A 141680-nucleotide genomic window follows, 5' to 3' on the forward strand; every position below is an offset into this window, starting at 1 on the left:
GAAATGTCTGAAATCCATTACAAAAATTAACTGAAATGTCTGAAATCAAGCACATTAACTAACTGAAAACTCTGAAATCAAACACATAAATGGCCGAGGAAAGCCGAGCTCGGCCTTTGGCCGAGGCTATTCAGCAGATGGCCGAGCTAGCCAAGCTCGGCCCTTTGGCCGAGGATATAGGGTCGATGGCCGAGGAAAGCCAAGCTCGGCCTTTGGCCGAGGCTATTGAGCCGATGGTCGAGCTAGCCGAGCTCGGCCTTTGGCCGAGGCTATCGGGCCGATGGCCGAGGATAGCCGAGCTCGGCCTTTGGCCGAGGATATCGGGCCGATGGCCGAGGAAAGCCGAGCTCGGCCTTTGGCCGAGGATATTGGGCCGATGGCCGAGCTAGCCAAGCTCGGCCTTTGGCCGAGGCTATAGGGCCGATGGCCGAGGAAAGCCGAGCACGTCCTTTGGCCGAGGCTATCGGGCCGATGGCCGAGGAAAGCCGAGCTCGGCCTTTGGCCGAGGCTATTGAGCCGATGGTCGAGCTAGACGAGCTCGGCCTTTGGTCGAGGATATCGGGCCGATGGCCGAGGAAAGCCGAGCTCGGCCTTTGGCCGAGGCTATTCAGCCGATGGCCTAGCTAGCCAAGCTCGGCCTTTGGCCGAGGATATAGGGCCGATGGCCGAGGAAAGCCGAGCTCGGCCTTTGGCCGAGGCTATCGGGCCGATGGCCGAGGAAAGCCGAGCTCGGCCTTTGGCCGAGGCTATCGGGCCGATGGCCGAGGAAAGCCGAGCTCGGCCTTTGGCCGAGGCTATTGAGCCGATGGTCGAGCTAGACGAGCTCAACCTTTGGCCGAGGATATCGGGCCGATGGCCGAGGAAAGCCGAGCTCGGCCTTTGACCGAGGCTATGGGGCCGATGGCCGAGGAAAGCCGAGCTCGGCCTTTGGCCGAAGATATCGGAGCTCGGCCTTTGGCCGAGGCTATTGAGCCGATGGCCGAGCTAGCCAAGCTCGGCCTTTGGCCGAGGATATTGGGCCGATGTCTGAAATCCATCACATAAACTAACTGAAAACTCTGAAATCAGACACATAAAATAACTGAAAACTCTGAAATCAAACACATAAAATAACTGAAATGTCTGAAATCAAGCACATAAACTAACTGAAAAATCTGAAATCAAACACATAAAATAACTGAAATGTCTTAAATCCATCACATAAACTAACTGAAAACTCTGAAATCAAACACATAAAATCACTGAAATGTCTGAAATCCATCACATAAACTAACTAAAAACTCTGAAATCAAACACATAAAATAACTGAAATGTCTGAAATCCAATACTACTGATGAAAAGTACACGACTTCCTATTATGTCCTCTACCTCCACAAATACTACATTTGCGATGAACAACAATTACTTCACCTTGAGACGGCAGACGTTTGATCTTGAGCCGTCCTCCTTTGCTCTTCTTCTTCGGCCGACCGGCGGGGTTTTTCGCAACAGGTACCTTGACCTCCATATTCAACAGCTCTTCTGGAGCATTCCACTCATGTTCAGGACCACAAGGGTACACCGCATCCATGTAGGCTGCTCTCCAACTTTCTACTCGATAGAAAAGGGTGACATAATGAATACACATCGATGTTACGCTTTGTTGCGACACACGTCGCATGCATGCAAGGGAGACCAAGAAGTTGAAACAAGCCGCATGTGCATTCTTTTGTCAACATGTTTACCGTGCCATCCTCGTCTCCATCAAGTACTAAGAACTCATGTTGCGTAACGCCCGAATATTGCAAATGGCGACCCTTTTGAACTTGAAGTCGTAAGTCCTCATCAAATTTTGGACTCAGTTTGGTCTTCGCATTTCCGGATTTTTCTCTTCGCTTGAAGAACCATTCTTGAAGAGTAAATCGAATGCATTCCACCATGCTACAAATTGGGAATGTTCTAGCGTCCTTTATCCTCTTTTTGAAGCTTTCCGCGTAGTTACTCGTCAATAAATTGTACCTGTTTTTAAAATATTCAAAATCGCTTTGTAAATCTAAGAAACAAACCAAAATCTTCGAAATAAAGTACTACCTGCTTGTGAACTTACCTTTTTCTAGGAAAGTACGACCGAGCAAACCTTTCAATTCCAATGTCTTCCAGATATTTAGCAAGGTTTGGATCTTTACGCCTTAGCTTCTCGAATTGAGCATGAAAAACAGATTTTCTCCAAGCATAACATGCGCCATACATCTCTGGGCCACAAACATCGGTTTTGAGCACATGAGCAACATTCATACTTAGATGCTGGTAGCAGATCCCATGATAACACTCTGGATACACAACCGGTATAGCATGAAGGATACTCGCGTGCCTAAAACAAAGCGTTTGAAACATAAATATTAGATCAACTAAAATATTCGAAATGTACTTCTCAGAAAACCTAAAATCTCTGAAATAACATTCCAAAATTGTCGAAACAAAACTAAAATCTTCGAAATTAAGTACCTGTCTGATATGAAACAAAGATCTGGCGGGGAACCGATGGTCTCTCTCAGTTTCCGAAGGAAGTAGGTCCAAGAGTGATTATTTTCGGTTTCTACAACAGCAAATGCAAGTGGAAACAATTGGTCATTTGCATCTAATGCGATCGCTGATAATATCTGCTCTCCGTACTTTGTCTTCAAGAAACTACCATCGATACATATCACAGGTCGACATGATGCAAATCCCCGTATACAAGCTCCAAGGGCCCAAAAACAGTATCGAAATCGACTGCCGGAGTCAAGAACAAGGTCAGTAACCGAACCGCTTGTATGCCGGAGCTTGGGCTCCAAGGGCCCAAAAACAGTATCGAAATCGACTGCTGGATTTTTTTGTTCTAATGCGTAGAAGTAAGCAGGTAACCGCTTGTATGACTCGTCAAGTGTACCCCTTATGTACCCAATTGCCGTCTCCTTGCATCTCCAAGCCTTCTCGTAACTCAAATTTATCCCATACTCCTTTCGCACATCTTCTATGATGTTCCTTGGTGTATATGATGTCGATGGAAGACTATACTTATGCTTGATAACATGTCCTACAATCCATGGTGCAGCTTGAAGTTCGCCACTAGCAGGGGCATCAATCGAACAAGTATGTATAGAAACATACACACTCACCTCGAACATATCACTGTTTGGTAGTTTATTCCCTCTCAATTTCCAAGTACAATCACCAGCTTTGCACTTGACTACCCACCGACTCCTGCTTGTTTCGAAGACCCTATACTGAAAGCTCTTTCTCATTGCAAGCATGGCAACTTTAGTTTTCAAATCAAACTTATTATAAAAAATTTGCCCAACACATATTTCCGAAGAACTGCCAGTGGATGAAGGCGTACTTACATTTTCCTCCAAATCGGGAATTGAAACATGTGCATACCATAATTTTGACTTCTTATGAGGCGTCGCCGTTACTGGCTCTGACATGGGAATATCATTATCATTCATAACCGGATCATCCTCACAATAGAATCCGCTTGCATCAAAATCTTCGTCATCATCGCCATCCTCATCTTCCTCATCATCACCATCCTTACCTTCCTCATCACCCTCTTCATCGCATGGCGCCTGAAAATCATTCACCTCGACGCTAATACCTAAGCATGCTACCTGAGAATTTGGGGTTGGTGAAACTGCCTTGCTTGGAGTTGTACCGAGAGCTGCATCAACAATATTTCTTTTCACGGGGGTGACGCACAAGGAAATCCTCAGCTTGGAGTGACCAGAATTCTCTAACATAAATGCCGTCACACTAGCGTCCGATGCCAAAATGAGAGGAGGCATTGGTCTTCCAGCCCAAACATACGCAGCTTCAAGTTTCAAATCGTATAACGACTCATCGACACAAAAAGCTTCGTACATAGCGATTAATAGCTCCGCCCGAGATATGTCTTTCGCGAGTGCACGGAGTTCGAATCGCGATTCATTAGTATATTCCCATTTTGTACCTTTGTTCACCCAAGTACCATCAAATAAACAACATATATTAACGTTTGAACCTGTTAAGAAGTTAAAAAGTATACATTAGAAGTCAAATCTGTACAAGTTAAAAAGTTCGAAATGAAATCGAAATAACAGCTATAAAGTTCGAATTACAGACAATAATTTCGAACTTTTTTCTGGATCCAACATGACGAACTCAAACTCTTTTTCTCAGGAAATCAAACATCTCTCTTACAAAATATCATCGAATTAGGGATCGAAACTTACCAATTTTTCTTCTCTCAACTGTTTAGGTACATAGAAGGCCCAAAAAATTTGAGTTTAAACGAATTAGGGCATGGGAATCGAAACCTTCGAAATGCAATCGAAATAACAGCTATAAACTTCGAAATTACACACAACAATTTCGAACTTTTTTCTGGATCCAACATGACGAACTCAAACTCTTTTTTTCAGGAAATCAAACAAATCTCTTACAAAATATCATCGAATTAGGGATCGAAACTTACCCATTTATCTTCGGGGTATGCCGTGCGTCGGGGTTTGCGACGATGGGCGTGCGTGGAAATGATGAAGACGATGGGCGTGCTTGGCTGTGGGCTGTGGGGTTTTTTTTTCTTTTTTTTTTGGTTTCTGAATTGAAAAAAAAACACGCGTGAGGGAAGGGAAGGGAAGGGGAGTGAGTGAAGGATTGATTTTGAAAAAAAAAATTCATTTAAGGGTAATTTGGACATTTTACATGGTGAGATGCTTGGTTTTCCTAAGGGAACCAAAATATGGTTTGGTTTTCAAATCACATGCTACACTAAGCTTGTTTTATCAAGTTTCCCTTTATATATATATATATATATATATATATATATATATATATATATAAAAGGTTCGAAAATACAAGGTATTCATGGAATTATCATCATGTAACGGTGTATATGTGTACCTATTTCTATACTATTTAATCAAACCTCTCATGTGAAACCGTGTCTGTCTGCATGCTTTCTTTAATGATAAACAAATAAAAAGAGAATGAAAAAAATAATTGGTATCTCATCTTTCTTTCTCTCACAGTCCCACTAATTATTGTTTCACTTTCCGCGTGGTACAAGGAAAAGAAAAGAAAAGAAAAAATAGCAAATAGGAATCAACGCTCTTTCAATTGCTATGATGTTCTTTATAGTCTTTGTTAACCTCCTCCACTGCGATACTTTCTGCTCACACTTCACAAACATAGTACTTTTCTTCAGCATAACAGCTCCCTGGTGAGTCTTTCATTTTTTTTTATTCCATGTAATTTATAGTTCTATAAAATAAAATAAAAAAATTTCCATAATAACTTGTTAAAAAAGGCCACTTTGGAATCATATTAGTTACTCTATGAATACTGTCATATCATATCATACTTTGATTCTACATCTTTTGTGAAATAGAGAAACCTTGATCTGTGTAAGTGATAGAAATGGCTGAGTTGGGAGGAGCGTTGCTTTATTCTTTTCTACAAGTCTTATTTGGAATCTCATCTTTCAGTCAACTCTCGTGTTACAACTTTGCTCACTATTTACAACTCTCGTGTTTTTTTTTTTTTTTTTGTTACAGAATTCAAGAAATCATCTTCTGTGGAACAACGTAGTCTCCTTGTGAGTTTGTTTTTGTTTTTGTTTTTTGTTTTTTTTTTCTTCTATATATTGTATATAGTTCTATAATTCTTTTATTTTTATTTTTATTGTTATGGTAGTCTGCTAATTAAAGACAACTTTGGACTAAAATTAATCAGTCTATAATTACGATCACCTTCTTTTTTTTTTAGGAAAGTATTGTCTTACTTTGATTCTATACCTTTTGTAAAATAGTGAAACCTTGATCTGTGGAAGTGATCGAAATGGCTGAGTTGGTTGGAGGAGCATTGCTTTCTTCTTTTCTTCAAGTCTTGTTTGAGAGGTTGGCTCCAAAAGACATCCCCAAGCTGTTCCGTGGAAAGAAACCAATTGAGGATGTTTTGCGTGAGGTGAGGAGCGTGGTCAAATCGGTGACGAGGCTGGTCAACGACGCGGAGGAGAAGCAGATCTCGGACAATGATGTCAGGGAGTGGCTCGAAGACCTCAATGACGTGGTGTACCGTGCTGATGATTTGCTCGATGCCATCAACGCCGAAGCTCTGAGGCTAAAGATGGAACCTCATCAGCCTTCGAGTTCCAGTATCCTGTCTGGTTTTTTCACCACCGGATTTGATGACATGGTCAGGAAAGAAGCCACGGAGATCCTTCGCAGATTCAAGGAACTAGTAGAGCAAAAGGATGATCTCGGTCTGAGAGACGTTCTTGGAGAAATGCATTCCTCTCAAAGGCCGCCCACTCCGTTGGCTGAAGAATCTAGCATTTACGGAAGGAAAGGTGACAAAGAGGCTATCATTGACTTGTTGCTCTCCAGCGATGATAGCGAGGAAAAGTTATCTGTCATTCCGATTGTAGGGATGGGTGGTATCGGCAAAACCACGCTTGCTCAGCTCGTTTATGATGATGCTATAGTCAAAGATCGTTTTGATCTTAGAGCATGGGTGACGGTATCAGATGATTTCGACAACTATAAGATTACAACAATAATCTTGGAAAAGGTCACATCGCAAGAGTGCCGTATTCAAGAGTTGTTAGAGATTCAACAAAAACTGAGGGATTCCTTGAGAGGGAAGATATTTCTCCTGGTTCTTGATGATGTTTGGAATGAGGATTATATTCTCTGGGACTGTTTGAAGAGCTCTTTTGAGTCTGTGGCGAAAGGAAGTAAGATCATTTTGACTACACGAAATACAAATGTTGCCTTTGTCATGGCTTGTGGAAAAACTACTACGTATCAGTTAGCTGATTTGTCGGCCGAAGAGTCTTGGTTGTTGTTTTCACGGCATGCTTTTACAAACAACGAAGACGCTCATGCACATCAGGATTTGCAAGCGATTGGAAGAGAGATCGTGAAGAAGTGCAAAGGTCTTCCCTTAGCTATAAAATCTCTTGGCGGTCTATTACGTTCCGAACGAAATCCAAGGAAATGGGAAAACATACTCAAAAGCGATGCGTGGAATGAGTTGTATAGTGAAGAAAAGAACATCCTTCCTGCTTTATGGCTGAGTTATCGCCGCATGCCTACACATCTAAAACGATGTTTCTCTTATTGCGCCATGTTTCCGAAAGACTACATGTTTAAGAGAGAAAGGATAATCTTGTTGTGGATGGCTGAAGGCTTTTTGCAGAGTGATAAGAAATCTATGACGATGGAGGAAGTTGGAGAAGACTACTTTGAAGATCTTGTATCGAGGTCGTTGTTTCAGAAGTCAAGTAGTCAAGATGACTCGATTTTCCTCATGCACGACCTTGTTCACGATTTGGCCATGTTCATATCCCGTGGATTTTGTTTCAGGCTGGACGAGAGCAATGACTTGCATAGCATTCCAAGGCATACTCGTCATTTATCATATAGCAAGAAGTTTAACGATTTTGAGCGTATATGTGATGCCAAGTATTGGCGCACGTTTATTAGTTCTTGCTTGCCTCCTAAATCCTCCTTTTGGACATCAGGAAGATGCTTAAGAGTTCTTGGTTTACGTGGTTCAAAAATCATATCAATCTCTTGTTCAATTAATGATTTGATACATTTGAGGTACTTGGACTTATCCTACTCCGAGATTACAGAATTACCTGCTTCAATATGTAGTTTGTACAACTTGCAAACCTTACTGTTGTCGGAGTGTAGTAATCTTACAGCGTTGCCCAAAAACATGGAAAGGCTTGTCAATTTGCGGCATCTGGATATTATTGGAACATCTATAAAAGAAATGAACTTCCAAGTAAAAAATATGAAGTCTTTGCTGACGTTGAGTAAAATAGTTGTTGGTTTTGGAGATAGGGGGAATAATATTAAAGAAGTGAAACATGTTCAGCCTTTCATGGGAAGACTTGAGATTTTGAGTATTGAAAATGTGGGTGATGCGAATGAGGCTTTGGAGGCTGATTTGAGGAATAAGAAGGGCATTGCGGATCTACGTTTGCAATGGAGTCGTGGATCTGCCGGCGATGCAAATAGTTCGGAGAGAGAGAGAGAGAAATATTGGAATCACTTCGGCCTCATACAAATGTGAGTAATCTCATAATCAAGTATTACAGAGGCACGATATTTCCAGATTGGGCGGGACACGATTCATTTTCTAATATAGTATCGATCCGCCTAGAGAATTGTAAAAGTTGTTTCCGTTGGCCTCCGCTGGGACAATTGCCATGCCTCAAAGACCTTAGAATATCTGGGTTTGATAGGGTGGTGAGTTTTATGGCAGCAGTACTAGTGGCACCTCTTTCAGATCCTTAGAGACATTGGAGATATGGTCTATGCCACAGTGGAAGGAGTGGTCATTTGGTGGAGATGGCACACTAGTTTTCCCCAGGCTGAGGATTCTATACTTACGTGAATGTCCGGATTTGAAGATGAGCTTACCAAACACGTCGGATGCTTGTCATGTACACCCCGACTCTCTCTCTAAACTAGAACATCTTGAGATAGGGGATTGCGAAAAGCTTTTGGAGAGTGATCTACACAGACTCCCATCATTGAAACACTTAATTATCTAAGGTTGGAAAGGGTATTCGTTTCCTGGTGATGGAATATTGCTCCCCACCACTCTGGCTAAGATTGACATCAGTGGTAGGAATCTGTTGGCCCTAAACGGCGAGGCATTTCAACAACTCACCAACCTTAAGGAGTTGGACATTTACTTCAGTGTTTCTTTTGTGGAATCAAGTATGGGTTGGGGTTTTACTTCAGTGTTTCTTTTGTGGAATTGATTGATTTTGGTTTTGAAGTTCAGGCTCCGTATAAAGCTGAGAAACTTAATGAGTGTGGAATTGATTTGAATTGTGATTCTCGAATTTGATGTGCTTGATCTAGGAATTGGACTGGGATAGTAAAACGTTAGGTTTGAGAGCTTAAGAACTGGGTTTATTGTTATGACCATTGTGCTTTTACATGGGTTTCTTTTGTTAAGACTTATTTTTTAATCGGACTTGGCAATTGACATTTTTGAACTTGTTTCTCTTGCGGAATTGATTGATTTTGGTTTTTTTGAAGCTTTGTGTCTTAAGATGTGGCTCAGTCTTCAATCGTTGTGTCTGTGGAAATCAAGTCAATCGAGGACGGTGTTTGCAAAACAAAGCTCTTTTGATACCATTGAAGCAACGGTGTGAGAAAGATAAATGGCAAGCTAAATCATTTAGTGACAGGTAAAACTATTCCTTTTTCTTTTTGCATTTTCTGATAAGATATGTACATGGTATTATTACCACATACATCATGTATATGTACTGGCGCATCCTTTTTCCATTTTCTATATATTTTACTACTAATTTTTTATAATAATTTATTTTAAGTAGATGTTTTACAAAAAAATGTGTTCTTGATTGGTTGGCTATTTGTAGATACTCAGTGCATGGCCTCAGCAAGAAATTATTAGTCAAGGAATTAATGTTGAATATATCATTTGGTCATTTGGAGCAAGAATGGTGTAATTTGACTACTATTCATAGGTGCGGACAAGCATTCAAATATCTCAAACAATTTAATGACTTGATATCTAAATGGAAAATATATTTTCTATTGTATTGTTCACTGTTTGTCTATGGTGATAATCAGGTAGTTGGATCCAATACTTGTTGATTGAAGAAAGCTATCAAGATTGAAACTTTTGTGCAGATATTGAAACAAGATAATTAATTGTGTACGGATTGTAATCATAATGTCTCAAGCTTCACGGAATGCCATGTCCGCGTGGACGTGGTCCTATACCGAGCTCTATTAGGTACGTAGGCTTTTGCAGAAATATATCTCATCGAGGTATTATAATTATAAAGTAAACGTATTATTCAGAACAAGTTGATGCAAAGGCTCAAAATTGTGGTTCAAATGGAGGGGCAATCTTGATGATGGTTTTTTTTTTTGAAAGAATCTTGATGATGATTATTACGCTGCAATAATGGAATCATAGTTCTAATTATTCTCTCAGGTCCAGAAAACATTTCTTCAAGCTGGTCAAGTATTCATCATCGTTTCTTTGAAGGTGAAAGGACATTTTATTTCTATTTTCCTTTTTCTGAGTATATGTACATAGTATTATTACTACTATTGATTTTACTATAGTGATATGGTCCTTGTCTCACCGTGTCCTTTTTATTCATAGCTGTGATCTCTTCTCAACTGACTGTCTTTTTTTTTTTAATTATAATTTATTCATGTAGATGTTTTACAAAGAATTGTCTTCTATTTTGGTTTTCTATTTGTAGGAAGAGACAGAGTAATGATTGTGTACGGCTTAGTTATCATTGATTGCCTCCATCAAGGATCATTCTCTTCAAAAAAACTGCCTCGGCCTTAATTTGACCATTCACAGAACGCCACGTGGAAGTCACTCGCTCAGCACTGTCTTCTCTACAGTCTTATCAACATTTACATATCATAGTCTTATCAACAGGTAAAGTGCATTGGCTTATCTGGAACAAGTTGTTGCATATCATAGTCACTCCCTCGTGAGTGTTTTTGTATCCACGCTGATATAGTTAATTAGCTTACGAATAATGTCACATTAAGCTTACATTTTTCTCCTCTTTAATTCTATACACTCTTATATATCAGTGACATCATTTTGTTGGAGCCAAAAAAAGTGCATCAGAACGGAACTTACGCTGTCGAGATTCAAACTTCCACGCCGATTTCGCGACAAGATTATTGTGCGAGTGAAATCATTGTATAAAGGTGGGCGAGAAAAAATTGGAGAGTGGTGAGAAGGCTTTCACACATATTCTATGAACAAAGCAGAGCCTCATTGTCAACTTAACTTGGGGTTTTTTATCATGCGAAGATGGGAAATGTTGGAGAAGAAATAGGAATCAACTTCGTAGTATCAACGATGGGAAATGAGCGAGCACGACACGGCATTTGAAGAATCGTTCACAAAAATCTACACCGCAAAGAGCCTTCAAAGGCCTTGGTACAGTGGTAAGTTTCAATATCTTTTTAACGTCGTGTTGTTTTGTTTTTGTGTCTAATTTTGAAAGTTATTGGCCAGTTTTGGGAAATCATGATTACAGAGGGGACGCCGAGGCCCAACTCAGCCCTTGGCTTAAGATCTTTTGTGGTCAGTTTTTTTTTTTTTTCCGGTGGTTCCAACTTCTCTTCCTACTGCTAGTGAATCTTGTCGTATCATCTATGAATTAAAATATAAGTTATGTAATTATTCGTGCAGAGGTGGTGGCAGAGTTTTTCTTCGTAGACACAACACCGCGTTGACATGTATTTCTCTGCGTTGACACCGTGCAGAGGTGATTGGCGAGGCATTTCGTCGCGCAAGCCTTATATCTCCACCATATTGGAGGTGACTTTTCTTTTTTTATATATATTTTTTTTAATTTAGTAATGTAGTAGTACTGATAATCTCGAAAGTCTGCGATAGGATGTTGAATCGGGGTTGAGGCAATCGTCTGCCACGTGGAAGATTGTGGTTGGTCATCATGGTGACACAAAGGAACTCAACGACAAGCTTCTTCCAATTCTTGAGGTATATTTTTCCCTGAAGATCAAAGCTTAGTAATCTCTATTTTATTTTACTAAAGATGGTCCTCTAACTTTATCTTGCTCAATTTCAACAGGCCAATAATGTCGATTTCTACATGAACGGACATGACCATTTTCTAGAACATATAAGTGCCACAAGAAGGTAAAAATTAGAAAATTTCAAAAATTACTGGTTTTTTTTTTTATGACTAAATTAATTAACAATGATATGAACTTTTTTACTTTCTAGATTTTCAGCCCGATGGAGTTTTTGACTAGTGGGGCGGGGTCAAAGGCATGGCGTGGAGACGTAAAAGGTTTAAACGGAGCAGGGGTGAAATTTTTTTACGACGGACAAGGGTTCATGTCAGTAGAATTGACAACGACAAACGCAGAGATTGCGTTTTACGAACAAGTCCAAGCTCCTTCATCCAGCCATCTTGGATTTTTTTTTTTCTCTCTTGTTTGTAACTATACATTATTATATTCTATGAAATTGGAGAGTGGAATCATTGTAACTTTTTCTTTCTTTTCGGAGCTAATGTTTTGGTTCGTCCGATTACACTTTTTCATTGACTCATTGTCAACTGCTGTGAAGGTCATATGATGAAAGCCTTATGGGAGTCAACGCAAAATGTAGAAGATGATGACAATGACAACAACAGAATCAGAGTTCTAATCATTCTCTCAGGACCCTAAAAGATTAGGTGCTTCTTTATCTTATAATATGCTCACAAAAATCTAAGCAAAGTTGATGACAGATCAATTTCACTTGTTTTCAAAGCTGACTATCAAGAGTTTGTGCGAGTTATGCTATGGAAACATTCTATTCTGTGTTGAGGCTTAGTCTTTGTCGGTCCTTCCAGTGCCCGGATTGGAGGCTTTTATTCCTTATTCTCTTCTGTGTTAGAGTTGATGCTTAATTTTTATCGAATTTCATTTAAATGGATTAAAAGGAATCTGAATGGCGAGTCCCGTGAATTGTGCGAATGGGCTTTGCAATCTCAGATTTCATTTTTCCGGCTGATGCCGTGTTTATATGAGTTTCTTGAACACTAATTTTCCTCCTCGTCGCACCGGTTCAAGGGCGGAGAGGTTTTAATGAGACCCGTTTTCCCTTCAAAATATATATATATATATATATATATATATATATATATTATTATAATAATCAGTATTAGTTTCTTATTTATATCTTCGGCTTTGCTTCATAATTAATATTGTGTATAGTTAACCTAACTAGTACAATACTAGTATGCTGTGAGAAACTGATATGAACCTGAATAACAATCTTCTGAGAGAGATTAGATAATTAACTTGAAAGATAATTCATTAAGAAAATAATGATCCATGTATAGTGACACGCAAATGCGATAATGATCATTGTTGTCATAGATCATTTAGATTTGCCGATCCAAGTTTCCCCGTTTTACGTTTTTTTTTGTCATTTCACTTATTATGCTGTTGTAATCATGGTATTCTTTCGTCACAAGTCAGGGTCCATTAATAAACTTCCGTGGTTCCGTCCACGTTTCATTTAATTAAAAAAAAGGGTAATTAAGCTAAATAGTCTCCTGAAAATAGCCAATTTATTTTTAGCCAACATTCTGTAAATAAGTGGTAAATAGCCAGGAGGATTTATTTACAACAAAAATTGGCCGAGACTACCCTTCCATTTTCCCGCCCACTATCTTCCGGGTCATTAATACGTGATCAGCTGTAATATTTGGATATTAATGCACGCGAAAATCGAGGAGTAATTATAACCGTCAGCTGCGTTCACATTAACACGCAACCCCTCAAATTTATTGTTTTCAAAAAAAAAAAAAAGAAGCCCAGAAAAAACGCGAACAAGCAACTGCTCAAATTTGGACCGAGACCGAGCATCACCCGCGCGCCATCATTCCTCTCATCGTCATCGTCTCCTTCATCTCCTTCTCCTATCTTCTTTTTCATTCCTTGCGCGCCATCAATGGCCGAGACCGAGCACCACCCGCGCGTGTTCCAGCCGAGAAAACGAGGACAGCCACGAGCCGACGAGGATGCCGGACCGAGAGGCAGCGCCACCACTAATAATCACGACCACCACCACGTCATCACCGCCGTCAAAGCGTCACTTCATCCTCCTCTCCGCGATCTGCGTCCAAGGTCCCGATCTGCGACACCGCGAAGAACAGTTTTTTTTTTTTTTGTTCATAGAAAACATATTTACATACTATTCGTGTAAATAAGAAGCATATTTACAGTATATTCATTGTAAATACAAAACATATTAACAGTACATTCATTGTAAATAAGAAGTATATTTACAGTATATTCGTGTAAATAAAAACTGGAAATTTTTTTTTGGACGTTCTAAAATATTTTGGCGGCCAACTGAGATCATGAATATCGTAATTGTAATATTTGAATTGTTTTCCAGAATAAAGTCAATAAATGAGGAATATTTTGCAGATTTAATATTATATTTTGCCACAAAAATAGAAATTGATTGCCTAAGGTCAACCGGTACCTATAACTACTTTCCTAATCGGTTTTCTTAAAAAAAAATTTAAAAAAAACTGCCTTATTTATTTAATTCGAAATTTGAAAAAAAAATGCATAATTAATTCAATCTGCCGAATTAAATAAGGGCAAAAATGTAAACCTAATTTATTTAATAAGCTGCCACGTAAGCAATATGACTATTTGCAGGAAATTAACGAAAGGTTGGCTAAAAATAAATTGCTACACATTCCGTGGCTTAAGCAGTCAATTATTTGAAAAAAAAAAAAAAAAAAAAAAGAAGGAAGAAGTTAGGCCCCTACTTGGAAAAAAAATCATTTTAACATAAAGTTATGCCCTTGAACTCAAATTTCAAAAGTTTAATGGATATTACAAACTTTGACCTTAAGAAACGTTTAACATTAATGTAAACATAAGATCATTCTTTAACACAGACACAAGTATTCAAAAGTACTTTTATGATATATATATATATATATATATATATATATATATACATATTGAGGTGGCCTTTTTGATATTGTAATGGCCGGATATCAATAAACCTAATAATAATAATAATAATAATAATAATAATAATAATAATAATAATAATAATAATAATAATAATAATAATAATAATAACAATAATAATAATAATAATTGAATACACATCAAATAAAAATATTTTTTGAAGTCATTCAATAAACATCAAATAAACATCTTTATAATGTTGGACATTACTCTTGCCTAAGCTCGTGGGTTTGTACGTGGCATATAATTTTTTTCTTCTTCTAAATACCTTATTCAAATATGATAAGTTCTTAAATGCCTTTAATCCATGTGTAATGATGTTTTTTTTTTTTTCTCAACTCAAATCAACCTTAATCCATTTGAGAAAGAAAGACAAAATTGACTACAATAAGGACTCCTAGTAATTCCACGATTGTACTTCACAAATTCCATTCACACAGTCTCTCATTTTAACTCCATTTTTTCCGTCTCTCTTCTTCCTACTCGTTTATAATAGGGCCGGCTAAACAAGTAGCCAAAATGACACCCCTACTTTAAAATTATAGCCAAACTATAAACATATTTAGGAAAATAGCCAATTTATCATGACAACATTCCAATATTCCAATTATACCCTTAGGTTAATATTATTAACTATCATAGTAAATAATATCATCCATAACAAAAAAATTAGTAAATCTAATTAACAATAACAAAAACTACATTAAATATTATTTGTCGTAACAAGAATAATACTAAATCTTATTTACCGTAACAAGAATAATAGTAAATCTTATTTACCGTAACAAGAAAACAATAAATTTTATTTACCGTAATAAGAACAACAGTAAATATTATTTACCGTAACAAGAATAAAAGTAAATTTTATTTACCGTAACATTTTGTAGTTAATCTAACAGGAAAATTATCAGAGATGAAGACTAGTTAATATAACTAGTAAATACGATTTACTAATTATTTCCGTGAACAATCGAAGACTAACAATCCGACAGTAAATCATATTAACCATTGAGTAAATCATTCGTTTCTATGGTAAATATGACTAGTTAATCTAACAGTAAATACGATTTACTAATTATTTCCGTGAACAATCCAGGACTAAAAATCCGACAGTAAATCATATTAACTATTGAGTAAATCATTAGTTTCCATGGTAAATATAACAGTAAATCTTATTTATCGTAACAAGAACAATAGTAAATCTATCAGAGCGTAAGAAATCAGATAAACAACGATCCATAACTAATCAAACAGAAAAACTAGATTATACAAACCTGAGTGGTTTTACTCAGACATTTTCCCAATCAGGCCATCTCCCACGGCAGCCCCTCCGTGGACTCCATCATCGACAGGTTCACCGGCGACACTCCACCGCCGTAAACTAGATCTATCATAATTTTTACTCAGACATTTTCCCAATCAGGCCATCTCCCATGGCAGCCCTCCGTGGACTCCGTCATCGACAGGTTCACCGGCAACACTACACCGCCGTACTCCCTCAAAGCCGCCGCCGCAGCCCCGCTCGTCGAGGCCCACCGCCACCAGAGAGTCGCCGAACTCAGCCAGCGCCACGACGGCCTCTTCCTAGACCTTGACGCCCAGAGAGCCCTCCAGAGGGACCTCGGAGATCTAACTCTGAACGGCGGCGACGACGACTCCGACGGTGGCGACGACGATGAGGTTCTCGACTGGTGGAACTTCCCGCTGGAGGGGCTCGACGCGGAGGGGCTCCGGGAGAGAGGCACGGCGACGCCTCTGATAGCGGCTCTGGTCGTTTTCCTCCTCCTCCGCCGCCTCCGCCTCCGTCCGGTGATGTGATATGAGGAGGCTGATATTGAGGATCAGATGCTGGTTAGGGTTTGGGTTGAGAAAAGGGTATTTTTGGTACTACGTGTAATATTGGCTATTTAGCTAAATAAACTAATAGATTGGCTATTATTTTAATATCCCCCCTCTAACTATAGGCTAATTATTAACAAATCTCTATATATGGCATTTTACTTTAATTTGAGTTTTTTTTTCTATGATTTTAACGTATTAACATTTACATGCTATATGCTTAACTTTCCCGGGAAAAAAAACCCCTTTCTACTTGCGAATTGCGACATTAAGTCACTTCCTTCCTCGTGAATATGTGCAATAAAATCATCTCATCTCGGAAGAAACTTTATGATATCGGATAGGCATGGTATTTCCTAATGCATATTCATTGAAGAAGGCTATTAAGGAGCATGTGATCAAGACACGTCGCAATATTCGGCTTCTAAAGAACGACAAAGTCCGAATCAGAGCTAGATGTGCAGATGGATGTCCATGGACATTGTTTGCATCTGTTGACAGTGCCACTGACTCATGGGTCATCAAGACTTTATATGAAGAACAAAGTTGTCAATTGGAATTTTCAAACAAGGTACTTGATGGAAAGTGGTTGTGTGAGAAGTACTTGAACAAATTTAGAGCTCAACCGACATGGTCATTTGCTGGGTTCAAACAACAAGTGAATGATGATACTCAAATTGACATTTCCAAATGGCAATTTTATCGGGCTAGAAAGTTGGCAAGGGCTCAAATTGATGGATCGACTAAGGAGCAATACTCTAGACTTTGGGATTATTGTGCGGAATTAAGAAGGGCTAATCCTGGATTTATAGTGAAAATGAAATGTTATCCTCAAGCTACTGGTGAAAGTCAATCCAAAATTTCAAAGGTTGTATGTATGTATGGCTGCAACAAAGAACGGGTTTTTGGCTGGTTGTCGACGAGTAATTGGACTTGATGGTTGTTTTTTGAAGGGCCCGCATAAAGGCCAGTTTCTTGCTGCAGTTAGTGTTGATGCGAATAATTCAATTTATCCAATTGCATATGCTGTAGTTGAATCTGAGTGTTATGATACATGGGTGTGGTTTTTGGAGTTTTTGCTTGAAGATCTCGATATTCACAGGGATTCCAGTGTTACATGGATTTCAGATAGCCAAAAAGGGCTTCTTGAATCTATTAGGACACTTTGTGGAGAGGAGGTGCAACATCGATTCTACGTGCGACACTTGTACAATAACTTCAAAGAAAATCATAAGGGATTGGCATTAAAGATCATATTATGGGCAGCTGCTAAGAGTACAATTAAGCCAAGGTAATTTCAATACTAATGTATTATTTTTTACAATTTTTGTATGTGTGCTTAACTCTGTTATCTGAATAGGTTTGAGGCAGAATTGGAAAAAATGATAGAAGCTCGTTCTCTAAGAGTTGTAGCCTCGTATCATTCTTCTTTGAGAAAAGCGTCACGAACGTGTCCCATGCTTCTTTCGGCGTCTTCATACCGCGAATGTGCTCCAACATCTCTTCTTCAACGGTGGTCTTCAAGGAAAACATTGCTTTGCCTGCTTTGATTCTCCATTTGCGCAAGATGCCGTTAGCATCTTTCTCCGGTGGCGTGGTTTCGCTTCCTCCGACGACCTCCCAAAGGTCTTGTCCTTGTAAATAGGACATCATGCATGTTGCCCACATGTTGTCGTTGTTGCTGTTGAGTTTCTTAATTCCTCCGACGACTTGGAGATCACCCATCGTGTTGGCAGTACCTCGGTAATACCAAACAAGCTAGTTTTCGACACAAAGCTTGCAGAGTCACGGACTACGCACGACACAAAGAAAACTCACACTAACAATCTCAAGAAATCATTTCTGATGTGGAAGACCAGTCAAAGCCACAGCCACAGAGCATACTAAGACTTTCAAGAGATCCGACAACCAAACTCACAACCTCGCTCTGATACCAGATTGTTGAACACAACTCTTTTGTGGGAAACACTCACACTTTTTATTAAGACTACTCAAGAGAGATTACAAGACCAAGTGTTTAGGACTCACACTACAAAAACACTTTTGGGACTCTTTGAAGACACTTTTAGGAGACTATTACTCTTTTTGAAATTTTTGGATGCTAGACTTGGTGGGGGGTAGATGGGTATTTATAGTAGAGGCCAAACAATGTAGACCACACATTTTTTTATCTTCTAGAGAATTCCTAAAATGTCTAGATAACTAAACCATTCTAGGACATTCTTTACATGTCTAGAAATTCTACACAATTCTAACACTTCTACACTTATCTAAGAAACTTTTAGATGAAGGGCTTATTCTCCAAGTGGGCTTATTAGTCTTCTTGACAATTGGGATTTCACAATTGTTGGGCTTTAGAAATCTATTGGGCTATTGTTGATCCTTTAACATGCGACACTTGTACAATAACTTCAAAGCAAATCATAAGGGATTGCCATTAAAGATCATATTATGGGCAGCTGCTAAGAGTACAATTAAGCCAAGGTAATTTCAATACTAATGTATTATTTTTACAATTTTTGTATGTGTGCTTAACTCTGTTATCTGAATAGGTTTGAGGCAGAATTGGAAAAAATGAAAAATTTGGACAACAATGCATGGAAGTGGCTTGTTGCCCTTGATCCAAAGCAATGGAGTCGATCACATTTTAGCGATGTTCCTACTTGTGACATACTTCTCAACAATTTGTGTGAGTCGTTTAATTCTGCAATTTTAGAAGCTCGTGACAAACCTATTATAACCCTTCTCGAGATGGTGAGGTGCTACATGATGAGGAGGATCGAGGCTAAGAGAAAAGAATTAAGTCGCTGGAAAACTGTTGTTGGGCCACGTATTTTCCAACTTATTGAGGAGAATAAACTAAAATCAACACATTGCATTGCGGATTATGGTGGTGATCTTGCTTTCCAAGTCAGAGGCATGTACGGGGACCAATACGTTGTAGACCTGAAGGAAAAGAAGTGTGCTTGCAACAAATGGGGTTTGTGTGGTATACCTTGCAAACATGCCATCGCTTGTATTTTGCAGAGAGGACTGAATATATTCGACTTTGTGCATGATAGCCTGAGAAAGTCTACGCAAGAAAAAATCTATGAGCATGTCATAAGGCCTATCAATGGACCTGAATTGTGGGAACGTACTGGAAATAATCCAGTTGAATGTCCAACGTTCAAGAAGCAACGAGGAAGACCTAAAAAAATGAGACGCGAATAACCAGATGAATATCGGACGTGTAGCAACAGCAAGACAGTGAAGAAGACCAGGAAGAATATTTTGATGACTTGTATCACCTGCGGAAAAAAAGATCATCACAACAAAAAGACTTGTAACCATCATGCTAATTAGGAATTTGCAAGCTTGGGTATTTTGTGGTCTGTTTGTCTTTTTTATAGTCCAGCTCAAACAGAGTGTTTTTGGGTATAGCTAATTTGACTATTGTATTTTGGCACATGAAGAGAATTATGCAGGTTTGAATCAAGTCTATGAACAATGTATAATTTATGCAGAACCATTACTGATGTCAACAAAAGTGAGTCTTCAAGAATGATTTCTATTAATTTCATATCAGATACAAGAATTTCAATTATCTACACCCACGCCTCTCATCTTTTTAACAAATATTAAACTTTAGAATAGTATCAAAACAAAATAATTTCATGTATAAAATCCATAAAGATTGTCAAATAAAATGAAAATAACAAAAAAAAAAAACGGAGAAAGTTTTTGGGTGTCCGTGGAGAGCGTGAGAATGAATGTATAAAGTCTATTCAGAAGCTTCAACAAAGAAATGAGAATTAAAATTTTTGGTTGTGCACATGAGTTTCATGTGAGAATTTTCATCCATGAATCTAACGCTGTTAATGGTTAGACTTGATTACCAACAATTACAAAGTTCAAGAACATTTTTACTGATTAATTTGAATTAGGAATGACATCCAAAATTCGCTGAAAGGTCAGGACCATTTGCGCTAATTGCTCAAAAAAAAAAAAAACCTGCGAATTGCGACATTAAGTCACTTCCTTCCTCGTGAATATGTGCAATAAAACGGTGAAACAATAAAATCATCTCATCTCGGAAGAAACTTTATGATATCGGAATAGTCCTTGGTCGAAAGCATGACCTTCTCGAAATCGCGAGCGACATCGGACATTCCGTGAGCCTCGAAGGCCCGAGCCATGGTGGCGAGCGTGACATGATCGGGGCAACACTCTCTCTCCCTCATCGCCAAGAAGCACCGGCTCATCTTCGCCACCTCGCCGGACCGCCCGTAAGCATCGATGGCTGTCACGACCCGCGAGCGTCGTTACCTCGCCCGCAAGCCGCGACTTGACGGAACCAACATCACGTAGCGGGAGCATATCATATATGAATAATGAAATGTAAACAAAACATTTAAAGTAAATATATAATTTATTAAACATATAATAAACGAAATACAATATTATTAAAAGTGCGGAAACGTTTACAACAAAAGTGGTTATCGAAAATCTCGGGAAATTTTTCGTTTTTCGTTTAGAATTAGAAGTCGTATATCGACCCCTATACATACATATATATATATGTACATAGAAGCTCCCGACTTTACATATATACACGGGATATTATTTAAGGAAGAGTCGATATTATTCAAAATATTATATATATAGGTCTACTTCCCGAGTCAGAACCCATAGCCCGTAGGTCAAGAGATATTCGTCCCGTCTCGGTTTCCTTCTCTGTTGTCTACATTGCCGCCTTGCCCTTATCTACATTACCAAGGGACATAAAACTATGAGTCGAATGACTCAGCAAGCGGGAGTCTAGCTTATGAAAGAAAAGCAGCTAATGCAAAGCATGTGACGTGCGAACAAGCAAACAAGAATACAGGATGCAGCTATCACCTAAAAGTGACTAATGAGCGCGCATCCTAGAATACTAGCCGTCCCGCAAGGTTATACACTCCTCACTGCTATAACCTCCGGTTCGACTAGAGACCAGTTTCAGACTTCGAGCAACAGTCGTCAACTGATCTAAGTTTTAACACCAGTCTGTGATCCACTAGTGGTACTTTCTTCATCATGACGTCAGCACCACTGGTCTCTGGCATAGTGAGCTCGCGAACCGCGACCTTCACCCACTAAGCCCCGGTGTGCTCAAGGCAGCTTCCGATGAGTCTTCCAGCTAGCAATGAGCTCGCGATGCGCGACCTTCACCCATTGCTTCGAGTACTCGGCGCACGGACCGGCATGGCCCGCCAAGCACAAGTCGTGGACTTGTGTGTACCACCGACACGAGTTTAAAGTTTGGGTACACTGCAGCTAGCAGCGTACACGTTAAACTTATATACGGAAGAGCGTGACGGGATAAACCCCGAAAGAAATTATTGTTTCCCTTTGAAGCTCGTTTAGTGATTTAAGTTGAAAGCTCGAAATGTGACTTCCGAACTCTCTACTCTCGATTGAATTTGAGAGTCTATCGCTCTTCCGTCCTCTCGATTCTAACCTACTTCCTAGAGTTAGAAGAGAGGTCTAACTATACACAAAGCAAACGTGGCTGGTTCAAGTTAGCGTTTGAACCTAACGGGCGTACCCGAACTAAGTTTTCAAGCAAGAGTGGCCAAAGCCTTAACTTTCGAGTTTATTCATTTTTAGGCTTTTACCTACTCTTGTTTACTAGCAAGCAAATGCACAAACAAACAGGGTTATACCCTTGGTAAGTAGTTGACTTATGTCTCCTCACTTACCTGGAATTGTTCGACGGAAAGCTCGACGATTCCCGAAGATGTCCTGCTTCACACGTTCTTCGAGACACTTGGCACTTGTCGAAACGTCGAGAGAACTAGCATCCGGAGTTGAACATCCGTTAGTTATTGGGTTCGAGTTTACTTAAAGAGGAGAGGGTTCGTTGTCGGAATTAGAGTTGTTTCGGAATTCGAGAATTTAATTTATTATTCCCCGGTTCTTCGGAAGTTTATTCAAGACTCACGTATTCTCGTATCGAGAATGATACGAAATAAAGTTCAACGAGTAATCATGAGTCTTAAATAAATCAAATAATCCGAAATCAAAATAACCGAGAATTCCAAACGAATAATTAAATTAAATTCAAAAAACATCATTAAATAAATAATTATAAATTATTTATTTAAATACTGAAAGTACATATCTAAGAGTATTTAAACGCTATAAGCGATTTAAAACTCACGAGTTAATCGAGCTTTATTTCGATAAATCTTTCACTTGATATCTTCATAAACTGATCTTGTCGCTCTTGACTCGTTTGGTTCCCGTCCGTCCGTCAAGATCTGTAATTCAAACCTGGAACCCAACGACGAGTTAACATCTTAAATCTCAAACTCTTATCAGTTTCAAAATCCAAATCCCGATATCATGATTCAAAACCCGAACCCAAAACCAATTCAAGCGAACCCAACTCGAAACCAACTAACCGAAGACGCCCTAACACAACAACGATCACAACATATCAAACCAAACACATCAAACAGCTCACGACCAACCCACTACTCAACCCAAAACATATAGGTTCTCAGATTCATCATCACAGCCTCAGGTTATAACAACAACCATCAGAATTTCAGAAAAACAAACACACGGCCAAGAGCAATTTCCAAAGAAAATTCGTCCAAAATTCAAATCATCAGTGAACAGCCATTATCAACCAAAACCCAGACATTGAACAACCTCAAAAAACAACTCAAGTTCATCACTAAACACGCAGAGATCAAAAGCCCCAACTAAAACCTAGTTCATCACATTTTCGGCCAAAACCAAACCAAACCAAAGAAATTCGGACTCAAACCTCAAATTCGAGCTACAAACATCATTAACCGAGTCCAAACAACAATTAAAACCAAGCAATTTCACCAAATTCAACCCGGAACCAAAACCCCCAAAAACCAAGTATGAACCCTAGAATCACAAAATCCATTTCGGGTTTTGATTGCTTACCCAAATTTCTTGTGAATCTGGACTCCTCGGTGTGTTATCTCTCTTTCCCAGCGTCTCTTCCTCGGGCGGTGGTCACGGCGAGCTCGCGGCGGAGTGCTTCCTCGGCGTGGACGCGCGGCGACGTGGCTCGGTGCTGGGTGACGCGCGAAGAGGAAAGGAAGGAGAAGAGTGAGAGAGGATGGCGGTGATGATGGGGCTGGGTGACGGCTGAAGATCGAGCTCGGGTTTTTTTTTCCTTGTCTGATTCTTTCGGCCGAGTGATGTGAGGAAGGAGAAGACAGAGCGGAGAGAGACCGAGAATGAGAGAAATAGAGAGTGAGGGATGGTGAGGTGGCAGCGAAAGAGAGAGGGAGAGTGGAATAAGTGGCCATGTGGCACTCTCTCACCATGCCACACGTGCACAGGTGGTCCACTCAAATATTGACACGCCTCTCTTGAAACAACCCCCCTTTCCTCTTTTTCTTTCAATCTCGTCCTTCAAAATGTTGCACATAAATCCTTTTAAAATAAAACCTCACAATTCTGTCCTTAATTAATTAAAAATAATCTTGAAAAATAACCGAGAAAATTAATATGATTTCCCGTTATCTTGAATATATTTAAGGGATTCTGGAATTTATTTTTACTCTTGAGATTTTTAAATCTCCGAGTACGTTCCGAATAATAATATTGAATTACTCGAATATTCTCATTCCGAAATTTCATCGACCTTAAATATTATCATATTCCAAGATATTTATAATCTAAGGACGTCTCATATGCAACAAGAATTTGAATTAAAACTTGTCCATTTTATTCAAATTCACAAGTAGAGCGTTTACAAAAGTTTATACATTACAATGGCACTATTGAAGAACGGCGTGTCGAGAGCCGCGTCTGAGTTCTGGGCTTGTCTCATCACCGAGTCGACCCGTTCAACCCGCCCGAAGGCAGACACGAGGGACGAGTAGGTCACCGAGTTGGGCTTCACTCCTCGGTTCTTCATCGCGTTGAAGTGGCTCTCCATCGAGTCCACGTCGCCGGCGCGCCCGAACGAGTCGACGACGGTGTTGAAAGTGACGACGTCGAGGCCGAAGAAACAGGACTCCATGAACGACACCACCGAGTTCATCTTCTCGAACATCCGAGCCCGCCCGAACGACTTTATCAGAATGTTGAACGTCTTCGTGTCCGGTTCGATCCCCATCACTCGAAATTCGTCGTGCCTGTTAAAGAGTATTGCTCGTAAAATTTAGTCACGGTTTAGCTTCGAAACAATAGATAGAGAGTATATTCATCCTTACCATCTCTCCATCTCCTCGATCCGGCCGGCGTTCCCATACGCCCCGACGACAGAATTCATCGTGACGATGTCGGGACGACAAACGTCGCTCTCGATCATATCCTCGAGCGCGGACTCCATTTCCTCAAACATCCCGGCATTCCCGTACGCGTGGACGAGCGTGTTGTACGTCACGTCGTTCTTCTCAACGCCGCATAACGACATGTCGTCGAGCAACCGCGGGACGAGGTCGAGGCGCCGTTGGCGTCTGCACGACGCGACGAGGACCGAGTACGTGTAGGCGTCGGGAGCACAACTGTCGTCGAAGACGCCGGATTTCATGTCGTCGAGTACGGAGAAGGCGTCATCGAGGAGGCCCGAGTTCGCGTAAGCGCTCATGAGGGCCGTGCAGACGTCGACAGCGGGATTTAGGTTGTCGGAGGAGAGCATCGTTTCGAAGAGCTCGCGGGCCCTACGTCCCTGCTTGCGTTTTCCGAGCATCATTAGTAGTTTCGTGTACGTTTGGCGTCTCAGCTCGTACCAGTCTTGAATCCAAGTAACGCGAATATCTACACGGGTCGTCGAAAAAAAAGCAACCCAAGGATTAAAAGCCAGTAGATTTTTTACCTTCTTCGTTGCAAGATATAGCCGAAACTTTCGGTGAAAACCAACGGATCACTGGGGGTTTTTTATGTATATGGAAATTTCATATGAAAAAAACGAGCAAAGGTTAAACAAAATGTTTGCTATTCAATAGTCAAAAGGATGCAAAAACAACACACTTATTAGACAATAATTTCTCTTCACTTATGTTCAAACATACAAAAGCAAGCTTATGAGCCACATTGTGATCATTGAACATTTCAAAATGCAATTCATATTTTCCAAGGCTGTTATTTTCTATTCAACTTCCAAGTATAAGAAAGAACACAGAATCAATAACATAAAAAAAGAGAGTTCGTGAGATGTGTAGAGAAGAAGATAAACCTTGAGAGCTGTCTGCCATGAATTAGTCTTGATTGCGTCATCAAGAGCTCCCAAGACTGCCTTGGGCAACAATCTATTGTACTTTGTCGAATTCGCTTTCCTCTCTATGTTCTGAATCGCCGCTTCAGTCCGCAAGATCAGAGACAGCTCTTTGCTCTGCTGAGCCTTCGATCGTCCCTGACCTCCGTCGCTCCGCTTGGACGAGCCGCGGCAGAGAATCGGCGACTTGATTGGCCTCGAACAGCTTGAAGAAGTACAGGCATTTTCGTTTCGGACTTTTATCAAACACTTGGTGGGCGTTAAAGAAGCTCCGAACGACAAGCCCAACTTCGAGGCTGTTTCAATGACGCCAATCTCCATCCGACAATTGGTAGTTATTCTCATTTTGCAGATCACTTCTTCATGCAAAATGAGAACAGTTATTCTAGGCTGTTTCGCAGATCCCGTGTTTGTTATTCTCATTTTGCAGCAAAAAAGGTGTTGTAACAAGTTGCGGCAGCAGGTAATTAATTAATTGCGTCATGAATATGACATGATCATCAATTCGCAACTACTCATTCATTCATTGCAGAATCATGATTGAGAGAGCGGAGGTGTTCAGATCGCTGGACGAGTGGGCGGCGCAGAGCGTGTTGCCGCTTCTGAAGCCGGTGAGGGAGAGTTGGCAGCCCCACGATCTGCTGCCGGACCCGGCCTCGGAAGGGTTCGAGGACGAGATCCGCGAGATCAGGAAGCGCGCCGCGGCCATCCCCGACGACTATTTTGTGGTTCTCGTGGGAGACATGGTCACGGAGGAGGCGCTTCCGACGTACCAGACTCGGCTGAACGCGACGGAGGGGTACAAGGACGAGAGCGGGGTGGACTCGAGCGCGTGGACCATTGCGGCAGACGAGAAGCGGCACGAGGCCGCATACACGCGCATCGCCGCCAAGCTGTTCGAGGTGGACCCGGAGGGGATGGTGGAGGCGATGGCCCACATGATGCGGCGCAAGGTGGGGATGCCAGCTCAGCTGATGTACGACGGGCGCCCCGCGACCGCAGTCTGTTCAAGCACTTCTCTGAGGTGGCCACGCACTACCGTCTCATAACGGAGCATCTCATCCGCGCATGGAACGTGGACTCCCTGAGGGGGCTGTCCCCGCGGGCCCGCCTCGCGCAGGACTATGTCTGCGGCATGCCCCTCCGCTTCCGCAGGCTCGAGGACAGGCCCCAACAGCCCCCTCCGCCACCCATCCCTTTTAGCTGGATCTTTGACAGACTTGCTTAGTACTCGATCATTACTTTTACTACTTATATTCTCCTACCTTACTTTTAATATAATTATAATTTGTATGACCTCCAAGAGAAGATCCGAAATGTTGGTAAAAATGTGTAATACCTAACTGGATCGGAGGAGGGTGATTTCATAATTGGGGAAGCTGAAACAGTAAGCTTAATTTGCGTGATTTAGTGATCATTGAATTAGTACTAATACCAAAGTCTCTACCCATCATCAATTCCACTCCTGCTGCTTCTAAAATGTAATAACCATTCCTATATCTATTTTCTCAGTAAAATAAAACGACTCCTTGTTGCGATTTTTCCGTACGCAAGTGCACGTAGTCGCTCAAGTAGTAGAGTTCGTAAGTACGAGTCGATCCCACGAGGAAAATGTTTAATTAAATTGACAAGATTACTAGCACGAATTGAACTCAATGATTTGATGATTGTGAAAACGAATGAAAATTAAAAACAATTAAAAAACGATAGATTACGATGATGAGAAAGCAAGAACTATGGCTTCACAAGTTATTCCTATGGTTCGGATTCGGGAATTACGCACAAAACACACACTCTTATGTTTGCTAGTCACGCTCACGATAATGGTAATCTAAGATTTCTCTCGAACATCTAAGAATCTAAACCTATGCCGGGATATCTTCTCTCGATCTCAACCCCTAAAAACAACGGCTAGCATTAAAAACAAGAACGTTCACACGACTCCGAAACAGTCTAGCTATGTCTAGCCTAGGAATGTATCCCGGTAAATTAATCCTAGTGCACGACTAACCTAATCTCTTCCGAGCATTAAGCAATCCTAATATCATGAACACGGTAGCTAATCGAATTCAAGCATTACACACGGAATTAAAATAAACAAACATGATAGAGCATATGAATATTAATTTGACATGATTGAATCCATAACCATATTCCTAACTTGCTACACCATAGCCCTTAATGAATTTAGTGCATGATTGAACGGAAAATAAACGGAGATGAATATAAAGCAATCATGACTAAAACTGAATTATATTAATAAAAACGGGAGTTCCAAAGATTCAGAGAATAGAGATGAAAACTGTGAATGATGAAAACGAGAATTGTGGCGACGATGATCCTCTCTGAACGCTTCTTCTCTCCCGGGATTTTTGCGGCCGAATAAAAACAAAAACTAAAAACAAAAGCAAAGATATGTTTATGAACAAACTTAAGTGTTTTTGTAGGTTTCCTAGGTTTTTCGGAGCTCATATGGGCCGTCGGATCGCATCCAACGGCTTGGATTACAATGAAAACGCGTGACAAAAAAAGTGGGAATCGGGGCATGTGCGCCGCACAGGTCTTCCTGTGCACCGCACAGGTCTTCTGGGCAGCCTGTGCACCGCACAGGGGCCGCACAGGGTGAGCGCACAGGGCTGTGCACCGCACAGGAGCCGCACATGGCGAACGCACAGGACTCTGGAAGTTTGTGCATTGCTTGGTTCACCTTGAACCACCTATCGTGAGCTCCGGGTGTCGGAATTGAGATCCGAAAGATGTTCTGAACTCCTTGCGATTGCCCCGTCGTCCTCCAATGCTCTATTTGTCATTTTGAACTTCCAAACTCTGAAAATTAAGAAAAACACTCCAAAACACATGAAAATGCTCTCAAACTAACTTCTTTTCACTTCCGAAAGTACAAACAAACACGTTTATAACGCGCTTATCAAATACCCCCAAACTTGAATTGTCGCTAGTCCTCGAGCGATAAAATAAAACAAAATCACACAAAAGCAATAAACCTAAAAAAATGGTAGAACTTGGTGTATCACGCCTCGACCGATAATCGCTTGCCTCAACCATAATGCGTAGACTTACATATAAGTGAGAATTCATGATTTTAAACTTCAAGTCAACTACTAAATGCGAAAGAAAGATAACAAGCTCGAGTTACCTTGACCGTTTTCAATGCTTTCGTATCTCGCTCACTCTCGACTCCCAAGGCTTTGCAACTCTTCCAACCCCTCTCAATAAACACTCTAAGGCCTAATTTCGTGAAATTCGGCTCAACACACCCATATGCCCCCTCTTCTCCCTTAGTCTGAACTCCTTGCGATTGCCCCGTCGTCCTCGGATGCTCTATTTGTCATTTTGAAACTTCCAAACTCTGAAAATTAAGAAAAACACTCCAAAACACATGAAAATGCTCTCGAACTAACTTCTTTTCACTTCCGAGAGTACAAACAAACACGTTTATAATGCGCTTATCACTCCTTTATATATTCATGAATGAAATTATTATCATTGATTATTCATGTATGAGAATAACATATCTAAGCCAGGGTTGAGAGATAAGCTTTTCTGAGGCCACTGAATAAACAAAACATATAGAATATATTTTTTTGTTTCACCGAATAGAGATGTGTTGATTTGTGGCTCAAATTTGAACACTAGCACAATGAAAACAAACCAAAGCTGTCAGCACTACCAAACAACTTGAGAGAGAGAGAGAGAGAGAGAGAGAGATTCCTTCAGCAATAGGATTCAAGGAACAACCAAACACAATATTCTTTAATACAAAGTTTTTTTTTATACATAGAACATGAATTTTATTTATAAAAAAAAAAGAAGAAGAAATATAATGTATATATAGATATATATTTATGGTTAATAATGAGAATATATGTTATTCTCATACATGAATTGGACCTAAATCCATAGAATATCACTTCTTCATTTTTTGGAATCCTAGAATAAACAACTTGCACACTACCAAATTTTCGAACTTATTCTAAAAAAAATTGTAAAAAAGTTAACCACATAAATTTGACTTTTTTAAAATAACGACGTTTTATAGCTTCAATTTAAGAACAGTTATTTTATTATATTTTTGGTCTTTAGTATCCTTTAGATAAGTACGAGTTAGTTGCCCGCGCGTTGCCGCGGGTTGACTGTTTTAGTTAGTATATTTTTGAAGAAAAACTGGGTGTTAATTTGATATGAAACATGATTATATTAATTATTTCGGGGAAAAAATCCTCATGTTTTTATGACAATCTTATTCTATACATAATTGATATCATTGAATGTCAAATTCAAAATAATCTGATTTTTACATTGAAGAGATATGCGCATGATTTGATGCCTAAAAGATGTAACCCAATATGAGAATAATGGCAAAATTGCAGCAATTTTATATAATCTATCATTTTGCGTACATTAAAATTGTAGACGAAATACTGTACTTGGATTATAAACTAAAGCCAGAAGTCACGATACACATGTGACCCCGGGAAAAATACATGTTTTTCTATGTCTTTACAAATATTCTCAAATGATGAGTAATGGCTACGCATATTAATATTAATGATTAATAGCCGACTTCTTCATCGAATTTCCCTGCAATTATCCAAAATAAATTTATTCATAATTTATAATTTCTATAAATAAATATTAAAAAGTACTTTTACCTGATGATATCTATTGTTTCCTTGATGTTATCGTATATATTGGGTGAACGATGACCGTTACTGAAGAAAAAAAATTAACAATACTATTAACAAAAATAAAAGTATTTATATTTACATAAAATAATGATATTTGATATCTAGTGTTATCTGTCAAAATATTTGTGGAGTGGTCATCATCCGATTTCATTAATGGAGTGATTAAAGTGTCTCTAACACATTAACTATTTGATGCTGGTTAAAAGTCAATATTGATATGAATAAATTTTACAGTGATGAGTGTCTTTGAAAATTATATAAATATTAAATACTTACCCCCTTACTCGATCGTAACATGATCAAGACTTCTAATCCATAAAACAATGAGGTCTTTGCTTACAAAACTTTTACAAACCTGTGTTTGACCATATTGTACAGTCGGTTTGGTCTTATTGATTTAATTGGTTTTGTCATTGTTTGTCATATTAAAATAATGGTATATGCAATCACGAATATAGATTTCATAAGAAACATAATGCATCTTTTGCTATTTTGTATTATAGATAATTTCTTTATAAACAATGTTTTTTACATGATTCGGATATTTGTTCGTAGATTCATGAATTAATACAAATAACCCTTTTGGTGATTTTACTCTTGACAAAGCTACGTATAATTGACCATGAGTGAAAATTTCATTTTCTATGTACAAACCAATTTTATCAAGAGATTGTTCTTGACTTTTATTTATTTTCATTGCATATGAAATTTTAACAGGAAATTGTCTTCTTTTCAAAACAAAAGGCCATTTTGATTCATGTACCGTGATCTCTATTCTAGGAATATATACATTTTCATTCTTATTATCATAATTGATGATTTCTCCTTCAATTATTCTATTTGTCAATTGTGTGATTAGTAACCTGGTTCCATTACATAGTCCTAAAGATTGGTTTAGATTTCGTAATAGCATGATTGTCGTTCCTATTTTTAGAGTTAATTCATGTGGTGGTAGCCCATTAAAATTTAGAGTATTTAAAAATTCCTCTGGATATATAAGATTTAGCTCGTCAATGTTTCCATGTGATGGTGATATCGTGTCACAACTATAATAAGTTCTTGAATCTGTAGGAATTAATGATAATATGTACTGATTTATTTGATCAACGGTACTATTTTTTGGGGCAACAATTGTGCGTTGTTTTAAATATTCAATATCCGTGAATTTAGTAAGCAAGTCGGTATATATCGAATGAGAAATTATTTCAATTGGGTTAGAATCATAATGTAGTATAAATCTTTCAGGTATTTGTATCCACGTGGCATCTTCATTTTCCGAATCTTTGATTCCTTCTATAGTACCATCTCCAATATTTAAAATCCATGCGGAAAATTCTTTAATTTCCTCTTTCTGTTCTAAAGACATATTAGGTAGGTAGAGCCGTATATTTTTTTTAATGTTAATATATCAAAATGTTTCCATAGATAAGAGTTAGTCAAAGTTGCATCAATTATATGTTCTTTAGACCCTGATGATATGATAGGTAAAATTTGACGGAAATCTCAACCTAATACTATGGTCATTCCTCCAAATGGTGTGTCATAATTATTTCTCAAATCTTGTAATGATTTGTCTATAGCTTCAAAACAATATTTGCTATTCATTGGCACCTCATCCCATAGTATAAGAGATGTTTTTTCAATTAGTTTTGCCAATTGTGTCTGTTTTTTTATATAACAGGTAGAAAATTTATCTATAGATAAATGTATTTTAAATCTAGAATGTGTTGTTCTCCCATTTGGTAATAATAAAGATGCTATTCCATATGATGCAACAGCTAAACAATTTGATTATTTGATCTCAATTTAGTAATCATAGTGTTCCATAAATATGTTTTTCCGGTTCCTCCTTGCCCAGAAATAAAAAATAGTTTGTGGTTGGGATTTGTGATAGAACTCAAAATTTTCTCATAGATGACTTTTTGTTCATCATTTAACTGATCAACTAATTTCAAATTTTCTTCTATTAATTTATTTTTATCGTAGTTTAACTCATCTCTTAAAAGTTTGTTATTTAAGTCATCACGTAATGATTTAGTGTTATCGATTGTTTTTAGAGATTCAAAGCTTGTCGGACCTTTTTTATGATTTAATAATAATCTTAAATAATATATTTCTCCTGAATTTGGATGAACGTAATACGTTCGACCAGTTGTATGACCAGAATGTCTTGGAGTCCATATTTTGTCTCTGTTGTTCCAAACCCATTTTTTTGGGAATTCTGTGTACGTCAACTTTCTAGCTTCATCGTTAGTTTTATTAATCGTCATCCATTCTGTTAAAGTTGTTTTCTGAATCCCAGGTTGGCGTAAAATATTTTCAAGTTGTTGGTCAGAACGATATGTAATATTTTGTGTGTACGGTAGATGAATTAATAATATTTGAATAGCAGATATTCTATGATGTATAGGATACTGAAATAATCTCCATATAGCTTCATAGGTTGTAATGTAACGACAGTTAATATAATTTTTTTTTATTTCATCTACTTCTGTAATATTAGTATGGGTTGAATTTTCTAAGCAAAAATTCTCTTCAAAAAATGCTCGTACACGATCTGGTCCTTTTGTCAAGTATTTAAATAGGTATTTTATTACCATTGATTGAGAACGAATTTCGGTATTGATATGGGCGCAAAATTTCAGACAGAGTTCTCTATTATAAGGTACAACAAATCTATTATCCAATTTGATGTGTTCTTTTTCTGAAAATAAATTAGTAATTTTGCGCTTATAATTTATAATTCCATTATCGTCAATCGTTGTTTCATTTTTGTATTGTTTTGGAAATTTTTTAGAACATGTTGAATTTTTCATGCATACAACATTTGTCTTTGCAAGACCACATGGTCCATGTATCATAAATTCCGTGACTATATTATATCCCAATAAATCAGTCACAGGATTTGGTATCTCCGCTGAAATAATTTTATCTCTTTGTGTTGGATCATGAATTTTATTTTTTGGATGTAACCAGAATAAAAATGACAATGTGGCAATCCTCGTTTTTGGAATTCAACAACATATAAATCAGCAATAATTTGTCCAAATATAGTTCCGAGTTTGATGGTTTGTAGTATTTGATTTAATTTCATTTTGAACACTCTTGTTATTATATCTAGTCTGTCTTCTGGTTTTTGGCCTGGAATCATAGATAATTCTAGCTTCCGGTGTGACTTGACGGAAGAATAATTCTTTTTCCAATCGTACATGCGTCAGTATCTCCTCTATTAATAGCATCTTGAATACCTTGGTAGATTTCCGACCTCAAAGTTTTTTTATTGCTTTGACAAAATCCAATCGATCTTCTTCAACAGAGGCATATGCATCAACTAAATATTGTTGAAATAATCTACCACTTCTTAGTAGTGTATTTTTTAGATTAGACCGTTGTTGTAATTGATAGCAATAAAAAGCTCTCATAGGAATTCTTATTCATTTAGGTTTCTTCTCCAAGTGATTTATAGTTAATTTTAAATATGGTCTATATCCATCTTCTCCATAGGGAAATAGTAATGGATATTGCATAGACATGTATGAAGGATGCAGTTTCGTAATTCTTTATAAATTATTTGATTTTGTTTCTACTATTATATCTTTTCCTTTTTCATATTCTCCGACGTCATCCACTATTAACACACCAATGTCAATCGATGTTGGTAAGTCATATTGATTGGAATCGGAGTTTCGACGGCCTAAAAGTCGAAGTCTTATACATGGAATATTTGTTTCATTAAATCTATCTCTTATAGTTCTAAAACTTTGACCAATATATTTGTTTCGTCTAACATGTTAAGTAATTTCATAATAATTGATTCAGTAATAACTCTTGAAGACTCATCGAATTCAAATGTTGACATTCTATTTTGGATTTCATTTTCTGTGTCATATATATATAATTGTGCAAATTTCGGAGGTGTATCATTAGTAGGTAGTAAAGATCCGAGTAGATGGTGTACTTGATATTTTAAAAATGTATGGACCATGAGAATTGTTTATGTTCAAATCTACATTTGCTCCAAAAGATGTAAAAACTAACATTGAATTCAACGTACGTATAGTTTTTTTTGTAGTATATACTCTCTTGTCCACCATAAGAATCTAGCAAATGATCTAATATGGAAGGACTTTCTTTCAGTAAAGGCAATTTTACTTTTCCTTTTTGACAACATAAACTATATTTTGGTGGGTTACTGTCAGTTAAACTTTCATCTAACCAAAACAATGCACCACAATACTCGCAACAATATTTACAATTAATATTTACAATCTCCCAAATCTAAGTATGAGTTTTCCAATGGCGGTAGTTCTTCATGTATAATTTGTATATCAACATCCATCAATACAGTTGTTGGACTGTCACGGGAAGAAGTGGGCGTTTCAATATTAGGGGCTAGGAAGTCAATAGTAGAGTTATCGGTATGTTTGAGTTTTGTTACGCTTAAGCCGTTTGGTTTTCAAGTAATCAGAATGACTTGTATCTGTATGTTTTTCTCTCATGGCTTAAAAGTACAAGAAAAAAAAATTAACATGTGAGAACAATTAGTTAAAGAACTAAAAATGTATAAAATCATATAAAAGTATCATCTTATATTATAATAGAGGAATCAAGCATGTATTACATATTTTGTTAAAGGTTGAAAGTACAAATGTATTTTTAATTAAGATGTATTATTAAAAACACGAAGCAGATTAATCATCAACTTTATTTGACTGTAAACATATTAATGTTTTTTGACATAATTCGTATTGAGCCGTGAATGAAATAATTACTAAATATATGACTGCATTAGTTTTTAAAAAAATAATTATACAACTGCATCGTGACTGAAAAAGTATTTGAGCCGTGAATGTCTAAATTTATTTATTGCCTATAATATGTATTTTATTTTAGTTGTTATTTCTGCTGTGCAAGTAACATAATTTTTTTTATAAAAAAAGTAACATAAATCTAAACAAAAAGAACTTACGCGTATATAACGTGATAAAGCAAAAAAAATGCTCTAAGGCAGACAACCAAAGTCAAGACCAGCACCGTAAGCAAGTCCAATCTAAAAAAAATTATTAGCACAAATAAATGGTCAGCATATCTCTTCAATATATATTAAGTAAACCCATAACAGTATCACAATATAAAGCTAAAATTATGGAAATCTAAGAAATAAAATAGCAGGCACAAATAAAATATCAAAGATATATATCCATATGCAGAACTAAACTCATAACAATATCACAATATAGAACTAAAATAATTATGGAAATCTAAAAAAACTTAGTAGCACAAATAAATGGTCAAGAGGTCTATTCAGTCAATATTCAAAACTAAACCCAAAACACCATCACAATATATAGAACATAAATGTCACGCCCCGAGAAAGAGGGGGTGTGATTAGAATATAATCAAACACTAATAAACTTTACATAACTATCTTACGGTGCATACTCAGTTATTTACTTTACAAGTCCAAAGATAAAAGAAAGAAAACGAAAATAAAACCAACTTTCGACACTTGATAGTCTATCCAGCGAAAACCTTCAAACTCTCGACCACACTTAATCCTGAAGTCTTTCTAACCCTTCTCCTTCTCACTTCCTGATTATAAGAAAAATTTGAAGAAATAGGGATGAGCCTGTAGCCCAGTAAGTGCTATAGTACTGGTTTGATTTTTAAAAAGATTTTCGAAAATAATACTTACTGTATAATAATAATATTCTTGTCACGTGTAAATCACTATACACGTACAAGTATACCTTGCAGAAATGTAAATTGCATAAATGTAAATGACAGAAATTTAAATTGTCTCTAGATACTTATAAACGTGTACCATCTCCTGAGCTGCCTGCCAATTTAACCCGTGACAATCCTCTGACCAGAGCAAGGTGAACTCTCCGCACCGTAAACATGTGTGTGAAACCGGCTTGTCCAAGATATACGAAACATTTCCTTTCGTAAATACGGGATATATGTATAATATCGAAAATATTCTCAACTTCATTATCGGATATACCGAATTGAAGTTCCGCCACATTTTCTAAAAACGGTTCTGGGTTTCGTGGCACGTTCACAAACATTTTCATTTCGAAAATAATATATACTTCATGCCAAACCATAAAATCAGGAGAGAAGGGTTATAATAACCTACCTCGAGAATAAGCGTCTATGTCGCTCTTCCACGAGACGTTCGCTCGTCCTGTGAACCTGAACGTTCACTAATACCGAGAATCCAGACGTTCACTTACACCGTAAACCCTCTAAACGACTTTCAGTCTTGAGTCCTATCACGGTAAATCAAACCGATCCCGAATCAGAATTCTATGAGTAATCCACAATACTCAAACTCAAACGTACGATTTAAAAGAAACGTAGAACCCAAAGACATATCCTCGGAACAGAACTTCAAACGATACGAGAACGTGTAAATTCGAACGAAAAACTACGATCAATCTCAATACCGAAAAATAATTCTAATAAGCAAGCTCGTTCTCCTTTGAACGAATCTAATCTCATTTCTATAACGAAAACAGAGAATAACTCTAGCAATCAAGTATCGTTCTTTTCTTTTCCGAATTCCAAAGAAATATCAAATTTTATTATTAATAAGCTCGAGTAACCGAGAAATCCAACCTTAACTCACAACCGAGTCTTAACTCTTAAAATCCTTAAACGAGCTTAATAATAATGAGATAATAATTTTTTTTTCTTTTTATCTTTTACATCATAAACGACTTTTACAATCATTCAAAACTTCATAAATAACTTCAGGCAAGACTCGGAAATTCTTGACTCGCAAAACTCTAATTGGACACTCGCGAGTCTCCGGTCAAAATCGAAACGCCGCTATCCATTCGACGTTCCCTCGGCCTCGCCTCGTCGACACTTGCGCGGTGGCTCCGTCATTCCTCGGGCCGCGTCCTCGTCGTCCCGAACCGCCGCTGTTTTGGGCTCTGCGGAGCCCGCCTAAACAAGCCTAGACCCTCGACAACAAGGCTCACAACCGAGACCAAACAAAATTCATCAAATCAAAATCTCCAAACAATCTGAAATTCAAACTCAGCCAAACACTAATCCATAGTAACTTAGTTTCGGATCATCAACAACTAAAAACCAGAATTTCAGATTGAACATCACACGGCCAAAAAAGAATACACACGGCCAAGCTAACATTCACACGGCCAAACCCGAAATCAAACCGTCCAGAATCCAAACACAACAAGTTTAAATCACAATTTCAAACACAGAATCAACCCAAGAACATCCAATCACGGCCATAAATCAAAACCCCCAAATATTCATGTATGAACCCTAAACTCTAAAAATCCACTCGGGTTTCATTTTCTTACCTAATCTCTGTGAGATTCAGCCTCCTTGGCGTGTCTCCTCACTTTCCGGGTGGTTCTTTTTCGGGAGGCAGCCACGGCGAGCTCGCGGCGCCTTTCTTCTCCTCGGCGAGCGCGCGCATCCACGGAGAGCGCAAGTCATCAACTCCTCGCCGGTCTTTTCTTCTTCGTCCCTCTCTCTCACCGGTGTCCCTTTCTCAGCGGTCTCTTCTCCTAGTTGAACGCCGTCGAACACCCGCGAAGAACCTCCGGCGAAGCTCTTCTTCCTCGCGCGCGGCTCCAACGAGACCACAAGGAACTTCCACACCTTCACTCCATTTCTTGTCAATCTCTTTCTCCCGACCTCTCGCTCACGCTCTCTCTCTCTCTCTCTCTCTCTCTCTCTCTCTCTCTTCTCTCTCTTCTTTCCTTTTGTTTCCTCGGTCGGTTTCCTCAAGAGCTCGGGCTCTAATTTTTTTTTTTTTTTTTTTTTTTTTTGTTTGCTTCAGTGTTTCACACGTCCAAGAAGATAAGGAGGAAGAGAAGAGTCGGTTCAATATATGATAAGACTGAAGCAATTTTTCCAAAATTGCTATTAGATCCTTCCTTTTTTGCAACTTTTAATTTTCCTCCACAAAAGACTCTTTCCTCTCTTTAAATGTTGCAAATGAGTTCCTTAATCTCAAAACTTAATACTTAGATCCCGGATCGATGGATACAAACTTTAGAAAATTAATTACATAATTTTTTATCCATAAACTCTTATCGATATTTTATTTCCATTAACCACTGATTTGCGTCCATTCAAAATTCTAATTTGCAACATTTTTATCTTTTAAATTTCGAGATGTTACATAAATTATTGAAAATGAAGAAAAGACAGTAGATAAAAATACAATTTACTATCATTGTAATTACCGCTCGTAGTAATATAACATGGGAAATAATTTATAATTATAAACTAATTACTGATTTATTTTGGTGTGAAAGTAGTAAGGTTTTTGAGGTAGTAAATTCATATTCAAATAATAACTAAATATGTCACGATATTGTGACTAAAGTTATTTATGAGGAAATACTTATATTTATATAGTAGCTATAGTATGTATTTTATTAGTAATTTGTGCAATACCTATATTTATATAGTAGCTATAGTTTGTATTTTATTAGTAATTTGTGCAGTCGAAGCAAAGTAGTAATAAACAGAAGAAAATATATAATATGTGGCGAAGTATTATAAATAAAGAATTTAAATTACTCACATGTGTAAGAGTTGATATCTTGAAGCAACCAGTAATTATTGTAAGAGCAACTATCAAACTTAAGGTCACTCGTGATATGTGAAGCAACCGGTACCATAAATCCAAACTCGATCTCTCACTCTGAAAACAAATTAGTAACAGAAAGTTATACATGACAATTAAGAAAACACAGAAATACTAAGAATACATGAAAAATTAAAGTTTATAGTCATTTTAATTGATACAACTAAAGTAGGATCAAATTGTCATGGTTTTAGAGACATAGTTACCCATGACAGTGTTTGGGTGTGATATTAAGTTTAATTTCTAGTTTGTGGTAAATAACTTTCCTTTTGCAAAGCATATTAATATTCAGCAATAAATTAAAACGTTTAGATATGACGTTGTGTTTTGTCGTTTCGAGTACAAATACATGTAACGATTATAACATTTAAAAGATTATAAGCATTAAAAATTATATACAAATGAAGATTATGTAGAATAAACTTCTGAAAAGAATGAAAAGTATTTGAAAATAGGAATGATGCATACTTTGATGATTCTAGCGTAGCTATGACTACAGAGTTGTTGTGTTGCTTGATTTGATTTCCTTTACTCAAATGAATGGTAGAGTTTTTCCTCGGGAGAGATTCTTAATATTTGTTACAGAAGCTTATGGAGAACAACAAGATATAAGAACATATACCACCGCACTGTGTCCCTACAATCAAAACCAAAGAAAAATTTAAAGTAAACATTTCGAATCGATAATTTGTATTGATAATAATTTATACCTAATTTTTTTGTAGTTTTTTGTTTGTATAAGAGATCAATATTAATAACTTTGAAAAGAGATGTAGCTTATTCAAGATTCTACGTTGTCAACCATTGTATAATCATATCACAAAATCAAATAAATAAATTTAGTATACAAAACACGTAGAAGTATTTTTGACATAGTAACATATAGTAATATGGGAAACAAAAATTTTGGTAGAAGAAGAATTTACCTGGGAATGTGATGTCCAAGTTTTCGTTGACGTCAGGTTTGCAAAACTTGATATATCGAGTGTTTTTTTGTTTAGGGAAATTATATCGAGTGTTAGAAGTAAAGTAAGAAAATGATTATGGCAGAGGATGATATATATGAGTGGTTCGATTTTTGTGTGTGTGTGTTTTTATTGATGCGGTCGAAGGTTTAAATAGTGAGTAGTATCAGGTGAATAAAATATATTTGCTTGTGTAGTTTTATCCTCAAGGATATGTGTCAGCCAAACAATTGTGTATAATTATGTGGTGTCAACTCCTTAGTTAATGTTGGGGCATAAGTTATTTTCTTGTTCTTCTTGTAAAATTAGGTGACGCATAAGTTGCATAAATATTGTATGGATTATGTGTAGTTGATATATATGAGGTATTCCTTTGATAATATTAGTACACGTATATCTCACTGTTGTCTTTGAATATTAGTGTATGGCAATTCCATGTGATACCCACGTGGATGAATGCATATTAGACACATAGAGCAAGGATAAAAAAGTGTACCCAAAATATCCGAATTCTTTTATTCAAGATAAACCATTTATTACCAAAGTTGTTAGGGACTTAATAGGAAATCAACTTCTGCTTTTGAAGTCGGTTCGTAAAACATTTGCCTAAATATTACGTGCGTATGGCAAAGAATATGGTTAAAACTGTATTTTCATTTTTTGCTCCAAGGACAAAAGAGTCTTTCCCCCTTCTCTTTTAGTAGTGTATAAATAAGAAAAAAGAATCAGTACCTAAAGAGATTCCCCTTTTATTCTTAGACTTTATATAATAAAGTATTTCACGTACCGCATTTTTCAATTTTAATCCCTAAATTTCTGAATTCTAAAAATATTAATTATTCTTGGTATTCAGTATTTTTTATTTTGTGCTTCATCTTTACCGGTGTGGTGGAAGTGTTAAAAAAATTTAATTTTCATTTTAGTTTCTTGGATGCATATTATTGGAGGAAAAAAAGTTTTCTGGAGGGACAGAACTTTCTCGAGGAAAGTATTCTGGAGAACTTTTTTTTTTTTTTTTCCTAAATTGCTTGATACAAATGTAGAAGAAAGAAGAAAAGAGAGGTATAAATTAAAAAAAAATATATAGAATCAAAATTAAACCTTGATAGAACTAAACTCTGATACCACTTGATGTGAACTCGACGGAGAAATTCGTCGAAGCTCAAATTTGAGCGGACCGTCACCCATTTAAGCTGCCACATGTCACAATCAGGATGAAAGTTGAAAATGCTTTGCTTTTTATTATCTATGTTATAGATAAACTTGCATAAAAATTCAACCGTCTGACACAAAAAAAAAATAGATAGTGAGGCCAAAACAACTAACCAATGAAAAAGTAACAGCGAGGCCCATTAATACTGTTCTTGCTATAGTATTTTCTCACTTTGCTTTAGTTATATGTATAATAAGGAAAAAGAATCGGTACCTAAAGAGATTCCCCTTTTATTTTTAGACTTTATATAATAAAGTATTTCACATACCGCATTTTTCAATTTTAATCTCTAAATTTCTGAATTCTAAAAATATTAATTATTCTTGGTATTCAGTATTCTTTATTTTGTGCTTCATCTTTACCGGTGTGGTGGAAGTGTTAGAAAAATTTTCATTTTAGTTTCTTGGATGCATATGTCATTACTGGAGGAAAAAAAGTTTTCTGGAGGGACAAAACTTTCTGGAGAGAATAACTTTCTGGAGGAAAGTATTATGGGGAATTTTATTATTATTTTTTTTTCTTTCTCTTTTTTTTTTTTTTTTTTTTTTTTTTTTTTTTTTTTTTTTCTAAATTGCTTGATACAAACGAAGAAGAAAGAAAAAAAAAGAAAGGTAAAAACTAAAAAAAAATAAAAATAGAATCAAAATTAAACCTTGATAGAACTAAGCTCTGATACCACTTGATGTGAACTCGACGGAGAAATTCGTCGGTGCTCAAATTTGAGCGGATTGTCTCTCGGAAGGTTGCGGAATACCGTCGATAAATCGGACGAACGCCACAAGAATTTCGAGCACAAATTCTTGATAAGTTCTAGAGCTAAGAGAATATCTCTCAAATCACACAAACACACTCAATATTATATATATTTCCAGCTTCCAAAAAAAACGATATAATTTGTGCACGATTCCGATATATTAGAAGAAGAGAGCATCAAGAAGTGTTGTAGAATCTCCTAGTTTGGTATTCCGTTTATATCCCTGATTTTCCGATAGAAAATTATTTTCTCTCTTGCTTCTATTTTGATTTCATGCTTCGTTGGTCTATCGGTTCTTATTTGATTTCACGCCACTTTGGGGAATCATAATCGTGAGCGGAAGAAAATTGTTAGGGAAGCTCCTAGTTTTGCATTCATTCCGTTTATCTCCTGATTCTTTTTTTATTTCACACCACATTGGGATTTTCTAACTTATTAGCGAAAACGACACTGGAATAATTATTTTTTTAAATTTAAAGATCTTTAGATATCAAGGAATCTTAGATATACGTATACAGTTAGAAGAAGTGGGCATGATAAATGAGAAATTGCTCAAACTACCACCTTCACACTAACTTTTTCCAATAATCCACCAAAACATAGTTTTGGCCAAAAATACAAGTTGGCTCATTGTGAAAAACCAATGGGAAATTGCCCTATCTACTACCAAATCACTAACTTTTTCCAATTTCCCACCAAAACCATAATTTGGCCAAAAATGCCACTAATCCCAATGTACAACTACCCTTTTACCCTTCCCTTAAATTTTTCTTACAACCCACACCAACTCTCAGACTCTTTCTTACAACCCGCTCATATCTCACAATCCCTTAATCCCTTCCATGACTCTTTCTCTCTCTCTCTTCCTGTCAATCTCTTCCTCTTACTCTCTCTTCTCTCTCTCTCTCTATCTCTCTCTCTCTTCGCGTCAGTCTTTTCCCGAGGACCCAAGAAACCCAGGTGCCCGAGGACCAGGTCTCTTTCTCGCACCAACTCTCTAAAACTCGAGGACCCAAACGCAGACGAGGACCCAAAGCCACCAAACCCAACAAACCCAGGTGCCCGAGGACCAGCTCTCTTTCTCGCACCAACTCTCTAAAACCCGAGGACCCAAACGCCGACGAGACTCAAACTCCAGATTTAGTCCAAGATCAGGTCGCGCACAAGGTTCGTTTCGCTTTTTAGGATATTTTTTGGGATATTGTTTGGGTATGTTAAGAATCTTCAGAGTTCATCAGTTGTTTAGATTTTAGGATACCTTTAGGATATTGTTTGGATGAACTTTGTGGTTAGGATTTTAGGATATTGTTTGGGTAATTTAACTCTACAGAGTTCATCAGTTGTTGACATTAGACGTCAATTGTTGACATCTAATGTCAACAACTGATGAACTCTGTAGAGTTTAGATGTCAATTTGTTGACATTAGATGTCAACAATGGACGTCAATTGTTGATATCTAATGTCAACAACTGATGAACTTTGTAGAGTTTAGATGTCAATTTGTTGACATTAGATGTCAACAATGGACGTCAACTATTGACATCTGATGTCAACAACTAATGAACGTTTTTTACTCTAATATTGTCCAAATTATGCAGAAATGTCAGGAAAACACTCCATTGAATCTCCGGTGACAACCTATGACGACTTCGAGCCCCGAAAGAGAAAATGTTCTAAAAATGAGGTACATTTTGATGCCAATCAAATCAGTTATTATTATGATTGTAGACATTCATACCTATAATTGTAGACAATTACTAAAAGGGATTGTAGTCAATTGATGTTAATAAGGCAAGCGGATCGGAACTCGGTGATGCACAACTCACGGAGTTTCAAATGAGCGAGGTTGAGTACATATGGTACTTGGATACATTTCGTAGTGAGACTGAATCGGGTCCGATCATGTGTCTCGAAAGTGTTATGAAAGAAATCCTCGGAGACGACTGGGAGACTCAGTTGAAGAAAAAAGGAGATTTTATGGAAGTCGTGCCCAAGGGGACACGAGTGTTTATGCTGAAAATCCAGAGAGAGGAACTCCTCTCCTATAGGAGGATGAGGATTAACAAGAAATGACTCTGCCGATGAATTCCCCACATCATTGGTCTAAACTTCGTGATATTTATGTATGGATTGTTGTATGACTTGAATGCCTGAAACTGCTTAATATGTCTATTTACACTATGTTTTATATATGAACAATCTAGTCATTGACAACAGATGTCTATTTACAACAGATGTTTGACATAAGAGTATATAATCTAGTACATGAACTACAAAAATAGATATAATCTAGGTGATGCACAAACTAGACATAATACAAAAATAGACATAAGAGTACATAATCTAGTACATGTCTATTATATGAACAAACTAGTACTTAAATAATGTCATAATTTAACCAACCAAAATAAAAAGTTTCTTAATCATCATCCATTTCAATGTCTGAACCCACTTTTGTTGCTATTTTAACCGCCCCGTGTCTTTATAGATCAATTGTGATCTTTTGTCGATACATGGCCATGTCGTCTTGTCGGATTTCCGATAGATCATACCCGTGAGTCAAAAACTCCATGGCCTTTATAACAAACATTCCACAATCGCCGCTGTTTTTAAAAATTTGTAATTAGACATCTTGAATGTTCAATAATATGATATTCTATAATAGCAAGACGTACCCATTATTCTGTTGAGGCATGTTCGTGTAAGTTCCGACTTTGAACTTCGACGAACTTGTGTCTTCAATCCCCAGCCCGTCAAACGCACCAACAGAACAAAGAACTAACGGGAGAAATTCAGCAATTTTTTGTACGTGGGCCGTTACCATTTGTCGGTGATGCTTGTTCCCGGACATCGAGTCGTAGATCATGATAGAACGTTCCCGAATCGTCACAGCTAGAAGAAGCCAATGTGACCTATCTGTGAAGCATACGGGAAGGTAAACTACCCCGACGTCCACCCAGGGAGAAGAATGCTTCAAGGACTTGTTGGTGGCTGTAATGTAGTCATGGATTCGGGACTGGTTTGTCCAATCAAACCTATCTTTATCTTCACAGTTGAGCCATGCTTCGTACCCTTGGATGCAGTAGTTATGAAAGAAACTGTTCATTATTGTGAACGATTCTTTCAACTCACCTGTCATTCTCTTCTTCCTCAGGTAGTACGACACAACATCTACATGCTGCAAAAACAATGAAAAGGTGAGGGATATTAATATAATATAAGATCAATTGTAAAAAAAACATACAACAATAGAAATCAACAATAGATGTCAATTGTTAACATCTAGATGTTAACAATAGACGTCTATTGTTGACATTGATGTCAACTGTTGACGTCTAGATGTCAACAATAGACGTCTATTGTTGACATTGATGTCAACTGTTGACGTCTAGATGTCAACAATAGACGTCTATTGTTGACATTGATGTCAACTGTTGACGTCTAGATGTCAACAATTGACGTCTATTGTTGACATTGATGTCAACTGTTGACGTCTAGATGTCGACAATAGACGTCAATTGTTGACATCTAGATGTCAACAATTGATGTGTTGACATCTAGATGTCAACAATAGACGTCTATTGTTGACATTGATGTCAACTGTTGACATCTAGATGTCAACAATAGACGTCTATTGTTGACATTGATGTCAACTGTTGACATCTAGATGTCAACAATTGATGTCTATTGTTGACATTGATGTCAACTGTTGACGTCTAGATGTCAACAATTGACGTCTATTGTTGACATTGATGTCAACTGTTGACGTCTAGATGTCAACAATAGACGTCAATTGTTGACATCTAGATGTCAACAATTGATGTGTTGACATCTAAATGTCAACAATTGACGTCTATTGTTGACATTGATGTCAACTGTTGACATCTAGATGTCAACAATAGACGTCTATTGTTAACATGGATGTCAACTGTTGACATCTAGATGTCAACAATTGACGTCTATTGTTGACATTGATGTCAACTGTTGACATCTAGATGTCAACAATAGACGTCTATTGTTGACATCTATTGTCAACAGACATCAATCTTGTTATATGAAAAGTAAGTAGATAGTAGTAGTCATACCTGATCGCACAACCATTCTTCTTCGGTCCAAAGGGTGTAAAAGAAAGTCTTTGACCTGACTTCTACCTCTGTGAAATCCCATCTCCATGGTAAATGATCTTCCCTTTTCACATACCATAAGCCTTCATCGTGCTTCTTCTTCCTCAAGCCGATCTTAAGCCAAGTCTCCATTACGAGTACGTCCACAAGAGACGTTGAATCGAACTGACCAGTGAGAGGGTTCTTCATCGGGCGATCGATGTTTTTTGTGAACTTCAAGTACGGCCTTGGGATAGGAGTCGGAGTGTATTTCTCCGGAGATCTCGTCATTCGGACAGGTCTTCTCGGTGAATCGTCTATGTTTATCGGAACGATCTCCCATGATTCCCGATTCTCCTTGTCCTTTGTAGCGTTGATCTCATCATCCATATCCCCCAAGGTTTTGCCCTCAGGAACTGAGCCAATGTAAATCAGTTGGCTGTCGTCGTACATCTCTCTCTCTCAAACTGCTCGCAATCCAGTCGTAGAAGGTGCGATCTGGCTTGTGATTCAGTTAGATTTTGGGATGAATCTAACAAGAAATAGGAGTATCAGTTAACAACAATGTCAACAATTATAGTCAATAATTGCATTTATTGACATAATGTACGTACCATCTATTTCTTTTTCTTTCTCGTTTTCTTTTTCTTCTTCTTCTTTTTCTTCTCCTTCTTCTTCTCTTTCTTCTTCTTCTTTTCCTCCTCCTTCTTTTTCTTCTTCTTCTTCTTCTTCTTGTTCTTGGTCTTCTTCCTCCTCGTTGTCCTCTGGTTGATTATCTTTAGAATTCTTGTTGGACAGCTCCAACAATTGATCATTCACACTCTTGGTGAATTCATGAAAACTTTGTCTCATCTCCATCCGGAATAAGCTCCATTCACCCTTCATGTGGTTGACTGTGTCTTCCACATTTTTCAACCGAGCCTGTGTTAAAAAGATGTTAGAAATGTTATTCATACTTGAAGGAAATCAACAAATAGTGCTATAGATAACAACCGAGCCAGTGTTCAATTGACATACCTCAGAATCTTGGCTCAGTCTTGAATGAGCTGTTGTCGACAGATGGGATGTTTGTCCACATGACTCAACCCGTGCCTGTAACAAAATGTCAAAAATTGTTACGAATAATGGACATCTATTGTTGACATTTGTATAGTTGACAAATATCGTATTAAATTGATTAAAAAATAGGGAATGAGAAATTAGTAGCCTCGGCAGTGGCTTGGTCGTCGTGTTCTTTCTCACGATGTACTCCTCGTCGCCCAGAGGTTTGAATTCCAAATCATCGGATTGGAAATCGATTTGTTGGAATTTGTTGTCAACAACATGTGTCACCGATTTCCACCGACGCATCAGTGGAGATGCCGTCTCTGAAACTTTCTCGCAATACGAGAGAGACGTGAGCACTGGCATTGTTTCAAACGCCCATATCTGTAATGGATACAGAAATGAAGGGAAGTTGATCTTTCCCTTAGAGGCTGACTTCAAGGAGACGTTCTTTATGTACTTCCTGGCACATTCCAAGAAGAACTTCCAGACCACGTTACCCCACGAATGAGAGTTAAATTGGTCTAGGTCTTCTACCAACTTCACGTACGCCCAGTCTGGGATGTTGGTATGCGGTGCGGAAGCGAGAAGAACGTTGATGAGAAAATGGAGAAGCAAGAGCTTCACCCGCTTTGTCGGATTTTGCCAACCCTTGCTCTCTTTGAGCTGCGAGGTTAGGACGGCACGAGTCTTGTATGTCCCGTTGTTGAAGACGCTCGTGAACAATCCGTCTTCAACAATTTCCGTATAGTTGACAGCTTCGTAGTTGTCGACTATACGAAGACCCGTGATCTCTGCGAAATGGTGGATGGTAAAAGCCCGAGGTTCACCCCCGAGCTCAATGAAGATCGCATCCTCACTCGCCTGCCCTTCATACTGACCGACCCTCATCAACAAGTGGTTGATTATCTTTGACGACCTGTTGATCTTTGGAAGCTTCAGAAACTGGCCGAAGCAAGACTCTTGGAAAAGAGCCGTCTCCTCCGCTGTCATGTCAGCGGCTTCTTCAAATTTATCTAGTGAACCATAAAAACTGAAATTATGGTCCACTATTTCCCCTTCGGGGACAAACCTCTCCCATCCCTGAAAACCATTACAAAAAAGAATGAGAAAATCAAAACACAACCTTCAGTTGTTGACATCTATAGGTCAACAATTGATACCAGTTGTTGACCTATATTCAATATTGATGTCAATTGTTGATGGCAATTGTTGACATCTATATTCAATATTCATACCATTTGTTGACGTATAGATGTTAACAACTGACATCAACAGTTGACATCAATGTCAACAATAGACGTCAATTGTTGACATCTAGATGTCAACAGTTGACATCAATGCCAACAATAGACGTCTATTGTTGACATCAATGTCAACAATTAGTTCAAAAACAACAATATTCATTCAACATCAATATCTCTTCAATCAAGCCATAACAAAACCGAGATAACCCAATGCAAACCGAGATAACCCAAAACTAGTTAACCAAAACTAAACCGAAATTAAATCAAGTCTATCCCAAAATCAATCAAGGTCCATCAATCAACAGCAAATCAACCGAAAACCCCCAAACTAACCTGAATATTGGCGGACTTGGGGGGTTGCTCTTCTTCCTCGGCATCAGACGTGACATGCATGGGCTTCACCTTCCCACGCCGAGGTTTCTTCGCCGAACTCTTCACCGGTTTGGGTGAAGTTGTTGTTTTTCTTTTCCGGGACGGTTTGGGTGAAGACGGCGACTCCTCCGGCGCCTTCGTCTTTTTCCGGTGACTCCGTCTAACAACTTCATTTTGTTTTTTCCGGGGTTGTTTGAGTGATTGAAAGTCATTATCGTCGTCCATTTCCTGGACTGTTTAGGGTTAGGATTTGGGGGTTCGGTGAGAGAGCGAGATCGCGACAGAGGAGAAGTGGGAATGACGACAGTTAGACGGGAAATGAGGAGAACTAGGCGGTTTTAGGAAGAGAAGAGGAGAGAGAGAATTTGAGGAGAAAACGAGGGAGAAATATGAGCGGGAATGGGAATGAGCGAAAAAAATGAGTGATATAGGATATGAGGGAGAGTTGGTGTGGGTTGTAAGAAAAATTTAAGTGAAGGGTAAAATGGTAGTTGTACATTTGATTTAGTGGCATTTTTGGCCAAATTATGGTTTTGGTGGGAAATTGGAAAAAGTTATTGTTTTGGTAGTAGTTGTGGCAATTTCCCAAAACCAATTTTACCCTTCACTCGAAATTTTCTTTCAATCTCACACCTACCTCTCCAAACTAATTAATAACAGGGAAATTGCCCTATCTACTACCAAATCACTAACTTTTTCCAATTTCCCACCAAAACCATAATTTGGCCAAAAATGCCACTAATCCCAATGTACAACTACCCTTTTACCCTTCACTTAAATTTTTCTTACAACCCACACCAACTCTCAAAATCCCGCTCATATCTCACATTAATCCATGACTCTTCCTGTCAATCTCTTTCTCTCACTCTCTCTCTTCTCTCTCTCTCTCTCTCTCTCTCTCTCTCTCTCTCTCTCTCTCTCTCTCTCTCTCTCTCTTCGCGTCAGTCTTTTCCCGAGGACCCAAGAAACCCAGGTGCCCGAGGACCAGGTCTCTTTCTCGCACCAACTCTCTAAAACTCGAGGACCCAAACGCCGACGAGGACCCAAAGCCACCAGACCCAAGAAACCCAGGTGCCCGAGGACCAGCTCTCTTTCTCGCACCAACTCTCTAAAACCCGAGGACCCAAACGCCGAGGTGGACCCAAAGCCACCAGACCCAAGAAACCCAGGTGCCCGAGGACCAGCTCTCTTTCTCGCACCAACTCTCTAAAACCCGAGGACCCAAACGCCGACGAGACTCAAACTCCAGATTTAGTCCAAGATCAGGTCGCGCACAAGGTTCGTTTCGCATTTTAGGATATTTTTTTGGGATATTGTTTGGGTATGTTAAGAATCTACAGAGTTCATCAGTTCTTTAGGATATTGTTTGGGATATTGTTTGGATGAACAGATTTTAGGTGTTTGGGATGAATCTACAGAGTTCATCAGTTGTTGACATTAGATGTCAACAGTTGACATCCACTGTTGACATCTAATGTCAACAACTGATGAGAGAATTGACATTTAAACTCTACAGAGTTCATCAGTTGTTGACATTAGATGTCAATTGACATCTAATGTCAACAACTGATGACCTTAGGTGTCAATTTCTCTCATCAGTTGTTGACATTAGATGTCAACAGTTGACGTCCACTGTTGACATCTAATGTCAACAACTGATGAACTCTGTAGAGTTTAGATGTCAATTTCTCTCATCAATTGTTGACATTAGATGTCAATAATGGACGTCAACTGTTGACATCTAATGTCAACAAATAATGAAGACCTTAGATGTCAATAATCAGTTGTTGACATTAGATGTCAATAATGGACGTCAACTGTTGACATCTAATGTCAACAACTGATGAACTCTGTAGAGTTTAGATATCAATTTCTCTCATCAGTTGTTGACATTAGATGTCAATAATGAACGTTGTTGATACTAATATGCAGAAATGTCAGAAAAACACTCCATTGAATCTCCGGTGACAAGCTATGACGACTTCGAGCCCCGAAAGAGAAAATTATATAAAAATGAGGTACATTTTGATGCCAAGCAAAGCTGATTTTCGGCTACAATTATAGGTATGATTGTAGACATTCATACCTATAATTGTAGACAATTACTAAAATTGTAGTCAATTGATGTTAATAAGGCAAGCGGATCGGAACTCGGTGATGCACAACTCACGGAGTTTCAAATGAGCCAAGCTGAGTACATATGGTACTTGGATACTTTTTGTAGTGAGACTGAATCGGGTCCGATCATGTCTCTCGAAAGGGTTATGAAAGAAATCATCGGAGACGATTGGGAGACTCCGTTGAAGGAAAAAAGAGATTTTATGGAAGTCGTGCCCAAGGGGACACGACTGTTTATGCTGAAAACCCAGAGAGAGGAACTTCTCTATTATAGGAGGATGATGATCAACAAGAAATTAGTCTGACGATGAATTCCCCACATCATTGGTCTAAACTTCGTAATATTTATATTTGTATGGGTTTTTGTATGACTTGAATGCTTGAAACTGCTTAATATGTCTATTTACACTATGTCCCTTTTATATATGTGTAATGTTGTGAATTGCATGCCTAAGTGAATAACTAAATTTAAATTCATCCACTAGATGTCAACAGTTGACATCAATTGTTGACATCTAATGTCAACAATTGACATCAATTGTTTAGTTCCCTCACAACTAATGGAGAACAATAAGAAATCACAGACGTCTATTGTTGACTTTAGATGTCTAAAATCTGCATACAAGTCGGAGATTACAAATAAATTTCTCAATAAACTAAGAAATCAACAAGAGTCACTACTGAAATGGTGGAAATTACAAAGAAGTCTGAAATTATTGCGTGGACAAAGGAGTAGCACTATTGCATGTTTGACGATTGTGGCCAATTTGCCCGCAACGCGTACACTTGCGCCTAATAATGTCCTCACCTTGAGAGGGTATTCTTCTCTTTTTGGGCCTACCGGCGGCACGTGCTTTGTGTTGAGGCGGAAGAACTTTGATATTCTCCACCTCGGGGGGAATATTCCAACTCGAAATGTCGCCATGAGGATGATGTACACCTGCGTAGGTTGCCCGCAAATACTCCGTAGAGTAGAACTCGGAAATGTAGTTCTCAACTTGACGGTTACGTACTCGACATGCTGCGATTGCGTGTGGACAAATAAAATTATGAGCCTGCCATCGCCGACATGAGCATGTCCTCTCTTCTAAATTAACAGCATATACAATCCCCTCTCTGTCTACGACCTCAAACTCGTCGACTGAAGATGGCCTCACCTAGTAGAAAACATAACTTCATCAAAATCTTGTACAAAACATGAAACATACAACAATTGTAGACTTTACCTCCATTCGAACAGCGTATGCAATGTACTTGTCTGCTCTGGCTTGGTATACTTTTGTGAGGAGCGTGTTTGTTTTGGCCGCAGCATCTCGACGTTCATAAAACCATTTCATACTTCTCTCTCTCAGCCAATCCATCAACTTCGAAACTGAAAATTGTCTGACTTTTACATTTAATGCATTCAATGCTTCCGCGTTGTTGTTCGTCATGATACCGTACCTCTTTCTCCTGAACATGCATCGTGCCCACCTTTGATACCCGACATCATTAGCTAAGTACCGTCGTATTTCGGGATTTTCAGCGTCCAACATGACCATGAAACTTTCAAATTCCCGCTGAGTGTATGCCTTCGAGGCACCGTAAAATTTCCACTTCACCTCCTTCGTAATCCCCTTGAAAGTAGTCTTCAAATTACCGTGAAGATGGTACATGCAAAAACCATGATCACAGTTCGGAAATACCGTCTTGATGCCATTGATTATGCCAGCGTGCCTATCAGATACAAATACTTGCTCTTCCCGTTCCCCAATTGCATCTTTCAATTTGGCGAAGAAGTAAATCCAAGTTTCGTTAGACTCTGAAGGACCAATACAGTAGGCTAGTGGAAAAATTTGTTTGTTTCCGTCCATCCCACACGCCGTATACAACGTTCCTTTGTAATAGTTCTTCAAATGAGTACCATCGACGATAATCACGGGTCTTACATACTTCCACCCCGTTCTCCATGGGCCGAGTGACATGAAAAAACTAATAAATACGCCGCCCTCACCAGTGATGAGGTCAAATAAAGAACCTGGATTCTTAGTCTCGATCATGTACCTTAGCTTAGGTAAGAATGCGTACGACTCCATGGAATTGCCGTAGAGGGACTTTAGAGCCTGCTCTCTGGAACGCCAAGCTTTTTTGTAAGACATAGACACCCCGTAATCCATTTGCATGTAGTTCATTATCTCTTTCGGTTTGCACATACCCACGCTTGGATCAATACACTTATGCTTCACAACCTCTCCTATTAAAGTACTCGTTGCTTGCGGGTGACGTCCTTGTCTTACGTTCAGGGCACAACTGTGGTCGTTGTCGAACCTAAAACATGAAAATTACAACAAACTTAGTTTCAACATTAATGTCAACAATTGACATCAGATGTCAACAATTGACACCAGATGTCAACAATTGACACCAGATGTCAAAAAACAGAGATCTAATTACAGTATTTCAATTTCATACATGATTCAACAAAGAGAGTTTACCTTCTAATTTGGAAAATGGGCGTGTTAGCCTTTCTCACGGCCCGGACAGCCCAATTACAATGCTCTCCCAGACAAACAACATGCAATGTGTTTTTGTCCGAGTTCTTTGTCTTATACGTGAAGTTGTTGTTTATAGCGAACAACATCAAGTGTTTCTGTAAAGTCTTTTTATCCTTGTACAATGCATGTCGCTCAATAAATACGGGGGAATGACCATCTAAAATAATAGCCTCATCCATGTTTGAGTCTCTCCTAGTAGATGAACTTGGGACGCTATGTGAATTCGGCGTAGACGGTGATGAAGGACGGGAGTTTTGTGGTGGAGGAGGGGATCGTGGTGACGGAGGGGAGTTTTGTGGTGAAGGAGGGGAGTTTTGTGGTGGAGGAGGGGATCGTGGTGACGGAGGGGAGTTGCGTGGTGGAGGAGGGGAGTTTTGTGGTGGAGGAGGGGATCGTGGTGACGGAGGGGAGTTGCGTGGTGGAGGAGGGGATCGGGAATTTATAGGTGGAGGCGAGTTTCGTGGTGGAGGGCATTGTCGTTGTCGTTGTCGTTGTTGTTGTCGTTGTGTCTCATAGTCTGACAACCTTAAGTCATCCAATCCGAACGTACCACGAATTACCGAATCAGGAGTTGGAACCGAACCACACCCCTCCTCGGGTATGGATGGCATGTCAGAAACTCTTGTAGGCGGGTTTCCAACGCAACCACTATCACGGCTGTTGCCAGTGGATCCAACCCCTGGAGAATCGAGCCCGGGTGGAATTTCATTTATTTCCAATATCAATTGTAATTTCTCCGTGTCATCTTCTTTCCTCTTCCTCAAATATAAATAACCTTCTAACGTAGCGTCGTTGGTTATCTCAACAGGTTTCAAGGCACCAGCCATGGCGTATGCAACACCAATGGTATGAGTGGATGGTGATTTGCCCAAATTCGCGTAAATGATTTGCATCAAACTAGCGAAGTTAACTTCATACGGCACCATGATTCCGAAAGATCCATTCTCATGATAACAACCAGGTTCAACCCAAGTTCCACTGTGCTTGAATAATAAATAAATAGCCGTCATCACTGCGTACAAAAATCATAGGCAGAGTTGAGTTATTAATTATTTGTTGACTTCAGATGTCAACAGTTGACGTCCACTGTTGACATCTGAAGTCAACAATTGATGAACTCACTGGTGAACATACCCAGACCAAACAGGACATTTGAATCTCTTTAAACTATCAAAATGACATAGAACTTGAACTTTTTGAACCACGAAATTTATGAAAAATGAAGAAATGCGAGACAAACCTTGTGGGCAAGCTGGTCTTGGACTACGAACTCGTGGGCGTTTGGGTCTCGTAGGCGCGGGCTGGTCTTGGACTACGAACTCGTGGGCGTTTGGGTCTCGTGGGCGTTTGAGTCTCGTATGCGTTTGGGTCTCGTAGGCGTTTGGCTCTGCGTGACCGTGGGTGTAGCGACGCCGAGGGTTTTAGAGACCGACGGAGAGAGAGAGAGAGAGAGAGAGAGAGAGAGAGAGAGAGTCAGGGATTTGGGATGAGATATGAGCGGGATACGAGCGAAAATGAGGAGTGAGATGAGATATGAGGGATAGTTGATGTGGGTTGTAAGAAAAATTTAAGTGGAGGGTAAAAGGGTAGTTGTACATTTGAGTTAGTGGCATTTTTGGCCAAATTATGGTTTTGGTGGGAAATTGGAAAAAGTTATTCATTTGGTAGTAGATAGGGCAATTTCCCTATATAACATCATTTAATACCATTTTATTATATCTATAATTAATAACCTCATTTAATATCATTTGTTCATTTATCATTTATTAATATAACTTGTTCATCTCATCTCTCTCTCGTCATTCTCTCTACAGCTAAGAAAAAAAAACCTCAAAACCAAAAGAGAACCAAAACCTTAGATTTGAGTTCACTCAATCCTTACTAAAGTTGAGCTGACCCAAACCCTTGGATTTGAGCTCCGACACGCTCAAGGAAGCACGACCAAAGCTCATAGATCCGGTCACGACGAAGAACGTAGCTCCGACCAAGCACGTAGCTCCGATCCTCGCCCAAGGTTAGTTTTTTTTTCAAACTTTTCCTTGCTTTTTGGGTATGTTTATTATGGGTATGTTTGAGATTGGCCAAAAAAATGAGACTCTTTTTGTTCTGGGAAATTTTTATTGTTTTTAGGCGAAGTTCATCAGTTGTTGACATCAGATGTCAACTGTTGACGAAACTGTTGACATCTGATGTCAACAACTGATGAACTTCGTTGATAGTAATTTCATCGAAGTTCATCAGTTTTAGATGTCAACAGTTGACGTCAACTATTGACATCTGATGTCAACTGTTGACGTCAACTATTGACATCTGATGTCAACTGTTGACATCTTAAGATTGTTGACATTGAAGTCAACAGTTGACATCAACTGTTGACATTGATGTCAACACTTGACATCTTAACATTGTTGACATTGAAGTCAACATCCAATGTCAACTGTTGACATCTTAACATTGTTGACATTGAAGTCAACACTTGACATCAACTGTTGACATTGCAGTCAACAATTGATGTCTATTGTGACGTCAATGTCAACAGTTGATCTTAATTGTTGACTTCAATTTCAACAATTGACATAAACTGTTGACATTTAAGTCAACAATTGATATCAACTGTTGATTTGAATGTCAACAGTTTATGTCAATTGTTGCTATTTTAAAGATTTTTTTTTTATTATTATTGTTCCCTCCCTGATTTTAGTTCTATTTTTGTGGCTTTCAAGGCTGGAAGAGGTATATTCCAGAAGAGAAGGTTGTGGATCATAACATGTACCGACAAAAGTTCGCAATCTATTTATACCGATACGGGGCGGTGAAGTTAGTGACATATGTTGGATCGAACATGGAGATGGATGACAATTAGGAACAATTTTGTCTTTATGTCTTTTTCTTTTGGTTTGTTCACGTACTCTTTATCTTTTTCCACGTTTGACATTGCATTTCATGATATCCTTTAAACTTGAATTTTAGACAACCTTTTGAATGAATTTTATGGACATCAATGTCAACAGTTGATATCTACTGTTGACATTGATGTCAACAGTTGACATCAATGTCAACAATAGACATCAAGTGTAGACAAAAGAAGAACTCACAGTCTGAACAAAAGAGTAATGAATTCAAAAAGAGTCATACACTATAAAGAACTAAGAACTCACAGTTTAAACAAAAGTGTAATGAATTCAAAAAGCGTCATACATTAAAAAAGTGTGGAATTAAAGAAAAGAAGTTTGAAATGCATAAACTAGTCCGAAATCAACAAAAAAATAAAAAAAAAATTATCAGTGGACAATCGAGTAGCACTACTGCATGTTTGACGATTGTGGCCAAGTACTCCACAACGCGCACACTTGCGCCTCCTAACTTCCTACCCTTGAGAGAGTATTCTTCTCTTTTTTGGCCTACCGGCGGCACGCGCTGTGTGTTCCGGCGGACCAACTATGATATTTTCTACCTCTGGGGGAATATCCCGACCAGGTTCAACCCAAGTATCACTGTACTTGAATAATAAATAAATATCTTCCATCACTGCGTACAAAAAAGCGAGAAACAAAGGCATAGTTAGTAAATGTTGACTTCAGATATCAACAATAGACGTTAATTGTTGACGTCTAATGTCAACTGTTTTCTTCCAATGTCAACATTGACGTCAACAATTGACTTCAATGTCAACAGTTGATGTCAACTGTTGACTTCAATGTCAACAGTCGATGGCAATTATAGACCATCTCAACAACAAATTCACACAATTTCAGGTTTAATCGGTGTGCAATTCCACAATTTCAAATGCACACATACCACAATTCATCCTAAGATACCATAATGCACACATATCATAATTTCAAATGCACAGATTCCACAATCAAAATTCAATTCCACAATCAAAATGCAATTCACATTCCACAACTTTGAGCAATTTCTCATATGTATTTGACGTCTAATGTCATTGGTGAGGGCGGCTTATTTGCAACAATTTCTCATATGCAATTGTTGACGTCTAATGTCAACAGTTGCCTTCCAATGTCAACAATGTCAACAGTAGACGTCAATTGTTGGCGCTAATGTCAACAGTTGCCTTCCAATGTCAATAATTGATGTCAATTGTTAACATTAGATGTCAACAGTTGACGTCAACAGTTGACACCAGATGTCAACAGTTGACGTCAACAGTTGACATCAGATGTCAACAATTGACGTCAACAGTTGACATCTAAAACTGATGAACTTCGATGACATTACTATCAACGAAGTTCAGTTGTTGACATCAGATGTCAACAGTTGACATCTGATGTCAACAACTGATGAACTTCGCCTAAAAACAATAAAAATTGCCCAGAACAAAAAGAGTCTCATTTTTTTGGCCAATCTCAAACATACTCATAATAAACATACCCAAAAACCAAGGAAAAGTTTGAAAAAAAAAACTAACCTTGGGCGAGGATCGGAGCTACGTGCTTGGTCGGAGCTACGTTCTTCGTCGTGACCGGATCTATGAGCTTTGGTCGTGCTTCCTTGAGCGTGTCGGAGCTCAAATCCAAGGGTTTGGGTCAGCTCAACTTTAGTAAGGATTGAGTGAACTCAAATCTAGGGTTTTGGTTCTCTTTTGGTTTTGAGGTTTTTTTTTTCTTAGCTGTAGAGAGAATGACGAGAGAGAGATGAGATGAACAAGTTATATTAATAAATGATAAATGAACAAATGATATTAAATGAGGTTATTAATTATAGATATAATAAAATGGTATTAAATGATGTTATTAATTAGTTTGGAGAGGTAGGTGTGAGATTGAAAGAAAATTTCAAGTGAAGAGTAAAATTGGTTTTTCACAATGAGCCAACTTGTATTTTTGGCCAAAATTATGTTTTGGTGGATTATTGGAAAAAGTTAGTGTGAAGGTGGTAGTTTGAGCAATTTCTCATGATAAATTTTGTGATAGAATCTCCATTATCTACCTACTGTCTATATTTTTTTCTTATTGTATATCTTTATTTGGCTTATTTTCCTTGTTGTCTAGATTTTATTAACTGTTTACAATTTCATTCATTTATTATTTTTTTTTATAATAGTTTCCTTGAAAATAAGGGTTGTTTATAGTTTCAATTTATAAAATTGATATTTGGGGAAGTTTTTGGTCGTCGGTAATATTGAAATGAGCATAGGGAAATTCAAATGTTTTTCTTTTTCCAACCCTTTTGAAATATCGATCTGAAATTATAGGGACCTCACCAGATCCATAATGATGACCTGGCAACGATAGAGCCATAAGTTCATTTCGGCCATAAGAGCGGGCTTATTATCGCGCTCATTATTTGAGATTATAGAATAGTCACGACAATTGTCGTGGCTAAATACTCTACTGCCACGACAACAGCCACGACTTGTCGTGGCTATTGCTAATTTCATATTTTCATTGGAACGGGCTTATTCTCGCGCTTATTATTTGACATTTTTTGGATAGCCACGACAACAGCCGCGACTTGTCGTGGCTATTATTAGGTTAGTATTTATTTTACTCTTCTTTCTCTTCTTTATTTTCGTTACAAATAAAAAAAAACCCCTAGAAAAACACTCACACCCTTTGTAACTCTCCTTCTCTTCATTTTTTTTTTTGCTCGATACTCTTCTTCTCTTCTTTATTTTCTCTTCTTCTCTCTCACGGCCCTCGAACTCTCCGACCCGGCCCTCTCACCGATGTCTCGTGCCAAGTCGTTGTCCCGCCAAGTCGCTATCTCGCACCAAGCTGCTGTTGCGCGCCAAGCCACTGTCCCGCCAAGTCGCTGTCCCGCACCAATGATTTTACTTTACTTTGATAGTATGTTAAATTTTGGTTTATTAGCGCCGCGAGCGTTATTTATTTTAATTTGTTAGTACATTGTATTTTAGTTAATTAGTATGAGACATTTTATCATCATATTAATGAAATATATATTATTTTGGTTTATAAGATTTTATTTGTGTAATTATTTTTACATTTGAAACATTGGCGGGAAAAAAGATTACCCGGAAAAAAGGGCGGGAAAAAATGGCAGGAAAAATAGGTTTCCCGACAAAATAATGTGGCCGAAATCAGCTGTGACAACAGCCACGACTAGTCGCGGCTGTTTTGTCGCGGCTAATATTAGTCACGACTTGTCGTGGCTGTTGATCAACAACAACGAAGCAACAGCCACGACTTTTGTCGTGGCTGTTGTCGCGGCTGAAGTACCAACAGCCACGACTTTCATAGCAACAGCCACGACTTTTGTCGCGGCTGTTGCCAATTTTTGTTGTAGTGTTTATTAACCGGAACCATATTTTCGATTTTAAAATTTTTGGACCAATAATCAGACTGAATTGGTACGAAACCGAATTAAAAAAAACCGATATCCGGTTTGAAAATTGAATTTCAAAAGCGGTTATCTAGGTTTGAAACTGGTTATCCAAAAAATCATTTATCCGGTTTCATAACCGGTTATCCGGTTCAAACCAATTTTTTTCCTACAATTTTGTACTAATTTAGAAATAAAAAATAAAAATTGATTAAATAAGTTTCAAAATTGTTTATATGATTGAAATCGGTTATCCGATTTCATAACTAGTTATCCGGTTCAAATCGGTTATCCGGTTTTAAAATTGGTTATCCAGTTTCAAAACTGCTTATCCGTTTTATAAAAAAAAATCGGTTCGGATATTCAACCGATAACCGATTTTTTGGATATTCAACCGGATCGGTTAACCGAACCGAATTTTCGGTTTGATGACGTTGCACCGAATTTCGGTTCCGGATCGGTTCGGTTACTGGTTTAACCAATTTTTGGTCGATTTTTATACACCTGCCCTTTATTCTATCTTGATAAAAAAGACAACCTTGAAATCAAATTAATTGTTTTATGGATCCTTTCTTACATTTATTCCATTTTTGTTCGGTAGAATATAAAGAAATCCTTGTCTATCTCGAGTCGTCGTCCCTCATGCTATCTGCATAAATTTATTATCGAATGTTTTTCTTCAGATTTAGAGTCTTCAATTTTTTATTTATTTAGTTCTTGTGAATTATCCGCCTTCCACTTTTTCGTTAACAAAAACTATGTGCAATTTTCTTTATGTATCAAAATCGAACAAAAACACCCGTAACGAAAACTATGTACAATTTTCTTATTTTAGAACTCCACTTTTAAAACTATGTGCAAAAACTCCACTTTTAAAACTATGTGCAATTTTCTTTTTTAAAACAACGAAAGTAATTGGTATGTCATCTTTATCGCTTTCGCTACTAGAAAAATGCTATTTAGTGGCACTTGAAAGGTGGCGTTTTGCTGAAAGACTGCCATCTATTTTATATTTTCAGTGGCAATTATATTCAAACTACCACCAAAACATTAACCTACCAAAAAAAGACATTCATAAATCAAGCGCTGCTAAATCATTGAAAAAGATGGCACTCATAACCGCCACCAAAATTATTTATTTTATTTATTTATTATAATGTATTATATGATATTATGTAAATTAATGCCTAAAAAATTAGTTATTTAATTATAATATAAAATAAAATCTTAAAGAGGCGGATATTCAAATACAAAGAAAATATATAAAACTAAATTGCTTTTCATTCATTCAGGCAAGTCTATATCAATCAGTAACTAAATAATTACCCATTTGGATATCCGCCTCTTTAAGATTTTATTTTATATTATCAATCAGTGCTAAATAATTACCCATTTGAACTGATTGCTAAATATATGTGTCCTGATTGATATATTTACCGCCTCTTGAACTAAATATATACAAAGAAAATACCCATTAAGATTTGCCTGATTGATATAATTACCCATTAAAATATATACAGGCGGATATCCAATATAAAATGCTACTTCTAGTTATTTATTTTTACTTGTTATTTAATTACCCATTTCATTGTTACAATCAGTTTTATACAGGCAAGTCTCATAGAACACATTCTAGATTACTTTTTTTTTTTTTGACGGATCATTCTAGACTACTGAAGGCTAATATTAAGCTGGGTAATTAGAAGTAGCATTTCAGTCTATATCAACTCTGGAAGTAAAAATAAAGCCCAGACCCAATTAAAAATACAAGCAGCCCTAGTGGGCCCATTTAGGCCCAAATTTTCAACACAACGTAAGCATCATCTTCCCCATTGGAAACTTGGAATTCGAGCATTTCCAGGCACCTGCGTACTGGGTAGATAAAATTAACCTTGTCACCGTCGTCATCTGAAATTAATTTCCTCCGGCGAACTTATTGCGAATCTTCGAGACCACGCAGTCACTCGCCCTCCACTCTGTTTTTGGAGTCCCTTGTACTCCGCTACATCTCCGTCGCCGTGCCGTCTCCGACCTCGAGCACTTGATTTTCCTCTGTCTTTCACAAAGCTCCTTGTCGCTTGAGGTGTCATCGTCTTCCTTGGTGTTGTTGAGGACGAGATCCTGTTGGAATGTGATTAATAAATTTTATTATCATGTGGATGGCTGATTTGTGGCAACAAGTTGAGTGGGTTCCACTCATCGGAATTGAATAATTCCAAGTGATACGGATTCCTCGTAACGAGGGCTATAAAATCGAATATTTGTTTGCCAAAATCGGACCTAAGATGAATGAGAAATTGATGCTCAAAGTAGGCTAAAGAAACACAATTGTTGTTGTGTTGTGGAAGTGGAAAACCAAGAGTCCCACATTGGTTGGGGATGTGTGTTGTGGTAGTGTTTATATACTATCCTCTTTCTTTAGTGGTCAAGCAAGTGCAAGAGAGGAGAGTGTGGGTGGGTTATCTCTTAACCCCTCGCGCGCACACACACACGCGCGCCAGTTCGGGTTCGGGAATTGTCTCGGTCTCGGGCTTTCTTTTTATTGCAAAGTTCACTTCCAAAATGTTTTAATTTTGGAAATTAAACCTTTACTCTCGAGGAGTTACTTACTCGTAGCCATAAAGGCTGGAAAACGTGAATTTGAGCGTTAACCATGCATTAAGGACGGTTTGTAACCTCTCCTTTATGCCGAATTATTGGGTTTATGGAGCTTTATTGCTTCCGTTGAGAGCTGCTGCTGAGTATGCTCTTGCGCCTATAAAAGGCTGAGGTCTCTCGAGTGCATAACAAGTGCTACAAAATTTCAAAGATTAAAGATCAACAGTTGCATATTATACATGAATCTTGCAATGAGAGAAAAGAAAAGGTAAGCCATACATGTATTATTTTTCTTCATTCAACCATTAAATAATAGTAACCTTACAAAAAAAAAATAGAGATATCTGTCACTTGTACATTTTTTTTAGTCAAACGAATTTCATGATGGAAAGCTATAACATTCCCTCTTAACTTTATAAAAAGAAAACAAGGAAAAAAAAAACTCATGATAATATTGGTATGAATATGCATAACCAAGTCATTTTAAAATAGCCAAATATTTAGTCATATAAACTTCTTCTATTTATCAGTCTACAAATTTATTGATTACACAAAAAAAAAAAGGTCTCAAATTAAAGTGCTTTTTGAAAAAAGACATTTACAAGGATCAAGTAGATATGAGAAACGTGCATAAAAGCAAGCCATTATTTTTTCAAAACGTTTTTTTTTTTAAACAATCAACAATGCTTCCACCAAAGCTAACACAGGATATATGAACAAAGCTTCACCTGTAACTATAAATATATATCCTAACAAACAAAAAACATCAACAAATTCATACTAACAACCATTAACAATAACAGAGTCATGCTAAAAGAAAAAAAAAAAAAAAAAAAAAACCAACGACATGATGTACATATAAAAAGCTTACCTGGGTGTGTGAAGAGGTAGTACGGGCTCAGAGTGCGATGGAGCGTCAAAATATACCGAAAAAAACACTACGACAAAATCACCGGGATAGATACTGCCAAAGAGGTCTGAATTTGTGATGAATGACCGGAAAAATATGAAAAAGAACCACATAACCGATGTTAATAACATTCCTTACAACCAATTACACCACGGATTTAGAGATAAAATAATAAATAAAAAAATCATAACCTGCCAACCGTGTACACGATGTTGGGCTGTCAACGAGGAGCGGCTATTATGGACTCGACAAACGGCAGTGAAGACCGACGTCGAGAGACGGTGGCGACCAGCGGCGGGGAGGGTTGTTGCGCAAAAGTGGCAGTGGCGACAACACTCGACGTTGAGTCTGTTTTGAGTCTGATATCGGAGCAGCTCTCGACGGATGACTCTCGACGGACGGCTCTCGACAGCAAACAGCGGCGGCAAGATGTGGTTATTCACGTACGCACATAGTGAGTTGCAGAGAAGTTGTTGCGCCGCAAGAGTTTGAGAATATAAAACGCCAAAGTACAAAACCGTAAAAGATTGTGTTTAATTAGTCAAAAATATTTAATTATAATCCCTTTTTTTTTGCTCAGACTTTAATAATATTCTTTTTATACAGCCCACCAAATCTTTTACCTAATAAAAATGGGTCACGTGGGCTTGATTCTTTATTATAGCGTATGAATAAAAAACGCTATTAAAAGTCTTCAATACCAAAAAATTTCCAGACTCATGGCGCCTAATTTAAACACTAAGAATTTCGACTTTTAAGTTCTACTAAACTATTGACAGAGAGTGGTACTCGAAACATAAAAATGCATAACTATCTGCAATATTCAGAATCAAACACATCCTTCGGAATTAGCAATCTACAAAACGCAGAAAAAAAAAGCCTATGGACTATCAAATAACCAGAATCATCAAACAAAACGCAGAAAAAAAAAAAAAAAAAAAACCGAATACACTAACAAGTGTTGACATTAAATCAAACACATGGAGGGCATATATTTACAACATGAAATCTAGATCTAATGGTTGATAATCTGAAAATCAAAGAAAAAAATGTATAAAACAATGCAATCAGATAATAAAAAGAACCCCCTAACCTGTTGCCATGTACACGATTTTGGGCTGTCAATGAGGAGCGGCTATTACGGACTCGAGAAACGGCGGTGAAGACCGAGGTCGAGAAACGGTGGCGACCAGCGGCGGGGAGGGTTGTCGTGAAAAAGTGGCGCTGGCGACGACTCTTGACAGCAAACAGCGGCTCTCGGAGTTTGATACGGAGCGGCTCTCGACGGACGACTCTCGACAGCCGCAAGATATTGAACTAAAAGTTGATGATTTTTTATCATTATTTTGTGTCTTCTCTTCCACAGGAAGATGTGAACAAGCTTTTATCAATATGAGAGATGTGACTTATTAAGGAGGATCATTTTCTGCAATGAGAACAGAGTGACGCAGAAGAGATGCCCAAGTTTGAGAAAATAAAATCGTACAGCATTCCATAGTGTATTTTTTTCCCACAGAGTTAAATAATATCTTTTATCCATCTCACCAAATATTTTACCAAATAAAAGTGTGCCACGTAGATGAGCTTGATTTTTTATTATAGCGCATGAATAAAGAACGCTACTAAAAGTCTTCGATACCCAAAATTTTCAGACTTGTAATGGTGGTCTTATTTTAAACGCCATTAAATAGGTATATAACCACGTGGTGCTAAATAATTGGATTATTTTAATTTAATGGCGCTTACCATTTAAACGCTAAGATTAGTTTTTTTTTATTTTTCTCCGGGTGCCGACGTGGCGATCTGCTATTCGTTTTCTTTTGTAAAAAAAAATTCGAAAATACAATAATTACTTTTAATGGCGTTTTTTTTCACTAACGCCATTAAAGAGGCGCCATTAAAAGCCATTTTTCTACTAGTGCTCTCATTCAGAAGATACGGAAATTCCTTCTGATTCCCCACTGTTCCCGACCTCTCTCTTCCCAGAAAACTTTCCTTTTGTCTTCGTGATAGCTTCTGACACAGGTTCGAGTTCGCCGTTGATACGCTAAGTGGTGCCTTCGTGTGTCTGATTGTCGTTGTATCCTGGGAGGCTTTCGTCCGAGTTATCCTGCACCTGAGGAGGGCGATAAAAAGCTTCAAGGAAACCGTCCAACGGGCCTCGACTTCTCTTTTCATTGTGGTTTTTCGGTTTTAAGGTTTACCAACTTGTGTTGTAATCTTTTTACGTGTAATTTTCCGTGCATGCAATTTGTCTTTATTTACGTCAATATTACAATAATATTGCTAACAATCTTGAAGCTTTTTTACATCGAGAAGACAGGTTGCGTGGAGAAAGGGAAATAATTATTTTCTTTAATATTCTGGGTTTTTCCAGACTTGTTTCGGTTTTTTTTTTCCGGATTTGTTTGAAGATAACTGACGTGTGATTTTCTTTTGTAGAAAATATGACTAATGTGAACGACAATGACTCGACGAACATGAATCTTGGAGGGAACGTTGGAGACAACCCCTCCGTGGTGAACACCCTGCCAACCCTTATCAACATCGGCCAAATCCCTGTGACCTTGGGACAAAGCTCGATGGCGGCTACGGCCGGGAACGGACCCGCGGGTCTTGTTCAACCTATGGCGGGTTTGGGCCTTGATGGTTCAAACGTGGGCGTGGCTCGAGGGCCTCCCACGGTGATGCCGGCCGAGAGGCCGGGGAAGTTTGACGGACTCAACTTCAAAAGGTGGCAACAAAAGATGGTTTTCTTTTTGACAACCATCGGACTTGCACGGTTTTTAACCGAAGATCCTCCGGCCACTCCTCGAGAGGGTGAAGCCGACCCACAAGTGCTTCGGGCCTATGTGGGGTGGAACGAATCCGACTATCTTTGTCGAAACCACGTGTTGAATTGTCTCGCCGACTCTTTATACAACGTGTATAGCTCTAAAGTATCTTCTAAAGAGCTATGGGATTCGTTGGATCGCAAGTACAAAACCGAGGATGCGGGCTCAAAGAAGTATATTGTGGGTCGTTTCCTTGAGTACAAGATGGTGGACACAAAGACCGTTGTGAGTCAAGTCCAAGAGCTTCAACTCATTTTCCATGAGATTCAAGCCGAGGGAATGACCATTAGCGAGTCTTTCCAAGTTGCCTCCGTGATAGAGAAGTTACCACCTGGGTGGAAGGAGTTCAAGAACTACCTTAAGCACAAGCGAAAGGAGATGAGTCTTGAGGACTTGGTTGTTCGCCTCCGAATCGAAGAAGACAACCGAGGATCCGATAGGAGACTTAGAACCGTCTCCGAGCGAGCTAACGTCGTCGAACATGGCGAGAACTCGAAGGGGAAGAAGCCCGCCCACAAGCTTGGAGTCAAGAGTGGGACGGTTCAAGAAGAAGGGCCAACAAAAGATTGTTGGTAAATGCTACAATTGCAACAAGGTCGGTCACCGAGCTGTAGATTGTAGAAAGCCGAAGAAGAACAAGGAGGCCAATGTTGTGGAGGATGATAATGACCTCCTCGTTGCTGTGGTCTCCGAGGTCAACATGGTTGACTCTAACCCGAAGGAGTGGTGGCTGGACACTGGAGCAACCCGCCACATCTGCACTGATAAGAATTCCTTCTCCACCCTCGAGCTACCTGGAGATGGAGAGAGGTTGTTTATGGGCAACTCTGCCACCTCTGAAGTCAAGGGGGAAGGTGAAGTCTTCTTGAAGATGACCTCTGGGAAGGAACTGAAGCTCACTAAGGTGCTCCACGTGCCTGATATGAGGAAGAATCTGATTTCTGGGACTGTGCTAGATAACCATGGGTTTAGGATGGTTTTAGAGTCTCAAAAGCTTGTATTGTCTAAGAATGGTATGTATGTGGGCAAGGGCTATGTCAAGAATGGCATGGTCAAAATGAATGTAATGGCCATCAAGGCAAAAGATATTAATAAAGCTTCTTCTTCCTCTTATATGATTGAGTCGTCTAATTTATGGCATGGTAGACTAGGTCATGTAAATTATGACACACTGAGAAAGTTGATTAATTTGGATTGTATTCCAAAGTTTAATATTGACTCAAATCATAAATGTGAAATTTGTGTTGAAGCAAAACTTACAAGAACATCCTTTCATAGTGTTGAAAGAAGTAATGAATCTCTCGACTTAATCCATACCGATATTATAATTAAATATTATGTTTTACTTTGTGTTTGTTATTTTCCTATACGTGGTATATGTGATCGTATAATATATATGAATTTATCTTCATAAATAGCAGATTCAAGCAGTTATGTATTTTTCTCCTTCAAATAAGCTAGAGTTAGTTAATGACATGAGTAGATATAGGGATGATTAAAAAGAAAAAAAAAAAAAAAAAAAAAAAAAAGTCCCACGTTTAAAAAATTCCACGTACTAAAATCTCCCCAATTCTCAAACCTCTCTCTTTAATCTTTCCCTCTTTATTTTCGTTTTCCCACCTTTTTTTCCTCAGATAATCACCCGAGGAAAAGTAAAATACAATAGTTTCTCGGAAGTTTATGAAGCTCCTCTTTTTTCCTCTGCAACTCCAATCCCGCAGGTCTCTCTCTCTCCACTAAAGTTTTCACAATTCTCAAACTTCTCTGTTGAATTATTCCCTCTTTATTTTCGTTTTCCCACATTTTTTCATCAGGTAGTTAGACAAGGAAAACTAATATATTGGAATAATAGTTACAGCAATCATATTTTAACGCTAATTGTTTGTAAAGAATACAGATTGACATTTGTAGTGTTTTAGAACTTGATAGAATGGTGATTCTAGATTATATCTAGGTGTGGGTAATAATGTTCTATTATCATGGATTTACGATTCAATAACGCTGTCATCGGATACGCCGGAGGCGGAGAAGCCGGTCGACGACTTCTCTGCCTCGCCGGTCCTTGCGGTCGACGAGTTCGACGACTTCTCCGCCTCGCCGGTCCTTGCGTCGGCGAGTTCGACGACTTCTCCGCCTCGCCGGTCCTTGCGGTCGGCGAGTTCGACGACTTCTCCGCCTCGCCGGTCCTTGCGGTCGGCGAGTTCGACGACTTCTCCGCCTCGCCGGTCCTTGCGGTCGGCGAGTTCGACGACTTCTCCGCCTCGCCGGTCCTTGCGGTCGGCGAGTTCGACGACTTCTCCGCCTCGCCGGTCCTTGCGGTCGGCGAGTTCGACGACTTCTCCGCCTCGCCGGTCCTTGCGGTCGGCGAGTTCGACGACTTCTCCGCCTCGCCGGTCCTTGCGGTCGGCGAGTTCGACGACTTCTCCGCCTCGCCGGTCCTTGCGGTCGGCGAGTTCGACGACTTCTCCGCCTCGCCGGTCCTTGCGGTCGGCGAGTTCGACGACTTCTCCGCCTCGCCGGTCCTTGCGGTCGGCGAGTTCGACGACTTCTCCGCCTCGCCGGTCCTTGCGGTCGGCGAGTTCGACGACTTCTCCGCCTCGCCGGTCCTTGCGGTCGGCGAGTTCGACGACTTCTCCGCCTCGCCGGTCCTTGCGGTTGGCGAGTTCGACGACTTCTCCGCCTCGCCGGTCCTTGCGGTCGGCGAGTTCGACGACTTCTCCGCCTCGCCGGTCCTTGCGGTCGGCGAGTTCGACGACTTCTCCGCCTCGCCTGTCCTTGCGGTCGGCGAGTTCGACGACTTCTCCGTTGATCAGTACCACTCAGTTTTGACTGAAATACATGTTTTTTTTATTATTGTGATATGCAAAACCTTTATTGTTACAGCCGCCACAGTTGTGATTGAAATACATGTTTTTATTATTATTGTGATATGCAAAGCCTTACTTTATTGTGATCATTTTATATATACTGTACATAGATTATAACATTTTTGTCATTATGTTTGTAGATGGATTCTGATCAAGAAGAACCGCCAAATCCTAACCAGGATAAAAGAAAGAACAAGTCTAATAGAAGAGTAAGAGGTCAAACGATCATGAAAAACCTCACACGCAGTTACAACTGTCGTAATCAAGGAGTAGGAATTAATGCTTCGAATTTAAAGAGCTATCATGGTGTCTTGGCAAGAAATATGGTTCCGTTGGCAATTAGTGATTGGCACGCAGTTCAATCTACCACCAAAGACAAGCTTTGGGAAATTCTTGTGGCTATATAACTTAATAACCCTATTTTTTTTTATTATTATTAAATATCAAGTACATCTTGAAAGAATTTTCTAATATTTTTATTCATGTCTAGCAAACTTTTGACCTAGAAGAGGACAGAAGAGAGAAAGAATTGAATTCCATTGGAAGAAAATGGAGCAACTTTAAAAATAAGTTGAATACCCAATATATAAGACCGTTTGTGAAGACTAAAAATCAGGCGGCATTCAAGAAACCTCCACTCAATTATCCACAAATTTGTCAATCTGATTGAGATCTTTTTGTTGCTTCAAGAAAATCAGCATGTTTTTTGGTAGGTTAACTAGATAATATTTTTATCATTAATTCATTTAGAATGCTTTTAATACAAGCTTGATTTTGCAGGAACTCAGTGAGAAACAATAAAAAAGGGCAAAACTAGTTACATGTCCTCATCGCACGGGTCGTAAAGGATACGCTGGACTTGAAGCGGAATTGGTAAATACATTAGTTACTTGGGATTATTTCTTATTTGTTTTGTATAACAAATTATTTTATTTCTTTACAGCAAGCGAAAAGTGATGTTCCCATTGATTACGGCCGAGAAAAAATATGGGTGGAGGCACGGAAAGATAAGAAAGCAAAATCATTAGACGATGAGAGTCGATATTATGCAAATAGAATTGTACGGTATCAATTACTTCCAATTTTTCATATTTTAAATTTATAACTAGCATCATTCTTAAATATTTTTGTAGGAAGAATTCAGTCAGTTGCACGAGAAAGGATTACTTCCGGTACACAAAACCAATGACATCTTAGCCCAAGCTTTGGATAAACCTGATCATTCTGGCTGCCTTCGAGGTGTTGGAGCCGGGGTCACTATGAAGGAGTTCTACAAAAAATCCAAAAACAATGTAAAACAATCCAGAGAGCAAGAAGCAGAATTATTGAGGGAACAACGAGAAATGCTACAGTCACAACAGTCGAAAATGGAGAAATATGAAGCAACTCAAGAAGAACTTCTTCTAAAAATCAGTGAACTTCAAGCTCGATTAGGAGAAAAAGAAGAGGACGACACGTTTTTTGGTGTGAAGTATTCCAGCTCACAAACAACTAACGATATAGATCCAACTTCAGCAACATATAAAGATTTGGATACTGTTATGCCGTCTTTTTCTTATGGTAAAAACGACGCCTCAATTGCAAAAACGACATTACAATATAAAAGGGCAATTTAGTCAAATGCTAAAAATACGCATGACTAAAAAACCAAAAAACAAGCGCCAACCAAGCATCAACCAAGCGCCAAGCGCCAACCAAGCATCAAGCGCCAACCAAGCATCAACCAAGCGCAAAGCGTCAACCAAGCATCAACCAAGCGCCAAGCACCGATTTTTTTCCTATAAATAGTTCATTCATTCTCAACTCAAAGGGAGGAGAACGGAGAATCCTCTGAACTTTTAGTTTTTCTTTCAACCCCATAATTCTCTCAGCCAAATACTCTCCCAACTTCAAAATTATCCCGGATCACAAACAAAGACCGAGAGCCACCTCTCGACGGGAGGAAGAAAAACAAAAATCCAATAATCCACTCACATAGCAAACACATCTGGCCCTGAACTACGTCATGACCTGATCCCGCAAAGCGGGTACGTAGGCAGCTCACGAAGAGCACGGTCACACCCCCCATTCAACCCCCAGGCGAGCTCGACCACCAGGCGAGCCCGACCACCAGGCGAGCTAGACCCCCCAGGCGAGCTCAACTTCCAGGCCAGGTTCGACCCCCAGTCGAGCTCGACCTCCAGACTAGCTCGGCCTCCAGGCGAGCTCGACCACCAGGCGAGCTAGACCCTCCAGGCGAGCTCGACCACCAGGCGAGCTAGACCCCCCAGGCGAGCTCGACCTCCGGGCGAGCTCAACCTCTCAGCAGGCCCGACCTCCAGGCGAGCTCGACCCCCCGGGCGAGCTCGACCTCCAGGCAAGCTTGACCTCCGGGCGAGCTCAACCTCCCAGCAGGCCCGACCTCCAGGCGAGCCCGACCCCCCAGGCGAGCTCGACCTCCAGGCAAGCTCGACCTCCGGGCGGGCTCAACCTCCAAGCAGGCCCGACCTCCAAGCGAGCTCGACCTCCAGGCAGGCTCGCCACCAAGCGAGCTAGACCCCCAGACGAGCTCGACCCTCCAGGCGAGCTCGACCTCCAGCCAGGTTCGACCCCCAGGCGAGCTCAACCTCCAGACGAGCTCGACCCTCCAGGCGAGCTCGACCTCCAGGCCAGGAATCAAAGACGAAGAACGCATTCCCGACGAAGAAGAAGGCAAAGCATTGTTTCCATCTTTACGATTCTAAGATCCTCTGAAGCTCTTGGACGCTTTGGGCTTTATCCCAAACTTCCTTGAGCCCTTTGGACTCTCGAAAAGTAATTTGGGCCGATCCAATACTAGGCACGTGACTATTCCAGGCACGCCACGTGTCCTCAAATGTTAAATCCAAAAAACGGCTTTACATTTTGGCCCTAGAAGGAGGGGGTCTCGAGAACAACCACGAGCTCTCCACCGGAAAACTCACTTCCTCCACGGAAGACCACAAAACTCACGTACAACAAATGGCTAGCCACCTAGCTATCTCCGAGGGCGGCGCCCCTCCGGCGGGAAGCATCGCATTCAACACTCGGGCCCGAACCCGCCAAGCCCAAGAGAACGACGCCCCCCGAGAGGAATCTCTCCCTGCACTCGTTCAAGGCGACCGAGACGCAAGAATGAAGCGAATCGAGACAAGTATCTTTCGTCTCGCCGGCGTTGTCGCGAGACTCGGAGGCCAAGACACCCTCATCAACATACCAGAGTATATCCCGTTGGGACCGGAAATTGAAGACTCGGAGCAAATCCCCGACGACAACCCCGAAGGCGAAGCACCCGAACCCCTTCAAGGAGAAAACGATGACGTCCCCGATCCGAGCATTCAGGACATCGGCCACAACCACCTCGAAGGAGCACGAGGATTTCATGACCATCACCAACGCCGTCAGGCTGGCCGAGCGATGTCGAGCCAAGGCCACGAAACCACTCGGCCGCCTCACAAAGCTCTCGCTCCTTCGTCGAGGCTAGAACAGATCGGTCGTGTCCGTCCACCTTCGATCGCCGAGGCCACGAAGAGGACATGGCGGATAGCGGCGATACTCGAAGGTTCGCGTCACCAAGACGTGTCCATAACCCGAGACCCGGGACCCGCCATGGCCAAGATCAAAGGCAACGGCTAAACGCCCGATGGGAGATTCCCCCGAGCGGCAACGGGACCGATCCCGACCGATCCAACTCCACCACACATTGCGCCTCTCGACCCCCCGGCGAACCCCCGAGCGGCAACGGGACCGATCCCGACCGATCCAACTCCACCACACATTGCGCCTCTCGACCAGGCGTCTAACGAGAGAGGACGCACGACGAGACTTGCCCCCGCGGCAACCCCCACTAACGATACGGACGTGATGACACTCTTCCAAAAGTTGAGGGATGAAGTGCAAGGCATAAGAGCTACCCAAACATTGACGCCAGACGTCCGCAACATGATGGAAGACGTTGCGTCTCCATTCACCACGAATATCCTCGCAGAGGATTTCAAGCACGACTTCATTCTATCGCGCATCCCTGCTTACGATGGAAAGGCTGACCCACTTTGTCACATACAGCAGTACCAGATATGGATGAAAATGGGGAGACACTCAATGGCGATCATGTGTCAGGCTTTTTGCCTCACTTTGAGCGGCCTTGCCTACCAATGGTTCCTCAAGCTAAGGCCCGGAACCATTCGATCTTTCGAGGAGCTGCAACAAAACTTTCTTGCCCGCTTCAGCGGCTCTAGAGAGAGAAGGCTGGGGAAGAGCCACCTCCGGACAGTCAGGCAGAGGAGAAGCAAATCTCTGCGCGAATACTTGTCACGTTTCACTGAGGAGTCGAACAGAGTTGACAAGTTCGAAGATGGCGACGCCATTTCGGCGATTCTCGACGGACTCCTACTTGGCGACTTCCTCAATTCCTTGATCAAGAAAGAGCCAAAGACAATGACCGAGCTCACGGCCCGAGCCGGGAAATACATCACTCTAGAAGAGTTTGTCCAGCTCCGAAGGACAAACGACCAAGGGAATCGCCGAAGGGAGGACGAAGAGTACGACGACTGGAAAAGGAAAAAGGCGCGTGCCGACAATTCCGGACGACCTCATACTAATTCAAAGAGTCTGTTGGTGGAAAAATTTCGAGACCACTCGAATTTCACTCCGCTGAACGCCCCGCCTGAGAGGATCCTCGCGTTAGCTCGCGACAAGTTTACCGACCCCGCGCCTCTAAAAAGCGATCCCGCTAAACGAGACCGGTCCAAGTACTGCGAGTTTCACCAGTGTTACGGACATGTGACCTCTAGATGCATCGATTTGAAGAGACAAATCGAGTCCTTAATCCGAGGAGGAGAACTAAAAGAGTTCGTTCTTAAAATGATCAACAACTCTGAAGCCTCGACAAGCCGACACGGCAAAGCAGTCGACAAGGGGAACAATGAGAACGAAGCTCAAAGGGCAAGAGCTCCTCTCAACGTTGTCACCTAAAAGTTAGAAGCCGCCCAGGCAAGAGCAAGACCCGCATAAACGATCGGACTCCACTTAATCTACGTTTTTATCACCATCTTTTTGTGTCTGATCACATGTAATCCCCGCGAAGGGAAACCTTTTGTAATCCACCCAGTGGAAATACTTATATCAATGATAAAATGATCCAAAAATCCCGACCCCCGTGGTTTAGGGTCGCTCGATCCCCGTGATCGAGTCGCTTAAGGCCCCCGTGGCTCCGAAAATCCCGACCCCCGTGGTTTAGGGTCGCTCGATCCCCGTGATCGAGTCGCTTAAGGCCCCCGTGGCTCCGAAAATCCCGACCCCCGCGGTTTAGGGTCGCTCGACCCCCGTGATCGAGTCGCTTAAGGCCCCCGTGGCTCCGAAAATCCCGACCCCCGTGGTTTAGGGTCGCTCGATCCCCGTGATCGAGTCGCTTAAGGCTCACGTGGCTCCGAAAATCCCGACCCCCGTGGTTTAGGGTCGCTCGATCCCTGTGATCGAGTCGCTTAGGGCCCCGTGGCTCCGAAAATCCCGACCCCCGTGGTTTAGGGTCGCTCGATCCCTGTGATCGAGTCGCTTAAGGCCCTCGTGGCTCCGAAAATCCCGACCCCCGTGGTTTAGGGTCGCCTGATTCCCGGGATCAAGTCGCTAATAGCCCCTATGGCTCCGAAATCAACGACGGGCTCAAAGTCCAGACGACCACCCACCAAGGCCATTGCCAAAAAGACAAGGAAAAACTACCTCCAGACAATTAAATTTCTCGCACGACAAGTCGCACGAGAAACTGGGGGGTTAATGTTATGCCGTATTTTTCTTATGGTAAAAACGACGCCTCAATTGCAAAAACGACATTACAATATAAAAGGGCAATTTAGTCAAATGCTAAAAATACGCATGACTAAAAAACCAAAAAACAAGCGCCAACCAAGCATCAACCAAGCGCCAAGCGCCAACCAAGCACCAAGCGCCAACCAAGCATCAACCAAGTGCAAAGCACCAAGCGCCAAGCACCAAGCGCCAAGCGCCAACCAAGCATCAACCAAGCGTTAAGCACCGATTTTTTTCCTATAAATAGTTCATTCATTCTCAACTCAAAGGGAGGAGAACGGAGAATCCTCTCTGAACTTTCAGTTTTTCTTTCAACCCCAGAATTCTCTCAGCCAAATACTCTCCCAACTTCAAAATTATCCCGGATCACAAACAAAGACCGAGAGCCACCTCTCGACGGGAGGAAGAAAAACAAAAATCCAATAATCCACTCACATAGCAAACACATCTGGCCCTGAACTACGTCATGACCTGATCCCGCAAAGCGGGTACGTAGGCAGCTCACGAAGAGCACGGTCACATCCCCCATTCAACCCCCAGGCGAGCTCGACCTCCAGGCAAGCTCGACCTCCGGGCGAGCTCAACCTCCCAGCAGGCCCGACCTCCAGGCGAGCCCAACCCCCCAGGCGAGCTCGACCTCCAGGCAAGCTCGACCTCCGGGCGGGCTCAACCTCCAAGCAGGCCCGACCTCCAGGCGAGCTCGACCTCCAGGCAGGCTCGCCACCAAGCGAGCTAGACCCCCAGACGAGCTCGACCCTCCAGGCGAGCTCGACCTCCAGCCAGGTTCGACCCCCAGGCGAGCTCAACCTCCAGGCGAGCTCAACCTCCAGACGAGCTCGACCCTCCAGGCGAGCTCGACCACAGGCCATGAATCAAAGATGAAGAACGCATTCCCGACGAAGAAGAAGGCAAAGCATTGTTTCCCTCTTTACGATTCTAAGATCCTCTGAAGCTCCTGGACGCTTTGGGCTTTATCCCGAACTTCCTTGAGCCCTTTGGACTCTCGAAAAGTAATTTGTGCCGATCCAATACTAGGCACGTGACTATTCCAGGCACGCCACGTGTCCTCAAATGTTAAATCCAAAAAACGGCTTAACAGATACTAATATTTCAAATCAAGCTCCAAAGGTTAGCAAAAATGTCTCTGACTTGTTATTTATATATTTATTTATGTATTGTATTTGTTCAATTTCTAACGTAGGTGAAAGCATGTGAGTTGGCCATCGGATCAATTGACAACATTGTTGCACGAGGAAACATCTTAGATATTGATACAATAAATCCTACCATCCATGGGCGACCTCTAAGTGCAATGAACTACCGTGTTACTATTGATTTTGCACTAGAAGGCAAAGGTGAAATCGAAATTCCCATTCCCGTCGATGATGAAATAGTCACCGTAAATGATGCAGTTGGGTCAATTGTTGAATGGCCAAAACCTTTAGTGGCGTTGATGGGTGATACTTTGGTAATTTTCTCTTACACTTAATTTCGTTTCATTACATTACTTAATTTTTTTGATTCAAATTAGTGACATGAACTCATTATATAGGAATTAAAAGATAAGGCAGATACCAAAAAAGCTCGCACATATAAGGAAAAAAAGACTACATCTCCGACTCCATATTACCCAACGTTCATTGAAACTCAATCACCGGTTGAAGTTGGGGATTTAGTTGAACAATCAGATCATGAGCGTCAATATCAACAAGTTAAAGAATCGGCAATGTCGAATGAAATTCTAGACGATTTAGAAAATCTTCCCACCGCTTGCAAGATTTTGCTCATTTATGCTCGTAAGAATATGAATCGTTCCAGTACAGTGGAAGTTCCACTCAAAGTGTTTGGGTACATCGAGACGTTGTATATCCCGCAAGAGGATATCATACAATTTTGTAGAATGGAAGAAATATCTGCGATTTGTGTTGTGTTCTACATAAGGTTAGTTTTTTTTTTCTTAGTAACTACAAGTCTATTAATAATGTTATTATTGATCTAATAATATTTTATCTTTTACTTGAGCTTCTAGGTATCTAGATGAAGTCGTAGGTCGATCAAGTCAGCGTTCATTCTCTTTTATAGATCCACGATGCACATCGTTTCGCATCGGATCTTTAGAGGAACGAGCGAAAATTGTGGCAAATAGTTTAGCTTTGAAATTTGTAGTCACTAGCATATCTTACCTTTCTTATTAGGGGAATAGCTCAAGTTTCATTTAATTAAGGAAATTGCACATTTTTTCTTAGTAGACAATTATACCATTTGCGAATCAGTTAATTAATTAACAGAGTGAATTGAGTTAGATTAATTAAGGGTCGGTTAGGTATCTAGCCCAAATTGATCACCTCTTTTAAAATTTTAGCCCAACTATTACTTAAATTAGGTAACTAGCCCAATCTACTACCAAACAATATTATATTCCTACCTTACCCCTCATCAAATACACACCAAAATTTTCGGATCCGACTCCAAATCCTTCAATCCTCCGATATTGCCTCCGAACTCTCAGTCGATTTCAAATCCCTCAATCCTCCAATATTGCGTCCGACCTCTTTTTCTGCCACCAATTTTCTGATTTTGCCACTTCCGAAGCCGACGAAGCGTCTCCGTTCTCAGACTTGGAAAAAATAGTATATATTATTTCCAATTCGATTAACCCATAGAACACCATAATCGAAACCCTCCCCCGCATCTCCGATCAATTCTCTGTTAGATTAACTATAAAATATGCTTTTTCGAATGGTAAATAATATTTACTATCGGACCATCCGATAGTAAATATTATTTACCATTCGAAAAAACAAAATACTTGTCTCCGATTTGACGAAGTTCCATGATTCAAATCTGATGATGAATAACTGAAATTTTTTTTGGAATTAACAACCAATTAAGAACGAAGTTGTAAGAAACTAAAGAACCTAAACACCTACACTAGACAAACATAAACTAAGAAGGATTAAATGACTAATCTAAATGAACAGATAATATAAGAACAATAGAAGAACATCTACGAAATCGATGGTCCTACTATTCCAAATGAGTTGTCGAATATCCTGGTTGCAAATCGCATGATAATTTTAATAGTAAATAATATTTACAGTCGGGCCATCCGATAGTAAATATTATTTACCATTCGAAAAAACAAAATACATGTCTCCGATTTGGCGAACGATTCCATGATTCAAATCCGATGATGAATAACTGGAAAAAATATAGAATTAACAAACAAATAAAAACGAAGTTTTATGAAACCAAGGACAATTTTGGAAGTATGAGAAATATGAGCTATTTCCCTAAATAAATAGATAGTTGGGCTATAATTTAAAAGTCCCCTCTATAAGTAGGCTAGTTGTTTATAAATCTCATTAACTAATTAACTGAATGTTTGAATTGGAAATTCATAAAAAAATTCAAAAAAATCAAAACTTAAGTCAATTCTTATTCAAAGCATTCAATTAATTAACCTAATTCCTAATTCAGTCAGTTAGTAAATTAACTTTACTCACAAAAAAATTCATAACCTAATCTAATTCTTAATTCAATCAGTCAGTTAATTAATTAACCTTATAAATTTTAATCAGTTAATTAATTAACTGATTCGCGAATTAACACTGAATCAACAAACAAATGAAAAATCCACCTAATCAACAAACAAAAATAAATTGTATAACGAATCAAAAACACGAACGAATCAAACAATTGGTATCTCATCTTTCTTTCTGTCACAGTCCCACTAATTATTGTTTCACTTTCCGCGTGGTACAAGGAAAAGAAAAGAAAAGAAAAAATAGCAAATAAGAATCAACGCTCTTTCAATTGCTATGATATTCTTTATAGTCTTTGTTAACCTCCTCCACTGCGATACTTTCTGCTCACAATTCACAAATATAGTACTTTTCTTCAGCATAACAGCTCCCTGGTGAGTCTTTCATTTTTTTTTATTGCTTGTAATTTATAGTTCTATAAAATAAAATAAAAAAATTTCCATAAGAACTTGTTAAAAAAGGCCACTTTGGAATCATATTAGTTACTCTATGAATACTGTCATATCATACTTTGCTTCTACTTCTTTTGTGAAATAGAGAAACCTTGATCTGTGTAAGTGATAGAAATGGTTGAGTTGGTCGGAGGAGCGTTGCTTTATTCTTTTCTACAAGTCTTGTTTGGAATCTCATCTTTCATTCAACTCTCGTGTTTTTTTTTTGTTTTTTTTTTCTTTTGTTACAGAATTCAAGAAATCATCTTCTGTGGAACAACGTAGTCTCCTTGTGAGTTTGTTTGTTTGTTTGTTTTTTTTTTTTTTTTTTCTATATATTGTATATAGTTCTATAATTCTTTTATTTTTATTTTTATTGTAATGGTAGTTTGCTAATTAAAGGCAACTTTGGGCTAAAATTAATCAGTCTATAATTACGAACTTACCTTTTTTTTTTAGGAAAGTATTGTCTTATTTTGATTCTATACCTTTTGTAATATAGTGAAACCTTGATCTGTGGAAGTGATAGAAATGGCTGAGTTGGTTGGAGGAGCGTTGCTTTCTTCTTTTCTACAAGTCTTGTTTGGAATTTCTGTTTACAACTTTTATTTAAAATAAGGATAAATTAGCTGAAAATTAGAAAATGAGATATATATGAAAGGTAAGGTATTCATGGAATTATCATCATCTAACGGTGTATTTGTGTAACTATTTCTATAATATTTATAATCAAACCTCTCATGTGAAACCGTGTATGTTTGCATGCGCTTTCTTTAATAAATAAACAAATAAAAAAAGAGAATGAATATAATTGGTATCTCATCTTTCATTCTCTCACAGTCCCACTAATTATTGTTTCACTTTCCGCGTGGTAGAAGGAAAAGAAAAGAAAAGAAAAAATAGCAAATAAGAATCAACGGTCGTTCAATTGCTATGATATTCTTTATAGTCTTTGTTAACCTCCTCCACTGCGATACTTTATGTTAAACTTTGTTTTAATGTTCGGTTTGATGGCATTTGAACTCAAGGCTATGAAGAGGTCCTCTGAAAAATGAATCTTAATTCACGTTTGTATATTCATTTTATTTAATTTTTTTAAGAATCCATATTGACGTCCGCGCATTGTTTAATACTCACTTTGACTTGCCAGTATTTTTAACCATTGTGTATATCTATCTATTCTATACAGAACCCTTTGTCTTCGTGCATCTTTTTTGCTTTCACACTGGCTCATACAATAACCATCTTCTGCAGAACAAGAACAACGTCATCTTCTTGTAAGTTTTTTGTTATAGTTCTATAAATTTGTATTTATTGCTAGGTCGTTAAAAGTGCAACTTTGGAATCAAATTAGTTACTTTGATTCAGAGACTAAACTAAAAACCGAGTTGAGGAGAGGCTAAAATAAAGTTTTTTTTTTTTTTTAGATGATGTGCAGTAATAGAGTAATAATTTTTTGATTTCCCAGTGCCCACTAGCTATATGATAAGACGCCCATGAACATTTGTTTCCTTGTGATAGGAAAAGTAAAAAAAAAAAAAAAAACAAAAAACAAAAACAAAAAAAGAGTCAACGCTTCTAATATTGATAATCAAACCCCCATGCAACGCTTCTATACTTTGATTCTATACATTTTGCTATAGAAACTTGTTAAGAATACAACTTTGGAATCAAAGTAATTACTGATCAATGCATACTGTCTTACTTTAATTCTATATTAATAATTTTCTATAGCCTTTTGTTGACCTCATCACTTACCATATTTTGCTCACAATTCACTACTCTTGTATATTGTGTGTGTTTGGACTTCGGAGAACTCAACGAATCATCTTCTGGAGAACAACGTCGTCTACCTGTAAGTTTATTTATTTGAGATCTCTTTATATTTTATATAGTTCTATAATTTTTATATATTTATTGCTATGCTAGTTTGTTAAAAAGGCAACTCTGGAACTAGTTACTCTATAAATACTGTCTTACTTTGACAATAGAGAAACCTTGATCTATTATCAGTTAGACATGGCTGAGTTGGTTGGTAGTTTGCTAATTAAAGGCAACTTTGTATATAGAAACCTTGATCTATTATCAACGTCGATCTGTTTTTTTTCTTTCTTTATATTGTATATAGTTCTATAATTCTTTTTTTTTTTTTTATTGTTATGGTAGTTTGCTAATTAAAGGCAACTTTGGACTAAAATTAATCAGTCTATAATTACGATCTTACCTATTTTTTTTAGGAAAGTAGTGTCTTTCTTTGATTCTATACCTTTTGTAAAATAGTGAAACCTTGATCTGTGGAAGTGATAGAAATGGCTGAATTGGTTGGAGGAGCGTTGCTTTCTTCTTCTCTTCAAGTCTTGTTTGAGAGGTTGGCTATAAAAGACATCCCCAAGCTGTTCCGTGGAAAGCAACCAATTGAGGATGTTTTGCGTGAGGTGAGGAGAGTGGTCAAATCGGCGACGAGGCTGGTCAACGACGCGGAGGAGAAGCAGATCTCGGACAATGATGTCAGGGAGTGGCTCGAAGACCTCAATGACGTGGTGTACCGCGCTGATGATTTGCTCGATACAATCGACGCCGAAGCTCTGAGGCTAAAGATGGAACCTCATCAACCTTCGAGTTCCAATATCATAACTGATTTTTTCACCGTTGGATTTGATGAGATGGTCAAGAGAGAAGCCACGGAGATACTTCGTAGTTTCAAGGAACTAGTAGAGCAAAAGGATGATCTCGGTCTGAGAGACGTTCTTGGAGAAATGCATTCCTCTCAAAGGCCACCCACTCCGTTGGCTGAAGAATCTAGCATTTACGGAAGGAAAGGTGACATAGAGGCTATCATTGACTTGTTGCTCTACAGCGGTGATAGCGAGGAAAAGTTATCTGTCATTCCGATTGTAGGGATGGGTGGTATCGGCAAAACCACGCTTGCTCAGCTCGTTTATGATGATGCTAGAGTCAAAGATCATTTTGATCTTAGAGCATGGGTGACGGTATCAGATGATTTCGACAACTATAAGATTACAACAATAATCTTGGAAAAGGTCACATCGCAAGAGTGCCGTATTCAAGAGTTGTTGGAGATTCAACAAAAATTGAGGGATTCCTTAAGAGGGAAGAAATTTCTCCTGGTTCTTGATGATGTTTGGAATGAGGATTATCTTCTCTGGGACTGTTTGAAGAGCTCTTTTGAGTCTGTAGCGAAAGGAAGTAAGATCATTGTGACTACACGAAATACAAATGTTGCCTTTGTCATGGCTTGTGGAAAAACTTCTACTTATGACTTAGCTGATTTGTCGATCGAAGATTGTTGGCTGTTATTTTCACGGCATGCTTTTAGAAACAACGAAGACGCTCATGCACATCAAGATTTGCAAGCGATTGGAAGAGAGATTGTGAAGAAGTGCAAAGGTCTTCCCTTAGCTATAAAATCTCTTGGCGGTCTATTACGATCCGAACGAAATCCAAGGAAATGGGAAAACATACTCGAAAGTGATGCGTGGAATAAGTTGTATAGTGAAGAAAAGAACATCCTTCCCGCTTTATGGTTGAGTTATCGCCGCATGCCAACACATCTAAAACGATGTTTCTCTTATTGCGCCATGTTTCCGAAAGACTACGAGTTTGAGAGAGGCACAATAATCTTGTTGTGGATGGCTGAAGGATTTTTGCAGAGTGATGAGAAAGCTATGACGATGGAGGAAGTTGGAGAAGACTACTTTGAAGATCTTGTATCGAGGTTGTTGTTTCAGAAGTCAAGTAGTCAAGATGACTCGATTTTCCTCATGCACGACCTTGTTCACGATTTGGCCATGTTCGTATCCCGTGGATTTTGTTTCAGGCTGGACGAGAGCAATGACTTGCATAGCATTCCAAGGCATACTCGTCATTTATCATATAGCAAGAAGTTTAAAGATTTTGAGCGTATATGTGATACCAAGTATTGGCGCACATTTATTATATCAGAAAAATTACTTTACGGTTTTGGCTCGCTTCTCGAATCCTCCTTTTGGACATCAGGAAGATGCTTAAGAGTTCTTGGTTTACATGGTTCAAAAATCAGATCAATCTCTTATTGGATTAATAATTTGATACATTTGAGGTACTTGGACTTATCAAGCTCCGAGATTACAGAATTACCTGCTTCAATATGTAGTTTGTACAACTTGCAAACCTTACTGCTGTCGGAGTGTCGTAATCTTACAGCGTTGCCCAAAAACATGGAAAGGCTTGTCAATTTGCGGCATCTGGATATTTTTGGAACACCTCTAAAAGAAATGAACTTCCAAGTAAAAAATATGAAGTCTTTGCTTACATTGAGTAAAATAGTTGTTGGTTTTGGAGATAGGGGGAATAATATTAAAGAAGTGAAACATGTTCAGCCTTTCATGGGAAGATTTGAGATTTCGAGTATTGAAAATGTGGGTGATGCGAATGAGGCTTTGGAAGCTGATTTGAAGGATAAGAAGGGCATTACGGATCTGACTTTGGAATGGAGTGAAGAATCTGCCGGCGATGCAAATAGTTCGGAGAGCGAGAGAGAAATATTGGAATCACTTCGGCCTCATACAAATGTGAGTAATCTCATAATCGAGTATTACAGAGGCACGATATTTCCAGATTGGGTGGGACATCATTCCTTTTCTAACATAGTATTCATCTGCCTTAGGAATTGTAAAAGCTGTTTAATTTTGCCTCCACTGGGACAATTGCCATGCCTCACAGACCTTAGAATAGATGGGTTTGATAGCGTGGTGAGTGTGGGTGATGAGTTGTACGGTGGCAGCAGTACTAGTGGCACCTCTTTCAGATCCTTAGAGACATTAAACATATATGGTATGCCACAGTGGAAGGAGTGGTCATTTGGTGGAGATGGCACACTAGTTTTCCCCAGGCTGTGGGAACTATCCTTAGAAGGATGTCCGGAGTTGAAGATGAGCTTACCAAACACGTCGGATGCTTGTCATGTACACCCCGACTCTCTCTCTAAACTAGAAAGTCTTTTCATAGAGGATTGCGAAAAGCCTTTGGAGAGTGATCTACACAGACTCCCATCATTGAAATACTTAAATATCATTGGTTGGAAAGGGGATTCGTTTCCTGGTGATGGAATATTGCTCCCCACCACTCTGGCTAAGATTAAGATCTGGAGGAGTAGGAATCTGTTGGCCCTAAACGGCGAGGCCTTTCAACAACTCACCAACCTTAAGGAGTTGACCATTTTGAGGTGCCCTCTGCTTCAGTGTTTGCCGGAACAAGGCTTGCCCGCTTCTCTCTCTGTTTTAAGAATCGAGGAATGCCATCCATTGTTGAAGCAACGGTGTGAGAAAGATAAAGGGCAAGATTGGCATAAGATTGCCCACATCCCGGACATCGATATATAAAAATTTCGTTAAAGGTAAATTATTCTTTTATTATTATTATTTTTTTAATTTTTCTGATAAATTATGTGCATTTTACTCTTACTACTACTGACGCTCTAGTGCTGGTTATGATTCGTACACTACTTCGTTGTCCCTTTGCATAGTGATATGGTTCTTGAGGTCAACCTTCGAGCACGTGATGTCGACGATCCTCACCATTAGCGATAAGGTTTGTGCAATTGATTTTGAACTGTTATAATTACATTTGACGTGCTTGGTCTGGGAATTGAAGGATGGGAATGGTAAAATGTTAGGTTTACGAGCTTAAGAACTGGGTTTATCAATTGGGTATCTTCTGTATATAGTGATTATTTTAATTGGACTCGTCAATTGTCGTTTTTGGAAGCAAGTATGGGTTTACTTAAGTGTTTTTGTTGAATTGATTGAGTTTTGTTTTGAAGTTCAGGTGACATATAAAGCTGAGAAACTTACAGGGTATTTTAAGTTATGAAGTGAAGGATTGAAATTAGGAAAACAGTAAGACCATCTTGAACATAGATATTTATTTTACAAGGAAATTTTCGAATTGTGAGTATAGTGAACTATTAGGTGTGGACAGAAGAAAAGAAACTTATGGTGTTTTCTCTTCAGACAGATTTTAGGCCGTAATTCGTAGCCAAGGAGTTCACTCTGTATATTCCCAACCATTCAGAGCAGCAATATCATTGTATCATCTGGATCTTAATGTAAAATATATTTTCCAGTCTTTAGTTCTGTTAATCACTCTTTATCTTTGGTGATGATCAGGTGGTTGTTGGACCCAAAACTTGTTGATGGAAGAAAGATGTCAAGATTGAATCTTTCATGCTGTTACTGCAACAAAATGATTGTGTGCGTCTTGATTCTGATGATCGGTGACTATCATCGATTTGCAGTGGGATCTACACAGACTCCCATCATTGAAACGCTTATTTATCTGGGGTTGGAAAGGGGATTCGTTTCCTGGTGATGGAATATTGCTCCCCACCACTCTGTCTACTATTTGGATCTCGCAGAGTGAGAATCTGTTGGCCCTAAACGGCGAGGACTTTCAACAACTCACCAACCTTAAGGAGTTGACCATTAAGGGGTGCCCTCAGCTTCAGTGTTTTCCTGAACAACGCTTGCCCGCTTCTCTCTCTGTTTTGAGAATCGAGGGATGCCATCCATTGTTGAAGCAACGGTGTGAGAAAGATAAAGGCCAAGATTGGCATAAGATTGCCCACATCCCTGAAATCAAAGTTCAATCAACATCTGAATCCGAATCTGATTAAAGGTAAATTATTCATTATTATTTTATAATTTTTCTGATAAAATGATATACATGCTACTATTACTACTGACGATCCCTTACCATTTAAATTTTATCAAACTCTAATGCTGGTTTCTTTGTTCGTAAAGGGACAAAGGAAGCCCGTGCCTTTGCATAGTGTTATGGTTCTTGACGTCAACCTTCGAGCACCTGGTTTCAATGATTCTCACGATCAACGATAAAGTTTGTGGAATCGATTTTGAATTGTTATTATTAAATTTGACGTGCTTGGTCCGGGAATTGAAGGACGGAAATGGTAAAATGTTAGGTTTGAGAGCTTAAGAACTGGATTTACTATTACGACTATTCTGATTTTATTATTAATTGGGTATCTTCTGTATACAGTGATTTTTAGAATTGGACTCGTCAATTGACGTTTTTGGAATCAAGTAGGGGTTGGGGTTTTACTTCAGTGTTTCTTTTGTGGAGTTGATTGATTTTGGTTTTGAAGTTCAGGCTCCATATAAAGCTGAGAAACTTAATGTGTGTGGAATTGATTTGAATTGTGATTCTCGAATTTGAAGTGCTTGATCTAGGAATTGAAGGACTGGGATAAAAAAAACGTTAGGTTTGAGAGCTTAAGAACTGGGTTTATTGTTATGACCATTGTGCTCTTACTTGGGTTTCTTTTGTTAAGACTTATTTTTTAATTGGACTTGGCAATTGACATTTTTGAAATTGTTTCTCTTGCGGAATTGATTGATTTTGGTTTTTTTGAAGCTTTGTGTCTTAAGATGTGGCTCAGTCTTCAATCGTTGTGTCTGTGGAAATCAAGTCAATCGAGGACGGTGTTTGCAAAACAAAGCTCTTTTGATACCATTGAAGCAACGGTGTGAGAAAGATAAATGGAGGCTGCAATAATGGAATCATAGTTCTAATTATTCTCTCAGGTCCAGAAAACATTTCTTCAAGCTGGTCAAGTTTTCATCACCGTTTCTTTGAAGGTGAAATGACATTTTATTTTTATTTTCCTTTTTCTGATAGTATATGTACATAGTATTATTACTACAATTGATTTTACTATAGTGATATGCTCCTTGTCTCACCGTGTCCTTTTTATTCATTGCTGTGATCTCTTCTCAACTGACTTTTTTTTTTTTTAATTATAATTTATTCACCGAGATGATTGTGTTCGTCTTAATTCTGATCGATCGAGTATGCCATGTGGCAGAAGCTGGAGCGCTGAACACAGAGAATGGTGATCACTCGCGCTGGTAGAGAATGACATCGCTGCCCTCGTGAGTGTTTTTGTATTCTCGCTGATGTAGTTAATTAGCTTACGAATAATGTCACATTAAGCTTACATTTTTCTCTTCTCTTTAATTCTATACACTCTTATATATCAGTAACATCATTTGGTTGGAGCAAAAAAAAAGTGCATCAGAACGGAACTTACGCTGTCGAGATTCAAACTTCCACGCCGATTTCGCGACAAGATTATTGTGCGAGTGAAATTATTGTATAAAGGTGGTGGGAAGGCTTTCACACATATTCTATGAACAAAGCAGAGCCTCATTGTCAACTTAGCTTGGGGTTTTTTATCATGCGAAGATGGGAAATGTTGGAGAAGAACTAGGAATCAACTTCGTAGTATCAATGCCGGTCAGTTTTTTTTTTTTTTTTTTTTTTCCCGGTGGTTCCAACTTCTCTTCCTACTGCTAGTGAATCTTGTCGTATCATCAATGAATTAAAATATAAGTTATGTAATTATTCGTGCAGAGGTGGTGGCAGAGTTTTTCTTCGTAGACACAACACCGTTCGTTGACATGTATTTCTCTGCAACGGAAGATCATACTTACGATTGGCGAGGCATTTCGTCGTGCAAGCCTTATATCTCCACCATATTGGAGGTGACTTTTTTTTTTTTTATATATCTTTTTTTTAATTTAGTAATGTAGTAGTACTGATAATCTCGAAAATCTGCGATAGGATGTCGAATCGGGGTTGAGGGAATCGTCTGCCACGTGGAAGATTGTGGTTGGTCATCATGGTGACACAAAGGAACTCAACGACAAGCTTCTTCCAATTCTTGAGGTATATTTTTCCCTGAAGATCAAAGCTTAGTAATCTCTATTTTATTTTACTAAAGATGGTCCTCTAACTTTATCTTGCTCAATTTCAACAGGCCAATAATGTCGATTTCTACATGAACGGACATGACCATTGTCTAGAACATATAAGTGCCACAAGAAGGTAAAAATTAGAAAATTTCAAAAATTACTGGTTTTTTATTTTATGACTAAATTAATTAACAATGATATGAACTTTTTTACTTTCTGGATTTTCAGACCGATGGAGTTTTTGACTAGTGGGGCGGGGTCAAAGGCATGGCATGGAGACGTAAAAGGTTTAAACGGAGCAGGGGTGAATTTTTTTTTACGACGGACAAGGGTTCATGTCAGTAGAATTGACAACGAAAAACGCAGAGATTGTGTTTTACGACGTGGATGGCTCCTTCATCCAGCCATCTAGGATTTTTTTTTTTTTTTTCTCTTTTTTGTAACTATACTGTGAGGTGTTGATCTTATTCCTTTTGTCAGTTTGAATAACAACCCTTGGATCAAGAGTGAAGTCTGCTGGTTCACAGCATTGGTGTGCACGTCAACAGCAGGAAACTTAAGTCCTAAGTTACCCTTGTAAACGGCTTCTCTATGATCTATAAATAGAGAAACTCGTATCCCAGTGTGGGTTAGACAGAAATAGAACTACATTACTCTCTCTCTTACCTCTCATGAATCTCTAGAAAAGATTTCTCTCAAGAACCCTAGAATTGGGAGTTTCTCGGTAGAAGATTGTAATCGAAGCTAAGCTTGTAATTGTTCAAGAAGATAGTGGATCGGACTCGTTGCTGGATGTAGATCATTTTGATCGAACAAGGGTAAATCTGTGTCTTGTCCAATTTAATTGTTTTTGCATTAGTTCTTAGGTTGAAGATCGTTACTTGCGTTTCAAGATTCGTATGGTTCTGTTGTGAAAACAGGGAATAAACGCTACATATACATTATTATATCAAATAATTGGCTGCTTAAGCCACGGAATGTGTAGCAATTTAATTTTAACCAACCTTTCGTCAATTCTCCGTAGATAGTCATCTTGCTTACGTGGCAGCTTATTAATTGAATTAGTTTTACATTTTTGCCATTACGCTATTTTAATCGGGCAGTTTTTTTTTAAATTTCGAATTAAATATTGAAACCGAATAGGGAAGTTTTCAAATTTGAAATTTGAATTTTGAGCAGATTTTGAAAGTTCTCAGCCATTAATTGTTATGTATTTGGAAATTTTCGGCGTTGACTTTAGGTAATTAGTTTCTATTTTCGTTGCAATTAATTATGGATATAATCTGTAAATATATTCTTCATTCATTGCTATTATTTTTGTCTTCCATATATTCATAATTTCCATAATTTTCGTGCCCAAAATATTTTCAGAATTTTTTTCAGTTTATTTACACGATTATATTGTAAATATGCTTTGTATTTACAGTGAATATACTGTAAATATGCTTTGTATTTACAATGAATATACTGTAAATAAGCTTCGTATTTACACGAATATACTGTAAATAAGCTTCGTATTTACATGAACATACTGTAAATAAATAAATAAATAAAAACTGTTCTTCGCGGAGTCCATAATATCGATCGGGAACTTTGGACGCAGATTCTTCTCTTCTCGGAAAATTCAAACAGGGAGCCCGAGAGAAAAAAAATCAGAGCCTGCGATTGAAATTAAGCCTTCAATTTTGACCAACAAAAATCAATTTAACAACTTCAATTCATCCAAAGCTTAACCAAGCAAGAACGATACAATCATTATCGAGAAAGCCCAAATTTTATTGCAATTCCGAACCCAAACCCTTGGGTTCAAGAGATTCACGGGAAATACCTTCTCTATTTGATGAATTCCGACGGTCCTCTTTGATTCCAACCGAACTCCTCGTCAATCTCTTCTCGGCAACTCCCGGTGACTCCCCGGTCCGAGCGCGCGCGGGTTTTGGGTCCGCTCATGACGGGGTGTTTGGTGGTGGTTCGGTCGAGCGTTCTCTTCTTCCTCGAGCTCTCACTCCCTCGATCTCTCTCTCGGCTCTCTCTCTCTCTCTCTCGGCTCTCTTTCATATCTTTCTTCTTTTTTTTTTGAAAAACTATAAATGTGAGCGGTTGTGGTTAAGTGTGAACGCAGCTACACGGTTATAATTAGCTCATTGATATTCGCGAGCATTAATAACCAAATATTTGACTTGATTACGTGTAATAAGCCGATAGAAACTGGGCGGGAAAACAAAATGGTAGTCTAGTCATATTTTGGCTGTAAATAAATCCTCCTGGCTATTTACCATTTATTAACAAAATGTGGGCTAAAAATAAATTGCCTATTTTCAGGAGGCTATATAGCTTAATTACCCTTATTATATTCTATGAAATTGGAGAGTGGAATCGTTGTAAATTTTTCTTTCTTTTCGGAGCTAATGTTTTGGTTCGTCCGATTACACTTTTTCATTGACTCATTGTCAACTGCTTTGAAGGTCATATGATGAAAGCCTTATGGGAGTCAACGCAAAATGTAGAAGATGATGACAATGACAACAATAGAATCAGAGTTCTAATCATTCTCTCAGGACCCTAAAAGATTAGGTGCTTCTTTATCTTATAATATGCTCACAAAAATCTAATCAAAGTTGATGCCAGATCAATTTCACTTGTTTTCAAAGCTGACTATCAAGAGTTTGTGCGAGTTATGCTATGGAAACATTCTATTCTGTGTTGAGGCTTAGTCTTAGTCGGTCCTTCCAGTGCCCGGATTGGAGGCTTTTATTCCTTATTCTCTTCTGTGTTAAGAGTTGATGCTTAATTTTTATCGGATTTCATTTAAATGGATTAAAAGGAATCTGAATGGTGAGTCCCGTGAATTGTGCAAATGGGCTTTGCAATCTCAGATAGATTTCATTTTTCCGGCTGATGCCGTGTTTATATGAGTTTCTTGGACACTCTTTTTCCTCCTCATCGCACCGGTTCGGGGGCGGAGAGGTTTTAATGAGGCCCGTTTTCCCTTCAAAATATATATTATTATTATAATAATCAGTATTAGTTTCTTATTTATATCTTCTGCTTTGCTTCATAATTAATATTGTGTATAGTTAACCTAACTAGTACAATACTAGTATGCTGTGAGAAGCTGATATGAACCTGGATTACAATCTTCTAAGAGAGGTTAGATAATTAACTTGAAAGATAATTCATTAAGAAAATAATGATCCATGTATAGTGACACGCAAATGCGATAATGATCATTGTTGTCATAGATCATTTAGATTTGCCGATCCAAGTTTCCTCGTTTTACGGTTTTTTTTCATTTCACTTATTATGCTATTGTAATCATGGTATTCTTTCGTCACAAGTCAGGGTCCATTAATAAACTCTCGTGGTTCCGTCCACGTTTCATTTAAAAAAAAAAAAAAAAAAAAAAGAAGAAGAAGTTAGGCCCCTACTTGGAAAAAAAATCATTTTAACATAAAATTATGCCCTTGAACTCAAATTTCAAAAGTTTAATGGATTTTACAAACTTTGACCTTAAGAAACGTTTAACATAAATGTAAACATAAGATCATTCTTTAACACAGACACAAGTATTCAAAAGTACTTTTATGATATATATATATATATATATATATATATATATATATATATATATATACATATTGAGGTGGCCTTTTTGATATTGTAATGGCCGGATATCAATAAACCTAATAATAATAATAAAAATATAATCAAATAAACATATTTTTTTTAAGTCATTCAATAAACATCAAATAAACATCTTTATAATGTTGGACATTACTCTTGCCTAAGCTCGTGGGTTTGTACGTGGCATATAATTTTTTTCTTCATCTAAATACCTTATATTCTAATATGATAAGTTCTTAAATGCCTTTAATCCATGTGTAATGATGTTTTTTTTTCTCAACTCAAATCAACCTTAATCCATTTGAGAAAGAAAGACAAAATTGACTACCATAAGGACTCCTAGTAATTCCACGATTGTACTTCACAAATTCCATTCACACATTCTCTCATATTAACTCCATTTTTTCCGTCTCTCTTCTTCCTACTCGTTTATAATATGGCATTTTACTTTAATTTGAGTTTTTTTTCTATGATTTTAACGTATAACATTTACATGCTATATGCTTAACTTTCCCGGAAAAAAAAAACCCTTTTTACTTGCGAATTGCGACATTAAGTCACTTCCTTCCTCGTGAATATGTGCAATAAAACGGCGAAACAATAAAATCATCTCATCTCGGAAGAAACTTAAAGATATCGGATACGCATGGTATTTCCTAATGCAGATTCATTGAAGAAGGCTATTAAGGAGCATGTGATCAAGACACATCGCAATATTCGGCTTCTAAAGAACGACAAAGTCCGAATCAGAGCTAGATGTGCAGATGGATGTCCATGGACATTTTGTTGGCATCTGTTGACAATGCCACTGACTCATGGGTCATCAAGACTTTAAATGAAGAACAAAGTTGTCAATTGGAATTTTCAAACAAGGTACTTGATGGAAAGTGGTTGTGTGAGAAGTATTTGAACAAATTTAGAGCTCAACCGACATGGACATTTGCTGGGTTCAAACAACAAGTGAATGATGATACTCAAATTGACATTATTTCCAAATGGCAATTTTATCGGGCTAGAAAGTTGGCAAGGGCTCAAATTGATGGATCGACTAAGGAGCAATACTCTAGACTTTGGGATTATTGTGCGGAATTAAGAAGGGCTAATCCTGGATCTACAGTGAAAATGAAATGTTATCCTCAAGCTACTGGTGAAGTCAATCCAAAATTTCAAAGGTTGTATGTGTGTATGGCTGCAACAAAGAACGGGTTTTTGGCTGGTTGTCGACGAGTAATTGGACTTGATGGTTTGTTTTTTGAAGGGCCCGCATAAAGGTAATTTCATAAGGGATTGGCATTAAAGATCATATTATGGGCAGCTACTAAGAGTACAATTAAGCCAAGGTAATTTCAATACTAATGTATTATTTTTACAATTTTTGTATGTGCGCTTAACTCTGTTATCTGAATAGGTTCGGGCATAATAAACAAAAGTGTAAACGAGACTTTCATTTGCTTGATACCCAAAAAACTCAATGCCAGTAGAGCCAAGGATTTTAGACCAATCAGCCTGGTTACAGGTTTATACAAAATTTTGGCAAAAGTATTGGCGGGAAGAATTAAAACAGTTTTGGATAAAATTATATCCCCTTTCCAAGGTGATTTTGTTAAAGGTCGTCAAATCTCAGATATGATCCTTATCGCAAACGAGGTAGTTGAGGAAACCAAGAGGTCGGGGGTGAAAGGAGCAGTCTTTAAAATAGACTTCGAGAAAGCTTACGATATGGTGGAATGGGATTTTCTCGACTTCGTGATGGAAATGAAAGGTTTCGACGCTAGATGGAGAAAATGGATTAAAGGATGTCTATCATCGGTTTCCTTTTCTATCATCATTAACGGGAAAGATAGAAATCATTTCTCAAGCTCGAGAGGTTTGCGTCAAGGAGATCCGATCTCGCCTTTCCTTTTCACCTTAGTTGCAGACGCGATGTCCAGAAGAATCCTTCGAGGAGTGGAAAGCAAATCTTTTAGACCCCTCGAGGTAGGCTCCCCGAGATTGAGAATCTCTCATCTTCAGTTCGTGGACGACACGCTTATCTTCGGAGATTTCGATTTTCAAAGTTGGGCAAATCTTCTCGATATCATTCGTGATTTTTGCAAAGACTCGGGCCTTAAAGTCAATATAGAGAAAAGTAGTCTGGTTGGCATTAATTGTGAAACAGAGGAAAGTGAGCGTCTCGCAGCTTCTCTCGGTTGTCAAAAGCTAGATTGGCCGATCACCTATCTCGGTTTACCCCTTGGAGACAATCCGAGGAGCAAATCTTTCTGGGACCCCGTGCTTCTCAAGGTTGCAAAGAGACTCGCTGGCTGGAAGCGAGGCTTTCTATCGAAAGGCGGGAAATTGACCCTCATTCAGTCGGTTTTATCTGCCCTACCGACCTATTACATGCCAGTTTTTAAAATGCCCTCAGCGGTAGCCGATGAAATTGAGAAAATCATGAAATGTTTCTTTTGGGAAGGATTCGAAAACCAAAAAAGGCGGGCAGCGGTCTCATGGGTTGACTGTTGCAAGCCAAAAGAGGCGGGAGGCTTGGGGATTGGGAGACTTGTTGCGAAAAATATTTCTTTGCTTGCGAAATGGCTTTGGCGCTTTCCTCTCGAGCCGGACGAGATGTGGCATAAGGTGATAAAAGCAATCTACGGTGTTCAAGACAATAGATGGGATCCGGGGCCTGCAACGGGACGCACCCTAAGGAGTACTTGGAAGTCCGTTTTCTCGGTGCAAGAAGAATTTTTTAAGCGATGTATGTGGATAGTTCGAGACGGTAATAAGGTCAGGTTTTGGGAGGACGTTTGGTGTGGTGGCGAGGCTTTGGTATCACGTTTCCCTGGTCTATTCCGTTTATGTTCTCTAAAAAATGTGCCAATTAGGCATTTGGTCTCTAACCCTCTTTCAGGTTCTATCGAGTGGAATTTCAACTTCTCACGAAACTTAACAGATAGAGAGGCCTCAGAATTTGCGCAGCTTATGGATTCCCTAGAGTCAGTCTCCCTAGGGGATGAGGTAGAGGATCGAAGGGCTTGGATGGATGATTCGGAGGAGTTCTCGGTAAAAGCTATGAACGCTGCACTCGCATCTCCTGGACCGACCATTTCAGTGCCTTTCCACGAAACAGTTTGGAAGAGCGCTGCCCCAAGTAAAGTACAAATATTCGGGTGGAGACTGGCACTCAAAAGAATAAACACGTCGGATGTTATTCAAAGGCAGAACCCTCATCGAGCCCTTTCCCCGAGTTGTTGTCTCCTCTGTCACAGAGCAGCGGAGGACATTCAACACCTCTTCGTAGACTGTCCAGCAGCTTCAGGAATATGGAAGTGGTTTTTCGGAAAGCTAAACATTGAGGTCTCATCGATTGTTCTCCTATCTGATTATTTCTTGCTTCACGCGACTCCGGGGAAGAACAACCGTTGGAAGGCGGCAGTTAAAACGGGGGTACTGGCAGGCTTTTGGGCTCTATGGCTAAGCAAGAACAAATGCGTTTTCGAGAACGAGGAGTGGTGTCAAGAAGGCGTTCTGGAGTCTCTCAATCGGAACATTGCTCTTTGGCTTCACAATGCTTGCAAGGAGTTTAAAAATTTCTCCTTGGCGGACCTCCAGAGAGACTGGAATAGTGATTTATAGACCTCCCGGTTATATAAAACTCTTTTGGATATAAATATTTAGGATTTCCTTTGTAATTTTGGTTCTTTTACTGATCGACCTCCCGGTTTGTTGTGGGAGGTTAAGATTTGGTCTGGAGTGCGTTTTGCACTCCCTTTTTGTAAAGTGGCTTTCAGCCTGTTAATATAACCATTCTTGTTTAAAAAAAAGAATAAGTTTGAGGCAGAATTGGAAAAAATGAAAAATTTGGACAACGATGCATGGAAGTGGCTTGTTGCCCTTGATCCAAAGCAATGGAGTCGATCGCATTTTAGCGATGTTCCTACTTGTGACATACTTCTCAACAATTTGTGTGAGTCGTTTAATTCTGCAATTTTAGAAGCTCGTGACAAACCTATTATAACCCTTCTTGAGATGGTGAGGTGCTACATGATGAGGAGGATCGAGGCTAAGAGAAAAGAATTAAGTCGCTGGAAAACTGTTGTTGGGCCACGTATTTTCCAACTTATTGAGGAGAATAAACTAAAATCAACACATTGCATTGCGGACTATGGTGGTTATCTTGCTTTCCAAGTCAGAGGCATGTACGGGAACTAATACGTTGTAGACTTGAAGGAAAACGATTGATCAGATAAGTCGCAGTGAGCACACACTCCGACTAGAATTTGATAGGCACTCGTGATTGGAAATAAAGTGCCCGAGCAACGTTGAGTAAATGTTGATGCTTCCTTTCCACGACAGAGTTTTGCTGCGGCGTCTCGATGCAAGAAAACTGATGTAATGTTCCTTGCTTGGAAAAGAAATCAGCAAAAACCAACTCTCTAGCGTTATCTGATCTGAAGCATTTAATTGTTTTGTCGAATTGAGTTTGAACCATAGCACAAAACCGAGGAATCAGAAAAAGCACATCAGACTTTTGCTTCACTTCATCATATAAATCCAACAGAAACGAGAGCAATCGTCAACCAAAGTGAGAAAGTATCCGTGTCCAGAATGCGATTGAACATGAAAAGGACCCCATACATCACAATGGACCAAATCAAAAATGTTTTTAGACAAATTATTTGAAGCAATAAAAGGCAATCGTCTTTGCTTAGCAAGAGGACAAACAGGACAAGGACAGTGCTTGTTGCTAGAAGTATATTTTAACACACTCTGTAGAGGCTCTAGCTTCTTGAATGATAGATGTCCCAACCTGTCATGCCATAGCTGTGAGGATGTCTGATTGACTTGTGCTGCAACACCATTGCTTCCGTTGATGATGTATAGTCCGTCTCCATTCTCACCCCTGCCAATCGTTTTCCTTAGCCGTGTATCCTGAATTATAAAACCACCAACTGTGAATGTGATCTCAACATTTAAATCCTCAGTTAGAGCATGCACAGATATGAGATTGAATTTAAATCCAGGAACATAGAATGTGTCTCGCAGTACTAAATCATGATTGAGAGCCACATCTCCATAATGGTGCACTGGAATCACAGTGTGATTTGGCAGTGTAACAGTTGAATTAAACACAGGTTTGAGAGCCATGAACTGAGATCTCTCAGCACATATATGCTTGGTAGCACCTGAGTCCAGTATCCATACAGTATTATCACCAGAATTACAATGAGAAAACCTGTCAGAATAACAAGCACCTGCATTATAGGTGACGTGATTGACATCAGTGTTCGAGCCAGAGGCAGACAAAGTGCTCATGTGACTCGCCAGCATTGACATCATCTGATTGCACTGTTCAAACAACTGTGAAGTGGTCATTGGACTCTGCTCATCAGTCTTAGGCTGCTGATCCTTTGCTTCCACATTGTTGACTTGGCTCTTGATTCTCTTATGGCCAGGAGGATAGCCATGTAGCTTGTAGCACTTCTCCATGGTATGACCAGGGAACTTGCAGTGAGAGCAAAACGGCTTCTCTTTCTCTTTCTTGTACGTCTTCTTTTGAGCTTCTTCTTTGACGGTCATAGCCACAACATTGTCATTCTCGACAATTCCATGTTCGCTTCCAACATTGCGCTGCTTTTCCTCTTGAGTAATTAGAGCAAACACCTTGTTGATCGCAGGAATCGGATCCATAAGCAACACCTGACTTCTCACACCAGCATAGGAATCATTCAGTCCCATCAGAAAACTCATGACATACTCATTTTGAAAGAATTCGCTCAACTTCTTCACTCCTCCACATGTACACGCGCCACAAGTGCAAGTCGGACGAAAATTGTTTAGCTCCTCCCAAACCGTCTTCAGCTTAGTGAAGTACATTCCAACAGACTTCTAATCTTGAGACATGTTGGTCAATTCATGCCCGACCTCAGCTATGTCGGAATCTCTCATTTAAATATGTCCAGATCTTAGCTGCAGATTCACCAAACAAGAGACTCGACGAAATCTCTTTAGAGACCGAGTTCATCAACCAAGCTATCACTATATAGATTGTTACGTCTCCAAGCATTCAGCAGTTGAGGATCAGATCCATTAGGTTTCGAAATCGATCCATCAACAAAATCGAGCTTGTTCTTGACAGACAAAGCAATCAACATAGATCTATTCCATGAGGCATAATTATCTCCATTCAGCAGCTGAGATACAAGCACAGTACCTGGATTGTCTGAATGATGGAGATAATACACACTAAGAGGATCATCTATGACTGATCTTCGTGAGCCTTCGAACGCAGAATCCTCAATCGCCGAGTTGCTCTGTTCTTCCATCGCGAAACAGAGTATAACCAGAAGGATGAGAGACACGAAACGAAAGCTCAAGGATAGCTCAACAATGGCGGAAATAGAGCTCTGATACCATATTGAGATCAATCATAGAGAGAATTTGAGAATATCAGATCTGCTAAATGAAGCAAGATCGAGAGAGTTCTCATTATCAGTGAATAAAGGTTACAAAATCGATTATACACAGTATAACGAATGTAAGACGTACAGCCCAATATGGGTGTAACACGTGTATAAGAAAAGGACAAATAAAAAGAATAATCAGGAGATATCTAAACTACGTCGTTTAGCTCCAATACAATTTTATCGGGCTAGAAAGTTGGCAAGGGCTCAAATTGATGGATCGACCAAGGAGCAATACTCTAGACTTTGGGATTATTGTGCGGAATTAATAAGAAGGGCTAATCCTGGATCTACAGTGAAAATGAAATGTTATCCTCAAGCTACTGGTGAAGTCAATCCAAAATTTCAAAGGTTGTATGTGTGTGTGGAAAACTGTTGTTGGACCACGTACGTATTTTCCAACTTATTGAGGAGAATAAACTAAAATCAACACATTGCATTGCGGATTATGGTGGTGATCTTGCTTTCCAAGTCAGAGGCATGTACGGGGACCAATACGTTGTAGACTTGAAGGAATAGAAGTGTGCTTGCAACAAATGGGGTTTGTGTGGTATACCTTGCAAACATGCCATCGCTTGTATTTTGCAGAGAGGACTGAATATATTCGACTTTGTGCATGATAGCCTGAGAAAGTCTACGCAAGAAAAAATCTATGAGCATGTCATAAGGCCTATCAATGGACCTGAATTGTGGGAACGTACTGGAAATAATCCAGTTGAATGTCCAACGTTCAAGAAGCAACGAGGAAGACCTAAAAAAATGAGACCCAAAGGAGACCAGATGAATATCGGACGTGTAGCAACAGCAAGACGGTGAAGAATATTTGGATGACTTGCGGAAAAAAAGATCATCACAACAAAAAGACTTGTAACCATCATGCTAATTAGGAATTTGCAAGCTTGGGTATTTTGTGGTCTGTTTGTCTTTTTTACAGTCCAGCTCATACAGAGTGTTTTTGGGTATAGCTAATTTGACTATTGTATTTTGGCACATGAAGAGAATTATGCAGGTTTGAATCAAGTATATGAACAATGTATAATTTATGCAGAACCATTACTGATGTCAACAAAAGTGAGTCTTCAAGAATGATTTCTATTAATTTCATATCAGATACAAGAATTTCAATTATCTACACCCACGCCTCTCATCTTTTTAACAAATATTAAACTTTAGAATAGTACCAAAACAAAATAATTTCATGTATAAAATCCATAAAGATTGTCAAATAAAATGAAAATAACAAAAAAAAAAAAACTGAGAAAGTTTTTGGGTGTCCGTGGAGAGCGTGAGAATGAATGTATAAAGTCTATTCAGAAGCTTCAACAAAGAAATGAAAATTAAATTTTTTGGTTGTGCACGTGAGTTTCATGTGAGAATTTCCATCGATGAATCTAACGCTGTTAATGGTTAAACTTGATTACCAACAATTACAAAGTTCAAGGACATTTTTACTGATTAATTTGAATTAGGGATGACATCCAAAATTCGCTGAAAGGTCAGGGACCATTTGCGATAATTGCTCAAAAAAAAAAAAAAAACCTGCGAATTGCGACATTAAGTCACTTCCTTCCTCGTGAATATGTGCAATAAAACGGCGAAACAATAAATCATCTCATCTCGGAAGAAACTTTATGATATCGGAATAGTCCTTGGTCGAAAGCATGACCTTCTCGATATCGCGAGCGACATCGGACATTCCGTGAGCCTCGAAGGCCCGAGCCATGGTGGCGAGCGTGACATGATCGGGGCAACACTCTCTCTCCAAGAAGCACCGGCTCATCTTCGCCACCTCGCCGGACCGCCCGTAAGCATCGATGGCACTATTGAAGAACGGCGTGTCGAGAGCCGCGTCTGAGTTCTGGGCTTGTCTCATCACCGAGTCGACCCGTTCGACCCGCCCGGCCCGCCCGAAGGCAGACACGAGGGACGAGTAGGTCACCGAGTTGGGCTTCACTCCTCGGTGCTTCATCGCGTTGAAGTGGCTCTCCATCGAGTCCACGTCGCCGGCGCGCCCGTACGAGTCGACGACGGTGTTGAAAGTGACGACGTCGAGGCCGAAGAAACGGGACTCCATGAACGACACCACTGAGTTCATCTTCTCGAACATCCGAGCCCGCCCGAACGACTTTATCAGAATGTTGAACGTCTTCGTGTCCGGTTCGATCCCCATCACTCGAAATTCGTCGTGCCTGTTAAAGAGTATTGCTCGTAAAATTTAGTCACGGATTAGCTTCGAAACAATAGATGGAGAGTATATTCATCCTTATGTTCAAGCATACAAAAGCAAGCTGATGAGCCACATTGTGATCATTGAACATTTCAAAATGCAATTCATATTTTCCAAGGCTGTTATTTTCTATTCAACTTCCAAGTATAAGAAAGAACACAGAATCAATAACATAAAAAAAAAAAGAGTTCGTGAGATGTGTAGAGAAGAAGAGAAACCTTGAGAGCTGTTTGCCATGAATTAGTCTTGATTGCGTCATCAAGAGCTCCCAAGACTGCCTTGGGCAACAATCTATTGTACTTTGTCGAATTCGCTTTCCTCTCTATGTTCAGAATCGCCGCTTCGGTCCGCAAGATCAGAGACAGCTCTTTGCTCTGCTGAGCCTTCGATCGTCCCTGTCCTCCGTCGCTCCGCTTGGACGAGCCGCGGCAGAGAATCGGCGACTTGATTGGCCTCGAACAGCTTGAAGAAGTACAGGCATTTTCGTTTCGGACTTTTATTGAACACTTGGTGGGCGTTAAAGAAGCTCCCAACGACAACCCCAACTTCGAGGCTGTTTCAATGATGCCAATCTCCATCCGACAAGTGGTAGTTGGATAAGATTATTACTTTTTGTTTTATATTTTCCGTCTAAAAAAAGAGAGTTTTCTTCGGCTACTTCTTGAATTGGGCTAGTATTTTGGAATATTGGGCTTATACATGAATTGGACCTAAATCCATAGAATATCATTTCTTCTTTTTTGGAATAAATATAAACAACTTGCACTACCAAATTTTCGAACTTATTCTAAAAAAATTGTAAAAAAGTTAACCACATAAATTTGACTTTTTTAAAATAACGACGTTTTATAGTTTCAATTGAAGAACAGGTATTTTATTATATTTTTGGTCTTCAGTATCCTTTAGATAAGTATAAGAAAAAAGAATCGGTACCTAAAGAGATTCCCCTTTTATTTTGAGACTTTATATAATAAAGTATTTCACGTATGCATTTTTCAATTTTAATCCCTAAATTTCTGAATTCTAAAAATATTAATTATTCTTGGTATTCAGTATTCTTTATTTTGTGCTTCGTCTTTACCAGTGGTGGAAGTGTTAAAAATATTTAATTTTGATTTTTAGTTTCTTGCATAGTTATTACTGGAGGAAAAAAAGTTTTCTGGAGGGACAAACATTCTGAAGGAAAGTATTCTGGAGAACTTTTTTTTTTTTTTTTTGCTTGATACAAATGAAAAAGAAAGAAGAAAAGAAAAGTATAAACTAAAAAAAATTAGAATTAAAATTAAACCTTGGTAGAACTAAGCTCTGATACCACTTGATGTGAACTCGGCGGAGAAATTCGTCGAAGCTCAAATTTGAACGGACTGTCTATTGGAAGATTCGGATATAGACGAAACTTTCGTGCGGGTAAACCTTCGAATTAAAATGGATCGATTGATGCCACGAGAGGTTGCGGAATACCCGCGATAAATCGGACGAATGCCACAAGAATTTCGAGCACAAATTCTTGATAAGTGTTAGAGCTAAGAGAATACCTCTCGAATCACACAAACACACTCAATATTATATATATTTCCAGCTTCCCCAAAAAAAAAAAAGAAGACCTCTACAACCATTATATATAGTGCCTTCTAAAAAAATAAAACTGACCTCAATTCATTGGTTTAAGACCAGAAATTGAATACACAAACATAACTCATAATTATAACATCCAAATAAAAACCAACCAGACTCCAAACGTAAAAGAAAAAAAATAAAGACAAAATAAAGATTGGAGTTATGGTGCATAAAAACTCAATAAAGACAAAATAAAAACACCCGATAAAGATGGCTTCAATTATTGTCTCGGTTGGCACTCAATTCCGCGTCGGGTTACGGCAGTTATGGTCTAATATTCTGCGGCCGTTACGGAACCGTTAATGTCGTACATTTCTTGAAGCAACAAGGCCAAATCTTTGATGAAATATCTTGGAACTACTTCTCGAAGTTGATACGTAGTTTTCCCCCGTGTTGTTGGTCCGATACTGTGCCGTGTTTGGTCCTCTTGTTCCGTCGGTGGTCCGATGCTAGAGATGTTTGGTCTTGTTGATCAGTGGGTCACGATGTCGAGCCATTCACGGAGCGCCACGATGTCGACAAGATGAGTGCAATATGCATTGAGCTCTATTACATACAGAAATGGACGATGTCGTTTTCTTTTTATCTTTGTCCAGGATTGTTGCTTTAAGCTGTCTGATTGGCGGTGGACGAGATGATCGTTGAGGAAGAATAGTCGAAGATCGCAAATCCTCAGTCTTGTATCAGTAAGTATGCGAACCGAGCTCGATTTCTCGTTTTATTTATTTATTTATTTAGGATGTGTTTTTATTTTCGTTATTGTTTTTAATATAACAATAACGAAAATAATTTGCATCTCATATTTCATGGTACCGACAGGGTCAACATAGTTTTTTTTTTCATTGACACATATGAGTGTTTGATGATAGTGCTTGGAGAATTGATTAAGCAGACGTTTGAAGTGTCACTATTTTGTGATCACCCCATCATTGCTCCATCTATTCAATAAGAACCTACTGTTATGGGCATCCAGTGACGGACCCAGAAGTCTTTTTTAGGTGGGGGCCAAAAAAAAAATTAGCTATAAAAAAAAATGAAAAAAATTGGCTGAAAATTATTTGGGCTGAAACTTTTGATCGGAGGGGGGCCAAGGCACTTTTTCCATTTTCTATTGATGCAGATGCTTTACAAAAAAAATGTGTTCTTGATTGGTTGGCTGTTTGTAGATACTCAGTGCATGGCCTCAGACTCACCAACTATTATCTTAATAGCTGCCTCAGCTTCAATCAACATTGATATAAGGGAATTCACTGAAAAAAGGTATAACTTTTTTTTTTCTTTCCTTTTCAAAGCGTATGCTTTGGTTGTCGGATCACACTGTACGTTTCATTGACTTATAAACCTTTGGCTCTTGACTCATGCGAGCTCTTATTATAGGAGTTGTACATGGAAGTAGCTCAATCCTTGGGGCAAATGGAATTAGAAGAAGCCGAAGAGCCAAACACGGAAAATGAAAGCCTTAAAGATTATGGCATTGACAACACTGGAGTCAGTTTCACTTATTTTCATCGTTGGGTTGTCATTTGATCTCAAGAAATCAATAGATTTTGATGATTGTGTGTATGCCTTAATTCTGGTCGATCGAGTTTACAGAAATGGTGTGAGAAAGATGAAGGGAAACATTGGCATAAGATTGTGATAGCTCTTTTGCATAACTGGTGAGTCTTCTATTTTGTGTTTTTATTTTATCCAATGCATGCTGTTTTAGATTTATTTAAGGGTTATTTAGTTATATAGCCACACGGTTATAGTGAATTGGGATATAGCCCATCTTTGGTTAATTTATTGTAAATAGTCAAGTTAACTTATTAACAGATTAGTAAATGACTTATTTAACTTAGTCAAACATGTAAAAAAATGTAGTTAATAGTTTGCCACGTATGCAAGTTGGTTATTTACAAAGTATTTACCAAAAGTTGGCTAATTTACAATTCATATAGTTTAGGTGGCTCACGTAGCCAATTTTTTGTTTATTTAATCTTGTTTTTGGAAGATAGATAGAATCTCGTGTTTGTGTAATCATCTTGCTCATATTCATATAGTTGCAAAATCTCACATTTAATTCCATTCACTCTTTATATATCTCTGGTCATGAACAGTAACATCATTTAGTTGATGCGACGATGACAGTCCTGAGTGGAGAAAAAAGAGTCCATTCAGCAGCGGAGTAAGGTGATTTTTTGCAGGACTAATTGGAGGCCTTGTTGCTGGTGAGTTGACTAATTTAATGGTCAAGTGCCTTTTGACTTGTTGCAGTTTGTCTTCTTATTTTTTTTTCTTATGGTAATTTTGGTCACTGAATTTTTATTTTAGACAAATTTAGACTAAATGCAAAATTTCATTTCCCAGCAAGTACAGACAATCCTTGTGATAATACGGACAATCCTTGTGATAATTTCAATATTTCAAGTTAGTAAGTAGCCTCTATTTCCGTGATCGAAATCAAACTATCTAAATTCTGTCGGAATCAACATCTCAAAATGTAGTCCAAGTATTTAATTTTTGCCCACAATTTAATAATATTTGTTTTATGTTAAGATAAGGGAACGTTATAACCGATTTATTATAAATTCACATTTGTACTTGCTAATATTGAGCTAACTAGCTATGTGTTTTGCTTTTTTTTTTTTTTTACAGGAGATGGTTATCGGTGGCAGCGACATGTCCGAGATACTAAACTGTCCGGATTTGATGCGAAAGTCACAACACGAGCTCGAAGAAATAAAGACTACATATAGTGGAAGTGTTCATGCGAGTTATGCTATGGAAACATTCTATTATGTGTCCAGGCTTTGTCTTTGTCAGTCCTTCCAGTGCCCGGATTGGAGGCGCTTTTATTCCTTAACCTCTTCTGTGTTAAGAGTTGAGGCTTAAAATTTTTTTTTATTGAATTTCACTTAAATGGCTTAAAAGGAATCTGAATCGCGAGGCCTGTGATTTGTGCAAATGGGTTTGCGTTCTAAGATTTCAAGATTTACTTCTCTTAGGAAAACCCGGCCCTTGCGCGGGACACATTGCCCTCTGATGCCGTTTTTATATTGAAATTCTGATTAGTCACAAAGATAAGATGTCGCACACAATGTGTTGACAATATGTCCGACAACTTGCTTGAGCACAGATAATGGATAAGCAACGAACAGTGTAATAAGTAAATGACACACAGTATGGTTACCCAGTTCGGTGCAATATCACATATGTCTGGGGGCACTCTGCCAGTGGAAAAGGTTTCACTATCTTGTAGTCAATAGTACACACAAGATTTAATATGATTACAATCACCAAATCAAATGAAAACCTAGAGACTATTACCACCAGTGAATACCTAAACCAGGGACTCCCCCTGGATTTGAGATCCGCCCCAATTCCACTCTTCAAGCAACCGCCTTTGCTCGGATGACTTTCAGTCTTCAAACAGTCGTGAGTCTTCAATCACGAGTACACAGAACCCAACTCTCACAGACACTCAATCTTTCTGGAATAGTGTTTGAGAGAATACACCGCTCTTAACAAAACACAAAGCCTCTCAATCCGTTGGTCTTGCACGTCTATGAGCTCTAAGTATTTTATCAAAAGCGTCAAGGCTGCTAAGGGGAAGCGCATGGCTTTTATAGCAGCTGTACAGATCTGAAAGAGAGTCTAGGGTTTTGTCACGACCCGCAAGCGATAGCTCGCCCACGAACCGCGACTGATCAACTCAAATCTGTACATAACTCATAATATAAACACATAAATTAAACATAATAAAATAGTTTGCGAAAATTCGGGGAAATTTTTCGCTTTTATAACTTAGAGTCTTATAGCGACTCATATACAAATATGTTCCGGAACGTTTTAACAGAAGACACTAACCCCCCGATTAAGAAACCCCATAGCCCATAGGTCAAGGCAATACGCGCTCGGTCTCGGTCTTCAATCTCGTTTCCCGCTTACCAGCTTTTCCCTTATCTACATTACCAAGGGTCATAAAACTATGAGTCGATTGACTCAGTAAGTGGGAGTCTATCTATAAAGTAAAACGACTAATGTCATGTGACGTGCAAACAAGCATACAAGAATGCAGAATAATTGCTAGATATCGCTAGAACATAACATTAGAGCATGACTGACGCGTGATATCACACTCTATCTATTCACTTGTCGTTCTGCAAGATCGTACATCCTCTTCTGCTACGATCTCCACAACGACAATAAGCCAGCCTCAGACCTCGAGCAGTAGTCTTACGGCGGCTTGGGTGTTTTAAGATTGTCTGGGATCCACTAGTGGTACCATCTTCATCTGACGTCGGCGCATGTGTGCCCCCTTGGCACGACAATGAGTTCACTCGAGGCGACTGCTCATTGCTGAATGGGTTCACTCTTGGCGACTGCCCATTACCATCGGGTTCGCTCGTGGCGACTGCCCGTTATCGTTGGGTTCGCTCGAGGCGACTGCCCTTTACCATCGGGTTCGCTCGTGGCGACTGCCCGTTACCGTTGGGTTCTCCCCAGTTTTGAGTACTCAGCGCCATACAGACCACCTAGGTCTGCCACAAACACAAGTCGTTGACTTGTGGGTACCACCGACACGAGTTTAATTAAAGTTTGGGTACTCTGCGACTGGCAGCGTACACGTTATACTTATATACGGAAGAGCTTAACGGGATAAACCCCGAAAGAACTTATTGTTTCTCTTTGAAGCTCGTTAAGTGTTTTAAGCTGAAAGTTCGAAATGTGACTTCCGAACCCTCTACTCCCGATTGAATTCGAGAGTCTATTGCTCTTCCGTCCTCTCGATTCTAACCTACTTCCTAGAATTAGAAGAGAGGTCTAACTATACACATAGCAAACGTGGCTGGTTCAAGTTAGCGTTTGAACCTAACGGGCGTACCCGAATTAAGTTTTCAAGCAAGAGTGGCCGAAGCCTTAAATTTCAAGTTTATTCATTTTAGGGCTTTCACCTACTCTTGTTTACTAGCAAATAAATGCACAAACAAACATGGTTATTCCCTTGGTAAGTAGTTGACTTATGTCTCCACACTTACCTGGAATTGTTCGACAGAAAGCTCGACGATTCCCGTAGATGTCTTGCTTCGCACGTTCTTCGAGACACTTGGCTCTTGTCGAAACGTCGAAAGAACTACCATCCGGAGTTTCCTTGCTTTTCATGCTTCCCGAGACTCTACACATCCTGAAGCGTCGAGAAACTAAAACCTGAAGTTGAAATCTCATTAGTCAATGATTCGGGAGAAGCTGACGAGCTTAAGGTTCGCTATCGAGATTCACTGCGAGACGGTTCAGGGGTGCGAGAATTTAATTCACTTATTTCTCGGTTTTTTTTTCGGAATTTAAACTTATTCAAGACTCGTGCGAGTTCGTACCAAAGAGCGAGTACGAAATAAAATCCAAATAATTATTTAACGAGTCTTGAATAAATTAAATGAATAATCCGAAAAATCATACAAACCGAGAATTCTGAATTAAATAACCAGAATTTAAATTCTCGAACATTCTTAAATAAATTATTAATAACCCCTGAATACAATCTCAAATCCAAAAATTACAACTCGAGTCTAACGCTATTAAGCGATAAACGACTCACGAGTTAATCGAGCTTATTTCGATAACTCTCTTAACTTGATATCTTCAGGAACCGGTCTTGTCGCTCTTGACTCGTCTGAATCCCGTCCGTCCGTCAAGATCTGTAATTCAAACCTGGAATCCGATAACGAGTCAATTCACGATTCCCAAAACATGACAAAATCTTGATATCCCGATATCACGATTCAAAACACGAACCCATAACCAATTCAATCGACTCAACACAAATCCAACTAACCGGAAACGTCCTAACATGAAAACGTCACAAAAACTCCCGAGGCTCAGAAATATCATACGAAAAACAAATCAAAACAGCCAGAAAACTCACGGCTAAAAGAAACCCACGACCACAACGAGCCACAACAACCAAACAATTCCAAATCCTCAAAACAACCACACGGCCAAAACACATAACCAGACCAAAACTCACAAAAATTCCAACAGCCAAAATGATCAAAACCCAATCAATTAACAGGTTCATAAACGTCTTGATATCACTAAACAACCTCCAGAAATCACAAAACCCCAACAAAAAGATCCATGAACCCTAGAACCCAATTTTCGGCCAAAACCAAGCCAAACCAAAGAAATCTGAATTCCAACCTCAAATTCGAGTTATACTCATCACCAATCAAGTCCAAAGATCAATTAAAACCAAGCGATTTCATCCCATTCAACCCGGAATCAAAACCCCCAAATGGGAAATCAAGAACCCTAAAATCCATTTCGGGTTTGAGTGCTTACCCAAATTCCTTGTGAATCTGGACTCCTCGGCGTGCTACCCTTCTTTTCCGGCGTTTCTTCCTCGGCGGTGGTCACGGCGAGCTCGCGGCGGAGTTGCTCTTCTCGGTCAAGGCGCGCGGCGACGTGGCTCGGTGCTGGGTGACGCGCGAAGAAGAGGAATGAAGGATAAGTGAGAGACGAGGTGGCGTTGGTGATGATGGTCGGCGAGAGTGAAGATTTTTTTTTTCCCTTTTGTCTGGTTCTTGCGCGAGAGACACGGGAAGAAGAAGAGAAGAAGAAAAGAAAAGAAGAAGAAAACAGAGAAAAGAAAGAGAGAGGGAAAGAATGAGGTGGCCGAAAAAAAAGAGGGGGATAGTGGATTAAAAAGGCTACGTGGCACTCTCACATTGTGCCACGCGGTACAAGCGGTCCACTCAAACTTCGACACGCCTCTCCTAAAACGACCCCTTTCTCTCTTTTTCTTTCAATCTCGTCCTTCAGAATGTTGCACATAAGTCCTTTTAAAACTAAAATCTCACAATCTTGTCCTTAATTAATTAAAAATAATCTTGAAAAATAACCGAGAAAATTATTATTATTTCCCGTTATTTTGAATATATTTAAGGGATCTCGGAATTTATTTTTACTCTTGAGATTTTTAAATCTCCGAGTACGTTCCGAATAATAATATTGAATTACTCGAATATTCTCATTCCGAAATTTCATCGACCTTAAATATTATTATTTTCCAAGATATTTAAAATTTAAGGACGTCTCATATGCAACATGAATTTGAATTAAACTCGTCCTTTTTATTCAAATTCACAAGTCGAGCGTTTATAAATGTTTAGACATTACAATCCCTACCCCCTTAGAAGAGTTTCGTCCTCGAAACTTAGAGTAAGGCAGGGTATTTCTTTTGCATTTCGCTCTCAAATTCTCAAGTAGCTTCTTCCGTGGAGTGACTCTTCCAAAGTACCTTGACCAGAGGTATGGTTTTATTCCTTAAGACTTTCTCCTTGCGGTCTAGGATTGCGACGGCTGGTTCTTCATACCTGATGTCAGGAGAAATCTCAACCTCTTGATCTTGCAGTACATGTGAAGGATCAGACGTATTTTCGCAACATCGATACGTGAAACACCTCATGGAGGTTGGACATACACGGCGGCCGCGCCAAGCGATAAGCTGTCTTGCCTACATGCTCAAGGATTTCAAAAGGTCCAACATATCTTGGACTGAGTTTCCCTTTCTTCCCAAATCTCATAACTCCTCGCATGGGTGAGATCTTCAGAAAAACTTTCCCTCATGCTTCAAACTCCAGAGGCCTCCTACGCCTGTTAGCGTAGTTCTTCTGACGACTCTGGGACGTCTTCATTCGAGCTTGGATTTTCTTAACCACTTTTGTGGTCTGTATAGATGTCGCAATGAACTCCGTATAGGTAATGTCGCCATATCTTGAGTGCAAACACCACAACAGCAATCTCTAGATCATGCATAGGATACCGAGTCTCGTAATCTTTCAGCTGTCGCGAGGCATAAGCAATGACTTTTCCCTCACCTGCTTAGCGCCCGCTCCAGATACTGCTCATGTTTTTCATTAACCTTCGAGTAGATTAGAATGTCATCGATGAACACAATCACGAACTTATCCAGAAAGTCTCTGAATACTCGGTTCATCAGGTTTATAAACGCTGCTGGCGCGTTAGTTAAACCAAACGACATTACCAAGAACTCGAAATGACCATATCGAGTTCGAAAAACAGTTTTCTGGATGTCTTCACCTCGAACCTTCAGCTGTTTGTATCCCGAACGCAAGTCAATCTTCGAAAACACTATTGCTCCTGACAGTTGATCAAAAAGATCGTTGATCTGTGGCAACGGATACTTGTTCTTGATCATTACTTGGTTCAACCCACGGTAGTCAACATAGAGCAGTAAGGAATCATCTGCCTTCTTAACGAACAAGACAGGCGCTCCCCAAGGTGAATGGCTCGATCGTATGAACCCCTTGTTAAGCAACTCTTGTAGCTAGGTCTTGAGTTCTTTCAATTCCACTGGAGCCATTCGACATGGAGCTTTCAATAACGGAGCTGTGCCTGGAATGAGCTCTATGTTGAACTCAACTTCTCGATCAGGAGGTAGACCTGGAAGATCTTCTAGGAAAATATCAAGGAAATCTCTAGCAACTGGAATCTCATGCGGCTGCGGCTTGACGGTCTTTGTGATGTCTACCACGCTTGCAAGGTAACCAGCGCATCCCTGACGCATCATCTTCCTTGCCTGATCAGTAGGGATTAGATAAGAAGCGAACCTTGCTAACGTGTCAAACTTTGTCGTATACTCTGATACTGACATTGAACCTTGTCATAGGCTCACAAGCTCACGCGTCTTGTCCGAAAAGTTAGCTTCACTCAGGTACTTCTCATGAAACAGATTGAGGAAATGGACCCACGTCATCGAGTGGATATCCTCAGGCGACGCCATCACCTCTCACCAGCCCGCAGCCTCATCTTCCAACTGACTCACGGCGCAAGCCACTATCTCTGTATCAGATAGCTGCATGAAGTTGAGGATCTGCTGCATCTTCTTGATCCAATTCTCAACTGCAGCTGGATCAACACTGCCTCCAAACGTCGGAGGCTTCTGCTTACGAAACCTCTTGTACACAGGCTCGCCCACTGGAGGGACGATGTCACAAATCAGGAAGTTTAATTCTTCCGGAGGATGCATATGCACTTATAGTGGCTTATCGCGTCGTTCTTCCCGAGCTGGAGGTTCAGGGTTTGACTGGGGTGGCGCGTTCAATTTCATCAAGACATCCGCAATCGTGCGGCTATACTGCTCTATCCGTTGAGCAAAGCGTGATTATGATGCTCCTTATGCTCGTCTCATCGAGCAGCGTCAACTCAAATTTTTCAGGATGGGTCTAATTTCTAAGAGATCCGCAGCTGAAATATTCTCAGCATTAGACGTATCTTGTCTAGACCTCACTTCCTTCTTATTTTCACATATAAGGGGATGGGCATGGTTGAGCATCACAATCAACCATAACGAGAATACATAACCAACATGGACTAGCCTCTCAAGGCCTAGTCAACAGAAACTTAGACACAAAATTCTAGTTCTCGCATTACACACACAAAGCAACCACTCTCGTGGTTGACAAGCAAAAGTCTACGCAGCTGGGTGTGCCGGAGGCTCAGCGGGATTCTCCTCGGAATCTCCCTCGTCACAGTCAATCCTCCCGTCATCATGCGGAACAACCACCGGAAAACCAATCATCGGGGGTAAGGTACTCATATACCACATCGCGTCACGACGAGGAACTCAGTCTGCATTCGCAAGACAGCGAACGATGGACAATCAGACTCAAGCGTCAGATATTGAAGCTCTACACACAGCTCCCAATACTTGATACCTTGCTGGAGTCTATCCTCGAGCACATCGGACACCGGTCCATAATTTCTTGGACGAGTCGGTCTCCGTATCGGACAACCGATTCAATCCCGAGCTGGTAGAATCCGTAAGCTTACTCCTCCCACTCGTCTCTCTCCCCTGGCCCCGAACGTGTATTGCATCACCTTCAAGAACATCTCACAATCTTGGCTTCTAATGCCGTCAGCGGTGAAACGAGTCCATCGACTCAACGTTGGCCAATAAGGAGGGGTCATCGCGATACTCGTACGGAAGCAGTGAAGCGTCGAGATGACACTCATCCATTCACAAGACAGACCGGTCCACCGGCCCCTAAGTGATGGTGTCTCCCACGACACTGAACGTACTTGCGGTCGAAGGAATTCACGTGACCCTATCGAGGTACATACGAATCTCATCGGGGAGGAGAGATCTAACTCCTAGCAACACATCCTGCATCATGTCGAACCTATCTCTAGACAGGTCGACTTTAAGCACAACACTATCACATGGCATACTTGATACCTATACCGAGAACACGTATCCCAAGTCTACAGAAACGGCTAAACCTGGGGCTCTGATACCACAAAATCTGTCACGACCCGCAAGCGATAGCTCGCCCACGAACCGCGACTGATCAACTCAAATCTGTACATAACTCATAATATAAACACATAAATTAAACATAATAAAATAGTTTGCGAAAATTCGGGGAAATTTTTCGCTTTTATAACTTAGAGTCTTATAGCGACTCATATACAAATATGTTCCGGAACGTTTTAACAGAAGACACTAACCCCCCGATTAAGAAACCCCATAGCCCATAGGTCAAGGCAATACGCGCTCGGTCTCGGTCTTCAATCTCGTTTCCCGCTTACCAGCTTTTCCCTTATCTACATTACCAAGGGTCATAAAACTATGAGTCGATTGACTCAGTAAGTGGGAGTCTATCTATAAAGTAAAACGACTAATGTCATGTGACGTGCAAACAAGCATACAAGAATGCAGAATAATTGCTAGATATCGCTAGAACATAACATTAGAGCATGACTGACGCGTGATATCACACTCTATCTATTCACTTGTCGTTCTGCAAGATCGTACATCCTTTTCTGCTACGATCTCCACAACGACAATAAGCCAGCCTCAGACCTCGAGCAGTAGTCTTACGGCGGCTTGGGTGTTTTAAGATTGTCTGGGATCCACTAGTGGTACCATCTTCATCTGACGTCGGCGCATGTGTGCCCCCTTGGCACGACAATGAGTTCACTCGAGGCGACTGCTCATTGCTGAATGGGTTCACTCTTGGCGACTGCCCATTACCATCGGGTTCGCTCGTGGCGACTGCCCGTTATCGTTGGGTTCGCTCGAGGCGACTGCCCTTTACCATCGGGTTCGCTCGTGGCGACTGCCCGTTACCGTTGGGTTCTCCCCAGTTTTGAGTACTCAGCGCCATACAGACCACCTAGGTCTGCCACAAACACAAGTCGTTGACTTGTGGGTACCACCGACACGAGTTTAATTAAAGTTTGGGTACTCTGCGACTGGCAGCGTACACGTTATACTTATATACGGAAGAGCTTAACGGGATAAACCCCGAAAGAACTTATTGTTTCTCTTTGAAGCTCGTTAAGTGTTTTAAGCTGAAAGTTCGAAATGTGACTTCCGAACCCTCTACTCCCGATTGAATTCGAGAGTCTATTGCTCTTCCGTCCTCTCGATTCTAACCTACTTCCTAGAATTAGAAGAGAGGTCTAACTATACACATAGCAAACGTGGCTGGTTCAAGTTAGCGTTTGAACCTAACGGGCGTACCCGAATTAAGTTTTCAAGCAAGAGTGGCCGAAGCCTTAAATTTCAAGTTTATTCATTTTAGGGCTTTCACCTACTCTTGTTTACTAGCAAATAAATGCACAAACAAACATGGTTATTCCCTTGGTAAGTAGTTGACTTATGTCTCCACACTTACCTGGAATTGTTCGACAGAAAGCTCGACGATTCCCGTAGATGTCTTGCTTCGCACGTTCTTCGAGACACTTGGCTCTTGTCGAAACGTCGAAAGAACTACCATCCGGAGTTTCCTTGCTTTTCATGCTTCCCGAGACTCTACACATCCTGAAGCGTCGAGAAACTAAAACCTGAAGTTGAAATCTCATTAGTCAATGATTCGGGAGAAGCTGACGAGCTTAAGGTTCGCTATCGAGATTCACTGCGAGACGGTTCAGGGGTGCGAGAATTTAATTCACTTATTTCTCGGTTTTTTTTTCGGAATTTAAACTTATTCAAGACTCGTGCGAGTTCGTACCAAAGAGCGAGTACGAAATAAAATCCAAATAATTATTTAACGAGTCTTGAATAAATTAAATGAATAATCCGAAAAATCATACAAACCGAGAATTCTGAATTAAATAACCAGAATTTAAATTCTCGAACATTCTTAAATAAATTATTAATAACCCCTGAATACAATCTCAAATCCAAAAATTACAACTCGAGTCTTACGCTATTAAGCGATAAACGACTCACGAGTTAATCGAGCTTATTTCGATAACTCTCTTAACTTGATATCTTCAGGAACCGGTCTTGTCGCTCTTGACTCGTCTGAATCCCGTCCGTCCGTCAAGATCTGTAATTCAAACCTGGAATCCGATAACGAGTCAATTCACGATTCCCAAAACATGACAAAATCTTGATATCCCGATATCACGATTCAAAACACGAACCCATAACCAATTCAATCGACTCAACACAAATCCAACTAACCGGAAACGTCCTAACATGAAAACGTCACAAAAACTCCCGAGGCTCAGAAATATCATACGAAAAACAAATCAAAACAGCCAGAAAACTCACGGCTAAAAGAAACCCACGACCACAACGAGCCACAACAACCAAACAATTCCAAATCCTCAAAACAACCACACGGCCAAAACACATAACCAGACCAAAACTCACAAAAATTCCAACAGCCAAAATGATCAAAACCCAATCAATTAACAGGTTCATAAACGTCTTGATATCACTAAACAACCTCCAGAAATCACAAAACCCCAACAAAAAGATCCATGAACCCTAGAACCCAATTTTCGGCCAAAACCAAGCCAAACCAAAGAAATCTGAATTCCAACCTCAAATTCGAGTTATACTCATCACCAATCAAGTCCAAAGATCAATTAAAACCAAGCGATTTCATCCCATTCAACCCGGAATCAAAACCCCCAAATGGGAAATCAAGAACCCTAAAATCCATTTCGGGTTTGAGTGCTTACCCAAATTCCTTGTGAATCTGGACTCCTCGGCGTGCTACCCTTCTTTTCCGGCGTTTCTTCCTCGGCGGTGGTCACGGCGAGCTCGCGGCGGAGTTGCTCTTCTCGGTCAAGGCGCGCGGCGACGTGGCTCGGTGCTGGGTGACGCGCGAAGAAGAGGAATGAAGGATAAGTGAGAGACGAGGTGGCGTTGGTGATGATGGTCGGCGAGAGTGAAGATTTTTTTTTTCCCTTTTGTCTGGTTCTTGCGCGAGAGACACGGGAAGAAGAAGAGAAGAAGAAAAGAAAAGAAGAAGAAAACAGAGAAAAGAAAGAGAGAGGGAAAGAATGAGGTGGCCGAAAAAAAAGAGGGGGATAGTGGATTAAAAAGGCTACGTGGCACTCTCACATTGTGCCACGCGGTACAAGCGGTCCACTCAAACTTCGACACGCCTCTCCTAAAACGACCCCTTTCTCTCTTTTTCTTTCAATCTCGTCCTTCAGAATGTTGCACATAAGTCCTTTTAAAACTAAAATCTCACAATCTTGTCCTTAATTAATTAAAAATAATCTTGAAAAATAACCGAGAAAATTATTATTATTTCCCGTTATTTTGAATATATTTAAGGGATCTCGGAATTTATTTTTACTCTTGAGATTTTTAAATCTCCGAGTACGTTCCGAATAATAATATTGAATTACTCGAATATTCTCATTCCGAAATTTCATCGACCTTAAATATTATTATTTTCCAAGATATTTAAAATTTAAGGACGTCTCATATGCAACATGAATTTGAATTAAACTCGTCCTTTTTATTCAAATTCACAAGTCGAGCGTTTATAAATGTTTAGACATTACAGGTTTCCTTACCCATCCTCGCACGAATATCATGCAATAAAGTCACCAGCGAGGCAATCTGGCTAAAACTGGAAACTTGCCAAAAACACGATCTGCACACAGAAGGAAAGATGTCTTGCCAGAAGTTGAAACATGAAGACCGACATCTTTCCATACATCTTGCACTAAAAAATATAGCCAACATATACGTAACAACAATCTCCCCTTTGGCTATTTTTTAGGCAAGCACTTCCAGGAACAGTTCTCACTCGAGCGTCATGACCAGAGAAGAGAGTCAAAATAAATGACCTCATGACGCCTCTCCCCCTGATTGCCTCAAAAACATACCAAAGGCAAGGATCAACCAAGACAGAGGGAGGAAAAACACAGTCTGAAAAGGGAAAGAGAACTGAAGCAAACAGCAGACAAACATAGCAAGCCAAATAGAAGTCTTTGAAGCCATAAAGTAGGATACAGAAAGAAGTCTTTAAACACACCAAACCAAGTCAGAACAAAGAAATACCGAAGAGAGAACCTGACATAAATGAGTCTGGGAGAAGACAGAGGATACAGACCACTGAGAAACAAACAGACCGAAAACAAACACACATTAACTAGAGGGATTCCCGGCAGAAACATTATTGTCTTGACCTTCAGAGCCCTCAGAGTCACTGACGGCATCATCCTCGGTTTCTCCATCATCATTGTTGTCAGCAGGACTTGCAGTATGGCTCGACTGATAAGAAGAAGCACCATCAGCAGCAGACGAATGAGTCATTACCTTGATAAGCCGTTCACAAGCAGCCTTTCTTCGAGAGGAGGTATCTATGATCTCCTTGAGGGCAGCAACTTCTTTGTATAATCTTTTGAGAATATCGCTCTTAGCATCTTCAGAGAGAGGAGCAACCTTGATGGTACGACCAAGGGCGACAGAAGTTGCGACATAAGGCATGACAAGATCTCTGGCATGTTTTCCCTCAAATAACTTATGACTGAAGAAAAGTTCACTAGGGGGTTTACCAGCAATATCATCAGCCCTTAGTAAATCTCTCTTTTGAGCCATCATCATACCAGAGATGAGAGAGGGAAAGCCAATAGGAAGCTTCACAGCATAGGACTTAGCGTGCTTGACCAGGTGGCTGAAAACGAAATCTCCAAAGTCGAAAGAAGCACGAGTACCTATCTGATAAATGAGGCATGCCAGGTCAGACTTGATGCTCGAGCCATGAGAGGAAGGAGCCCAGTTTGCAACCCCAATTCTGTACAAAACAAAGTATTTTGCAGAGAGATCTGAAGAGGGTAGGGAACCCTTAGAGGGCCAAGTCTTCTTCTCGTCGTTGGTGAGCTCTTTGGCAATCACGTCCAGGGAGGGAAGTCGATCGGCATTGACAATTCTCCGTCGTCACAGGAAATCATTGATCGCAGAGGAGGAGACATCAAAGCAGTGACCATGAACGAAGACTTTCCCAAACTCAGAGTGATGTGGCTGGTCAATTTCAGAAGATAAATTCACAATGCACTCCTTCACCAGTCTTGGGTAATAAGGGCCGATCCCAGAGACAGTTTTGATGAGTTGGGCATCGTACAGAAGTTCCATGATGGCATCAATTTTCAAGGCTTCCTTAGACAGTTCCTTTTCTAGAAAGACAGTTCTGTGATATACATACCTCCATTTCCTGACACGATCTTCCCCATGAAAGGAGACATTATCCAGAGGAGCGGGGGGAACATCTTTTGGAAGTTTTTGACCCCCAACAGATTTCCTGGAAGCAAGAGACAACTTCTCAGGAGGAACATGGTCTTCCTCTTCGTCCTCCATATATCTCAGAACATCAGGAACAACCTTCTCAGCAGGTTTTGCCTTCAACTTCTTCTTGTTTAAACCCATCTTTACCAATTTCTTCTTCTTCTTCTTCTTCAGGACGGGAACAACAGGCATGCTTTCTTCCATCATCTTTCTCTTCTTCTTTCTTTTCTCAGACAGAAGAGTGGCAATACACATGTCATCATAATGCTGGCCCTTTTCTTTCAAAGAGGCAAGAACATCTTCTCCAGCATCTTGTCTTCTATCAGCCTTATCCCCACTAATCTGAGCAGAAGATGTCGGAGCATCCTTCACAACATCTTTACTTAACCCCAGAATTCCTCCAATCGCATCATCATGAGGTGGTTCTTACTCATCAAGAAGAGATTCCAAAATATCACTATCCCTAGGGTTCTCTTCAGGAGGAATGGAAGTTTCAGGATTACCTTGTACATTTTTGTGGGGGCTTTCCAGAGGGGACCCGCTGGTGAAGGTTTCTTCCATGGCAGTGACATCCGCCTCTTCTCTCTCTTCTGAAGCGCTATTGGAACTGACTTCTCCAGTAATGTCGGTGATGAAAATGGTAGATTTCTTGATCATAGCTTTTCCGGCAGCGGAGAGGGAAAGGTTTTCAGGCGGAACAGATGACCCAGCACTAGCACCTCCGGTCTTACCATCGGCGCGATTACTGGGTCGCATTCCACGAACCCGTACACCATGCTTGTTACTCTCCTGCCCTAGCCATTTCTTCTTGACATCCTTCGTCCTCATCTTTGTCTTCTCTTGTTTGGACGAGTCAGTGGTGCTAATTCCGCTCCTTGTTCCCACCATTTTGAAACGAGTTCCAAGATAACTACCACAATAAAAACCGTCGAGAAGAGTGGTTACACAAATTTGGGAAATTTTGTGAAATTTGAGCGAAGAAATAAGCAAAATAGCGAAATTTGAACAAGAGGTAACTTCCCAGTCTTTCTCGAAAATAAAACCGTCTGCATGTTTGAACAGCTGACATATCCCAAAACGGTGTCGTGACATAGAATGGGCCTTGGTCCATCTTAAGCCCAAAAGCAGAGTAAGTGGCACTTTAGCCCGGTAATATAGTCGAATGAGCCAACCAGAAAAATGGGCCTATGAACAAGCTTTTACTGAAAACACACGAACAAAGATTAGAGAGATTTTAACTTTAAACAAAAGGAAGGGACGACCAAACCTCTCTCCACATCTCAGTAATTGCTATTGCTCAAACACACAATCCTAGGGAGGATCTGAGACTTTCAAACCGGTTAGCATCCAAGGCTTTTGTAAAAATGTCTGCGAGTTGCTTTTGAATATATTCGAGTTTGATCTTTTTATCTTCCACAAGATCTCGAATGAAATGATGCCTAATCTCAATGTGTTTAGTCTTACTATGTTGGAGTAGATTCTTTGAGATGTTGATGGCAATGATATTGTCGCAGAACAATGTCATGACATCTTGTCCGACACCATATTCAGCAAGCATCTGTTTCATCCAAAGAAGCTGAGTGCAACTGCTTCCGGCAGCAACGTATTCAGACTCAGCTGTAGACAATGAGATGCAGTTTTGTTTCTTGCTAAACCAGGAGATAAGATTGTTCCCTAGATAGAAACATCCACCAGACGTGCTTCTTCTATCCACCGTGCTACCTGCCCAGTCAGCATCACAGTATCCCACAAGCGTAGAAGAGATATCATAAGTATATAGAAGACCAAATTCAGTAGTTCCTGAAATGTACCTCACAATTCGCTTGGCTTGGGCCAGATGACTTGCTTTGGGGTTAGCCTGATAACAAGCACATACACCAACTGAGTAGGCTATGTCAGGTCGATTGGCAGTAAGGTAGAGAAGACTACCAATGATACTCCTATAGAGGCTTTGATCAACAGATTCACCAAGCTCATCCTTAGTGAGTTTAACATGAGTAGCAGCGGGGGTTCGCTTGTGAGAGGACTTTTCCAAACCAAACTTTTTCACAACGTTTTTAGCATATTTACTTTGGGAGATAAAGATACCATCATTCATCTGTCTGATCTGAAATCCCAAGAAAAAGTTAAGTTCACCAACCATGCTCATTTCAAACTCAAACTGCATTTGTCGCACAAAAAGGTCCACCATCTTGTTCGACATTCCTCCAAAAACGATGTCGTCGACATAAATTTGAGCAATCATGAGATTACCATCCTCATTCTTTATGAACAAGGTTTTATCGACTCCACCTCTTATATACTCATTCTGCACAAGAAACTGAGTCTGTCTATCATACCATGCCCGAGGTGCCTGCTTAAGGCCGTAGAGAGCCTTTTTGAGCTTGTAGACATGTTGAGGCGAGCTGGGGTCTACAAAACCCAGGCTGGGCAACATACACTTCCTCATTCAAGTACCCATTGAGGAAAGCACTTTTAACATCCATCTGAAATAGTTTAAAGTGGAGATGGAAAGAGATTCCAAGCAAGAGTCTGATGGCCTCAAGTCTAGCAACAGAGGCAAAAGTTTCATCAAAGTCCACACCTTCAACCTGTGTATAACCTTGCGCAACAAGTCTGGCTTTGTTTCGAGTTATGTTTCCATGTTCATCAGATTTATTTTTTAAAATCCATTTCGTTCCAATAACATTTACATTGTCAGGTCTAGGAACTAACTCCCAGACTTCATTTCTCTCAAACTGAAGAAGTTCCTCTTGCATAGCACTGACCTAATATTCATCGTCTATAGCCTCATTAACATTCTTAGGTTCAATCTTAGAGACAAAACAGAGTTTACCAATCATCTCACGATAGTTTACAGGAGCTTTTGGGCGAGTGCGCATTCCTTCACCAATCTCACCAATCACCTCATGAATAGGATGATTTTTCTGAATTCTTCTTGAAGGAACTCTCTGTTCAGGCACCGGGAAAGGCTCTTCATCAAGAACTATGTCATCCTCTTCGTCAGCAACATCTGTCCTGACATTTGGGCTCCCGGAGGAAACGTCGTCCACAATGTTCTCAGCATCTGTCCTGACATCTGTATTACTGGGAAACACTTCATCTTCATCATTAGTACTTTTGGAGACATCATGATCAACATTAACCACCACATTTATGGATTCCATCATAGACTTAGTGCGTTTATTAAAGACGCGATATGCCCGACTGTTTCTAGAGTACCCAAGAAAGATATCTTCATCACTTTTAGGATCAAATTTGCGTCGGGGATCTCTGTCAGCAAGGATATAACATACAGAGCCAAAGACATGAAAGTATTTCATATTGGGCTTTCTCTCCCTCCATATTTCATAGTGAGTGATAGTAGTACCTGAGCGAATAGTAACTCTATTATGAATATGACAAGCTGTGTTGAGAACTTCGGCCCAAAAGTAAGGTGTAATGTCTTTGGCCAGCATCATCACTCTAGCCATTTCTTGAAGGGTTCGATTTTTCCTTTCCACTATCCCATTTTGTTGTGGTGTGATGGGGGCAGAAAATTCATGGGCTATTCCATCTGCAGTACAGAACTTGGTAAAACTTATATTATCAAATTCTCTCCTATGATCGCTCCGGATTCTGATCACTTTGTCAATGCTTTCACCCTTTTCGCTTTGAACTTTCTTGCATAAAACTTCAAAAACAGCAAAAGTGTCAGATTTTTCACGGATAAAATCAACCCAAGTATACCTGGAGAAGTCATCCACACACACAAACACGTATCTCTTCCCTCCAAGACTCTCAACCTGCATTGGCCCCATCAGATCCATGTGAAGAAGTTCCAGAACGCGTGATGTGGTAAGATGTTGCACCGTCTTGTGTGACTTCTTGACTTGTTTTCCAATCTGGCACTCACCACAGATTCTTCCTTCAACAATCTTTAGATCAGGGACACCGACAATGGCTTTCTCATATATAATTTTCTACATGCTCCTAAGATTCAAGTGACCAAGCTTTTGATGTCATAGCTTGGCTTCGTCTACCTTGGTCACAAGGTATTTGTTGACTTGAGCGTTTGAAGCAGGAGTCCACATGTAGCAGTTGTCACGAGATCTGGTTCTTTCATAAGTTCATCATGTTTCTCATTCATCACAACACACTTATCACGAGTAAAATTGACGCGCAAATTCAAATCACAGAGTTGACTGATATTGATAAGATTAGCAGTAAGACCTTCCACCAATAAAGCCTCAGTCAAACAAGACATACCAGGATAATTTAGCTGACATTTTCCTATAATCTTGGCTTTCACTCCATCGCCGAAGGTAACATGACAATTAGAGTAAGGTTTCACGTTGGTCAGGAAAGCATGATCACCTGTCATGTGGCGAGAGAAACCATTATCAAAGTACCAGTCGCTACCGGTGGAAGCACTCAGAGATGTGTACGCGATATTGGCACGGTAGGACGTGTCTTTCACTCTCCATTCAAACTGTGAAGAAGGTTGACGGCGAGGAAGAGCATGCCGATAGTGATGCTGATTTCTCCGGAAAAAAAGATATTGTACGTATTTGCTTCCCAAAATCTAACCAACATTGATGTTAAACTTAGATTTGAGTCTCTGGTCCGGTAGAAGAATCTCGGGCGGAGGACGAGATGATCGTTGAGGAAGAACAGTCGAAGATCGCAAATCCTCAGTCTTGTATCAGTAAGTATGCGAACCGAGCTCGATTTCTCGTTTTATTTATTTAGGGTGTGTTTTTATTAATTGACTCATTTGTATAGGAAAAGGTGCAGTGCAGAAGATCAAGAGCATAGACGATTATTGTCGAGATCGGAGTGTCCTCCGATCGAGGCCGCTCCGAGAGCCGGAGCGATATCAAACGTTTAAATTGGCTATTTTCCTAATAGACCCTATTTTTATTTATTTAACATGTCTAAACTCTGGCACTCCGGCTCCTTCATAATATAGCAGTGTAATAATTTGACCAAATCATAGTTGATTTGATTTCAATGTTCATGAAATATACAGTGAGAAATTCCGATGATCTTCATCGGAAATTCCCAGTTTAAAAAAAAAAAGAAAAAAAATTCACCTCCAAAGATGGATTCCGACACGTTCCGATGGATTCCGACACGTTCCGACGAGTTTTCGAAACCCTAAAAAACTATGGAATTTTTTTCAAAAACGATGCGAAACCCTCTAAATCGAAGCTAAACATATATTATTAAACTAGCGAAACCAATTCGAAGGTGACAAGAATTGTGATGAAGAGGATTTAAAAATGAGAGGAATATGGGTTATTTGAATTTCAAGGGCATTTTTGTCCGAAAAGTGTCCAAAAATCTAATTTCAGATATTATTAAACTAATAGGTCTAATATTGATATTTCAAAGATCTCACATAAGTCCTAACCAAATTACGTACTTGGCTCATATTTAACTTGTGAAGGAAAAAGATCTTTCTTTTCGAAGAGCTGGTGAATAATTTTGTGTAACTTTGTAACACTGAAGGCACTTGATAGTTTTGGAAGTGATGAGTTGATAAAAGTCAAGGCACTTAATTGTTTTTGCAGTGAGAAATTAATAGCATTCATTTCGTTGGACCCAATAAATGAAGAGATGACGATGTACAAAATAATCATCCATGTGTAACACGTTACAAAATAGTTTACCAACAGCGACTTCTAACTTCTAAGTTTAGCAACTAGGGTCAATTTGAAGTTTTAGTCTTGGAAATAATAATAATAATAATAATAATAATAATAGATACTGTGCCCCTCAAAGTCTCACAAATTGAGCAAAAAAATAAAACATGGAAGGTGAAATGGACAACTTTGTAGGATGTTATTATCCTTAGCACACTATAAGAACCTTAATACGCGTTTTTTTTTTTCATAAAAGGGTTATAGACGTGAGATCATATTAATAGATTTAGTTTTTTTTTTAAGTATTAATAGATTTAGTTTATTTGAGACGTTATTTATTAAATATCTACAACAATTACAATCCTACTATGCATAATGCATCAGTGAAATACTACAAATAATAATAAAAATCTCTTACGCACAAATTAGGATTTTTATTTCCTTTTGGATCCTTTCCTTATTTTTTTCTTTTCTCTCTTTCTTTCCTCGTTTCTCTACAAATCTATCAAATTATATTTTTAATTATTTTATAGTTGAGCTTAAAAATTAATATAAGAAGTCCAATTAAGTTAGATGTCTAAACTCCGGCTCCTTCATAATATAATAGTGTAATTATTTGACCAAATTATAGTTGATTTGATTTCAATGTTCATTAAATATACAGTGAGATTTCTCTGATATTAAAATGCACGAGATACACATAAATATAAATCGTGACGCTTATCACACAAAAATTATATGTATAAAACTTTATTACTGATTGTTACGTTTCATCTTTTATGACCTTGTTTACTGGTTGCTTATTTAGCTTTTACATTAATGAAAAAAATTGATTGTGGTACCTACCACCTCCAGTGGTTCAGCAAATGCCCTTCCAAAAAACAAATTGAAAAAAGTGATCATATCTCATATTTCTTGTTTTTCCACTGGCCGGCCAGTGAATTATTGTTTTCACCTTCACATGACAGGAAAAGTAAAAAAAAAAAAAAAAAAAAAAAAAAAAAAAAAAAGCAATGTCAGCGTGTTACCAGAGCTAATGGGTTAAAAAACTTGAGATTTTGAAAGTAGTGGGACCCACTTTTTGTGCTCTAGTGTCAAATAATGGACCGTCTCTCTTTACCCTTTGTGCATTTACTTTCTTTGCTTCCCCGCAATGAATACATCAAACATGGTAGGGAGTGGACAGACAGACAATGAATTATTGTGTAAATAGGAACCAACACTCATTCAAATTTCAATTGCCATAGTTTTGTGGAGATTTTCAACTATTCATCTTCTGCGTAGCAACTTCGTCTCTCTGGTGAGTTCTTTTTTTTTTTGGTAAATATTTAATGTAGTTACATAATTTTTTTTATTGCGACGTTAACTTGTTAAGAAGGCAGCTTCGTAATAAATAAAAACTTACTCAATGAATACTGTCTTACTTTTTTTTTTTTTTGAAATAGAAAACTGTCTTATTGATTCTATATAGTTTGCTATAGAAACTTGTTAAGAAGGCAACTTTCACACAATCTAACGGTGTATTTGTGTAACTATTTCTATAATAGTTATAATCAAACCTCTCATGTGAAACCGTGTATGTCTGCATGCTTTCTTTAAAAAATAAACAAATAAAAAAGAGAGTGAATATAATTGGTATCTCATCTTTCTTTCTCTCACAGTTCCACTAATTATTGTTTCAATTTCCGCGTGATCAAACGAAAAGAAAAGAAAAGAAAAAAATAGCAAATAAGAATCAACGGTCGTTCAATTGCTATGATATTCTTTATAGTCTTTGTTAACCTCCTCCACTGCGATACTTTCTGCTCACAATTCACAAATATGATGTTAAACTTTGTTTTAATGTTCGGTTTGATGGCATTTGAACTCAAGGCTATGAAGAGGTCCTCTGAAAAATGAATCTTAATTCACGTTTGTATATTCATTTTATTTAATTTTTTTTAAGAATCCATATTGACGTCCGTACATTGTTTAATACTCACTTTGACTTGCCAGTATTTTTAACCATTGTGTATATCTATCTATTCTATAAAGAACCCTTTGTCTTCGTGCATCTTTTTTGCTTTCACACTGGCTCACACTGGCTCATCTTTTTCTTTTTTTTTTTTTTTAATTCCATATGTGAATGAAGATAATTGGAACCTCATCTTTGGATCCCTACATATGACAGTGACTGAACACCCCAACGAATTATTGTTATTGACAACATCCATTGGCATACTTTGGTCACAATTTCTCTACTCTACCATTACCAGTATTTTTGTGTGTGTTTGGAGAATTCAACAAATCGTCTTCTGCAGAACAAGAACAACGTCATCTTCTTGTAAGTTTTTTGTTTTTGTTTTTTTATAGTTCTATAAATTTGTATTTATTGCTATGCCAGGTTGTTAAAAGTGCAACTTTGGAATCAAATTAGTTACTTTGATTCAGAGACTAAACTAAAAACCGAGTTGAGGAGGCTAAAATAAAGTTTTTTTTTTAGATGATGTGCAGTAATAGAGTATTGGAGCGCTAGTTTTATGTCTCTAGTTTTATATGTCGTTTCTTTTATCTCTTTTAATCATGCACTTATGCGACAAGTCGTTTCTTTTACTTTGTTCAGTATAAGTAGCTGATTGATTAGACTTTTGATGTAATTTTCAAACTTTCATTTTTTATTAATAAAAAGAATTCTCTCAGAGCTTGAGTCTGAGTTTTCCCAAAGTCTTTCTTCTCCGATCAAATTCTCGGTTACAACATAGAGTAATAATTTTTTGCTTTCCCCGTGCCCACTAGCTATATGATAAGACGCCCATGAACATTTGTTTCCTTGTGATAGGAAAAGTAAAAAAACAAAAAACAAAAAAAGAGTCAACGCTTCTAATATTGATAATCAAACCCCCATGCAACGCTTCTATACTTTGATTCTATACATATTGCTATAGAAACTTGTTAAGAAGACAACTTTGGAATCAAAGTAATTACTGATCAATGCATACTGTCTTACTTTAATTCTATATTAATAATTTTCTATAGCCTTTTGTTGACCTCATCACTTACCATACTTTGTTCACAATTCACTACTCTTGTATTTTATTTTATTGTGTGTTTTGGACTTCAGAGAACTCAACGAATCATCTTCTGGAGAACAACGTCGTCTACCTGTAAGTTTATTTATTTGAGATCTCTTTATATTTTATATAGTTCTATAATTTTTATATATTTATTGCTATGCTAGTTTGTTAAAAAGGCAACTCTGGACCTAGTTACTCTATAAATACTGTCTTACTTTGACAATAGAGAGAAACCTTGATCTATTATCAGTTAGACATGGCTGAGTTGGTTGGTAGTTTGCTAATTAAAGGCAACTTTTATATAGAAACCTTGATCTATTATCAACGTCGACCTGTTTTTTTTTTTTTTTTTTCTTTCTTTCTTTATATTTTATATAGTTCTATAATTCTTTTTTTTATTATTTTTATTGTTATGGTAGTCTGCTAATTAAAGACAATTTTGGACTAAAATTAATCAGTCTATAATTACGATCACCTTCTTTTTTTTTAGGAAAGTATTGTCTTACTTTGATTCTATACCTTTTTGTAAAATAGTGAAACCTTGATCTGTGGAAGTGATAGAAATGGCTGAGTTGGTTGGAGGAGCGTTGCTTTCTTCTTTTCTTCAAGTCTTGTTTGAGAGGTTGGCTCCAAAAGACATCCCCAAGCTGTTCCGTGGAAAGCAACCAATTGAGGATGTTTTGCGTGAGGTGAGGAGAGTGGTCAAATCGGTGACGAGGCTGGTCAACGACGCGGAGGAGAAGCAGATCTCGGAAAATGATGTCAGGGAGTGGCTCGAAGACCTCAATGACGTGGTGTACCGCGCTGATGATTTGCTCGATGCCATCAACGCCGAAGCTCTGAGGCTAAAGATGGAACCTCTTCAGCCTTCGAGTTCCAATATCCTGACTGGTTTTTTCACCCCTGGATTTGATGACATGGTCAAGAGCGAAGCCACGGAGATCCTTCGCAGATTCAAGGAACTAGTAGAGCAAAAGGATGATCTCGGTCTGAGAGACGGTCTTGGAGAAATGCATTCCTCTCAAAGGCCACCCACTCCGTTGGCTGAAGAATCTAGCATTTACGGAAGGAAAGGTGACAAAGAGGCTATCTTTGACTTGTTGCTCTCCAGCGGTGATAGCGAGGAAAAGTTAACTGTCATTCCGATTGTAGGGATGGGTGGTATCGGCAAAACCACGCTTGCTCAGCTCGTTTATGATGATGCTAGAGTCGAAGATCATTTTGATCTTAGAGCATGGGTGACAGTATCAGATGTTTTTGGCATCTCTAAGATTACAAAGCTAATCTTGGAAAAGGTCACAACGCAAGAGTGCTGTATTCAAGAGTTGTCGGAGATTCAACGAAAACTGAGGGATTCCTTAAGAGGGAAGAAATTTCTCCTGGTTCTTGATGATGTTTGGAATGAGGATTATCTTCTCTGGGACTGTTTGAAGAGCTCTTTTGAGTCTGTGGCGAAAGGAAGTAAGATCATTGTGACTACACGAAATACAAATGTTGCCTTTGTCATGGCTTGTGGAAAAACTACTACGTATCAGTTAGCTGATTTGTCGGCCGAAGAGTCTTGGTTGTTGTTTTCACGGCATGCTTTTATAAACAACGAAGACGCTCATGCACATCAAGATTTGCAAGCGATTGGAAGAGAGATCGTGAAGAAGTGCAAAGGTCTTCCCTTAGCTATAAAATCTCTTGGCGGTCTATTACGATCCGAACGAAATCCAAGGAAATGGGAAAACATACTCAAAAGCGATGCGTGGAATGAGTTGTATAGTGAAGAAAAGAACATCCTTCCTGCTTTATGGTTGAGTTATCGACGCATGCCAACACATCTAAAACGATGTTTCTCTTATTGCGCCATGTTTCCGAAAGACTATGAGTTTGAGAGAGAAAGGATAATCTTCTTGTGGATGGCTGAAGGATTTTTGCAGAGTGATAAGAAAGCTATGACGATGGAGGAAGTTGGAGAAGACTACTTTGAAGATCTTGTATCGAGGTCGTTGTTTCAGAGGTCAAGTAGTCAAGATGACTCGATTTTCCTCATGCACGACCTTGTTCACGATTTGGCCATGTTCGTATCCCGTGGATTTTGTTTCAGGCTGGACGAGAGCAATGACTTGCATAGCATTCCAAGGCATACTCGTCATTTATCATATAGCAAGACGTTTAAAGATTTTGAGCGTATATGTGATGCCAAGTATTGGCGCACATTTATTAGATCAGAAAAATTATTTTCCTATCCTTGCTCGCCTCCCGAATCCTCTATTTGGACATCAGGAAGATGCTTAAGAGTTCTTGGTTTACGTGGTTCAAAAATCAGATCAATCTCTTGTTCAATTAATGATTTGATACATTTGAGGTACTTGGACTTATCAGGCTCTAAGATTACAGAATTACCTGCTTCAATATGTAGTTTGTACAACTTGCAAACCTTACTGCTGTCGGAGTGTCGTAATCTTAGAGCGTTGCCCAAAAACATGGAAAGGCTTGTCAATTTGAGGCATCTGGATATTTTTGGAACACCTCTAAAAGAAATGAACTTCCAAGTAAAAAATATGAAGTCTTTGCTGACGTTGAGTAAAATAGTTGTTGGCGATGGAGAAGATACAGGGGTTAATATGAAAGAAGTGAAACAACTTCAACCTTTCGGGGGAAGACTTGAAATTTTGGGTATTGAAAATGTGGGTGATGCGAATGAGGCTTTGGAGGCTGATTTGAAGAATAAGAAGGGCATTACAGATCTACGTTTGCAATGGAGCGAAGAATCTGCCGGCGATGCAAATAGTTCGGAGAGAGAGAGAGAAATATTGGAATCACTTCGGCCTCATACAAATGTGAGTAATCTCATAATCAAGTATTACAGAGGCACGAAATTTCCAGATTGGGTGGGACACGATTCATTTTCTAACATCGTAGAGATCCACCTAGGGAACTGTAAAAGCTGTTGCATTTTGCCTCCGCTGGGACAATTGCCATGCCTCAAAAACCTTAGAATATCTGGGTTTGATAGCGTGGTGAGTATGGGTGATGAGTTGTACGGTGGCAGCAGTACTAGTGGCACCTCTTTCAGATCCTTAGAATTCTTATCTATATGTTTTATGCCACAGTGGAAGGAGTGGTCATTTGGTGGAGATGGCACACTAGTTTTCCCCAGGCTGAGGACTCTAAGCTTAATTGAATGTCCGGATGCTTGTCATGTACACCCCGAATCTCTCTCTAAACTAGAACATCTTACCATAGAGGATTGCAATAAGGTTTTGGAGAGTGATCTACATCGACTCCCATCATTGAAACACTTAGCTATCAGCGGTTGGGAATGGGATTCGTTTCCTGGTGATGGAATATTGCTCCCCACCACTCTGGCTAAGATTAAGATGGAATATTGTAGCAATTTGTTGGCCCTAAACGGCGAGGCCTTTCAACAACTCACCAACCTTAAGGAGTTGAGAATCAGTGGTTGGAAAAGGGATTCGTTTCCTGGTGATGGAATATTGCTCCCCACCACTCTGGATACGATTGCGATCCATAGTTTTGGCAGTCTGTTGGCCCTAAACGGCGAGGCCTTTCAACAACTCACCAACCTTAAGGAGTTGACCATCCATGGTTGGAAAGGGGATTCGTTTCCTGGTGATGGAATATTGCTCCCCACCACTCTGGATACGATTGCGATCCATAGTTTTGGCAGTCTGTTGGCCCTAAACGGCGAGGCCTTTCAACAACTCACCAACCTTAAGGAGTTGACCATCCATGGTTGGAAAGGGGATTCGTTTCCTGGTGATGGAATATTGCTCCCCACCACTCTGGCTACGATTATTATCAGTGGTAGGAATCTGTTGGCCCTAAACGGCGAGGCCTTTCAACAACTCACCAACCTTAAGGGGTTGGGAATCAGTGGTTGGAAAGGGGATTCGTTTCCTGGTGATGGAATATTGCTCCCCACCACTCTGGCTACGATTCGGATCTTTGGTAGTAGGAATCTGTTGGCCCTAAACGGCGAGGCCTTTCAACAACTCACCAACCTTAAGGAGTTGATCATTGGTGAATGCCCTCAGCTTCAGTGTTTGCCCGAACAAGGCTTGCCCGCTTCTCTCTCTGATTTAAGAATCGAGGGATGCCATCCATTGTTGAAGCAACGGTGTGAGAAAGATAAAGGCCAAGATTGGCATAAGATTGCCCACATCCCTGAAATCGAAGTCAATCAACTCACCGAATCCGAATCTGATTAAAGGTAAATTATTCATTTATTATTTTATAATTTTTCTGATAAAATGATATACATGATACTATTACTACTAACGATCCCTTACCATTTAAATTTTAGTAAACTCTAATGCTGGTTTCTTTGTTCGTAAAGGGACAAAGGAAGCCGGTGCCTTTGCATAGTGTTATGGTTCTTGAGAGTCAACCTTCGAGCACCTGGTGTCGATGATTCTCATGATCAACGATAAGGTTTGTGGAATCGATTTTGAATTGTTATTATTAAATTTGACGTGCTTGGTCCGGGAATTGAAGGATGGGAATGGTAAAATGTTAGGTTTGAGAGCTTAAGAACTGGATTTACTATTACGACTACACTGATTTTATTATTAAGTGGGTATCTTCTGTATACAGTGATTTTTAGAATTGGACTCGTCAATTGAGGTTTTTGGAATCAAGTATGGGTTGGGGTTTTACTTCAGTGTTTCTTTTGTGGAATTGATTGATTTTGGTTTTGAAGTTCAGGCTCCATATAAAGCTGAGAAACTTTCTGAGTGTGGAATTGATTTGAACTGTGGTTCTCGAATTTGAAGTGCTTGATCTAGGAATTGAAGGACTGGGATCGTAAAACGTTAGGTTTGAGAGCTTAAGAACTGGGTTTATTGTTATGACCATTGTGCTTTTACTTGGGTTTCTTTTGTTAAGACTTATTTTTTAATCGGACTTGGCAATTGACATTTTTGAAATTGTTTCTCTTGCGGAATTGATTGATTTTGGTTTTTTGAAGCTTCGTGTCTTTAGATGTGGCTCAGTCTTCAATCGTTGTGTCTGTGGAAATCAAGTCAATCGAGGACGGTGTTTGCAAAACAAAGCTCTTTTGATACCATTGAAGCAACGGTGTGAGAAAGATAAATGGAAAGCTAAATCATTTAGTGATAGGTAAAACTATTCCTTTTTCTTTTTGCATTTTCTGATAAGATATGTACTGGCGCATCCTTTTTTCCACTTTCTATATATTTTACTGCTAATTTATTTCAAGTAGGTGTTTTACAAAAAAAATGTGTTCTTGATTGGTTTGCTATTTGTAGATACTCAGTGCATGGCCTCAGACTCACCAACTATCAATTTTAATATCTGCCTCAGCAAGAAATTATTAGTCAAGGAGGCCGTAATTCAAGTCAAGGAATTAATGTTGAATATATCATTTGATCGTTTGGAGCAAGAATGGTGTAATTTGACTACTATTCATAGGTGCGGACAAGCATTCAAATATCTCAACAATTTAATGACTTGATATCTAAATGGAAAATATATTTTCTATTCTATTGTTCACTGTTTGTCTATGGTGATAATCAGGTAGTTGGATCCAATACTTGTTGACTGAAGAAAGCTATAAAGATTGAAACTTTTGTGCAGATATTGAAACAAGTTAATTAATTGTGTACGGATTGTAATCATAATGTCTCAAGCTTCACGGAATGCCATGTCTCATACTGTTCAAGTTTTCATCACCGTTTCTTTGAAGGTGAAATGACATTTTATTTTTATTTTCCTTTTTCTTATAGTATATGTACTTAGTATATTACTACTATTGATTTTACTATAGTGATATGGTCCTTGTCTCACCGTGTCCTTTTTATTCATTGCTGTGATCTCTTCTCAACTGACTGTCTTTTTTTTTTTTTTTTTTATTCTAATTTCTTCATGTAGATGTTTTACAAAGAATTGTCTTCTATTTTGGTTTTCTATTTGTAGGAAGAGACAGAGTAATGATTGTGTACGGCTTAGTTATCATTGATTGCCTCCATCAAGGATCATTCTCTTCAACAAACTGCCTTGGCCTTAATTTGACCATTCACAGAACGCCACGTGGAAGACACTCGCTCAGCACTGTCTTCTCTACAGTCTTATCAACATTTACATATCATAGTCTTTGTTCTTATGGATCACAGGTAAAGTGCATTGGCTTATCTGGAACAAGTTGTAACGGTTAACCGTGGGTTTTTAATGTTATTTATTTCTTCTTTTCTTTATAAACATCACGGTTTACCTGTAGTAAACGATAAAAACATGACCGCGTAATTTTCTTCTGCAACATGACGGTTTTGATCGGTGTCGACCTTCATCGGTTGCCTCGGTGGATCGCAACGTGGCCGTGGGTACAAAAGTTTTTGTAGATGTGTCACCAAGGTTTTCTGTGGTCTTTGAAAATATATATACATCAACCAAAAATTTATATGATTTTTTTTTTCAAATATGCCTCCTATGAATATTTTGTTTCTCTTACACACCTCTTAAAAGTATTAGATTCACTTTTTTTTCTTATCAGATTTGCCCACTGACCGCAAATACTGGTAAAGAAGTCCATGGCTTATTCAGAACAAGAAGTAGAAGGAAGAAAGCCGTCGAGATTGAGATCTTCATTCCCGATGTTGCTTCCGAGGCACCGAGATGATTGTGTTCGTCTTAATTCTGATCGATCGAGTATGCCATGTGGCAGAAGCTGGAGCGCTGAACACAGAGAATGGTGATCACTCGCGCTGGTAGAGAATGACATTGCTGCCCTTGTGAGTGTTTTTGTATCCACGCTGATATAGTTAATTAGCTTACGAATAATGTCACATTAAGCTTACATTTTTCTCTTCTCTTTAATTCTATACACTCTTATATATCAGTGACATCATTTGGTTGGAGCCAAAAAAAAAGTGCATCAGAACGGAACTTAATCACGCCGATTTCGAGACAAGATTATTTTGCGAGTGAAATCATTGTATAAAGGTGGGCGAGAAAAAATTGGAGAGTGGTGAGAAGGCTTTCACACATATTCTATGAACAAAGCAGAGCCTCATTGTCAACTTAGCTTGGGTTTTTTTTATCATTTGAAGAATCGTTCACAAAAATCTACACCGCAAAGAGCCTTCAAAGGCCTTGGTACAGTGGTAAGTTTCAATATCTTTTTAACGTCGTGTTGTTTTGTTTTTGTGTCTAATTTTGAAAGTTATTGGCCAGTTTTGGGAAATCATGCCGAGGCCCAACTCAGCCCTTGGCTTAAGATCTTTTGTGATCAACGCCGGTCAGTTTTTTTTTTTTTTTCCAGTGGTTCCAACTTCTCTTCCTACTGCTAGTGAATCTTGTCGTATCATCAATGAATTAAAATATAAGTTATGTAATTATTCGTGCAGAGGTGGTGGCAGAGTTTTTCTTCGTAGACACAACACCATTCGTTGACATGTATTTCTCTGCAACGGAAGATCATACTTACGATTGGCGAGGCATTTCGTCGCGCAAGCCTTATATCTCCACCATATTGGAGGTGACTTTTCTTTTTTTATATATATATTTTTTAATTTAGTAATGTAGTAGTACTGATAATCTCGAAAGTCTGCGATAGGATGTCGAATTGGGGTTGAGGGAATCGTCTGCCACGTGGAAGATTGTGGTTGGTCATCATGGTGACACAAAGAAACTCAACGACAAGCTTCTTCCAATTCTTGAGGTATATTTTTCCCTGAAGATCAAAGCTTAGTAATCTCTATTTTATTTTACTAAAGATGGTCCTCTAACTTTATCTTGCTCAATTTCAACAGGCCAATAACGTCGATTTCTACATGAACGGACATGACCATTGTCTAGAACATATAAGTGCCACAAGAAGGTAAAAATTAGAAAATTTCAAAAATTACTGGTTTTTTATTTTATGACTAAATTAATTAACAATGATATGAACTTTTTTACTTTCTGGATTTTCAGCCCGATAGAGTTTTTGACTAGTGGGGCGGGGTCAAAGGCATGGCATGGAGACGTAAAGGTTTAAACGGAGCAGGGGTGAATTTTTTTTTACGACGGACAAGGGTTCATGTCAGTAGAATTGACAACGAAAAACGCAGAGATTGCGTTTTACGACGTGGATGGCTCCTTCATCCAGCCATCTAGGATTTTTTATTTTTTTTATCTTTATTTTTTTTCTCTTGTTTGTAACTATACATTATTATATTCTATGAAATTGGAGAGTGGAATCATTGTAACTTTTTCTTTCTTTTCGGAGCTAATGTTTTGGTTCGTCCGATTACACTTTTTCATTGACTCATTGTCAACTGCTTTGAAGGTCATATGATGAAAGCCTTATTGGAGTCAACGCAAAATGTAGAAGATGATGACAATGACAACAATAGAATCAGAGTTCTAATCATTCTCTCAGGACCCTAAAAGATTAGGTGCTTCTTTATCTTATAATATGCTCACAAAAATCTAATCAAAGTTGATGCCAGATCAATTTCACTTGTTTTCAAAGCTGACTATCAAGAGTTTGTGTGAGTTATGCTATGGAAACATTCTATTCTGTGTTGAGGCTTAGTCTTAGTCGGTCCTTCCAGTGCCCGGATTGGAGGCTTTAAATTTTATTCCTTATTCTCTTCTGTGTTAGAGTTGATGCTTAATTTTTATCGGATTTCATTTAAATGGATTAAAAGGAATCTGAATGGCGAGTCCCGTGAATTGTGCAAATGGGCTTTGCAATCTCAGATTTCATTTTCTCGGCTGATGCCTTGTTTATATGAGTTTCTTGGACACTCTTTTTCCTCTTCGTCGCACCGGTTCGGGGGCGGAGAGGTTTTAATGAGGCCCGTTTTTTCTTCAAAATATATATTATTATTATTATTATAATAATCAGTATTAGTTTCTTATTTATATCTTCGGCTTTGCTTCATAATTAATATTGTGTATAGTTAACCTAACTAGTACAATACTAGTATGCTGTGAGAAACTGATATGAACCTGGATTACAATCTTCTGAGAGAGGTTAGATAATTAACTTGAAAGATAATTCATTAATAAAATAACGATCCATGTATAGTGACACGCAAATGCGATAATGATCATTGTTGTCATAGATCATTTAGATTTGCCGATCCAAGTTTCCTCGTTTTACGTTTTTTTTTTTCATTTCACTTATTTGCTGTTGTAATCATGGTATTCTTTCGTCACAAGTCAGCGTCCATTAATAAACTCTCGTGGTTCTGTCCACGTTTCATTTAAAAAAAAAAAAAAAAAAAAAAAAAAAAAAAAAAAAAAGAAGAAGAAGTTAGGCCCCTACTTGAAAAAAATCATTTTAACATAAAATTATGCCCTTGAACTCAAATTTCAAAAGTTTATAGGATTTTACAAATTTTGACCTTAAGAAACGTTTAACATAAATGTAAACATAAGATCATTCTTTAACACAGACACAAGTATTCAAAAGTACTTTTATGATATATATATATACACACATATTGACGTGGCCTTTTTGATAGTAATTGTCGGATATCAATAATACTAATAATAATAATAATAATAATATAATTGAATAAAAATCAGATAAACATATTTTTTTAAGTCATTCAATAAACATCAAATAAACATCTTTATAATGTTGGACCTTACTCTTGCCTAAGCTCGTGGGTTTGTACGTGGCATATAATTTTTTTCTTCTTCGAAATACCTTATTCTAATATGATAAGTTCTTAAATGCCTTTAATCCATGTGTAATGATGTTTTTTTTTCTCAACTCAAATCAACCTTAATCCATTTGAGAAAGAAAGACAAAATTGACTACCATAAGGACTCCTAGTAATTCCACGATTGTACTTCACAAATTCCATTCACACAGTCTCTCATATTAACTCCATTTTTTCCGTCTCTCTTCTTCCTACTCGTTTATAATATGGCATTTTACTTTAATTTGAGTTTTTTTTCTATGATTTTAACGTATAACATTTACATGCTATATGCTTAACTTTCCCGGAAAAAAAAAAAAAAAAAAAAAACTTTTTACTTGCGAATAGCGACATCAAGTCACTTCCTTCCTCGTGAATATGTGCAATAAAATGGCGAAACAATAAAATCATCTTATCTCGGAAGAAACTTTATGATATCGGATAGGCATGGTATATCCTAATGCAGATTAATTGAAGAAGGCTATTAAGGAGCATGTGATCAAGACACATCGCAATATTCGGCTTCTAAAGAACGACAAAGTCCGAATCAGAGCTAGATGTGCAGATGGATGTCCATGGACATTGTTTGCATGTGTTGACAGTGCCACTGACTCATGGGTCATCAAGACTTTAAATGAAGAACAAAGTTGTCAATTGGAATTTTCAAACAAGGTACTTGATGGAAAGTGGTTGCGTGAGAAGTACTTGAACAAATTTAGAGCTCAACCGACATGGTCATTTGCTGGGTTCAAACAACAAGTGAATGGTGATACTCAAATTGACATTTCCAAATGGCAATTTTATCGGGCTAGAAAGTTGGCAAGGGCTCAAATTGATGGATCGACTAAGGAGCAATACTCTAGACTTTGGGATTATTGTGCGGAATTAAGAAGGGCTAATCCTGGATCTACAGTGAAAATGAAATGTTATCCTCAAGCTACTGGTGAAGTCAATCCAAAATTTCAAAGGTTGTATGTGTGTATGGCTGCAACAAAGAACGGGTTTTTGGCTGGTTGTCGACAATATTTTCAAATGTTATCCAATTGCATATGATGTAGTTGAATCTGAGTGTTATGATACATGGGTGTGGTTTTTGGAGTTTTTGCTTGAAGATCTCAATATTTGCAAGGATTCCAGTGTTACATGGATTTCAGATCGCCAAAAAGGGCTTCTTGAATCTATTAGGACACTTTGTGGAGAGGAGGTGCAACATCGATTCTGCGTGCGACACTTGTACAATAACTTCAAAGCAAATCATAAGGGATTGGCATTAAAGATCATATTATGGGCAGCTGCTAAGAGTACAATTAAGCCAAGGTAATTTCAATACTAAAGTATTATTTTTACAATTTTTGTATGTGTGCTTAACTCTGTTATCTGAATAGGTTTGAGGCAGAATTGGAAAAAATGAAAAATTTGGACAACGATGCATGGAAGTGGCTTGTTGCCCTTGATCCAAAGCAATGGAGTCGATCACATTTTAGCGATGTTCCTACTTGTGACATACTTCTCAACAATTTGTGTGAGTCGTTTAATTCTGCAATTTTAGAAGCTCGTGACAAACCTATTATAACCCTTCTCGAGATGGTGAGGTGCTACATGATGAGGAGGATCGAGGCTAAGAGAAAAGAATTAAGTGCATGATAGCCTGAGAAAGTCTACGCAAGAAAAATCTATGAGCATGTCATAAGGCCTATCAATGGACCTGAACGTACTGGAAATAATCCAGTTGTATGTCCAACGTTCAAGAAGCAACGAGGAAGACCTATAAAAATGAGACGCAAAGAACCAGATGAATATCGGACGTGTAGCAACAGCAAGACGGTGAAGAAGACCAGGAAGAATATTTGGATGACTTGCGGAAAAAAAGATCATCACAACAAAAATTAGGAATTTGCAAGCTTGGGTATTTTGTGGTCTGTTTGTCTTTTTTATAGTCCAGCTCATACAGAGTGTTTTTGGGTATAGCTAATTTGACTATTGTATTTTGGCACATGAAGAGAATTATGCAGGTTTGAATCAAGTCTATGAACAATGTATAATTTATGCAGAACCATTACTGATGTCAACAAAAGTGAGTCTTCAAGAATGATTTCTATTAATTTCATATCAGATACAAGAATTTCAATTATCTAAACCCACGCCTCTCGTCTTTTTAACAAATGTTAAACTTTAGAATAGTACCAAAACAAAATAATTTCATGTATAAAATCCATAAAGATTGTCAAATAAAATGAAAAAACAAAAAAAAAAAACTAAGTTTTTGGGTGTCCGTGGAGAGCGTGAGAATGAATGTATAAAGTCTATTCAGAAGCTTCAACAAAGAAATGAGAATTAAAATTTTTGGTTGTGCACGTGAGTTTCATGTGAGAATTTTCATCCATGAATCACGCTGTTAATGGTTAAACTTGATTACCAACAATTACAAAGTTCAAGGACATTTTTACTGATGAATTTGAAGTAGGGATGACATCCAAAATTCGCTGAAAGGTCAGGGACCAGTTGCGATAATTGCTAAAAAAAAAAAAAAAACCTGCGGATTGCGACATTAAGTCACTTCCTTCCTCGTGAATATGTGCAATAAAACGGTGAAACAATAAAATCATCTCATCTCGGAAGAAACTTTATGATATCGGAATAGTCCTTGGTCGAAAGCATGACCTTCTCGAAATCGCGAGCGACATCGGACATTCCGTGAGCCTCGAAGGCCCGAGCCATGGTGGCGAGCGTGACATGATCGGGGCAACACTCTCTCTCCCTCATCGCCAAGAAGCACTGGCTCATCTTCGCCACCTCGCCGGACCGCCCGTAAGCATCGATGGCACTATTGAAGAACGGCGTGTCGAGAGCCGCGTCTGAGTTCTGGGCTTGTCTCATCACCGAGTCGACCCGTTCGACCCGCCCGGCCCGCCCGAAGGCAGACACGAGGGACGAGTAGGTCACCGAGTTGGGCTTCACTCCTCGGTGCTTCATCGCGTTGAAGTGGCTCTCCATCGAGTCCACGTCGCCGGCGCGCCCGAACGAGTCGACGACGGTGTTGAAAGTGACGACGTCGAGGCCGAAGAAACGGGACTCCATGAACGACACCACTGAGTTCATCTTCTCGAACATCCGAGCCCGCCCGAACGACTTTATCAGAATGTTGAACGTCTTCGTGTCCGGTTCGATCCCCATCACTCGAAATTCGTCGTGCCTGACAAAGAGTATTGCTCATAAAATTTAGTCATGGATTAGCTTCGAAACAATAGATAGAGAGTATGTTCATCCTTACCATCTCTCCATCTCCTCGATCCGGCCGGCGTTCCCATACGCCCCGACGACAGAATTCATCGTGACGACGTCGGGACGACAAACGTCGCTCTCGATCATATCCTCGAGCGCGGACTCCATTTCCGCAAACATCCCGGCATTCCCGTACGCGTGGACGAGCGTGTTGTACGTCACGTCGTTCTTCTCGACGCCGCATACCGACATGTCGTCGAGCAACCGCGGGACGAGGTCGAGGCGCCGTTGGCGGCCGCACGACGCGACGAGGATCGAGTACGTGTAGACGTCGGGAGCACAACTGACGTCGAAGACGCCGGATTTCATGTCGTCGAGTACGGAGAAGGCGTCGTCGAGGAGGCCCGAGTTCGCGTAAGCGCTCATGAGGGCCGTGCAGACGTCGACGGAGGGTTTTAGGTTGTCGGAGGAGAGCATCGTTTCGAAGAGCTCGCGGGCCCTACGTCCCTGCTTGCATTTTCCGAGCATCATTAGTAGTTTCGTGTACGTTAGGCGTCTCGGCTCGTACCAGTCTTGAATCTGGAGTAACGCGAATATCTACACGGGTCGTCGAAAAAAAGCAACCCAAGGATTAAAAGTCAGTAGATTTTTTTCCTTCTTCGTTGCAAGAAATAGCCGAAATTTTCGGTGAAAACCAACGGATTACTGGGGTTCTTTTTTATATATATGGAAATTTCATTATAAAAAAAACGAGGAAAGGTTATAATGCCATCACAAAATGGTAGTAGATTTTTCTAAAATTTCCGTAAAAACCAATGAACTATGAGGGTTTTTATTTATTTATTTATAGATATATGAAAATTTCATCGGAAACAATATATCAAAAACATAATCAAAATGTTTGCTATTCAATAGTTAAAAGGATGCAAAAACAACACACTTATTAGACCATTATTTTTCTTCACTTATGTTCAAACATACAAAAGCAAGCTGATGAGCCACATTGTGATCATTGAACATTTCAAAATGCAATTCATATTTTCCAAGGCTGTTATTTTCTATTCAACTTCCAAGTATGTGAAAGAATCAATAACATAAAAAAAGAGAGTTCGTGAGATGTGTAGAGAAGAAGAGAAACCTTGAGAGCTGTTTGCCATGAATTAGTCTTGATTGCGTCATCAAGAGCTCCCAAGACTGCCTTGGGCAACAATCTATTGTACTTTGTCGAATTCGCTTTCCTCTCTATGTTCAGAATCGCCGCTTCGCTCCGCAAGATCAGAGACAGCTCTTTGCTCTGCTGAGCCTTCGATCGTCCCTGACCTCCGTCGCTCCGCTTGGACGAGCCGCGGCAGAGAATCGGCGACTTGATTGGCCTCGAACAGCTTGAAGAAGTGCACGCACTTTCGTTTCGGACTTTTATCAAACACTTGGTGGGCGTTAAAGAAGCTCCGAACGACAAGCCCAACTTCGAGGCTGTTTCAATTATGCCAATCTCCATCCGACAATTGGTGGTTGGATAAGATTATTACTTTTTTCTTTTATATTTTCCGTCTAGAAAAGAGAGTTTACTTCGGCTCTTCTTGTATTGGGCTAGTGTTTTGGAATATTGGGCTTATACATGAATTGGACCTAAATCCATAGAATATCACTTCTTCATTTTTTGGAATCCTAGAATAAACAACTTGCACTACCAAATTTTCGAACTTATTCTAAAAAAATTGTAAAAAAGTTAACCACATAAATTTGACTTTTTAAAATGACGACGTTTTATAGTTTCAAATTAAAAATAGGGTATTCAGTATCTTTTAAATAAGCATAAGAAAAAAAAAAATCGGTACCTAGAGAGACTCCCCTTTTATTTTCAGACTTTATATAATATTAATTATTCTCTTCCAATTCTTGGTATTCACTATTCAGTAACCTTTATTTTGTGCTTCATCTTTACCGGTGTGGTGGAAGTGTTTAAAAAAAATTTAATGTTCATTTTAGTTTCTTGGATGTATAGTTATTAATATTATGTCCATGTATTCGTCATAAAATTTTATGGATTTTAATTTTAGTTTATGAATATTATGTCCATGTATTCATCTTTTTCATAGGCACCTACTTACTGAAATTGCAATTCTGAAACTCGTGCCAAGTGTTTTTAAATAACTATACATCTAATAATAAAAAATAAAAATAAAAAATTGTGTGCACGTTAGGACGTGATATTTTTAATTAAATGTCTTTCTTCAATGGATTAGCTTGAAAATATGTTGTGTGATTTAGTAATGAAGCTTTTTTTTTTTTTTGTTATATTACGATAATGAAGATTGAAGCGTATTAAATTTGGTTTTTTACCAATTTAAAGCCCATATAAAATAAATTCTTTTCCCACAATGCCATCCATTTAATGTAAGCAGTTAATTTTTAGCTGGACGGTGATTTGGTTTATGTGCAACCCCCTTCTGTTATAGTGAAAATTAAACAGAGACCAATAAATAATAATAAAAACAAATCTTAGCCGTTGGTGATATTTTAAATATGGATAAATTACAGCAATTTTCTCTGAACTCTAGATTCGATAACAAATTACCCCCACATTTAGAAAAAACCACAAAAAAATTTCTGAACTCTGGTTCTGTTTAAGTGTTACCCCTTCCGACAAAAATATTCCGTTATAATTCATATTTTGATCACGTGACTCTCATATGACCAATATTAAAAAGGCAAATTGATAATTTTGCTAAATATAAATAAATAAACAAGTATTTTTTAACAAATAAAATAAATAAAAAATTAAAATAATGAAAAATCATTATTGGTCGAGGCTGACCCACGAAGCAGCTTCCAAGTACTCGTGGCAGGGCAAAACTCCGATTTTGAATATGATCACCGCCAAAACTTGCATTGTCATAAAGTTTTTTTGCTGTATCAACATTGAGGTTTTGTTATTTGTTAAATTCAAAGTTATTGGCTATGTAGTGTCGTTCTACTTCGAGTCAATCAATTACCTCTTCCTCTCACTTTTTTTTCGCCAACAAAACCAAGATTCACAAACCCTAACGAAATTAGGACTTTTAGCTGAATCAAAGTTGAGAAACAAGATGCAAAAATGGAAGACATTATGACCGATACTCCATTGCCATCGAGATTCCACCAAGACAACCTCAACAACTTCGCTGCTCCATCACCATCGATTCCATCTTTGTTCCTCTCCTTCTCCGCCTCGAACTCCGACGAGAATCTGCAACCATCGACGGTCGTCATCGCCGTTTC

At 39.2% G+C, this 141680-nt stretch overlaps 13 protein-coding genes, 4 long non-coding RNA genes and 2 pseudogenes across 25 annotated transcripts; 9 read left to right on the forward strand and 10 right to left on the reverse strand.

Annotated features, from left to right (window-relative positions):
• Positions 1-1327: 1327 nt before the first annotated feature.
• On the reverse strand, positions 1328-3803 carry LOC149382900 (uncharacterized). Its single transcript, XM_089628890.1, has 4 exons — positions 2485-3803; positions 2087-2350; positions 1676-1998; positions 1328-1590 (listed from the first exon to the last, which is right to left on the reverse strand). The coding sequence occupies exons 1-4, from the start codon at positions 3801-3803 to the stop codon at positions 1328-1330; spliced, it is 2169 nt and encodes a 722-aa protein (XP_089485016.1).
• Positions 3804-5756: 1953 nt separating this feature from the next.
• On the forward strand, positions 5757-8700 carry LOC149382901 (putative disease resistance RPP13-like protein 1). Its single transcript, XM_089628891.1, has 2 exons — positions 5757-8078; positions 8275-8700. The coding sequence occupies exons 1-2, from the start codon at positions 5836-5838 to the stop codon at positions 8564-8566; spliced, it is 2535 nt and encodes an 844-aa protein (XP_089485017.1). The 5' UTR covers positions 5757-5835; the 3' UTR covers positions 8567-8700.
• Positions 8701-9014: 314 nt separating this feature from the next.
• Positions 9015-10444, forward strand: LOC149382902 (uncharacterized). 3 transcript variants are annotated; one of them, XR_016301710.1, is made up of 4 exons: positions 9015-9214; positions 9624-9789; positions 9994-10047; positions 10271-10444. It is a non-coding gene; the product is annotated as an uncharacterized LOC149382902 (long non-coding RNA). The 3 variants fall into 3 exon arrangements; XR_016301709.1 differs by lacking the exon at positions 9015-9214 and adding an exon at positions 9436-9517 and having other exon boundaries at positions 9976-10047; XR_016301708.1 differs by lacking the exon at positions 9015-9214 and adding an exon at positions 9436-9517.
• A 169-nt stretch (positions 10445-10613) lies between these two features.
• LOC149382903 (purple acid phosphatase 4-like) lies at positions 10614-12252 on the forward strand (annotated as a pseudogene). Its single transcript, XR_016301755.1, has 7 exons — positions 10614-10982; positions 11053-11121; positions 11230-11242; positions 11304-11358; positions 11437-11541; positions 11633-11700; positions 11796-12252. The product of XR_016301755.1 is annotated as a purple acid phosphatase 4-like (transcript).
• On the forward strand, positions 11141-88321 carry LOC149382904 (purple acid phosphatase 4-like). Its single transcript, XM_089628490.1, has 5 exons — positions 11141-11172; positions 87009-87181; positions 87261-87365; positions 87457-87524; positions 87620-88321. The coding sequence occupies exons 2-5, from the start codon at positions 87098-87100 to the stop codon at positions 87801-87803; spliced, it is 441 nt and encodes a 146-aa protein (XP_089484616.1). The 5' UTR covers positions 11141-11172; positions 87009-87097; the 3' UTR covers positions 87804-88321.
• Positions 16741-19607, forward strand: LOC149382905 (uncharacterized). The gene is made up of 4 exons (XM_089628898.1): positions 16741-16965; positions 17348-17685; positions 17766-18020; positions 18947-19607. The coding sequence occupies exons 1-4, from the start codon at positions 16741-16743 to the stop codon at positions 19605-19607; spliced, it is 1479 nt and encodes a 492-aa protein (XP_089485024.1).
• Positions 20275-99660, reverse strand: LOC149382906 (uncharacterized). Its single transcript, XM_089628488.1, has 2 exons — positions 99251-99660; positions 20275-20647 (listed from the first exon to the last, which is right to left on the reverse strand). The coding sequence occupies exons 1-2, from the start codon at positions 99629-99631 to the stop codon at positions 20462-20464; spliced, it is 567 nt and encodes a 188-aa protein (XP_089484614.1). The 5' UTR covers positions 99632-99660; the 3' UTR covers positions 20275-20461.
• LOC149382907 (pentatricopeptide repeat-containing protein At3g53170-like) lies at positions 24160-25958 on the reverse strand. The gene is made up of 3 exons (XM_089628794.1): positions 25591-25958; positions 24626-25172; positions 24160-24547 (listed from the first exon to the last, which is right to left on the reverse strand). The coding sequence occupies exons 1-3, from the start codon at positions 25607-25609 to the stop codon at positions 24160-24162; spliced, it is 954 nt and encodes a 317-aa protein (XP_089484920.1). The 5' UTR covers positions 25610-25958.
• On the reverse strand, positions 30823-31701 carry LOC149382908 (uncharacterized). Its single transcript, XM_089628798.1, has 2 exons — positions 31638-31701; positions 30823-31400 (listed from the first exon to the last, which is right to left on the reverse strand). Exons 1-2 carry the CDS (start codon positions 31699-31701, stop codon positions 30823-30825), a joined length of 642 nt encoding a protein of 213 aa, XP_089484924.1.
• LOC149382909 (uncharacterized) lies at positions 34963-40060 on the reverse strand. The gene is made up of 4 exons (XR_016301711.1): positions 39903-40060; positions 39445-39613; positions 38914-39033; positions 34963-35385 (listed from the first exon to the last, which is right to left on the reverse strand). It is a non-coding gene; the product is annotated as an uncharacterized LOC149382909 (long non-coding RNA).
• On the reverse strand, positions 44392-47099 carry LOC149382910 (uncharacterized). The gene is made up of 5 exons (XM_089628799.1): positions 47030-47099; positions 46627-46933; positions 45995-46544; positions 44585-45087; positions 44392-44512 (listed from the first exon to the last, which is right to left on the reverse strand). Exons 3-5 carry the CDS (start codon positions 46463-46465, stop codon positions 44392-44394), a joined length of 1095 nt encoding a protein of 364 aa, XP_089484925.1. The 5' UTR covers positions 46466-46544; positions 46627-46933; positions 47030-47099.
• Positions 46523-49241, reverse strand: LOC149382911 (uncharacterized). The gene is made up of 5 exons (XM_089628800.1): positions 48637-49241; positions 47156-48139; positions 47030-47104; positions 46809-46933; positions 46523-46544 (listed from the first exon to the last, which is right to left on the reverse strand). Exons 1-5 carry the CDS (start codon positions 48898-48900, stop codon positions 46523-46525), a joined length of 1470 nt encoding a protein of 489 aa, XP_089484926.1. The 5' UTR covers positions 48901-49241.
• LOC149382912 (uncharacterized) lies at positions 51363-52145 on the reverse strand. The gene is made up of 2 exons (XR_016301713.1): positions 52020-52145; positions 51363-51950 (listed from the first exon to the last, which is right to left on the reverse strand). It is a non-coding gene; the product is annotated as an uncharacterized LOC149382912 (long non-coding RNA).
• On the forward strand, positions 79860-84907 carry LOC149382913 (putative disease resistance RPP13-like protein 1). Of its 5 annotated transcripts, none has more exons than XM_089628484.1 (5): positions 79860-79897; positions 80435-80475; positions 80901-84015; positions 84145-84209; positions 84788-84907. In XM_089628484.1, the coding sequence occupies exon 3, from the start codon at positions 80930-80932 to the stop codon at positions 83999-84001; it is 3072 nt and encodes a 1023-aa protein (XP_089484610.1). In that variant the 5' UTR covers positions 79860-79897; positions 80435-80475; positions 80901-80929; the 3' UTR covers positions 84002-84015; positions 84145-84209; positions 84788-84907. The 5 variants fall into 5 exon arrangements, with proteins under 5 accessions (XP_089484610.1, XP_089484613.1, XP_089484612.1 ...); XM_089628487.1 differs by having other exon boundaries at positions 80928-84015; XM_089628486.1 differs by having other exon boundaries at positions 79866-79897; positions 80922-84015.
• Positions 95534-96874, reverse strand: LOC149382914 (uncharacterized). Its single transcript, XM_089628801.1, has one exon. It carries the CDS (start codon positions 96872-96874, stop codon positions 95534-95536), a length of 1341 nt encoding a protein of 446 aa, XP_089484927.1.
• A 2774-nt stretch (positions 99661-102434) lies between the features above and the next one.
• Positions 102435-104243, forward strand: LOC149382915 (uncharacterized). Its single transcript, XR_016301712.1, has 4 exons — positions 102435-102565; positions 102683-102963; positions 103405-103515; positions 103943-104243. It is a non-coding gene; the product is annotated as an uncharacterized LOC149382915 (long non-coding RNA).
• Positions 104244-124582: 20339 nt separating this feature from the next.
• Positions 124583-132529, forward strand: LOC149382916 (putative disease resistance RPP13-like protein 1). The gene is made up of 9 exons (XM_089628899.1): positions 124583-124802; positions 126088-129754; positions 129881-129975; positions 130511-130662; positions 130812-131248; positions 131479-131675; positions 131780-131913; positions 132053-132290; positions 132399-132529. Exons 1-2 carry the CDS (start codon positions 124643-124645, stop codon positions 129750-129752), a joined length of 3825 nt encoding a protein of 1274 aa, XP_089485025.1. The 5' UTR covers positions 124583-124642; the 3' UTR covers positions 129753-129754; positions 129881-129975; positions 130511-130662; positions 130812-131248; positions 131479-131675; positions 131780-131913; positions 132053-132290; positions 132399-132529.
• LOC149382917 (purple acid phosphatase 4-like) lies at positions 131820-134018 on the forward strand (annotated as a pseudogene). Its single transcript, XR_016301756.1, has 8 exons — positions 131820-131882; positions 132053-132166; positions 132584-132662; positions 132733-132796; positions 132906-133036; positions 133115-133219; positions 133311-133378; positions 133474-134018. The product of XR_016301756.1 is annotated as a purple acid phosphatase 4-like (transcript).
• A 3590-nt stretch (positions 134019-137608) lies between these two features.
• On the reverse strand, positions 137609-140103 carry LOC149382918 (uncharacterized). Its single transcript, XM_089628352.1, has 3 exons — positions 139558-140103; positions 138469-139016; positions 137609-138390 (listed from the first exon to the last, which is right to left on the reverse strand). Exons 1-3 carry the CDS (start codon positions 139915-139917, stop codon positions 137805-137807), a joined length of 1494 nt encoding a protein of 497 aa, XP_089484478.1. The 5' UTR covers positions 139918-140103; the 3' UTR covers positions 137609-137804.
• Positions 140104-141680: the final 1577 nt, after the last annotated feature.

Source organism: Urtica dioica, chromosome 10 (genome assembly GCF_054948205.1).
Source record: "Urtica dioica subsp. dioica isolate 48M chromosome 10, U.dioica_male_clone48M_v1_H2, whole genome shotgun sequence".
Taxonomy (NCBI): domain Eukaryota; kingdom Viridiplantae; phylum Streptophyta; class Magnoliopsida; order Rosales; family Urticaceae; genus Urtica; species Urtica dioica.

Bases quoted from the DNA above. Each gene is read 5' to 3' on its own strand.
- LOC149382914 (XM_089628801.1), bottom strand. From the start codon at position 96,874: ATGTACTTCACTAAGCTGAAGACGGTTTGGGAGGAGCTAAACAATTTT.
- LOC149382910 (XM_089628799.1), bottom strand. From the start codon at position 46,465: ATGTACGACGACAGCCAACTGATTTACATTGGCTCAGTTCCTGAGGGC. The intron at 45,088-45,994 runs GTATGACTACTA...TTGTTTTTGCAG, and splicing joins AAGAATGGTTGTGCGATCAG to CATGTAGATGTTGTGTCGTA. The intron at 44,513-44,584 runs GTACGTCTTGCT...TTTTAAAAACAG, and splicing joins ATGCCTCAACAGAATAATGG to CGGCGATTGTGGAATGTTTG.
- LOC149382908 (XM_089628798.1), bottom strand. From the start codon at position 31,701: ATGTCTTTAGAACAGAAAGAGGAAATTAAAGAATTTTCCGCATGGATT. The intron at 31,401-31,637 runs GTACTATAGAAG...TAATTCCTACAG, and splicing joins GATTTTAAATATTGGAGATG to ATTCAAGAACTTATTATAGT.
- LOC149382905 (XM_089628898.1), top strand. From the start codon at position 16,741: ATGGTATTTCCTAATGCATATTCATTGAAGAAGGCTATTAAGGAGCAT. The intron at 17,686-17,765 runs GTAATTTCAATA...GGTTTGAGGCAG, and splicing joins AAGAGTACAATTAAGCCAAG to AATTGGAAAAAATGATAGAA. The intron at 18,021-18,946 runs GTCTTGTCCTTG...TTATCTGAATAG, and splicing joins CCTCCGACGACCTCCCAAAG to GTTTGAGGCAGAATTGGAAA.
- LOC149382906 (XM_089628488.1), bottom strand. From the start codon at position 99,631: ATGGGGATCGAACCGGACACGAAGACGTTCAACATTCTGATAAAGTCG. The intron at 20,648-99,250 runs GTGGCGAAGATG...CGGTCCGGCGAG, and splicing joins CTTACGGGCGGTCCGGCGAG to GTGGCGAAGATGAGCCGGTG.
- LOC149382901 (XM_089628891.1), top strand. From the start codon at position 5,836: ATGGCTGAGTTGGTTGGAGGAGCATTGCTTTCTTCTTTTCTTCAAGTC. The intron at 8,079-8,274 runs GTGAGTAATCTC...GTTTTATGGCAG, and splicing joins CACTTCGGCCTCATACAAAT to CAGTACTAGTGGCACCTCTT.
- LOC149382918 (XM_089628352.1), bottom strand. From the start codon at position 139,917: ATGGAGATTGGCATAATTGAAACAGCCTCGAAGTTGGGCTTGTCGTTC. The intron at 139,017-139,557 runs GTTTCTCTTCTT...CGACCCGTGTAG, and splicing joins CATGGCAAACAGCTCTCAAG to ATATTCGCGTTACTCCAGAT. The intron at 138,391-138,468 runs GTAAGGATGAAC...ACTCTTTGTCAG, and splicing joins ATCGAGGAGATGGAGAGATG to GCACGACGAATTTCGAGTGA.
- LOC149382913 (XM_089628484.1), top strand. From the start codon at position 80,930: ATGGCTGAATTGGTTGGAGGAGCGTTGCTTTCTTCTTCTCTTCAAGTC.
- LOC149382911 (XM_089628800.1), bottom strand. From the start codon at position 48,900: ATGGACGACGATAATGACTTTCAATCACTCAAACAACCCCGGAAAAAA. The intron at 47,105-47,155 runs GTCAACAATAGA...ATTTTGTTACAG, and splicing joins TATTTGTCAACTATACAAAT to GCACGGGTTGAGTCATGTGG. The intron at 46,545-46,808 runs GTCCAACAAGAA...ATTTCTTGTTAG, and splicing joins AATGATCAATTGTTGGAGCT to ATTCATCCCAAAATCTAACT.
- LOC149382916 (XM_089628899.1), top strand. From the start codon at position 124,643: ATGACAGTGACTGAACACCCCAACGAATTATTGTTATTGACAACATCC. The intron at 124,803-126,087 runs GTAAGTTTTTTG...GATCTGTGGAAG, and splicing joins AAGAACAACGTCATCTTCTT to TGATAGAAATGGCTGAGTTG.
- LOC149382904 (XM_089628490.1), top strand. From the start codon at position 87,098: ATGTATTTCTCTGCAACGGAAGATCATACTTACGATTGGCGAGGCATT. The intron at 87,182-87,260 runs GTGACTTTTTTT...AATCTGCGATAG, and splicing joins ATATCTCCACCATATTGGAG to GATGTCGAATCGGGGTTGAG. The intron at 87,366-87,456 runs GTATATTTTTCC...CAATTTCAACAG, and splicing joins AGCTTCTTCCAATTCTTGAG to GCCAATAATGTCGATTTCTA.
- LOC149382900 (XM_089628890.1), bottom strand. From the start codon at position 3,803: ATGCCTCCTCTCATTTTGGCATCGGACGCTAGTGTGACGGCATTTATG. The intron at 2,351-2,484 runs GTACTTAATTTC...GCTTTGTTTTAG, and splicing joins CTTTGTTTCATATCAGACAG to GCACGCGAGTATCCTTCATG. The intron at 1,591-1,675 runs GTCTCCCTTGCA...TCTATCGAGTAG, and splicing joins CGGCTTGTTTCAACTTCTTG to AAAGTTGGAGAGCAGCCTAC.
- LOC149382907 (XM_089628794.1), bottom strand. The intron at 24,548-24,625 runs GTAAGGATGAAT...ACTCTTTAACAG, and splicing joins ATCGAGGAGATGGAGAGATG to GCACGACGAATTTCGAGTGA.